The 116,490-nt window shown below is 46.9% G+C and overlaps 1 protein-coding gene and 1 pseudogene across 4 annotated transcripts; both read right to left on the bottom strand.

Annotated features, from left to right (window-relative positions):
- Positions 1 to 2,561: 2,561 nt before the first annotated feature.
- On the bottom strand, positions 2,562 to 41,964 carry zbtb33 (zinc finger and BTB domain containing 33). Of its 4 annotated transcripts, XM_070882817.1 has the most exons (4): positions 41,883 to 41,964; positions 17,290 to 17,327; positions 10,075 to 10,140; positions 2,562 to 6,697 (listed from the first exon to the last, which is right to left on the bottom strand). In XM_070882817.1, exon 4 carries the CDS (start codon positions 6,693 to 6,695, stop codon positions 4,845 to 4,847), a length of 1,851 nt encoding a protein of 616 aa, XP_070738918.1. In that variant the 5' UTR covers positions 6,696 to 6,697; positions 10,075 to 10,140; positions 17,290 to 17,327; positions 41,883 to 41,964; the 3' UTR covers positions 2,562 to 4,844. The 4 variants fall into 4 exon arrangements, with proteins under 4 accessions (XP_070738918.1, XP_070738915.1, XP_070738916.1 ...); XM_070882814.1 differs by lacking the exon at positions 10,075 to 10,140 and having other exon boundaries at positions 41,883 to 41,958; XM_070882815.1 differs by lacking the exons at positions 10,075 to 10,140; positions 41,883 to 41,964 and adding an exon at positions 39,814 to 39,901.
- Positions 41,965 to 49,871: 7,907 nt separating this feature from the next.
- LOC139266106 (sorting nexin-18-like) lies at positions 49,872 to 51,221 on the bottom strand (annotated as a pseudogene).
- Positions 51,222 to 116,490: the final 65,269 nt, after the last annotated feature.

Raw genomic sequence — 116,490 nt, forward strand, 5'->3', positions numbered from 1 at the left:
ACAATAAATTGGTGTTGATTGAGGGCTGAATGTTAGCTAGGAATGTTAATTAGGAGAACTTTCCTTTGAATAATGCCATGGAGTCTTTTACATCCACCTGAGGGAAGAAGAGGTCTTGGTTCAATGTCTCATCCAAATGACAGTGCAGTATTCCTTCAGTACTACACTGAAGTGCCTGCCTAGATTATGTGCTGACACCTTGGAACATGAAAGCTAACACAAGAGTAACACATTTATTGCAAAGAAATATCACAACTGTGTTTAAAACTATTTTTCAAGCTTTTATACATACATACATAGAAAAAAAAGCTGAATAGTATACACTGACGTTGGAAGATGGCAAATAGCTCAGTGGACTTCAAAGAGGATTTGAACGTATAATGAGAGGATTCACATTTGCGCCAAAGGATATATGCATTTTTCATTTCACGGTTGAAGATTTTCATTCTTTGTATAGTAATCCCTATTGCAGTACCATAAGTATAGTACTGAATAGATTTTATATAAAGATTGTAATTTACAAATTTACACTTTGTTGGACATATGCTGCAACTTAATTTTCTTGAGGCATTGCCTGTTTTATGGTTTTATAGAGTCGAGACAGCCATGATGATTATAACATTGTAAACAAACTTACCCATATGAAGTTGTAAAGAAAGCTATTTTTGATCATAAGAAAGTACTTCTGGAATGTAGCATTCAATTAAAGGCAGATGTTAGTACAGAGTTAATCAAAAGAAATGATGTTTGCTTGAATCTACCTTACTTATTTGACCACTCCTTTATCCATTTATTTTAATGAGGCCAGCTCACTGGGGATAATGTACAAGAAAGTGCAGCATTGGTCACAATGGATTGTAATATTTTTGGTCTGATTTCAAAGCTTAGGACTTTTCACCAGCCTCCCTCCTTCTGTCTGTGCTGAATATTTGCTAAGTTTTACATAATACCCAACAGCATAACAGGATAGAAGATACAAAAGTAACGTTTGGAAACCAACCATAATAATTCTTAGTGCTGAACCATGGATGTGGTGCAAGATCACCAACTGTCCTCGATATTAACCGAGTTAAGCCCATTGCATTAAAATGGAGGCATAGAGGCTTTCCCCTTGGAGCCATGTCTTTTAAAACAAGGTGGGGGGGGGGGGGGGGGGAAGAGCGTGAAAGCAGTTAATTTAAACAGAAACATTTCCTTGGCCTTACCCTGGATTAAACTCCAGCTGTGGTTTTCAAGGCTAAATCAGGATTCATGATCAAATAATGCAAGATTCTCATTTTGAAAGCAATACACTGCCTAATCCGAAGCTACGTTAGCAATCTCATTAAAACCTAATTAAGTATATTTAAAAATGTTTACACAACAATCAATTGTCCACAGACAGATGCATAATAGAGTGTTCGAGCATAAATCCCTCTGTAGACAATTAATAGTTTGATGATCTCCCTGGCTGATTCAATGGGTAGATGTAGTGTGTAGTATACCAGTGAGCCATACGAATCAGGAAGATCTGTTTGATCCCTGTACTAAGTTAGCCGATCTCAGCTAGGACACTACGCTGTGAGAGACTTGGCAAGAAGTCATTGGTCAAAGTTCTCATTCATTACCACTATCCAGTGACCTTTGCTAAAAAGTACATAGAATCTACAGCACAGAAACAGGCCATTCGCCCCAACTGGTCTATGCCGGCATTTATGCTGCACACGAGCCTCTTTTCACCCCTCTTCATCTAACCCTACCACATATCCTTCTATTCCTTTCTTCCTGATGTGCTTATCTAGCTTACCCTTAAATGCATCTATGCTATTCACCTCAACTACTCCTTGTGGTAGCGAGTTCCACATTATAACCATTCTCTGGGTAAAGAAGTTTCTCCTGAATTCCTTATTGGATTCATTAAAGATTATCTTATATTTATGGTTCCTAGTTTTGGACTCCCCCCACAAGTGGAAACATTTTCTCTACGTCTACCCTTTCATATCGGGTCACCCTCAGCTTCATCTTTTCTAGAGAAAAGAGCCCCAGCCTGTTCAAACTTTCCCGATAAAGTACATTCTCTCAGTTCTGGTATCATCATTTTGAATCTTTTTTGCACCTTCTCCAGTGTATGTATGTAGACTGGATCAGGTTCGAAATTGATGCTGCACGGTCGCAAAACCTGGTAACATTCACTAGCCGTGCTAACACATGGAGAATCACCTCTTAGCAAAGAGCCAGAGGGTTGCCAATACCTGTACAATTGTACCTACCCATCAGCATCCTAGCCCTTCAAGAGAGGAGGAGAGAAGAACACTTTAGATCACAATACCTCCACATTAACTTCTTTTAAACAAAATGGCATTTTGCCTGCATCTTTACAGAGAATCTTCAGTTCCATTACAAAATATATTTTTTGTTGACAGCCACGGGAATCCGCATTTTGAAATCTAGTTATTAATTAGATTTATCTGACCCAAAATGCATAGAGTATGGACAGGTACAAGTCAATATGTTCTGAAAGTTTTATTTTTTATCATCAAAAGAGCAAATACAATAAATAAACTTACATTCTAAGGCTCCAAATTAAAGAAACTAGAAAAGTGACTTAACAATAACCTATTCTAAGGAAGAAGCTTTGTTACAACTATATTTACATATTAGTAGTTTTACTTTTTCCACTGGTACAAAAGCATTAATCTTGCTTGCACAATAGGACATAACAGTATTATGTAGACCAACATAGTTTTGCCAATCTGCAGGTAATTAGAAAAAATTACTTTAATGCAAATGTAAAAAGATTTTCTATTCTGCAGTTTTGTTCTAGTCTATGCATGCAAAACTGTTACAAACAAAATGATAGGCTATTCCTTTTACAAGCTTTATTATTTTTCTACATTTCAGAAGACTTATGGGACCATGGTTTATTTTTTTTTAAGTGAAGCATTATATGTACAATGTTGACCCATACAGTAAAGCATTTACAAAAAAAACAATCATTTTGCTAAGAGTTTTTTTCCTGAATAGGTACTAAACAGAGGTTTGCTACGAAACACGTTTTCAATATTGTAAGCGTACAGTACTTAATGTGAGAGCTTATATGAGGTGCATTATAGAGAATTTTAAGAAAGCAACATCTTTTTGCTGATAACAATGAACACCTAGGTAGTGATAGACCGGGTTAATGATGTACACCACAAATGTGGCATGTAGACTATTAAAATACTTAATTGAATACCTTTTAGTCAAGAAGATTAAAAAAAAGATCTGAAAAGCATTTTGGGTGAAAAAGGCTTTATTAAAATGCGTCAACTACCGTACTAATAAAGCCTTGCAATCCCCAGCCTTCTGAACAGCAGTGCGTCCAAAACTTACTTTAGCAGTAAAATCATTAGAGCTACAAAATGATAAATTAAGTCCCTAAGCATTTATGAAAATTACAATTAAGATGCTATTCCACTATGCAAATGGAAAGCTAGATATTGCTATTTAAAAAAAATACAGACTGATAACTTCACAGTAGAAAAACAAACGGGAATAATATTTGCAAAATTGGAATCTGGCAAGAAAATATCACTTAACATGCATATCTCAGGTAATCTAGACATTGTGGATAACAGTTCATTCCAACTGTTAGATTTAAAAGCTTTCATCTCAAAGTACTGCATTCGCATCTAGTTCAATAGATATACTCAATACAACAGTTATCAAGACAATGGCCAGTGAGGAGTCTGCTTGGTATGGAGTCATCCAAAATAATTCACCTTTCATGGTGGACTACACAATAGGCTTATGGGTCATATCATTTTTGCCTACCCCATCTCTTCCCATTATTCATTCTATATGTATTAATCTAGTTTAATTAGGCACATTTTTAATACTTGGTTTTTAATTCAAATGTATACATTATTACTATAGAATTGTGAAAGTGTGATTAATACTGCAAGACAAATGATCATGGAATAAAAGGAAGACGGGCTTTCTGGGCTGAACTATAGTTGTCTAATGTGGACGTGAACCTGTCATCATTACCCCCTTTCCTTCTATTGTGTTAGCACCAGTAGCACTGGTACAGCCAACACTTACACCAGTATGGGTCCTGTATTTGCATCTGTCCATCACTACCAATGAAGGCTGGAACGAAGCTTTCTCCCATCCCTCTGAAGCTTTGTATAATGACACTGCTGCTAAAGGTAAGCACAACTCTCTCTTGTATTTCTGATCACTCTCCGGTGATCTTCCAGGCATCGTGTTTTAAAGATAGTGGGAGATCATTTTAGGAAGAAGGAGTTTGTGATTAAGTGTGTAAAATACCAGAGAGTAAAGTGTGTAGGGAGATGATTTATAAGGATTTGCCAGAAAAAGATTCAACAGCAGCCTTTTACCCCAGCCCTACAATGTAAAATGAAAAGTGCTAGCACACAAAAGCGCCACAAGTTCAGTTTCTGACCAGAAATATGTAAAAATAAACATCTGGGTAATGGCTGTTTGAGCAGTAAAGACTAAAATAATTGAAAACTCTTCCAATGGTATACATCAGATATGAATGCCCATTATCTTCTGGCCACTTCCGATGAAACCTCTGTACAAACTGCATTTTAGTTCAAAGCCATAACTAGATTCTGTTTCACATCCATGATGTATACTACACAGACATCATTATGTTTAACAGAAACATTTTTTTTTTAAAAAAGACTGCAAGTTACCCATACAATGGTCCAGCCACTGAATCTTTTGTTTGCCTGAAACACAAATGCTTAACTGGTCTGTTAGTACATTAATATCACCAAAGGCTGGCTGTCAGCAGTTTACCAGGTATCACAATCCGTTTTCTTACTATGTTTAGTTCCATCATAGTCTGAATGACTTCATGCCAGTTCTCTGAAGGACTCTGGTATAACAAACTCTAATTCGGAATTGCCATCTAAGGAATTGTACCTGTAAACAGGAGTTCCCTCCTGAGGAAAAATATCATCCCAGCTCGCTGGCTTGCTGCCTCCTATGGTCTGCGGGGTCTGCTGTGGAGCATCTGCATCATCTTCATCTTCGACATGATATACAATTCCATCCTCATTAATCTCCGCCATGGCGCCCGATGCACCTGCAGTCAGGAACCCGTACTGCCTGATCTGTAAGGTTTTGCACGGCAGCAAGCGGTAAAGTTTTGAATCGGAGACGGTTTCATCTTCAGCTGCACTCTTGCCAGTCTTTTTGCTGTGGACTGACCGAATGTGCGATGCCATCACCTGGTAGTTGATAAAGGTCTCGCCGCAGGTCAAGCACTGGTATCGCCGTTCGCCGGTGTGGAGAATTTCATGCTTAGTACGATATTCTGCAAGAGGGAACACTTTCTCACAGTAATGGCATGGGTATTTCTTCTCCCAGGAATGAACGTTGAAGTGCCTTCTCAGGCTCGTCAGGCATGCATATGATCGCTTACAAACAATACAAACATAAAAGACTCGACCGTCTACAACCAATTCATAATGATCTTGTTCCCTTTTCATTCGTTTTGCATCTGGAAAGTACTCGTCATTGATGAACACAGGTCTCGAGTTATTTAAATGATTAGCAGAATTTTCAGGCATGATTTCAATACTTGAGTGGCCTCCATCACCAGATACCTTGTCTCCGATCAGAAGCAGCTTTTTTTCAGGGGATCCAGGCTCCTTGCTCTGTTTGAGGTCACGGTTGGCAAGGTCATCTTTGTTTGGTACCACAATGTGATAGGTGTTGGGGGTTGTGTCGATATTTGCATAGACTCTGCAACCTTTTGACAAAGTATCAATACCAGCCGTTTTATCTACGATTACCGGCAGTTTGCCATCTTGAACGTACATCACACTTATGGCCTTTGTGCTTTGCTGGCTAATTACAGTATTCTGCCCACTTCCTGCGCTACTGTCAGAGATTTTGACTTTAAAATCCCCAACTTTCAAGGTTGTCTCTGGCACCAGAGTGACATGTTTCGTTTGAACCCCTAAGTTGTCAGAGCTCACTGGTATACTGGGAATAATATTTGTTTGCACTGAACTGTTACTAGCGACATTGGAGGGTTGCTTAGGGGGTGTGATTTCGCTGCAGAAAATGACATCATCATTATCCTCCGAGTCTTCAGCACTGGGCGAGTCTTTACTGTTACCTTTAGAATCCCTAAACTCTGCACTAGACAGAGAGAAAGCATCAGTTATTCTTGGTCCCAGACCTCCTTCTTCAACGTGCATGATCAAGCGTCCAGGTTCCACTGTTAGATCAGCAGCAACCTTCTGTGAGGCCTCGCCCTTGGAATCTGTCACAGAAGCAGCACTGTCCGCCCCAGGTGCTACTCCTTTGAGCTTTGAGAGAGATTCACCTAAGTCAGCAAGAAATTTTAGCCCCAGGGCCTGCCCAGACTGAATCAACTCACTTACAAGTTCAGCATTCACACGCACCAATTTGGAGCTGTAGATAAAATTCAGAACCTCTGCAAATACCTCTGCTCTGATGAAGTTCAGCTCAAGGACCTGTCCATATATGTTGATAGTGCCGTCGAGACTGAAAAGCTGATGGAAGTAGCTACTGGCAGATGACAAGACATTCTTATGTGCTCGAAATTTGCGATCTTCCACAATTATGGTAATATCACAGAATAATCCTTGCACACGCTGCTCGTTAAGAGACTTCAACAATGTTCCCGGGTGATGAATGTCAGTTGCACTAATAAGTTTTTTGTTCTCCATAACTATATCAAAAAGAAAGACAACATTTCCAATGAAAATGAGTCAGCTGACAGACTGTGGTCAAATCCTCTTTAGTGAACAAACTTGCTCCAAATATTGTACAATTATAGCAACAGTGATATTCGCTTGTCAGGAATTCACAAGAAGCATTGGGAAATCTTTTCTGCTGTACTCTCAGATAAAAGCAGTTTTATTCATTTTACTGTCTTTTAATTCTGTAGAAATAATAATATACAGAATGTGACTTGGGGCAATTTGGGTTGTACCGATAGTGCATCATTTTGAATGTGGGGGTATAATCCCATAAATACACCTGAATACAACTTTACAACAATCACATACTGCAATATTTATTCACCGTATTTGCTCTTAGAAAGAAACAGAAAAAAATAGCAGTAGTAAGCTATTTGGCCCTTCGAGTCTGCACCGCTATTCAATATAATCATGGCTGATCCTCTATCTCAACACCATATTGCCGCTTTTTCCCCATAGGCCTTGATGCCTTTTGTTTCTAGAAATTTATCTATCTCCCTCTTAAATATATTCAGTGACTTGGCCTCCACGGCTTTCTGTAGTAGAGAATTCCATAGGTTCACCACCATCTGAGTGAAAACATTTCTCCTCATCTCGGTCCTAAATTTCCTACCCTGTATCCTGAGACTGTGACCCCTTGTTCTAGACTTCCCAGCCAGGGAAACATCATTCCCGCATCCAGTCTGTCCAACCCAGTCAGAATTTTATATGTTTCAATGAGATCCCCTCTCATTCTTCTAAACTCTAGTGAATATAGGCCTAGTCGACCCAAACTCTCCTCTTAATTTATTTTGAAGTTAAAAAGTTAATTTAAAATGTTTCACCTGAGGTTGGCTGTTCTCCCAATCAGAGCTGCCACTGCAGTGACATATCTGCATTTAGTCTTAACCTCCCATTATCTCCCCAACCCCAAATTACTGCTGCTCCACTGGAGAGTCTCTAAACAACTAAATGAGACTCCGAACTCTGGCTTTTGAGGAAATATCCAAGACGGGGTTTTCTGTTAAACACCTGATTTTTTTAAAACCAAAATCTAGAGAGTACACATTCTATCTGTTAAAAACAGGGGGGGGGGGGCGGTGGAGGGGGCGGTAAATTTCCACAGGGATTCTCCCAATCTCCCACCATAACTTTAGCAGAAGCAGCTGTTTATACCGTTTCTCTGAGGTTTCTGCCAAAGTTATGGCAGGAGATCAGGAGAACTCCCATGGAAATAACTATGGAGTCTTATATTCAGATCATGCAGAGAAAACACTGAAATAACTTGAATTAGATCATTGAAGACAACTGGTTATCCTGTTGTTTCTCCGTCTCCGTCACATCTGTTCTGACGATGCCACCTTCCATACTAGTGTTTCCGATGTGTCTTCCTTTTTCCTCAACCAAGGATTCCCTTCCACCATTCCATTTCTCGCACACCTGCTCTCTACCATACCCTTTCCTCCCAGAACCCCGATAGGATTCCCCTTTTCCTCACTTTTCACCCCACCAGCCTCCACATTCAAGGGAACATCCTCCGCCACCTCCAGCGTGATCCCACCACCAAACGCATCTTCCTCTCCCCTTTCAGCATTCCGAAGGGACTGCTCCCTCCGCGACACCCTGGTCCACTCCTCAATCACCCCCAACACACCCTCCCCTTCCCACAACAACTTTCCATGCTAGTGCAGGAGATGCAACACCTGCCCTTTTACCAACTCCCTTCCCACCTTCCAGGGCCCCAAACACTCCTTCCAGGTGAAACAGCGATTTACTTGTACTTCTTTCAATTTAGTAGACTGTATTCGCTTCTTTGCATTGGGAAGACCAATCGCAGATTGGGTGACCACTTTGTGGAACACCTCCATTCAGTCCGCAAACGTGACTCCAAGCTTCCGGTCGCCTGTCATTTTAATTTTCTGCCCCACTCCGACCTCTTCCACTGTTTCAATGAAGCTCAACGTAAGCTCGAGAAACAGCACCTCATCTTTCAAATATGCAATTTACAGCCTTCCGGACTCAACATTGAGTTTAATAATTTCAGATCGTAGCCTCTTCCCCATTTTTTCAGATGGCAGCTGTTGGTAATGTTTCCCATTTACGCCTCCTCTAGACCCATCTTTTGTTTCTTTGCGTCCCGTTCCCATCCCCTTTTGCCTTGCACCATCCCTTTATCATTTAATCTCTCCTGCCTTCCACCCTATCACAGAACTTCCCTTTTCTTCCTCCCCACCCCCTGCACCCTTACCCTGCTTCTGCAGTTGCTTAAAACCTGTAACATCTCGAACTTTTTCAAGTTCTGACAAAAAGTCATCCACCGGAAACATTAACTCTGTTTCTCCCTCGACAGATGCTGCCTGACCGGCTGAGTATTTCCAGCACTTTGTTTTTATTTCAAATTTCCAGCATCCGCAATATTTTGCTTTTATCTTGTGCTACTGCTTAAGATGAGCCAGAGACCTGGATTTTAGTCTGGAGGTGAGCTCCATGCGGTGGGTTTGTTGTGAGCTCAGGAAACCCGGAAGAACAGGTTTCCTGAATGTCATGCCGTTTTTAACTGCAGGGTTCCGTTAAATTTTTTTCTGTCGGGTTCTCACCCGCAGGCAGCCCGATTGACAGGCTAGAGGCCTTTCGGGCGAGAAGCCTGCTTCAGAAGGTCATAGCTGAGGAGGTCAGGTAGGTCTAATGGTGGGGTCCCGACTGCGGGGTATCTGATGGTAGTTGATGGTGGGGTGGGGGAGCAGATGGGGGGAGCAGATAGTGGTCAGGGGTGTGGGTGGAGATTGAGATTACTGGTTATTGTTGGACCTGGAGGAAACACTCCTGCTCCTCCTGGCCCACAAGCAATGCCGAGCCCAGGGAAACCCAGCCAACAGGAGTTAAAAATAGAATGACTGTTAAAATGAAGGCAGCCAGCCTCATTAGAATATTTAAATGACCAACACACTTCCCGTGAGCGTATTGGTCATCCGCCCTCGTCCTGTCTCCGTTAAAACAGGAAGTAGGCTGCTCCGAGGTGGGTTGGGTTCCTGTTTCAGATTTTTGGAATTTTAACCTCTGACCCGAACCAAACCCACCCATTTTTGAGAGTTAAAATTCAGCCCAGAGAATCTATTGTTCCAATGATAAGCAATGTACAATGAATTCTAATATATTTCATCTGCTGTGGCAAATAAATATATATCCCTCTCCCTGTAACTGTGTAACTCTTTCCCACTTTGTCTGTTGTCTCACTCTTGGTTTTTGGCTTCCAGTTTTTCTTTTTTACCTCTCTCTATCTCTTTGTCTGACGCTTTACTCGTTGACATTCTATCTCTTGATTTTGATCTTTTTCTTTCCGTTTCACTTTTCAAGTCTTGTCTCCTACCTCTTCTGCATGTTTCCAGTGCCTCTGCGTCGCTCTCAATGTTTTCATCTTACTTGTTTTTCGCCCCTGAGACATGCAGGAAGATAGAAGACAACACATACGGGGTTGGAAGTGCGGGCTGAGTGAGAGTGTCCACGAGGTACTGCAATACGGACAGGTGACTGAGGAAGTGGAGCCGAGGTTCAGTGAGGATCATTCTGTGGCTGGGAAAATGCACGACATTTAGAGCTCGGGACGAAGCGGTCATAGGGATAAGCGGCTTGGGTGGGCAGCGGTGGGGGAGAAGGGATTGAACGTGGAGCATGGGATATAGAAGGTGGAAGTATTGAGGTCTGGGAACATTTGAAGAGTTTGCAATTTGAGACCTGGTAACACTTTGAGGATGGCTGGGCTCTGGTAGAATTCAGGAGGAGGGAGAAAGCACAGCTGGGCATAGCAACTGGGTCTTTGGTAGTCAAGGAGGGGTCTGGGGAAATTGGAGGCTGGGAGCGTGGAATATTGCTCCGAGGTGTGGGATCATGGAAATACTGGGGATAAAAGAACTGGAGGTGTTGTGTATCTGTAAAGCATGCACTCCCATGTTCTGCCACCAGGGAGCGCATCCCCTGAAGTCCCAAGGGATTCCAGCATCCCTTGGGAGCACTGTATATAAGCTGGCCCCTAAGGCCTGTTCCTCACTCTGGAGTGCCTTAATAAAGACTGAGATCACTGTTACTTTAATCTCCCTGTGTGCAGTCTCATTTGTGTTAGGAACACAATAACTGGCGACAAGGATACGAATCCAACGCAAAGATGCAGCAAACTGTGGGCATCCTGGAGAAGTTCTCGGAGGGTGAGAACTGGGAAGCCTATGTCGAACGGCTAGACCAGTACTTTGTAGCCAACAAGCTGGACGGAAAAGGAAGCGCTGCAAAAAGGAGAGCGGTCCTCCTCACAGTCTGCGGGGCACCGACCTACAGCCTCATGAAGAATCTTCCGGCTCCGGTGAAACCCACAGATAAGTCGTATGAGGAGCTGTGTACACTGGTTCGGGGGCATCTTAACCCGAGGAAGAGCATGCTGATGACGAGGTATCGGTTCTACACGTGCCAGCGGTCTGAAGGTCAGGAGGTGGCAAGCTACGTCGCCGAACTAAGGCGACTTGCAGGACAATGTGCGTTTGATGGCTACCTGGAGCAAATGCTCAGAGAATTTTTTGCACTGGGCATTGGCCACGAGACCATCCTACGAAAACATTTGACTGTAGAGACACTGACCCTCAGTAAGGCCATTGCGATAGCACAGGCGTTTATGTCCACCAGTGATAACACCAAACAAATCTCTCAGCACACAAGTGCTAGCAATGTTCATAAATTAACTGGATCTGTGTTTGCGAGCAGAAATGTACAGGGCAGAAACCATGAGTCTGCAACTGCCAGCAGACCTCAGGTGACCCAGGTGACTCAGAGTCCCCAACAAAGGATGATGCAAGGCAATTCACATCTTGTTGGCGTTGTGGAGGCTTCCATTCAGCCTATGCAGGCCGCTTCAAAGGGTATGTTTGCAAGAGCTGTGGAACAATGGGGCACCTCGAACAAGCTTGCAGACGAGCTGCAAGCTCTGCAAAACCTGCTAACTACAATGTGGCAGTGGAAGATCGGTCCATGGTGGATCAAAGCAATTTCGAGCCTCAGAGAGAGGAGGCAGATGCTGAAGTACACGGGGTGCACACATTTTCGATGAAATGTCCACCTATAATGCTAAATGTAAAATTGAATGGCTTACCCGTAGCCATGGAACTGGACACTGGCGCTAGCCAATCCATCATGAGTAAAAAGATGTTTGAGAGACTGTGGTGCAACAAGGCTCTCAGACCAGCCCTGAGCCGCATCCACACGAAACTGAGAACGTACACCAAAGAGCTTAGCACTGTCCTGGGCAGTGCCATGGTCAAGGTCACCTACGAGGGCACGGTGCACGAACTGCCACTCTGGATTGTCCCAGACGATGGACCCACACTGTTTGGAAGGAGCCGGCTGGGCAAAATCCGCTGCAACTGGGATGACATCCGAGCGCTATCACATGTCGATGAGGCCTCATGTACCCAGGTTCTTAACAAATTTCCTTCCCTTTTTGAACCAGGCATTGGAAACTTTTCCGGGGCGAAGGTGCGGATCCACTTGGTCCCAGAGGCACGACCCATTCACCACAAGGCGCAAGCGGTACCTCACATGATGAGGGAGAGCGCGGAAATCGAGCTGGACAGGCTGCAATGCAAGGGCATCATCTCCCCAGTGGAATTCAGCGAGTGGGCCAGCCCGATTGTTCCAGTACTCAAAAGTGATGGCATTGTCAGGATTTGCGGCGATTATAAAGTAACTATTAATCGTTTCTCACTACAGGACCAATACCCGCTATCTAAGGCAGACCGACCTATTTGCGACGCTGGCAGGAGGCAAGACGTTGACCAAGCTCGACCTGACTTCGCCCTACATGACGCAGAAGCTGGAGGAGTCTTCAAAGGGCCTCACCTGCATCAACACGCACAAGGGACTGTTCATCTACAACAGATGCCATTTGGAATTCGGTAGGCTGCAGCGATCTTCCAGAGAAACATGGAGAGCCTACTCAATTCGGTACCACGCACGGTGGTTTTTCAGGACGACATATTGGTCACGGGTCGGAACACCGTTGAGCACCCGCAAAGCCTGGAGGAGGTCCTCGAACGACTGGATCGCGCAGGGCTGCGGCTGAACAGGTCGAAATGCGTCTTCATGGCAACAGAAGTGGAGTTTTTGGGGAGCAAGATCATGGCGGATGGCATTCAGCCCACTGACGCCAAGACAGAGGCTATCAGGAACACGCCCAGGCCAAAGAACGTCATGGAGCTGCGGTCGTTCCTGGGACTCCTCAACTATTTTGGTAACTTCCTACTGGGGTTAAGCACCCTCTTAAAGCCATTACATGTGTTATTGCGTAAAGGTGAGAACTGGGTATGGGGAAAATAAAACAAGTAATTGCTTTTGTGAAAGCCAGAAACATTTTATGCTCCAACAAGCTGCTTGTATTGTATAACCCGTGTAAAACTTGTGCTAGCATGTGATGCGTCGTCGTACGGAGTAGGGTGTATATTACAAGCTAACGTTGCGGGGAAGTTGCAACCTGTCGCCTATGCCTCCAGGAGCTTGTCTAAGGCCGAGAGGGCCTACAGCATGATTGAGAAAGAGGCATTAGTTTGTGTGTTCAGGGTAAAAAAAATGCATCAGTACCTGTTTGGCCTCATATTTGAGCTGGAAACCGATCACAAGCCCCTCATAACTCTGTTCGCTGAAAACAAGGGGATAAATACTAATGCCTCAGCCCGCATACAAAGATGGGCACTCACGCTATCAGCGTATAACTAGAACATCCGCCACAGGCCAGGCACCGAGAACTGTGCGGATGCTCTCAATACCATTGCCCACCACGGGGGTGGAAATGGCGCAGCCCGCAGACTTGTTGATAGTCATGGAAGCGTTTGAAAATGATAAATCACCTGTCACGGCCCGCCTGATTAGGACTTGGACCAGCCAAGATCCTCTTCTGTCCCGAGTAAAAAACTATGTACTGCATGGGAGCTAGGCCAGCATCCCCGTTGAAATGCAAGAGCTAATCAAGCCGTTCCAGCGGTGAAAGGACGAGTTGTCCATTCAGGCAGACTGCCTGTTGTGGGGTAACCACGTAGTGCTACCCAAAAATGGCAGGGAGATGTTCATCTCGTATCTCCACAGCACACACCCGGGTATAGTAATGATGAAAGCGATAGCCAGATCCCACGTGTGGTGGCCCGGTTTCGACTCTAACTTAGAGTCCTGTGTACGGCAATGCGGCATGTGTGCTCAATTGAGCAATGCGCCCAGAGAGGCACCACTTTGTGGTCCTGGCCCTCCAGACCATAGTCGAGGATCCATGTCGACTTTGCGGGCCCGTTTCTCGGTAATATATGTTCTTAGTGGTGGTGGATGCTTTTTCAAAATGGATTGAATGTGAAATAATGTCGGGAAGCACCGCCACCGTTGAAAGCCTGAGGGCCATGTTTGCCACCCACGGCCTGCCTGACATACTGGTCAGTGACAACGGGCCATGTTTCACCAGTGCCGAATTTAAAGAATTCATGACCCGCAATGGGATCAAACATGTCACCTCGGCCCCATTTAAACCAGCCTCCAATGGGCAGGCAGAGCGGACAGTACAAACAATCAAACAGAGCCTCAAACGAGTCACAGAAGGCTCACTCCAAACCCGCCTGTTCCGAGTACTGCTCAGCTACCGCACAAGACCCCACTCGCTCACAGGGGTGCCCCTGGCTGAGCTACCCATGAAAAGGACACTTAAAACCAGACTCTCGCTGGTTCACCCCAACTTGCATGATCAGGTAGAGAGCAGGCGGGAGCAACAAAACGTAAACGATGGTCGCGCCACTGTGTCACGGGAAATTGATCTGAATGACCCTGTGTATGTGCTAAACTATGGACATGGTCCCAGGTGGATCGCGTGCACGGTGATAGCTAAAGAATGGAGTAGGGTGTTTGTAGTCAAACTAGACAATGGACAAACTTGCAGAAAGCACCTGGACCAAACGAGGCTGCAGTTTATAGACTGCCCTGAACAACCCACAGCAGACACCACCTTTTTCGAGCCCACAACACACACCCAAAGGATCAACGACACCACCCCGGACCAGGAAATTGAACCCATCACGCCCAACAGCCCAGGCTCACCCAGCAGCCCTGCAGGACCAACAACACGCCAGCTCAGCGAGGGCACAGCCAACACACCAGAACAAACATTTGTACCGAGGTGGTCCACCAGGGAAATAAAGGCTCCCGACCATCTCACCTTGTAAATAGTTTTCACTTTGACTTTGGTGGGGAGTGATTTTGTGTATCTGTAAAGCATGCACTCCCATGTTCCACCACCAGGGAGCGCATCCCCTGAAGTCCCAAGGGATCTCAGCATCCCTTGGGAGCACTGTATACAAGCCGGCCCCCTAAGGCCTGTTCCTCACTCTGGAGTGTCTTAATAAAGACTGAGGTCACTGTTACTTTAACCTCCCTGTGTGCAGTCTCATCTGTGTTAGGAACACAATAGGAGGGATCTGGGTTTTGGAAGCATAGGGTGGGGGGGGATGTACCAAGGTTGGTAGGGTTTGAAGCAATCTAGGACATAGGCCCAAGTATTAAGTACAGGCCAGGTCCAACACCAACCAAACCTGAGAACCGGTCATTTGTCAGGAGCAAAATAGGAGGCACTGTGGCAGATATGGCAGTCTTGACAAGAAACAGAAGTATCAGCTATGAGCAAGAGGTGCCACAGAGAAGGCATAGATGAAACGGCTGTGAAGATATTTGTAGATGGGAACAAGGGGCCATTTACAGTGTGGCCACGGCATCTCTTGGGAGTAGCAAACATAATTCTGTTGGAACAAAATCCTGCAGCCCCAGAGCAAAATATTGTTTTTATATTTTTATGCCCCTTCACTCGCAGATTGCTCACAGCCATGTTCATCCTTGACAATAAATTTTACCAAAAACTTTCTAATTCAGTAGTTCTCAAACTCTCACGCATCTCATATCCCTCCAGCTTCAGTCTGCTCAAATGTCTCTGCCTCCTCTTTCACTTCTCCTTCTTCACTTTCAGGAGTCACTTCCCTCCAATTCTGCTCTTTTCACCCTCCCTGCACAACTTCAGTCTTTTTCTCCTTCCATCTCTGCCTGTTTTTTTCTCCTTCTTTCCCTCTCACTTTTTTCTCACCTCTCGGTGGCCCCGGGAGCAATTGAGGTGGACAGGTGAGCCAAGAAGTACTTGCAGCAAGGCAGGGTTAGCAGGTGGGTGGTGCACGAAACTCTTGGGGTGGGGTGCTATCCAGGAAGTACCCAGGATGGGTGGATAAGCAGACATGCCAGGATGCAGCCAGGATACGCAAGCCACAAAGCACTCGGGTGAGCAGATAGCCAAGCAGACATGCTTAGAAGCACACAAGAGCAGGGGATCAAGCAGACAATTGGCAGGGAGTGGGGTGAAGCGAATAGATTGAGAAACATTTTGGTTCGATGAGCAGGAGAAGTAGCAGGCAAGTTGGGACTCATACTCTGCTCTACCAAATGTACCTGTTGACCATTGTTGCGCTGCTGTGTTCTGCTACAGCATTGGAAGTACGGTTTGTAAATTCTGAACAAGTATTAGGCAAGTTGTGAAGATAGCAATACACTGGTTTTGGGACATAAATGACTTGAGGCTATTTGGAGTGGGCCAGGGTGTTTTGGAAAGGAATCTGGGCAAATCAGGTTCGGCTGCTGGGATCATGAGCAGCAAGTTGGCAGGGGCCACTTGATGGAGCACAGGAAGCAGGCCAGGCTACTGAATGAAGCAAGGGGAGTGGCCTGAGCTCGGCCTGACCGGGTCATTAAAGGGAAGCAGCGGGGTTATTGAAGAGGGGACGGGGATCACCATATGCAGTGGAGCCGAAATGAAGAGAGGCTGAACGATCAGGATAAACATCGACTACAGGACAAACTAAAGCATTGGCAGCAAAGACACACCCAATAATTCAAGCTCCAGGGAAGTACTGCAAATTGAATATGAATATGAATAGAGGAGTAACTGTCTCCCAGAAAATATTTACCAGAGATTTACAAAACTGTGCAAGGAACTCGAAGAATGAATAAACATTTTATTCTGAATGGCTTAATCGTTCATAGGTTTCTTATGTTACAGTCATGAATATATTTCAATTAGCTGAAAAATTAAGATGTCAGCTCAAACCAAGGACATCAATTTGTTTGGGTGCTTTCTGCCACTTGCCAGCTCAGAATTGGTAGGTTTGGGAAGAAAATGAACAATTGGATTGCTCACTTTTCCTGCTGCATCCTGCTGGCTCTTCATTCCTACTTAGCAACTGAATCTAACTGTTTTTGATTCATTCACGTTCATCAATTGGATTGTGGATTTACAAAGTCCTTATTTCAGCCAATCACTAATTTTTGCATCTATGACACTTTAAGGAGTGACATCTCTGATGATTTCAATTGAGACCCGAGGCACACTGGATGCAAGACTTCTAATCAAACAGATAATTGAGTGTAAACCCATCGTGGAGAAAAACAGCTCCAATTATGTACTTTGAAAAGTTTCTATTCAGATAAATGGAAGCAACAAGTATCACTTAAGTAGGCATGTTATAAGTTCTACGTTTACCTTTTATTATTATTTTCCGAGGTTTTCTTTGCAATGATCTGCAAAAAATAAAAATATGGTGTTTTAGATTGAAATGACAGCTTCTACAAAATAATAGAACTTCAGAAAGCAGTTTTTAAAATGTAAAAAAGCATTCCATCATAATAAACTGGCTGACTGATGGTCAATGGCAACAGTCAAATTCATTCAGCTTATTCTTAAGCTGAGGTGCGTAACAAACAAAAGCTCATTCTTTTTGAGATACCTAAAATATTTTCACATTTCAGATCCATTTTTGGGAGCCTTTCACATTTTATAAAGTGTAACTCTATCAGGATGGATTTCTGTACTGGGTTTATTTAAACTCCTGTACCTCCGCAAACTCAATGGTCCCAAGCAATACCTCAACATCCAAATTACAAATCTATTTCACTGCCCTCTGCCTCAGAACTGCAGAATGTAAAAGATTTAAAATGTCAAAAAAAGCATATTGGCCCAGTGAGGGAACAGCAAAGTGTGAGCGTTACTTCCCTCTGTACGTGTGGCACAATGTCATCCTCAAAGTGTTTTTAAAGAGAGGGACTATAGAGAGGACTGGGAGCATACTGCAGCCTCGAATGTAATTTTAGTGTTTTCGTTTGCCTTTCCCTTCTTTGCCTGAAGGACTCGCTCCTTACTGGGGTGTCTTTCCATAGGCGACAGTCACCCGGGTACAAATGTTCATTATTCACGAGCCTCGGTGTTGAGAGAATTCATGCTAGGATGCAGTCCCACAGAGGCGCTTTACCGCCAATGAAGAACTTTTGGAGTGCAGTCACTGTTGTAATATAGGAAACACAGAAGCCAAATTGCGCATAGCAAGCTCCCACAAACAGTAATGTCATAATGACCAGATAATCTGGTTTTTTGTTGTGATGTTGATTTAGGGATAAATATTGGCCGGGACTTGGGAAGGGAGCATCACAGCCCAGCCCAGCCAGTTACGTCCTAATTCAACATCAACATATACGCACTTGCCAGCATTCAGTTGGGAGCATTTCATGAATGGGAGTATTTGAAAAGTTTTTTCCCCCCCTTGTCTCCTACAGCACTGTCCTGGCCGAGACCAGCTAATGCAATAGATCAGGGTCAAACCTGACCATTCTGGCTCTGTACAATACTAGTCAATGCAGTTATCTTTGAGCTATCAAGGAGACTATGTTTCCATATCTAAATCAACTTCTGTACACTGCATAATTATAAAACTTGGTACTTTGATAAAGAGTTCCCGTTGCCATTTAGGCTGTAGCGTAATAAATAAAAAAAATACAAATCATGCAATTAAATTCACAAAAAGATTGTATTATACATTAAAAAATGCATTAACAAATGTATGGGTATGGTACATAGGAACAGGAGTAGGCCATTTAGCATCAGCACTAGTTTCAGTCCAAATTCAAAGTATTTGCATTGCACAGTTAAATACAAAACATGTAGAGATCAGGATTTTATTTCAGATTCCAGCATCCGCAGTATTTTGCTTTTGTATGAATAGATCAGCCTTGGAAGTATGGTTGTTGTTGGTATAGCACTTGCAAATACTGGATTATAACAAATCTGCTACATATTAATTTTTATCTACAAAATAACCAGGAGCTGCACAGCTACCTTAAAAGGCTATAACTATTGCCTTAAGGGTTAAAAAAAATTGGAACACAACGGTCAAAATTCCTCCGCGTGGTATTTTTAGTGCAGTGGTTAACGTGATCCTGTCAAATTCCTGTGCATGATATTTTAATGAATTCATTCTGTACCCTTTAACTTCTTCGTTAAAACACCGCACCCAGTAATCTGGCACAAAAGTGTTAGCGATCGAACTAAAAATAGCATACAGGAGGAATTTCAACATCCTATGGGTTACTGACTTTGTGAAAATAATGCATTTGTCACAAACGCTTAACCAATAGTGACGCACACAGGAACTTCAACCCCTGGCCTTTTAGGTAATTTTCCACCCAGCTCCGACTAAACCACTTCATGTGATAACAACCCTTGTAAATTATCTGACACATGATCATTACTAACAAATTAGCTTAAAACCTACTTTAAAGAAGAAGCTGTTTGTACTATTTCTACCTCGTGGACAGCTGCTATTCTGCCCCTCCCTCCTCATAGAAGTTTTTGGCTATTTTTAACAGGTGAAAATGATATTAAACAATGTCTTTTCTATTAATGCAAACACGCAACCCAGCTCAGCTAATGCAATCTGACTCATCATTACCCCCACTTGTTAAAACAGTTTAGCTGCAGAGGAGGATTTTTGTGTGTTAGAATTCATAAGAACCTGACAAACACATTTTGGCTGTACACTTCTGTACCAAGGCTGCTGTTTATAAGATACTTTTACTTATTTAAAAAATATAATAATTAATTTTGAGCTTATTAACCAAACAATACTGTTCAAATAATGTTTTTACTTTGTCAGTTCCTTCCTCGCACCACTTACTTAAGGAAAGAAACGAGATGTCTTCATTGGCCCCGACTGAGGTAACAAATCCCTTCCTGGAATTGGCTGCTGAGAGGTGCCAAGACATTTTGTTGAGCAAAAGCGAGTAAATAATGGAAATTCTTCTCTGCTTTTAAGTAAAAAGGAATTAATCAGCACAGCAGAGCTATCTGTGACTGATCATCAACTTCCACAGTTGATGTTTTAAACAACGACTTGCATTTATATAGCACCTATTACGTAGTAAACGTTCCAAGGTACTTAACAGGAACATTATCAGGAAAAATTTGACATCGAGCCACATAAGGAGATAATAGGACAAGTGACCAAGGGTCTTAAAGGAGCTGAGATAGAAGGATTTATGGAGGGTACTCCAAAGATTAGGGTCTAAACAGCTGAAGGCACGGTCGCCAATGGTGGGGCGAAGAAAATCGGGGATGCACAAGAGGCCAGAAGTATAGGAATGCAAGGTTCATGGAGGGTTGTAGGACTGGAGGAGGTTACAAAGGTTGGGTGGGGCAAGTCCGTGGAGGGATTTGAACACAAGGGTGACAATTTTAAATTTAGGGCGTTGATGGACTGAGAGCACATGTAGGTCCTGCTCCTATTTCTTATGTTCTTATGTTCACTGGGGTAATGGGTGAACAGGACTTGATGCAAGTTAGGATACGGACTGCAGAGTTTTGGATGAGGGTGGAAGATGCGGGGCAGGCCAGGAGAGCGTTGGAATTGTCACAATAAAAGTGTGCAGTACTACTTATTTCAAATGCATTATCATCGTCATCATCAGCATAGGCAGTCCCTCGGAATCGAGGAAGACTTGCTTCCACTCCTGAAGTGAGTTCTTTGGTGGCTGAACAGTCCAATACGAGAGCCACAGTCCCAGGTGGGACAGATAGTCGTTGAGGGAAGGGGTGGGTGGGACTGGTTTGCCGCATGCTCTTTCCGCTGCCTGCGCTTGATTTCTGCATGCTCTCGGCGTCTGAGAGACTGCACCAACAGCTCACTCAGTACTTAAATCCACAGCCTCGTTTGGCATTGAACCATACAGACCACAAGATTCCTGGGGATGTGAAGTTAGTTGATTCCAGCCAAGGCGTCAGCAGAGGTCATACAGATGACCTCAGCATCTCTGGTTTGAGGGGTGGGATGATTATCAGCCCGGCTTCCCACTCCTAATCACGATCAAATTAGCCCTGCTGTGAAGTGCATCAGGCGAGAACTTGATTAGGCCCTGTTGTGGAACACCTCACCCACAGTCGTTGTCTAGACTTGCACATGAGCATTGGTCATTTAGGGGCAGGCACCCAGTATCTATTCGGCATGAGTTCCATCTTCTGCAGAGGAGTGGATTGGAAGAAAGGGCTTGCGGCACATGCCGAGACCCAGATTTTCTCATTAAAACAAAGAACGGTATGTCATTCTGAAGATGCTGCCAAACCCTAATGAAATAGGGCCTCAAAATCTTGTCCTTAGCAGTGAGTAAAGCTGAGTTCTCCTGCAAAGTATTGTTTTAAATGTCTGGAAAGAGGCTTTGAACAATAACTGGCAGGAAAACATATACACCACGGCAAATACCAAACATCGTAATTGTTAAATTTAGTCTTTTCAATACAAAGGAATGTGATCTGAAGCGAGTGTTTTTCCTCTTTGCAACAGACCCCTCCATGGCCTGTTGCCTGGATACTTGTACTTGTGGACTGTGACTGGCGAGGGCTTTGGCTGTTGTGGTTCTGAGTCATGGTCTTTATTACTACATGTTAATAATTTGAATCCACTGGCCAGAAAATAGTCAAGAATTTGCAGCCATGACTGCCAACAATGGAGAAGTAGGTTGTGCTGACTGGAAGTTGGATGCAAGATTAATGGATTTCTCAACAGAACTACATTTGCTATGCTGCACTGATTTTGAAAAGATGAAATGCAGGTAGTGGCAGTGAGTTCATAGTGTTAGCTATAACATTAAGATCAAAGTTTTGCTGAAAAATTAACTGAGAAAACAATAAAGTTCCAATTTATTGTGCCCATTATTCATAAAGACAGATGGTGGTTAAGAGATCTTCAAACGTACTGGGTTAACTCTGTCACTGGTTTGGATTTCTCTCAGTGCTTCACCTTGGCAACCCAACTGTGGGTAATTACTGACTACTGCTCTGTGGCACAACTTTTTGTAACATAATATATTACCTCACCAGGCCATGAAATGATTTACTTTTCAACGATTCGGGCAGAAGGCATTGGAGCCCCAAAGCATTTGGGGCTGTGAGTGGCAGAACATAGAGTCATGACCACAAGCCTCCACGTCACGAGTTTCTCATGCCAGCCACACTGCTGTGGAAAGGCGCTTCTTCACTTGGAACTGAAGAATCATTTAATGCCACTCTTCAGGTCCCAGGCACATATACCTCCCTCTTTTCCCCTTCCCCTCTCCTCCGTCAAAATGAGAATTAGTAAAAGTTGCCCACTGGGATTTAAGCAGCAGGGTGGGTTTGCGCGGAGAAACTTGCATCATTTGCGCCTCCCGTTAGCGCACCCAGGACACCGCAAACAACTTCTCGCCCGGGGCGCAGGGCCACTACTGTCTCCCGCGGGAGTTAGCGGAGGCACAAACCAGTAGCGCCCTGCACCTGTCAGTAGCGTCAGGCCGCTGCACCGGCGATGATAACGTCATCATCTTGCGCAGCGACCCGTTTTCGCCCCGGAGCGAAAATTCGGTAGCGCCCCGTGAGGCCGCCGCAGGCAATGCTCGCAGCAGCTTCGTGAATCACAAGCTGGGCCTCAGTCCACTCGCGGGGCGAAAATTAAAGGGGCGGTGCAGCAAGCACTTAAAAAAAAATGGCCGCTTTACCGGTCGCGGCCTTGCTTTGTTCAGTTCGCGGGGTCAGTGCCGCAATGTTGCAGCCCGGCACTCCGCTTCTGTGCCGATCGGCTGCCATGGGGCCCCGCTCCCCAGTGGTGGCCCCCCTTCTCCCCGATGCAGCGTCGGTAGCTTGCTCCCTTTTAACGGAAGGGGAGGCCCCTGTGCTCCCACCAGCGCTACACGCACTCCGCGTAGCGCTGGAAAATTCCCGCGCTTAGCGTCCCAGTCCTGCCCCCAAGAGGAAGTGGAGCGAGCGACATTGCGCTCCATTTCCTCTCCGGGACGGTAACCCAAATTTTGCTGCCGGGGCGGGACTTCTGCGCCGGCTGCAGGAAGTCCTGCCTCGCAGCGGTCACCAAATTTCGTCCCCCAGATTTCTAAAACCCGAGAACCTCCTCTATTTCTTTTTCTTTTTTTTTTCAAATTTCCCCAGGTCTCTGCAGCAATGCTCCAATATGATCTACAGGCAACCTGCTACCAGGCCTCCATTGAACATGGCAGTTCTGAATGAACATACTATAAGATGCATGAGTACAACAACAACTTGTATTTATATAGCGCCTTTAACATAGTAAAATGTCCCAAGGCGTTTCACAGGAGTGTTATAAAACGAAAGTTGACACTGAGCCATTCAAGGAGAAATTAGGGCATATGACCTAGAGGTAGGTTTTAAGGAGCGTCTTAAAGGAGGAAAGAGAGGTAGAGAGACGGAGAGGTTTAGGGAGGGAATTCCAGAGCTCAGGGTCTTGGCGGCTCAAGGCACAGCCACCAATGGTTGAGCGATTAAAAATCAGAGATGCTCAAAAGGCCAGAACTAGTAGAGCGCAGATATCTCAGGGGGTTGTAGGGCTGGAGGAGATTACAGGGAGTATAGCCCAACAAGAACTCCATTGCCTATACTTCTCCTGCCTTCTTTGTGGGAAGGTGTTTCACATTGTCTCAGCAATTCCCCCTCCACCCGGTCCCTCGCCCAGGGTCAGAAACTCCGCAATAAGGGCGCTACGAAAATACCAATTCACTAATTTGCTGTACCTCTGCATCGAGAGTTTTACTTAAATCGAATATGCAGCTTTTTAGAGCCATTTATTGCATTAAACGGTCGTTGTAGGGTCTCTTTGTTGGCTGTGAGTAAATGTACTACTATGTGGCACGATACTAAGCCATGCCAACTGGGATGATCCTATGTCCAATCCGCATTCCTCACAGAGTTAGCTCTCAGCCCCATTTGGTACAAGCAGTTTCCATATCCTTTGGCTAGACAAGGGAAATAAAAATTAGCCCTAGTTCCCAAACCTGATCGGAAGCAAGTGACCCTTGCTCAAAGAGGATCATGTGTGGATGTCAGGTGAGGGGAAAATTGGAAAATAAGTCTATTATAAGTATTTCAAAATAAAATACAGTTCAACAGAAGACAATTGGAGAAAAATCTTACGAAATGAGCCATCTGTTCACCTGTATCATTATGACTAGAATTTTAGTGATTTGGATTCAGCTTTTGTGCTCAATCTACTAGGGAGAGTTTGGGTTCAACCAAGTTGAAAATCCAAACCAAAGCTGCTTCATTCACCTCTGAATAATACAAATATATATATATATATATATATATTGGTTGAGCATAACTAGAGGCCATCAATATAAGATAGTCACCAAGAAATCAAATAGGGAATTAAGAAGAAACTTCTTTACCCAGAGAGTGGTGAGAATGTGGAATTCGCTACCACAGGGAGTGGTTGAAGCGGATCATATCAATGCATTTAAGGGGAGGTTAGATAAGCATATGAGGGAGAAGGGAATAGAGGGTCATGCTGATATGGTTAGATGAGAAAAGATGGGAGGAGGCTCGAGCGGAACATTAACGCCGGCATGGACTGGTTGGGTCAAATGGCCTGTTTCTGTGCTGTGTATTCGATGTAATCCTATGCAACACGCACACGCACAGGAGTGGAATAAGTAACCAAGAGAAAAGAATAAACTATGAAAAGAAAAGTTAAACATTCATTAACACTCACATTTTCAACTCTGAATGCAAGTTTCTTTTCCACCAATGTTCACCATGTCCCGCCTCTTTTTATCCTGATGGCGATGGTTCCTTGCTGGGTTGGCGTTGCAAGGTGGTCATTAAATGTGAGCATTGGCAAGCTATCTGACCACAGTGATATCACAGCCAAGCCTGATCTTGTCCTCACCAATGCCGTACACACACATACTGCTAGCAGGAGTCATTGTGTAGCAATTGTGAATGGCAACCTTGGCTGATATTCCCTTCCCTAAACCAGAAACCCGAAGGCCAAATGTCGCAATCCCACCAGAACCCAGACTGCGATCAGCTAACTTAGCACTGTGCTGGGGCCTTTCTGTTTTACATGGCTCACCTACTCACTACCTTAAACAGCTGATTCATTTAGGACATAGAGTGCAAGTGTATAAGTTTATACTTCAGCCTTGCTTTGTAGTAATGCAATTGAAATTATAGTACAGGGGTAATTTCTGTAGCTATCATCTGTTGTCACTATACATATGCATGCATGTTTTGGAGCTAAGTCCCTAACCCAATTTTGAAGCCAAAGTGACCCACATTTAAGAGCATAAGAATTAGGAGCAGGATAGGTCTTATGGACCTTCGAACCTGCTCCACCATTCAATAAGATCATGGCTGATCTTTGACCTCAACTCCACTTTCCCGCCCGATCTCCAAATCCCTTGCTTCCCCTAGAGTCCAAAACTCTATCTATCGCAGCCTTGAATATATTCAACAACTCATCAACCACAGCCCTTTGGGGCAGAGAATTCCAAAGATTCACCATCCTCTGAGTGAAGAAATTCTTCCTCATCTCAGTCTTAAGTGGCCGACCCCTTATCCTGAGACTATGCCCCCTAGTTCTAGACTCTCCAGCCAGGGGAAACAACCTCTCAGCATCTACCCTGTCAATCCCCCTCAGATTCTTATATGTTTCATTGAGATCACCTCTCATTCTTCTAAACTCCAGTGAGTATAGGCCCAATCTACTCAAGCTCTCCTCATAAGACAAACCTCTCATCCTAGGGATCAATCTAGTGAACCTTCATTTGCCCAACTTGGCTCTATTCATAATGATGCCAATTGGCCAAATTTGATTTTGTATCATTTGTCTATTTATGGTGATTCACACAAGCAGAGGCTGCTCTAGTAACCATTATGGTGTTTGAACACTAGTGCTATTGGGCCTTCCAAAGCATGAACACTAATTCCTAGCTTGCAACCGAACTATTTTAATTTGAACAGTAGTTACACAGGATGTGGATGCATTTACACTCAAGGAAAGATATGCATTTATGTAATACCTTATATCCCACAGAAACATGTCAAAACATTTGACATTTAATGAATTACAACCAGCTATGTAAGCAAACATAACAGCCATTATGCACAAGCAGTATCTTGCAAACAACAATGACTATTTTTAGTGGTATTGCTTGAGGGAGGAACATTGATCAGGACATTAGGAGAACTTCCTGCTCTTCTTCCAGTTCCATGGGATCTTTAACATCTAACTGAACAGGCCGATGATTGCTCAGTTTAATGCTTCATTCAAGGAACAAGTCGGACAATACAACACTTCCTCAGTTCTACATTGGCGTGTCGGCTCAGGATCGTGGTGCGAGCCTCGAACCTCGAACCCAGAAGTGAGAGTGCTGCAAATGAGCCAAGTTGGCACAAAAAAACATTAAAAAGACAACTCACAATCTTTAACTGACGCTTAAGAGAGTCTGCAATAAATAGACATGCCTTATTTACATGGGTTTTCCAGAACAACAACGATAGCATTGCAAACTTTGAACGAGTAGTTTTGTCTTGGGTTTTGAGGTGCCTTTAGATTATCCCCGCTCACCATCTTTTCTTTGTGGCAGTGCTCAACAATACACTCTTATTCCACAAGAATAAAAATGTCCTCAGCTATATTAGTAAATGCTGAAAGGTCACTTATAAAGAAAAAATGTACCATCAAACCACAAAAATCAAGACAATTTAGTCAGTAAACTGTCCTGTTCTAAAATATGGTAATTTTGAAGCACTTTTTCTGTTCTTTAATGATCCTCAAATACAAATTGTTAGACCAGAGCATTTCTAAATTCTCAACATAAAACTGTAGACTAGAAAAGATTTGGAAACAGTCCTTTACTTCGGAATAATTCCACAGAGATGCGTGCCAAGGGTATAAAGGCCCACATTTTGTGGTCAGTGGCGAACAAATGGCGCCAGCCATTCATTACACTTGCTCTTGCCCAGCTTTTTGCCAGCTTTTGCACTGGAACTTGCGGTAATTAGAAAGTTTGGCACCGCGCCCTCGACAGGGGACCTGGGACCTCTGAACAAGACAAGCAACAATGTGTCTCCTTAACTAATCAGATTGAAGAATTTTTAATGAGCAGCGCAGAGTCTAAACCAGGAAGTGAAAGTTAGAATATTTGATTCAATACCAAATCATATACAGAAAGCTAAGAAATAATAGGAAAAGAAAGATTGGTCTAAGCGAGGGAGATTAAACAGAGAAAGAAAAATATTTTTTAAACTTTTTTAAAAATCTCCAACAATAATTAAATTCTGAAGGAATGAGACTCCATACTTGTAAAAGTTGATTTACAGTGCCAAAGAGACTGTTTGGCAGTAATTAAGACTATCACTGCGTTAAAAATTTACTTACACTAGAATGGTCAAGCCGTAACTATTTCTGGCGAGTTTACTGGATATCTAGTGGGTAAGCAAAAAAAAAAGACAGACTTGCATTTATATAGCGTCTTCATGACCACCAGATGTCTCAAAGGGCGTGACAGCCAACGAAGTATTTTTGGAGTGTAGTCACTGTTGTAATGTGGGAAATGCGGCAGCCAATTTGCACATACAGCAAGCTCCCACAAACAGCAATGTGATAATGACCAGATCATCTGTTTTTGTTATGTTAATTGAGGAATAGATTTTGGCCAGGACACTGGGGATAACTCCCCTGCTCTTCTTCAAAATAGTGCCATGGGATCTTTTACATCCACCTGAATGGACAGGCGTCTGATCAGTTTAACGTCTAATCCGAAAGTACAACTTCACATCCTTCCACGTGTTTCAATGGCAAGTCTCTCCACAAGGTACTGTTATTTAATGAAGCTTCTGGAGGAGCATGGCAACTCGGACAGCAACTTCCTGATTTCCGCATTTAACTAGGCATTTGCGGTCGCTGGAAGTTGCTGTCTGATTTACTGCTTAATAACAGTGAGCGCTGTTAGCCTGTTATTCATAGAAACATATAAAATTCTGACGGGATTGGACAGGTTAGATGTAGGAAGAATGTTCCCAATGTTGGGGAAGTCCAGAACCAGAGGTCACAGTCTAAGGATAAGGGGTAAGCCACTTAGGACCGAGATAAGGAGAAACTTCTTCACTCAGAGAATTGTGAACCTGTGGAATTCTCTACCACAGAAAGTTGTTGAGGCCAGTTCGTTAGATATATTCAAAAGGGAGTTAGATGTGGCCCTTACAGCTAAAGGGATCAATGGGTATGGAGAGAAAGCAGGAATGGGGTACTGAAGTTGCATGATCAGCCTATGTTTCCTACCACAATGTGGGCAACAGCTGGCTTACCTACCATCATGTTTTAGAGGCTGAATTCTACTCGAAATCCAAAAATGTGGTATATTCAGGCCAATTTATGTATCTGTCATCTATGTGATGTGCTGGTTACCCTTCAGCAGCATCAATCAGCTTCCATAATGAAATCCAACTCTACCTCTCCTCTTCCACCCCCATCTCCAAAACAGTTGCTATTTTCTGACTGCCTCTTCAACGCCAAGTCATGGTGGTGTGGACATGCGCTTCAGCTCAATGTTGACCAAAATAAAGCTGCTCTTTTCAGTTCCTGCCAGCATCCATGTTCCTTTGGCCGCACCTCCGGCCACCTGCCAGACTATGTCCTCATGCTAAATAGTGGTGCACACATTTGATGACCTGTTCGATCGACTTGAGCTTTTCACCCCACATCCCCTCCAGCACTTTCTAAACATTGCCTGCTGAAATCCATATTGCTCCCTGCTGCTACTTTAACTCTACTCCATACTTTCTTTGAGGATTGCATTTTCCAACACTCTTCTCACTTGCCTCCCTCCAAAACTGCAGCTAATCCAGAACTTCATTTCCATGTCCCCTCCTGTACAAAATCTTGCATAACCACTCCCTCCTCATCAATCCCATAACTCTCCGCTTGCCAATATCTACTAGTTCCCTGTGCTGCAGGAAATCGGCTTCAAGACCATGGGCTCTCTCTTTAAATCCCTCTATCACCTTGCTCCACCCGATTTCCCAGCGATATGACCCTATCCACGTTCACCACTTGTTCCCTGCTCCCTACAATCCATCATCAGGGGCCAATTATTCAGTCACTGCAGTGCTGCCTTTTGGAATATCTCCCCAAATCACTCTGCCCTGCTACCTTCCTTCTTGCTGTCAAAAGCCATGTAAAAAAACATCTCTGTGACAATGCCTTTTGTTGTGTACCTGTAAAGCATGCACTCCCATGTTCCGCCACCAGAGAGCACATCCCATGGGAGCACTGCATATAAGCAAGCCCCTAAGGCCTGCTCCTCACTCTGGAGCGTCTTAATAAAGACTGAGGTCACTGTTACTTTAACCTCCCTCATCTGTGTTAGGAACACAATAACTGGCAACGAGTATACAAATCCAACGCAAAGATGCAGCAAACTGTGGGCATCCTGGAGAAGTTCTCGGAGGGTGAGGACTGGGAAGCCTATGTCGAACAGTTAGACCAGTACTTTGTAGCCAACGAGCTGGACGGAGAAGGAAGCGCTGCAAAAAGGAGAGCGGTCCTCCTCACGGTCTGCGGGGCATCGACCTACAGCCTCATGAAGAATCTTCTGGGTCCAGTGAAACCCACAGATAAGTCGTATGAGTAGCTGTGTACACTGGTTCGGGAGCATCTTAACCAGAGGGACAGCTTGCTGATGGCGAGGTATCGGTTCTACACGTGCCAGCGATCTGAAGGTCAGGAAGTGGCGAGCTACGTCGCCGAGCTGAGGCGACTTGCAGGACAATATGAGTTTGATGGCTACCTGGAGCAGATGTTCAGAGACTTTTTTGTACTGGGCATTGGCCACGAGACCATCCTACGAAAACATTTGACTGTAGAGACACTGACCCTCAGTAAGGCCATTGCGATAGCACAGGCGTTTATGTCCACCAGTGATAACACCAAATAAATCTCTCAGCACACAAGTGCTAGCAATGTTCATAAATTAACTGGAACTGTGTTTGCGAGCAGAAATGTACAGGGCAGAAACCACGAGTCTGCAACTGCCAGCAAGCCTCAGGTGACCCAGATGACTCAGAGTCCGCAACAAAGGATGAATGCAAGGATATTCACACCTTGTTGGCGTTGTGGGGGCTTCCATTCAGCCTATTCATGCCGCTTCAAAGCGTATGTTTGCAAGAGCTGTGGAACAATGGGGCACCTCGAACGAGCTTGCAGATGAGCTGCAAGCTCTGCAAAACCTGCTAACCACCACATGGCAGAGGAAGATCGGTCCATGGTGGATCAAAGCAATTTCGAGCCTCAGAGGGAGGAGGCAGATGCTGAACTACACGGGGTGCAGACATTTTCGATGAAATGTCCACATATAGTGCCAAATGTAAAACTGAATGGCTTACCCGTAGCCATGGAACTGGACACTGGCGCTAGCCAATCTATCACGAGTAAAAAGATGTTTGAGAGACTGTGGTGCAACAAGGCACTCAGACCAGCCCTGAGCCCCATCCACATGAAACTGAGAACATACACCAAAAAGCTCATCACTGTCCTGGGCAGCGCTATGGTCAAGGTCACCTACGAGGGCATGGTGCACAAACTGCCACTCTGGATTGTCCCAGGCGATGGCCCCACACTGCTTGGAAGGAGCTGGCTGGGCAAAATCCGCTGGAACTGGGATGACATCCGAGCGCTATCACATGTCGATGAGGCCTCATGTACCCAGGTTCTTAACAAATTTCCTTCCCTTTTTGAGCCAGGCATTGGAAACTTTTCCGGGGCGAAGGTGTGGATCCACTTGGTCCCAGAGGCACGACCCATTCACCACAAGGCGCGAGCGGTACCTCACATGATGAGGGAGAGAGTGGAAATCGAGCTGGACAGGCTGCAACGCTAGGGCATCATCTCCCCAGTGGAATTCAGCGAGTGGGCCAACCCGATTGCTCCAGTATTCAAAAGTGATGGCACGGTCAGGATTTGCGGCAATTATAAAGTAACTATTAATCGTTTCTCGCTACAGGACCAATACCCGCTACCTAAGGCAGACGACCAATTTGCGACGCTGGCAGGAGGCAAGACGTTCACCAAGCTCGACCTGACTTCGGCCTACATGACGCAGGAGCTGGAGGAGTCTTCGAAGGGCCTCACCTGCATCAACACGCACAAGGAACAGTTCATCTACAACAGATGCCCGTTTGGAATTCGGTCGGCTGCAGCGATCTTCCAGAGAAACATGGAGAGCCTACTCAAGTCGGTACCATGCACGGTGGTTTTTCAGGACGACATATTGGTCACGGATCGGGACACCGTCGAGCACCTACAAAACCTGGAGGAGGTCCTCCAGCGACTGGATCGCGTAGGGCTGCGGCTAAAGAGGTCGAAATGCGTATTCATGGCAACAGAAGTGGAGTTTTTGGGGAGAAAGATTGCAGTGGACAGCAGTCGGCCCACAGACGCCAAGACAGAGGCTATCAGGAACGCGCCCAGGCTACAGAACTTCACGGAGCTGCGGTCGTTCCTGGGATGACTCAACTATTTTGCTAACTTCCTACCGGGGTTAAGCACCCTTTTAGAGCCCCTACATGTGTTATTGCGTAAAGGTGAGAACTGGGTATGGGGAAAAAAACAAGTAATTGCTTTTGAGAAAGCCAGAAACATTTTATGCTCCAACAAGCTGCTTGTATTGTATAACCCGTGTAAAAGACTTGTGCTAGCATGTGATGCGTCGTCGTACGGAGTTGAGTGTGTATTACAACAAGCTAACGTTGCGGGAAAGTGGTAACCTGTCGCCTATGCCTCCAGGACCTTGTCTAAGGCCAAGAGGGCCTACAGCATGATTGAGAAAGAGGCATTAGCGTGTGTGTTCGGGGCAAAGAAAATGCATCAGTACCTGTTTGGCCTCAAATTTGAGCTGGAAACCGATCACAAGCCCCTCATATCCCTGTTCGCTGAAAACAAGGCGATAAATACTAATGCCTCAGCCCGCATACAAAGGTGGGCACTCGCGCTATCAGCGTATAACTATACCATCCGCCACAGGCCAGGCACCGAGAACTGTGCGGATGCTCTCAGTTGGCTACCATTGCCCACCAAGGGGGTGGAAATGGCGCAGCCTGCAAACTTGTTGATGGTGCCGCAGCCCGCAGATTTGTTGATGGTCATGGAAGCGTTTGAAAATGATAAATCACCTGTCATGGCCCGCCAGATTAGGACTTAGACCAGCCAAGATCCTCTGCTGTACCTAGTAAAAAACTGTATACTGCATGGGAGCTGGGCCAGCATTCCCGTTGAAATGCAAGAGCTAATCAAGCCGTTCCAGCGGCGAAAGGACGAGTTGTCCATTCAGGCAGACTGCCTGTTGTGGGGTAACCGCATAGTGCTACCAAAAAAGGACAGGGAGACATTCATCTCGGATCTGCACAGCACACACCCGGGTATAGTAATGATGAAAGCGATAGCCAGATCTCAAGTGTGGTGGCCCGGTATCGACTCTGACTTAAGAGTACTGTGTACGGCAATGCAGCGTGTGTGCTCAGTTGAGCAACGCGCCCAGAGAGGCACCACTAAGTTTGTGGTCCTGGCCCTCCAGACCATGGTCGAGGATCCATGTCGATTATGCAGGCCCTTTTCTCGGTAAAATGTTCCTGGTGGTGATGGATGCTTTTTCAAAATGGATTGAATGTGAAAAAATGTTGGGAAGCACCGCCACCGCCACCATTGAAAGCCTGAGGGCCATGTTTGCCACCCACGGCCTGCCTGACATACTGGTCAGTGACAACGAGCCATGTTTCACTAGTGCCGAATTTAAAGAATTCATGGAATCAAACATGTCACCTCGGCCCCGTTTAAACCAGCCTCCAATGGGCAAGCAGAGCGGGCAGTACAAACAATCAAACAGAGCCTTAAACGAATCACAGAAGGCTCACTCCAAACCCGCCTGTCCCGAGTACTGCTCAGCTACCGCACGAGACCCCACTCGCTCACAGGAGTGCCCCTGGCTGAGCTACTCATGAAAAGGATACTTAAAATCAGACTCTCGCTGGTTCACCCCAACCTGCATGATCAGGTAACGAGCAGGCGGCAGCAACAAAATGTAAACGATGGTCGCGCCACTGTGTCACGGGAAATTGATCTGAATGATCCGGTGTATGTGCTAAACTATGGACATGGTCCCAAGTGGATCGTGGGCACGGTGATAGCTAAAGAAGGGAGGAGGGTGTTTGTAGTCAAACTAGACAATGGACAAATTTGCAGAAAGCACCTGGACCAAACGAGGCTGCGGTTCACAGACTGCCCTGAACAACCCACAGCAGACACCACCTTTTTCGAGCCCACAACACACACCCAAAGGATCAACGACACCACCCCGGACCAGGAAATCGAACCCATCACGCCCAACAGCCCAGCAAGGCCAGGCTAACACAGCAGCCCTGCAGGGCTAACAACATGCCAGCCCAGCGAGGGCACAGCCAACACACCAGAACAGACATTTGTACCGAGGCGGTCCACCAGGGAAAGGCTCCCGACCGCCTCACGTTTTAAATGTTTTTCACTTGGACTTTGCGGGGGGAGTGATGTTGTGTATCTTTAAAGCATGCACTCCCATGTTCCGCCACCAGGGAGCGCATCCCCTGAAGTCCCAAGGGATCCCAACATCCCTTGGGAGCACTGTATATAAGCCGGCCCCTAAGGCCTGTTCCTCACTCTGGAGTGTCTTAATAAAGTCTGAGGTCACTGTTACTTTAGCCTCCCTGTGTGCAGTCTCATTTGTGTTAGGAACACAATACACTTGATCCCCACCATTCGAAATGTTCTCCTTTTCCTGCTGGCTGCCTCACTTCTCCTCCATTTTAAGTGCTCCAAACCTTTTCTGGCATGTGTGGAACACATTACTTAAGCAGGTTGCTGTGTTCCAAATTGGCGCTGGCGTAAACAAAATTAATTGCAAGGATTGGCCTCACACCAGCACAAATTTGGACCCATACCACTATAACCTGACTGGCTGCAGACTTGAGGCTGAATCACCTCAAGTCTTGACTCCCATCATTTGTCCATTCCCTCTGAGTAATACGGCCAACAGCTGGCCTACCTACTATCAACCGTTGTTGCTGCTTCAATTTAAAATGCTCATCATGTCGGAGAGGAATTTTCCCAATTTTCTTTTTCCCAATTGACCTGGGTTTTTATCTGTTTTTTGCCTCTCCCAGGAGATCATATGGCTCCGGTTGGGGTGGTGTAGAATGTTTGAGTGTAAGGGGTGTCGCTGTTGCGTGGGGCGGACTGGTTGGGCCGGTGCTCTTTACCTTTCCGCCATTGTTCGTTGTTCACAGGTTTATATGTAACCTTCAGGGCTGCTGACCGAGGACTGTGTGGCTCTCTGTTGGCCGACGCGGACACGATAGGCCAAAATGGCCTCCTTCCGCGCTGTAAATTTCTATGTTTCTATGTTTCATATATTTTTTGCGTAGCTGAACTGTTATCGAGCCATTATCCTATTGAGCGTACATGGTGTAACAGTTGTAGCACTAGGTCCATGCAGCAGAACTTGGTCTCCAGTCGTCTTGGTTAACCCTTGCCACTGGATCAAGACCTAGCTCTGTCAAGCCCGTGTGGTGGCTGGGGTTCAACGGTTAAAAGAATCCACGCACAGGCATCTTCCACCCTTCAGTATGTAGTTCGGGACCGATATAAAAGGGGTCTATAAAAGGGGTCAGAGGGTCTAGTAAGGAGGGGGAACTGAGGGAAATCTTTATTAGTCGGGAAATTGTGTTGGGGAAATTGATGGGATTGAAGGCCGATAAATCCCCAGGGCCTGATGGACTGCATCCTAGAGTACTTAAGGAGGTGGCCTTGGAAATAGCGGATGCATTGACAGTCATTTTCCAACATTCCATTGACTCTGGATCAGTTCCTATGGAGTGGAGGGTAGCCAATGTAACCCCACTTTTTAAAAAAGGAGGGAGAGAGAAAACAGGGAATTATAGACCGGTCAGCCTGACCTCAGTAGTGGGTAAAATGATGGAATCAATTATTAAGGATGTCATAGCAGTGCATCTGGAAAATGGTGACATGATAGGTCCAAGTCAGCATGGATTTGTGAAAGGGAAATCATGCTTGACAAATCTTCTGGAATTTTTTGAGGATGTTTCCAGTAAAGTGGACAAAGGAGAACCAGTTGATGTGGTATATTTGGACTTTCAGAAGGCTTTCGACAAGGTCCCACACAAGAGATTAATGTGCAAAGTTAAAGCACATGGGATTGGGGGTAGTGTGCTGACGTGGATTGAGAACTGGTTGTCAGACAGGAAGCAAAGAGTAGGAGTAAACGGGTACTTTTCAGAATGGCAGGCAGTGACTAGTGGAGTGCCGCAAGGTTCTGTGCTGGGGCCCCAGCTGTTTACATTGTACATTAATGATTTAGACGAGGGGATTAAATGCAGTATCTCCAAATTTGCGGATGATACTAAGTTGGGTGGCAGTGTGAGCTGCGAGGAGGATGCTATTAGGCTGCAGAGTGACTTGGATAGGTTAGGTGAGTGGGCAAATGCATGGCAGATGAAGTATAATGTGGATAAATGTGAGGTTATCCACTTTGGTGGTAAAAACAGAGAGACAGACTATTATCTGAATGGTGACAGATTAGGAAAAGGGAAGGTGCAACGAGACCTGGGTGTCATGGTACATCAGTCATTGAAGGTTGGCATGCAGGTACAGCAGGCGGTTAAGAAAGCAAATGGCATGTTGGCCTTCATAGCGAGGGGATTTGAATACAGGGGCAGGGAGGTGTTGCTACAGTTGTACAGGGCCTTGGTGAGGCCACACCTGGAGTATTGTGTACAGTTTTGGTCTCCTAACTTGAGGAAGGACATTCTTGCTATTGAGGGAGTGCAGCGAAGGTTCACCAGACTGATTCCCGGGATGGCGGGACTGACCTATCAAGAAAGATTGGATCAACTGGGCTTGTATTCACTGGAGTTCAGAAGAATGAGAGGGGACCTCATAGAAACGTTTAAAATTCTGATGGGTTTAGACAGGTTAGATGCAGAAAGAATGTTCCCAATGTTGGGGAAGTCCAGAACCAGGGGTCACAGTCTGAGGATAAGGGGTAAGCCATTTAGGACCGAGATGAGGAGAAACTTCTTCACCCAGAGAGTGGTGAACCTGTGGAATTCTCTACCACAGAAAGTAGTTGAGGCCAATTCACTAAGTATATTCAAAAGGGAGTTAGATGAAGTCCTTACTACTCGGGGGATCAAGGGTTATGGCGAGAAAGCAGGAAGGGGGTACTGAAGTTTCATGTTCAGCCATGAACTCATTGAATGGCGGTGCAGGCTAGAAGGGCTGAATGGCCTGCTCCTGCACCTATTTTCTATGTTTCTATGTTTCTATGTCCCTCGTTGAAACACCTGTGAACTCATCCCTTTTTGGTGTGGAAGTGGGTCATCCTCAACACGAGGGACTGCCTAATACTAATACTGTAGCACCACACACATATTTAATATAATGATCCTCAATTATGTCTCTTGGCTTTCAATATAATCACGGATTCAACAATAGTGCGCATTCTACAAGTAAAAATTGATCTCAGTGCATTCACTATGAAAGGGCTCATCCAGAAATACAACCAGAATACGGTCTGCCACTACCATCTAAAGCTCCGGCCCACTTTAGTAATCCACGTCCAGTCGTCACACGCAAACATCTAGGTGGAACTGCTGTGTTATATTAGCGGATACAAAAAGGTAATATTAGTACTGCTCTGAAATCAAATAATATTCAGGCAAGCACCCACGTTCCAAGCACAATGGGTGTACATGCAGACTGTATTTTTAAACTTGCCGTAATCAAAGATTGGCGTGGAAGAAAAACAGCAATTGGTATGGAGGCATTGGCTGGGTTGGATCACCATTTGCAGCCCATTTACACCGTCACTTTATCCGAGTTGTGCCAACATGGGGCCTACTTCTGAGGTAGACCTGGCCTACAGCCTGGCTGATTTTAATTCAGATAGTTTACTGCAGCAGAGGTCAGGCTTCAGGATGAATGGTCCATTCGGGAAACAAAAATGGGTCAATTTATAAAACTACGATTAAAAACACCAAATAAATTTACAGGTGTTAACGAGACAGCAGACAATGTCAGAACAATACAGTCACACGTGATTCATAATTCTCGCCAGCTGCTTGCAACAGTAAACAGAACATGATAGCGGTCTTTAAAAAAATCTGTGCCACAATCCTACAGAAAGGTCAGGATCTTTTCATTTAAAAAAATGTACTACTATATTATCAATTAAATGGATGACTGAACTTCAACATTCGGTGCTATTTATGTCAATTGCACGGGCCACACAGCAAAATTAATTGAAAGAGATGCACAAATGGCAACTCTTAGGAATTTAGAAAAGAAAAATTCTCAGGCTGTAGAACTACTTTGAAAGGAAAGAAAGACTTGGATTTATATAGCACCTTTCACGACCACTGGATTTCTCAAAGCGCTTTACAACCAATGAAGTACAGGTTGGATGGGCCTCCCTTATCCAGGACTCCCTTATCCAGCAGCACCCCTCATCCAGCATGATTCTGGTGGCCGGGGACGCATGTGCAGTACGTGGCCGATCTCCACCCCGACTTTGGGGCCATGCCAACACTCGACCCGCTGGGGGCCGCGCCGACACCGACACTTCGGGCCTGCCCAGGGCACCAACCTCCTTCTCTTCCCTCCCTTCCCTCTTCCCCTTCCTCCCCTCAGGCTGACCTCCCTGTATCCAGCAAAAAATACCTTATTCAACACAGGCCAGGTCCCGAGGGAGCTGGATAAGGGAGGTTCAACCTGTACTGTTGGAGTGTAGTCACTGTTGTAATGTAGGAAACATGGCAGCCAATTTGCGCACAGCAAGCTCCCGCAAACAGTAATGTGATAATGGCCAGATAATGTGTTTTTGTTATGTTGATTGAGGGATAAATATTGGCCAGTACACCAGGGATAACTCCCCTGCACTTCTTCAAAATAGTCATGGGATCTTTTACATCCACCTGAGAGAGCAGACGGGGCCTTGGTTTAATGTCTCGTCCAAAAGACGGCACCTCCGACAGTGCAGCACTCCCTCAGCACTGCACTGGGAGTGTCAGCCTAGATTTATGTGTTCAAGTACTTGAACCCACAACCTTCTGACTCAGAGGCAAGTGTGCTACCCACTGAGCCACAGCTGACACTACACTGTTGTGCTGGGCAAGCTTGATAACATCCTAATGCTCCAGCTAATTGTCACTCAATAAGATTCTTTTGTTTTTCTTGCAATTCCATGCATACTGTTATTGCTCCAATTCCATGCTGAATAGCAATATTCTCCTGATAGAAGAGTGCTTACTGTTTATAACATTCCAATACAGCTGTGACTAGCAAGAGCCATAACAGTATATCCACAATGGAAGAAAAAAAGACAGCAAATCAGAACTGCCTTCCAACATTTTGCACCAATGATTCATGATTTTACTCAGATTAATTTGGTAAGTGATGTCATCCCATGGCCACCTATTGGGAAAACTCAACCACCATACTAAGAACAATGCTCCCTTACCTACCATCATTTCTGCTACCTTCCAGGTTTTCTCACCTTACCTCTCCCCTCCAGAAAGGAACTACTTACCCTGGATGCAGCTCTATGTGCACAAGCAGCCAACATTACTTCAAAGAAGTGTCCATTTCTCATGTGTCTGCGCGAGCCAGTCACATACTATTGGTGGTGATAAAGCAACTGGCCCCCTTACAGCTTTAACCTGCTTATCCATCAGTCCATAAACAACTGATAGAAGAGTGCTGATCGGCTATGCAACTCTTGACAGCCATCACAGCCGAGCCCCTTCCTGTTCTGTTCTCCCTTTCCTGTCCGCACGCATTTCCAGCGGGGGCCTTTAGATAGTGGCCAGAAGGGGGCGCTCAGGTATTTTTTAATCGTTCATGGGTGTGGACAACGCCAGCAAGGCCAGCATTCATTGTCCTTGAGAAGCTGGTAGTCAGCCATCTTCTTGAATACAAATGAGTGTCTCACTAGGCCATTCAGAGGGCAGTTAAGAGTCAACCACATTGCTGTGGGTCTGGAGTCACATATAGGCCAGACCAGGTAAGGACACCAGATTTCCTTCCTGAAAGGATATCGGTGAACCAGATGGGTCTTAACAACAATCTGGTAGTTTCATGGTCACCATTACTGATACTAGCTTTTTTATTCCAGATTTTTATTTAACTGAATTTAAATTCCCCAGCTGCCATGGTGGGATTTGAACTCATATCTCCGGATCATTAGTCCAGGCCTCTGGATTACTCATCCAGCAACATAACCACTATGCTACCGTTTCCTAAATTAAATCAGCTTATTTTCCCCTCCTTAGCTTAAATGTCAATTACAGCAGTCCAACTGCAGCCTTAACTAAGATTGGCTGCCTCAGGAAAAACCAGGAATCAAACATGGGGCCTTTCTAATTGGTTTCGCTCAGGGCCACATTACATAATGGACTTATCAACTGAGCAAGGAATGTACCCATTACAGATTCAAAACCAATGATAGTTTCATTGCTATTTAATGGGAATTCACCTAGATTTATTCTCACGAGAAACATACTCTGCAATTGTAAGCAATTGACATTAAATTTATCCCCCATTCACCAAGAGAGATAGTAAGGGAAAAACTGCAAATGCTGGAAGTCTGAAATAAAACACAAAATGATGGGAATACACAGCAAGTCCATCAGTCTCTGAAAACAAAAAATACAAGTGGATATTTTGGATAAACCTCAAAACTGAAAAAAGATAGGCAAAAAGTGGGGGGGGGGGGGAAATACCACACAAAACAAGGTCACAGGTCAAATATGCTAAATACTAGGACAACAAGGTAGTTAATGGGTTTAATAACATACAAACTGGTTTTCTGGAAAAGTAGTTGAAAAAGCTGGGCGATATAAAAGTCATCTCAGTCAGGCCTTGAAAATAAACATGAGTGGGACAAAAGTCAAGTCAAAATTGAAGAAAGCAAAGTGAATCCATACAATTGCTTGTTGAGTCTGATGGCAAGCCAAGTGATGAAATGGACTCTCACAGGATGCATGAGTTGAGAAGACAATATTTGCACCAATCCATTAAGATTGTAGTGATGGTGGCTCCAAACCAGACCTAACATCCATACTATTATGGGATTGAAGTAGCACATTCCTGCACTTTTAGTCCGTTTCCCCAACAGTGATAAAACATAGTTTGCTTGCTACTGTATCTCCCACTCTACTTGACCAAATAACCTTGGATGTCTAAGGGCACAACAAAAATATTTTTTTCTCTCTAAATCATAATCACTCCAACTGGAATCTTAACTTTAAGCAAAATTTGAGATTAGCCAAGCTTCACTAACACCCAAGCCACTGGCAAGAGCACAAAATAGCAGCTTTGCCATGCAGAAATGGACATGGTCATGGTAGCTGTGAAGAACTCCATGGCTTAAGAGCATCCTGCCTTCTGGGAAGTAGATTTGGGAGCAATGTACAGAAAGAATAACGAAATTGGCAACTTTAAAGTCACAGCACAGGCACATAAAAGGTGGAAAATAACACAGTAGCAAAATGTAGATTAAAATGAAAAGTATTAATTTAAGTTCCTATTACATTTTGTTCCACCGCGAATACTTTCGCACTAAAATCTTTTTTGTGGCATGCCCTGGCAGCTACTTAGTTGGAAACAAAATTTGTCCCAATTTAAATGAACAGGATAAAAATTATGTAAGATTGTTTTTTTTCAAATGCCATTTTAGAACACTTACTTAAAAGTTTCACTTGCAAAAACAATGTGCAAATGCAACAGGGGACAATACCCCCAAACATAATTGGCATTCTGCATCTACAAACAGGATACTTTTGGCATGCTTGGGGGGTTAAGAAAGAAAGACTTGCATTTCTATAGAGCCTTTCAAGACCACCAGATGTCCCAAAATGCTTTACAGCCAATGAAGTACTTTTGAAGTGCAGTCACTGTTGTAATGTAGGAAACGCAGCAGCCAATTGGTGCACAGCAAGCTCCCACAAACAGTGATGTGATAATGACCAGATAATCTGTTTTTTTTTTAAGTGATGTTGGTTGAGGGATAAATATTGGCTGGGCACCATAGATAACATCCCCCCTCCCTTCCTGGCTCTTCTTCAAAATAGCACCATGGGATCTTTTACATCCATCTGTGAGAGAGAGAGAACAGACGGTGCCTCAGTTTAACACCTCATCCCAAAGTAGGGAGGAATATCAGCGTCTGAAGCTAATACTCAACTAACTCTAATGTGTCAAAACCTTTTTTTTTTAATTTCAATTAAAAGAAAAACAACTTTTAAAGAACAGTGTAAAGAGAGGGAGGGAGGGGAGTGGTGGATCAAAATTGTGCAATAAGTGAATAGCCCTAAACTGCATGCCTGCATAGGGAACCAAGTGCTTTAAACGCCCACAGGACACTTGTGTCCTTCAGTGCAAGGCCTAGGCAGGCCTGAAAACAGCCCACTAGTAAATATATCTCTGTATTGAAAAGGGGGAGTCTGGCTGTATATTTTTTTCAAACCCCTGGCCCATTTGACCTCTTGTGCCTGCCCTGATCACCAGATTTTTTTTGAGGGGGGGGCAACACGACCACTCAACACATTAAGATAAAACTCCTGTCTCGGGAGGAGGGAAGGATAAGGAGGGTAATTACCCCTCCCCCCCAAAAAAATTACACCAGGAAATATATATAAAGTGCAGAAGAAAATAATGACAAGAGTGACAGGCTTTTCTCTTCCTGGTTCATTAGAGGTGGCGACGTCGCGCCGATTTCCGAGCTAAAGCCACTTTTCCCCCCCTTCCCTCGCCTCGGCTCGGATGTTGGAGAACTCATTTACATCCACACAAAAGGAGGCAGGAAGTTCCTGGTAATTTAATTTGTTATTTTTCTCTCCCTCCCTCGCTTTCTGACTGTACTCACGGTTCCTCTCGGGCCTTGACAAGCGAGCAGAAGAAAGGAAAGAGAAGAAAGAGGCCGTGCTGGCCGGCGGCGCCGCTCGGTGCCTGCAGGGGGCGCTGCCGAGGCTGCACGCCGGCCAGCCGCCCCTCCCCCTCACACACCCCATATACACAGCAACTATACACACACCCCATAAACACAACTATACATACCCCATATATACAACTATACACACACTCCATATACACAACTATACACACATCCCATATACACAACTATACACACCCCATATACATACCCCATATACACAACTATACACAGTCCATATGCACAACTATACGCACCCCATATACACCAACAATACACAACTATACATACCCCATATTCACAACTATACACACACTCCATATACACCAACTGTACACAACTATACACACACCATATGCACAAATATACACACACCCCATATACACAACTATACACACACCCCATATACACAACCCATACACAACTATACACATACCCCATATACATCAATATCACCAACGATGCCTCCGCAAGATCCTACAAATCCCCTGGGAGGACAGGCGCAATAACATCAGCGTCCTCATTCAGGCTAATATCTCCAGCATTGAAGCACTGACCACACTCGATCAGCTCCGCTGGGCAGGCCACATAGTCCGCATGCCAGACATGAGACTCCCAAAGCAAGTGCTCTGCTCGGAGCTCCTTCATGGCAAACAAGCCAAAGGTGGGCAGCAGAAACGTTACAAGGGCACCCTCAAAGCCTCCCTGATAAAGTGCGACATCCCCACTGACACCTGGGAGACCCTGGCCCAAGACCGCCCTAAGTGGAGGAAGTGCATCTGGGAGGGCGCTGAGCACCTCGAGTCTCAACGCCGAGAGCGTGCAGAAATCAAGTGCAGGCAGCGGAAAGAGTGTGCGGCAAACCAGTCCCACCTACCCCTTCCCTCAACGACTATCTGTGGCTCTCATATTGGACTGTACAGCCACCAAAGAACTCACTTCAGGAGTGGAAGCAAGTCTTCCTCGATTCCGAGGAACTGCCTATGATGATGATAACCAACGATACACAACTATACACAAACCATTCACAACTATACACACACCATACACACCAATTATACACAAACCATACACACCAACTAGTCACACACCATGTACACAAACTATACACAAACTATATACACACTCCATACACAACTATACACAAACCATACACACAAACTATACACATCCCACACACAACAACTATATACACAAACCATACACACCATACACAACAACTATACACACAAACCATACACATACATCATAATCATCATATGTTCATAGGCAGTCCCTCGAAATCGAGAAAGACTTGCTTCCACTCCAAAAGTGAGTTCTCAGGTGACTGAACAGTCCAATACGGGAATTACAGTCTCTGTCACAGGTGGGACAGACAGTCATTGGAGGAAAGGGTAGGTGGAGAGTCTGGTTTGCGGCACGCTCCTTCCGCTGCCTGTGCTTGGTTTCTGCATGCTCTCGATGACGAGACTCGAGGTGCTCAGCGCCATCCCGGATGCTCTTCCTCCACTTAGGGTGGTCTTTGGCCAGGGATTCCCAGGTATCGGTGGGGATGTTGCACTTTATCAAGGAGGCTTTGAGGGTGTCTTTGAAACATTTCCACATGCCCCATACACACCAACTACACACACACCTCATTTGCAACAACTATACACACAAACCATATACACCCATTATACACACACAACTATACACCACAACTATACACACCCCATATACATACCATACACAACTACACACACCCCATACACAACTATACACACACCATACACAACTATACACACCCCATACACAACTATACACACCCCATATACACACGCTATACACAACAACTCCAGGTTTGAGATCCTGGTATTCAAACATTCTCTTCCTCAGGCGAACAAAGGCTGTGCTGGCTCACTGGAGGCGGTGTTGGACCTCGTCGTCGATGTCTGCCCTTGCTGATAGTAGGCTCTCGAGCTATGGAAAATGGTCCACATTCTCCAAGGCCGCGCCGTGGATTTTGATGACCGGGGGGCAGTGCTGTGAGGTGGGGTCAGGTTGGTGGAGGACCTTTGTCTTACGGATGTTTAGTGTAAGGCCCATGCTTTCGTACGCCTCGGTGAAGATGTTGACGATGGTTTGGAGTTCGGCCTCTGAATGTGCGCAGAAGCAAGCATTGTCCGCCTACTGTAGTTCGATGACAGAGGATGGGACGACCTTGGATCTAGTCTGGAGGCAACGAAGGTTGAACAGGTTCCCACTGGTTCTATAGATTAGTTTCACTCCAGCGGGGAGCTTGTTGAGAGTGTGATGGAGCATTGCAGCAGTAGTGATACCCACCCTCCTATATGGCTCAGAGACATGGACCATATACTAGACACCTCAAAGCACTGGAGAAGTACCACCAGCGCTACCCCCACAAGATCCTGCAAATCCATTGGGAGGATAGACGCACCAACTTCAGTGTTCTCGATCAGGCCAAAATCCCCAGCATCGAAGCACTGACCACACTCAACCAGCTCCGTTGGGTAGGCCACATCATCCGCATGCCTGACACGAGACTCTCAAAGCAAACGCTCTACTCGGAACTCTTACACGGCAAGCGAGCTCCAGGTGGGCAAAGGAAACGTTTCAAGGACAACCTCAAAGCCTCCATGATAAAATGCAACATCCCCACCGGCACCTGGGAATCCCTGGCCCAAGACCGTTCTAAGTGGAGGAAGGGCATCCGGGAGGGCGCTGAGCACCTCGAGTCTCGTCGCCGAGAGCATGCAGAAAACAAACGCAGACAGCGGAAGAAGCGTCCGGAAAACCAGACTACCCACCCACCCTTTCCTTCAACCACTGTCTGTCTCACCTGTGACAGCGACTGTAATTCCCATATTGGACTGTACAGTCACCTGAGAACTCACTTTTAGAGTGGAAGCAAGTCTTCCTCGATTTCGAGGGACTGCCTATGATGATGATGATGACACAACAACTATACACACCCCATACACATACACTATACACACACAAACCACACACACACAAACCCCACTCATACACACACACCCGCCACACACCAACAAACCATACACACACACCCCCCCATTTACAAACCATACATACACACCCCATATACACAGCCCATACACACAAACTATACACATCCCAAACACACAAACAAACCATACACACACACACACACACACACTCCATATACAAGCCATACACACACATACACCCATATGCACACCATACACATACACCCCCATATACACACCATACACAACCCATATACATCATACAAACCAACTATACATCCCCCATATACATACACACCCCATATACACACTACACAAACCATACACACACCTTATTGTGCATATAAGAACTCCACGAGACTGAGTACTGTGAGCTAAACTGAGTGTGACCTTAGTCTTCTTTATTACAACTCCAGAGTGCCTAAACAATATGGCAGCCAACCTTTTATACTGGCCTTGCACGTGTGTGCAGATGACCATTAGGACTCCAACAGTGGCAAGTGTTACATAGTTACATACATAACATCACTCCCTCCCAAAGTCTTCGGTACAAATTATTTATAAGATGAGGCAATCCGGAGCCCTTCGCTCCCTGGTTGATCGTCTAAGTTCAAACCCTGGCATGTGTGAGTTGGCCGGACCATTGCTGCACTGCACCGTGGCTGGTCTGACCGGACTGTCAGGAATAGTGGGTTCATCCTCATGATTGACAGTTGGTTGGGTGTGTGTTGGTGGATCGTCGATGGTGATGTCCTCTTCAAGTCGTTCCTGGTTGTCAGTAAATCGCAGTTTGGTCTGATCTAAATGCTTTCTGCACGTTTGGCCATTTAATAGTTTGATTATAAACACCCTATTCCCTTCCTTGGCAAAAACAGTGCCAGCAACCCACTTGGGACACATGCCAGGGTTTGAACTTAGACGATCAACCAGGGAGCGAAGGGCTCCGGATTGCCTCAACTTGTAAATAATTTGTACCGAAGACTTTGGGAGGGAGTGATGTTATGTATGTAACTATGTAATACTTGCCACTGTAATTCAGGACAAACATAGGGTCGTTAACACGTGAAACAGCCGTGATCGTGGAACATGTTCTGCTGGTGTCGCCGGCTTTCCACGTGATTACTAAGATCCCGGTGGACTCGGGAGAGCCTGGTTTTGAGGGCTCCCTTCATTAACAATTCTGCCGGGAGAACCCCGGTGAGTGAGTGGGGTCGCATCCAGTAACTGAGTAGAATGCGAGACAAGCGGGAGCCGTCCATCACACGTTTCATGCTCTGCTTGATTGTTTGGACTGCCCGCTCTGCTTGACCATTAGACACGGGCTTAAACGGAGCAGACCTGACATGTTTGATGCCATTGCGGGTCATAAACTCCTTGAATTCCGAGCTGGTGAAACACAGTCCATTGTCATTGACAAGGACGTCGGGCAAGCCATGGGTGGCGAACATGGCCCAGAAGCTTTCAATGGTGGCTGTGGACGTGCTGGATGACATGATTATGCATTCAATCCATTTGGAGTAAGCGTCCACAACTATTAAATACATCTTTCCTAGAAAGGGGCCGGCAAAGTCTACGTGGATCCTGGACCACGGTTTGGAGGACCATGACCACAGAGTCAGTGGAGCCTCCCTTGGTGCATTGCTCAGTTGCAAGCAAGTGTTGCACTGATGCACGCATGACTCCAAGTCCAAGTCAATGCCGGGCCACCAAACATGCGACCTGGCAATTGCCTTCATCATGACAATGTCTGGGTAGGTACTGTGTAGGTCGCGTATAAACGTTTCCCTGTCTTTTTTTGGTAAAACCACACGATTACCCCATAAGGGACAATCCAACTGGATGGACATTTCATCTTTGCGTCGGTGAAACGGCTTAATTTCATCTTGCATTTCCCCGGGAACAGCCGACCAGTTCCCATTTAGGACACAACTCTTTATTAATGATAGCACAGGATCCTGGCTGGTCCAGGTCCTGATCTGGCAAGATGTGATAGGTGACCAACCCCTCGCTCTCAAAAGCAAGTCTGCGGGCTGTGCCATTTCAACCCCAGTGGGTTGAGAGCATCGGCACAGTTTTCAGTGCCTGGTCTGTGGCGGATAACATAGTCATAAGCGGATAATGTTAGTGCCCACCTTTGGATGTGGGACGAAGCATTGGTATTTATACCTTTGCTCTCTGAAAATAGCGAAATGAGCGGCTGTGGTCAGTTTCAAGCTCAAACCGAAGTCCAAATAGGTATTGGTGCATTTTCTTAACCCCATATACACATGCTAACGCCTCTTTCTCGACCATACTATAGGCTCTCTCAGCCTTAGACAGACTTCTAGACGCACATGCAACCAGTTGGAGGTTGCCTGATACATTGACACAGCCGACCCCATACGATGAGGCGTCATAAGCTAGCACTAAACGTTTACATGGGTCATAGTGTACAAGTAACTTATTTGAACATAGCAGGTTCCTGGCCTTCTCAAAGGCTGTATCTTGAGATTTGCCCCAAACCCAGTTGTCACCCTTACGCAGCAACATGTGCAAAGGCTCTAACAACGTGCTCAACCGGATAGAAAGTTACAAAAATAGTTGAGGAATCCCAGGAACGAACGCAGCTCCGTCACATTCTGTGGTCTGGGTGCATTCTTGAAGGCCTCTGTTTTTGAGTCTGTGGGCCTGATGCTGTCTGCTGCAATCTTTCTCCCCAAAAATTCGACTTTTGGCACCAGGCAAACACACTTGGAGCATTTCAGCCTGAGTCCCACTCTGTCTAGGCGACTTAGAACCTCTTCCAGGTTGTGTAGATGTTCGATGGTGTCACGACCAGTGATCTGGATGTAGTCTTGAAACACAACGGTGCGCAGAACAGATTTCAGTAAACTCTCCATGTTTCTCTGGAAAATGGCTGCAGCCAAGCGAATCCCGAAAGGGCACCTGTGGTATATAAACAGCCCTTTGTGTGTGTTGATACACGTCAGTCTTTTCGAAGATTCACCCAGCTCCTGTGTCATGTAGGTGGAGGTTAGGTCCAATTTGGTGAACGACTTCCCCCCCCCTGCTAACGTTGCGAACAGGTCATCTGCCTTGGGCAGCGGGTACTGGTCCTGTAGTGAGACTCAGTTAATCGTTACCTTGTAGTCTCCGCAGATTCTGACTGTGCCATCGCTTTTCAACACAGGAACAATTGGACTGGCCCACTCATTGAACTCAACTGGCGATATGATTCCTTCATGTTGGAGTCTGTCCAGTTCGATCTCAACCTTCTCCCTCATCATGTACAGAACTGCCCGAGCCTTGTGATGGACAGGCCGTGCATCGGGGCCTAGATGGATCTGTACCTTGGCACCTGTGAAGTTGCCAATGCCTGGTTCGAATAGTGAGGGAAACTTGCTCAGCACCTGAGCACACGCGGCGTCATCCACTGAAGACAGTGCTTTGATGTCATTCCAATTCCAACTAATCTTTTCTAGCCAGCTTCTGCCGAACAGCATTGGGCCATTGCCTGGAACAATCCACAATGATAGGTCATGCACAGCTCCATCATACAATACCTTCACTGCCGCACTTCCAATGACTGGTATCTCTTTGGTGTAGGTTCGCAGCTTTGCATTAATCGGGCTCAGTTTGGGCCTTTGTGCTTTATTGCCCCACAGTTTCTCGAAAGCCTTGTGGCTCATTATTGACTGATTTGCACCCATGTCCAACTCCATGGATACTGGAATTCCATTTAATTTGACTTTCAGCATTATAGGAAGGTTCTTGGTGGTGAAGGTATGTACCCCATACACTTTTCCTCAGGTTAAGTTGCCTGTGCTGCGTGATCCATGCCGGATCGATCATCCTCTGCCACGTGGTATGTCGCAGCACGTTTTCACATTTGCTGGAGGTGCCACATCGTTGCACAGACTTTGCACACGTCGTGCTTGAATCAACATTGATGGGCCCTATGATTACCCCAGCAGCGCCAACACGGTGCTAATGGATTCACATTCACCCCCGATGGCGGACTCTGAGTTATCACAGGTCTTGCAGCCGCAGACGTATATGCCCTGCCATATGCAGTTCGGCCTGCTAGCGACATCATTTTATGCACAGAACTTGTCGGTGAGTTCGATGTTGAGAAGATATCTGTTTGGTGTTATAGTCTGTGGCCATGCATGCTTGGGCGATTGCAATGGCCCTGCTCAGGTCTAGGATTTCGGCAGCTAGCAGCTTTCGAAGAATGACCTCGTGGCTGATGCCCAGCATGAAAAAGTCCCACAGCATTTGCCCCAACGCAGCTCCAAAATTGCAAGGTCCCGCGAGGCGTCTCAGGTCGGCGACATAATCCGCCACGTCCTGGCCCCTGGAGCAATGGTGCGTGTAAAAACGATATCTGGCCATGAGGATACTCTCCTTCGGCTTGAGGTGGTCCCGAAGCAGCGTGCGCAACTCAGTATATTCCTTCTCCGTTGGTTTTGTCGGTGCGAGCAGATTCTTGATGAGGCCGTATAGTTGAGGCCCACAGACGGTGAGGAGAACTGCCCTGCACTTGGCCGTGTTAGTGTCTCCTTCCAGCTCGTTGGCACGAAGTACTGGTCGAGATGCTCGACGAAGGCTTCCCAATCATCACCCTCTATCAATCTCTCTAATATTCCAATGGCAGCCATGGTTGCATGAAGGTATTCTGTTACTCGTCGCTAATTATTGTGTATACAAGAATTCCACGAGGCTGAGTACTGTGAACTAAACTAAGTGTGACCTTAATCTTCTTTATTACAACTCCAGAGTGCCTAAACAACATGGCAGCCAACCTTTTATACTGGCCCTGCACGTGTGTGCAGGTGACCATTAGGACTCCAATAGTCGCACCCTCTGGTGGCAAGTATAACATAGTTACATACATAACACACCCCATACACATAAACCAGACACAGTGGCATAACTACGCCAATTCAGCCAATGCAGTGGCATTGGGGTCCTCGCCTGAAGTGGGGCCCACCATCTGCTTCCTCGTGAACTCATTGGCGGTGTGGCTCAGCTGGAAAACGTTCTCGTCCATCCTCGTGGTGAAAGTTTTGAACCTGTCGACCCTGCTTTACACTTTCTGCAGGTCGAGAGGGCTCTGCGGGGTGCTGAGCATCAGGAAGAAGTTGTCCCCCATCATGTCGTCTTTCTCGGCTTTCCTCTTGCCCTGCTTCCAAGCCTTCTCGTCGTTGCAGGTGAGAAAGTGCTGGAAGGCATCGCAGTGGATCACCACCGTGTCGTCATGTGGTTCATTCACAGGGTCAGCCCTTTCTTCCGCTTGGAGATGAAGTCCTCCTCGAAGCGGCTGGTGGCTTGCTTCTCGGGGTATGGGGCATTGAGATGACGGGGAACTTCTCCACCAGCAGGCCGTACAGCCAGTCGAATTGCTTGTCGCGCTGGTTGACCGGGCACTGGGTATGTCTGGGCATCAGGTGGTACGAGATGTAGCTCTTGATGCCCTTGAACTTGGTCTGCTCGGTGGGCTTGTCGATGGAGCAGGCAAATGGATAAGGGTTCTCCTGCCACTCGGGGCCGTGCGGGCGGGCCGGCTGCCACGCAGATCTTGTCGCCATCCTTGATGAAGCCGGCCGCCTCGCCCAGGATGAACGCCTCGCCACCCGACTTGACGAAGTTGGCGAAGCGGTTAAGGTTCCTGCTGACCGTGGCCATGCTCTTGGAGGAGGAGGCGGTGGCCGAGGAGGAGGACACCGATCCCCCGACATTCCGGCTGCTGGCCCCCGTGCTCACTCGATAACGGCCTGTCCCGTCAAGATCAGAGAACCCACCGTTGCTGCCACCTCCCCCGCTCCCACCCTCGTCCGCCACCGTCGCGTTATCATCCCAGTCGTCGCCATTGCCGCTGCCTGACGCCTGGTGCTGCAGCCCCACCAGGACCAGTCCCCCGAGGCCGCTGCCGCCCGTTTGGGCGAGAGGCGGGGGGCAGAAGATGCTGGCAGTGGGGCAGACCGGCAGGGGGAAGTCACTGGGGGTCTGAGGCTGAGGCGGCGCTGGGCTATCGTTGGCATAGCAGGAGGCAGGAGTCTCGGTGGCACCAGCACCGGGCGCAGCGTCGATTCCCCCCCCCCGCTCCCAGCCTGCAGGATTACGAGGCCGGGAAGAGGCCCCTCTGGCCACTGCTGTTGGCCCCCTCCAGCCAGCCCTCGATGTCGTGCTCACTGTACACGGTCAGTACCTCGTCCTCCCACACCAAGATCTCACCCACATTCTCGCTCTGGAAATCGTACAGAGCCTGAGCCTGGAGTGCCATCGTCCCGCTGTCCGCACCCGGCTCAGCTCCGCTCCCGGACTTCGCGGTAGCTCCCCACCCCATAAACCCGCCCTCACACCAGTCCTGGCTCCCCCTCACACCGCCTCCCCCAGACTCCGAACTCCCTCTTCGACGCCCTGGACCCCCTCACTCGAGGAGCGGCTGCATGGGGTCTTCCCTGGCCGGCTGCACTTTTCCCTGTCGTTCTGTGATTTTTTTAAATCTATGTTTGCATTGGGGCCCACATCCTCTAGTTACTATACACGCACAATATACACACACACAAACAAACCATACACACACACCACATATACACCCTATACACACACACACCATATACACAACATATCCACATACACCATACACACACCCCATATACACACCACACACACACACACACACACACCATAAACACACCCCATATACACACCATACACACATCCCATATACACACCCCCATCATAGGCAGCCCCTCGAATCGAGGGTGACTTGCTTCCACGTCAAAAAGTTCACAGGGTCCCAAACTAAATTTTGAAGGGTGAAAGATGCCTGTGCATGAATTTTTTTAACGTGTGGTGGCCGTTGCACACTAGCAAGGATTAACCAAGACGACTGGAGACCAGCTCTGCTGCACGGACCTAGCGTGCACACATATCACAGTGTGGGCTGGCCCGTGCTGCCCCTGGGCCCTCGGCTCTTCTGGGCCCCAAACACGCACCTCTCCTGGGCCCCGAACACATCCCTCTACAATCTCTTGCCGCTCCTTCGCCCCGGCCTTGCCGCTCCTGCTGTGGCTGCCCACGCTCCAATCACCGACCTGGATCTTGGTGATGTCACACTTCACTGCCGTTGCTCTCCTGCTCCAGCACGTGCTGCTCCCTGGAGTGGTATGCTGCCACGCTGCTCCTTCCGCTCCCCAGCCTGCTCCAATGGTGCACCATCGGAGCAGGCCGGGGCGCGGAAGGAGCAGTGTGGCGGCCTAGCCCAGCAGGCTGAGCGGCCCCCAACCTGCGAGCATCATACACACACACACACACACATACACACACACACCATATACACACCATACACACACACACCAAATACACACTATACACACACAAACCATGCATGCACACACACACCACACACAATCCCTATACACACCCCATACACACACACACACACACACACCCATACACTATACACACCCCATACACACATACACGCATACACACCCCATACACTCACACACACACAAATTGTACAACCCCTCCCCAACACACACACACACACCCCACACTACACACCCCACACACGATACACACCCCATACACACACACCCCCCATCCACACACACACACACACACACACCATACAGCCCCTTCCACTCTGGGACACAAGAACTACCTGATCATCAGACCCTGGCCACAGGTTCCTGGCCTCATAGCAAGCACAAATGCAATAACACTGTGTGCAGGGTGAAGTTAAGGCTATGTGGAACATGCAATAATACTGTGTGCAGAGTGAAGGTAGGGCTATGTGGAACATAACCGCCAACCTTCACATCCCTTCCCTTCCCCACTATCCCTTCTAACTCTGGGTCACAAGAACCACCTGATGATGATACGAGCCTGACCACATGTTTCTGGCCTTGTGCTGGGGTCACCAACCCTCCAGGATTGTCCTGGACTCTCCTGGAATGGAAAACTGATCCCCAGGGCACTGCTGCGTACAATCCTGGAGGAAAATCATTGTGGCATTAAAAAACATTGTGCTTTTAAAAAAAAGTGTCATGTACGTAACCACAATGTAACACCACTGTATTAATGTATACTCTCAACCTAGATGCACACCTTGACCACAAGGGGTGAACTTGTGGGAGATACTCCTTACCTGATCGCACAGGTATAAAAAGGGAGGTCCCACGCAGGGTCATCATCTTTGGAGTCCTGTGAATAAAGAGTTAAGGTCACAGAGTGACCTTGTCCCCAGAATGTGCCTCATGTGGTTTCATGCTGTAGAGTAAGGACTTTACATTGACGACGAGAAACGGGAATCCACGGCCCACGAGAATGGCCACCAGTAGCACAGAGGAACGGTACTGTGTTGGGGAAGATGGACGATTTTGTCGAGAGGCTTCAGCAAAGCTTCGTTACGAAAGAATGGCTGGGGGATGCAGCGGCTGACAAGCGAAGAGTTCATCTTTTGACCAGCTGCGGACCAAAGACTTACGCGCTCATGAAGGACCAACTAGCACCCGAAAAGCCAGCAGACAAAACCTTTGAAGAACTTAGCAAATTGATCGGGGAGCATCTCAAACCGGCGAGTAGCATACATATGGCCCGACACAGATTCTACACCCACCGACGTCGTGAAGGACAGAGCATACCGGACATCATAGCGGACTTCCGGCGTTTGGCCAGCCTCTGTAAGTTCACAGACGGCTGCAGGGGGAGATGCTAAGGGACTTCTTTATCGAGGGCATCGGTCATGCGGGAATTTTCCATAAATTAATTGAGCCCAAGGATTTGACCTTGGAAGCGGCGGCGTTGATAGCTCAAACTTTCATGGCAGGGAAGGAAGAGACGAAAATAATATACGCGCGCAATTCTGCCTCTAAAGCGCCGATGGATCAGGGGGTCAACATCATCAATGCGATTCAGAGCCCCGCAGGCAGGCAAGGGCAGTCCAAGATGCCCCAGGCAGCAATAGACCCCAGAGTAGGACTTCAACAGAGACAATGGCAGGCTGAACAGACATTCACGTCATCACAGGGGACAATGCGGCCCAGGATGGGGCCATTTACACCCACTAATAGGGTACTTAAGAGCAGACAAAGGGACAATCAGCACGGAATGCCTGGCCATAGTCCCTTTGTTCCCAACAATAGAAACTTTAACATGCTGGAGGTGTGGGGGAAAACACTCAGCTAGATCTTGCAGATTTCAACAGTTTGTCTGCAGGAACTGCAATCTCAGTGGCCACTTAACTCGAATGTACAGGAACTCTGCTACAAGACTAATATATGAGGCGGATGGACCAGAAGAATGCACAGTTCCTGCAGTCAGCCCGGACAGCTCGGAATCACCACAGGTGACAGACACTCACGTCAGTGTCCAACAACCAGAGCCCCAACTGCGGCGCTCCACGAGGGAGCGTAGACTACCTGAAAAACGAAACCTATGATCCCAATAAGACTTTGGGGGGGGGGGGCGGGGGGGAGGTGATGTCATGTATGTAACCACAATGTAACACCACTGTATTACTGTATACTCTCAACTTAGATGCACACCTTGACCACAAGGGGTGAACTTGTGGGAGACACTCCTTACCTGATCACACAGGTAGAAAAAGGGAGGTCCCCCGCAGGGTCAGCGTCTTTGAAGTCCTGTGAATAAAGAGTTATGGTCACAGAGTGACCTTGTCCCCAGAATGTGCCTCGTGTGATTTCATGCTGTAGAGTAAGGACTTTACAAAAATCTTTTAGCATCTTTGCTTATTAGTTATGAAAACAAAATGGAGAGGAAGAAAAAGGCTGTTAGACTGACGTTGAGAATCATCCAATTGGGTAAAGAAGGCAAAAGAAAAGAGGGTTGAATTGGTGTGCCAGTAACCTGAGCTGTTCTCAAGCACACCCTAAGTGGCATCTCCAAGTGTTATTGCAGAGATTGGGAGTAGCTTGATTTTTTATTTTTTGTGTTAATAATTATGTGTTCACTAGGGAAACCTAAAAAAAAAATGGAGGGAATAAAAGACATTTGCTGGATCTTCCTAGTCTCTATGGCTCATCACCACCAAATACAATGGATGTGCCCCATGAACCATCAGGGGAGTACGCTAGATTTTTTTTTGCAAAAGAATTTTGTCAGGATTGTCCAAGTCTCTTGTTCATCCCTGATTATAATCGCTCCACCATTGGCGGCCGTGCCTTCAGCTGCCTCGGCCCTAAGCTCTGGAATTCCCTTCCTAAACCTCTCTGCCTCTCTACCTTTCTCTCCTCCGTTAAGACACTCCTTAAAACCCACCTCTTTGACCAAGATCTGCCCTAATATCTCCTTATGTCGGAGAGGCGGGAGTCCAGGGAGCAGAGTCTGTGGAGACCTATAAAAGGCCCACACTCTAGTCCGGAGAGTCAGAGAGCCCAGCCGGTGCAGCTGCAGCGGGGTGAGAAGGCAAAAAAGTAGAAAGAAATTGAAAGGTGATGTCACAGCCAAGGGGGTAAGTGATTGGCTGGTGATTGATAAGTAGGTTTTCTTTTTCTTTTCTAAATCAGTAAGTAACATTTAGCATTGTTGTTGCCAAATTAAGTTAATCTAGGGGTTAAGTCATGGCAGGAGAGCTTGGACACGTGTTGTGCTCCTCCTGTACTATGTGGGAATTCAGGGATGCTTCCGGTGCCCCTGACGACTACGTGTGCGGGAAGTGTATCCGCCTGCAGATCCTGACAGACTGCATTGCAGCACTGGAGCTGCAGGTGGATTCACTCTGGAGCATCCACGATGCTGAGAATGATGTGAATAGCACGTTTAGTGAGTTGCTCTTACCGCAGGAAAAGGGTACACAGCCAGATAGGGAATGGAAGACCAACAGGAAGAGCAGTGGAAGGAAGGTAGTGCAGGGGTCCCCTGTGGTCATCCCCCTGCAAAACAGATACACCGCTTTGGGTACTGTTGAGGGGGATGACTCATCAGGGGAGAGCAACAGCAGCCAAGTTCATGGCACCATGGGTGGCTCTGCTGCACAGGAGGGCAGGAAAAAGAGTGAGAGAGCTATAGTCATAGGCGATTCAATTGTAAGGGGAATAGATAGATGTTTCTGCAGCCACAACCGAGACTCCAGGATGGTATGTTGCCTCCCTGGTGCAAGGGTCAAGGATGTCTCGGAGCGGGTACAGGACATTCTAAAAAGGGAGGGTGAACAGCCAGTTGTCGTGGTGCATATAGGTACCAACGATATAGGTAAAAAATGGGATGAGGTCCTACGAGACGAATTTAGGGAGCTAGGAGTTAAATTAAAAAGTAGGACCTCAAAAGTAGTAATCTCAGGATTGCTACCAGTGCCACGTGCTAGTCAGAGTAGGAATCGCAGGATAGCTCAGGTGAATACGTGGCTTGAGCAGTGGTGCAGAAGGGAGGGATTCAAATTCCTGGGACATTGGAACCGGTTCTGGGGGAGGTGGGACCAGTACAAAGTGGACGGTCTGCACATGGGCAGGACCGGAACTAATGTCCTAGGGGGAGTGTTTGCTAGTGTTGTTTGGGAGGAGTTAAACTAATATGGCAGGGGGATGGGAACCTATGAAGGGAGACAGAGGGGAATAAAATGGAGCCAGAAGCAAAAGATAGAAGAGAGAATAGTAAAAGTGGAGGGCAGGTAAACCCAAGGCAAAAAACAAAAAGGGCCACTTTACAGCAGAATTCTAAAGTGTATTAAAATACAAGCCTGAAGGCTCTGTGCCTCAATGCGAAGAGTATTCGGAATAAGGTGGACGAATTAACTGCGCAGATAGCATTAACGGATACGATGTACATCACGGAGACATGGCTCCAGTGTGACCAAGGCTGGGAACTCAACATTCAGGGGTATTCAGCATTTAGGAAGGATAGACAGAAAGGAAAAGGAGGTGGGGTGGCGTTGCTGGTTAAAGAGGAAATTAATGCAATTGTAAGGAAGGACATTAGCTTGGATGATGTGGAATCGGTATGGGTGGAGCTACGGAATACCAAAGGGCAGTAAACGTTAGTGGGAGTTGTGTACAGGCTACCAAATAGTAGTAGTGAGGTTGGGGACAGCATCAAACAAGAAATAAGGATGTGTGCAATAAAGGTACAGCAGTAATCATGGGTGATTTTAATCTACATATTGATTGGGCTAACCTAACTGGTAGCAATGCGGTGGAGGAGGATTTCCTGAAGTGTATTAGGGATGGTTTTCTAGACCAATATGTTGAGGAACCAACCAGAGAGCTGGCCATCCTAGACTGGGTGATGTGTAATGAGAAGGGACTAATTAGCAATCTTGTTGTGCGAATCCCCTTGGGGAAGAGTAACCATAATATGGTAGAATTCTTTATTAAGATGGCGAGTGACAAAGTTAATTCAGAAACAAGGGTCCTGAACTTATGGAAAGGTAACTTTGATGGTATGAGGTGCGAATTGGCTAGATTAGACTGGCAAATGATACTGAAAGGGTTGACGGTGGATAGGCAATGACAAACCTTTAAAGATCATATGGACGAACTTCAATAATTGTACATCCCTGTCTGGAGTAAAAATAATACGGGGAAGGTGGCTCAACCATAGCTAACAAGGGAAATTAAGGATAGTGTTATATCCAAGGAAGAGGCATACAAATTAGCCAGAAAAAGTAGCAAGCCGGAGGACTGGGAGAAATTTAGAATACAGAAGAGGAGGACAAAGGGTTTAATTAAGAGGGGGGAAATAGAGTACGAGTGGAAGCTTGCCGGAAACATTAAAAAATTACTGCAAAAGCTTCTATAGATATGTGAAGAGAAAAAGATTAGTGAAGACAAACGTATGTCCCTTGCAGTCGGATTTGGGTGAATTTATAATGGGGAACAAAGAAATAGCAGACCAATTGAACAAGTACTTCGGTTCTGTCTTCACAAAGGAAAACACAAATAACCTTCCGGATGTACTAGGGGACCGAAGGTCTAGTGAGAAGGAGGAACTGAAGGATATCCTTATTAGGCGGGAAATTGTGCTAGGGAAATTGACGGGATTGAAGGCCGATAAATCCCCAGGGCCTGATAGTCTACATCCCAGAGTACTTAAGGAAGTGGCCCTAGAAATAGTGGATGCATTGGTGATAATTTTCCAACAGTCTATTGACTCTGGATCAGTTCCTATGGACTGGAGGGTTGCTAATGTAACACCACTTTTTAAAAAAGGAGGGAGAGAGAAAACGGGTAATTATAGTCCAGTTAGCCTGACATTAGTAGTGGGCAAAATGTTGGAATCAATCATTAAGGATGAAATAGCAGCGCATTTGGAAAGCAGTGATAGGATTGGTCCAAGTCAGCGTGGATTTATGAAGGGGAAATCATGCTTGACAAATTTTCTGGAATTTTTTGAGGATGTAACTAGTAGAGTGGACAGGGGAGAACCAGTGGATGTGGTGTATTTGGACTTTCAAAAGGCTTTTGACAAGGACCCACACAAGAGATTGGTGTGCAAAATCAAAGCACATGGTATTGGGGGTAATGTACTGACGTGGATAAGGAACTGGTTGGCAGACAGGAAGCAGAGAGTCGGGTTAAACGGGTCCTTTTCAGAATGACAGGCATTGACTAGTGGAGTGCCGCAGGGCTCAGTGCTGGGACCCCAGCTCTTCACAATATATATTAATGATTTAGATGATGGAATTGAGTGTAATATCTCCAAGTTTGCAGATGACACTAAACTGGGTGGCGGTGTGAGCTGTGAGGAGGATACGAAGCGGCTGCAGGGTGATTTGGACAGGTTAGGCGAGTGGGCAAATACATGGCAGATGCAGTATAATGTGGATAAATGTGAGATTATCCACTTTGGGGGCAAAAACATGAAGGCAGAATATCATCTGAATGGCGGCAGATTAGGAAAAGGGGAGGTGCAGCGAGACCTGGGTGTCATGGTTCATCAGTCATTGAAGGTTGGCATGCAGGTACAGCAGGCGGTGGAGAAGACAAATGGTATGTTGGCCTTCATAGCAAGGGGATTTGAGTATAGGAGCAGGGAAGTCTTACTACAGTTGTACAGGCCTTGATGAGGCCCCACCTAGAATATTGTGTTCAGTTTTGGTCTCTTAATCTGAGGAAGGACGTTCTTGCAGCGAAGGTTCACCAGAATGATTCCAGGGATGGCTGGACTGACATATGAGGAGAGACTGGATCAACTGGGCCATTTATACACTGGAGTTTAGAAGGATGAGAGGGGATCTCATAGAAACATATAAGATTCTGACTGGACTGGACAGGTTAGATGCGGGAAGAATGTTCCCGATGTTGGCGAAGTCCAGAACCAGGGGACACAGTCTTAGGATAAGGGGCAGGCCATTTAGGACTGAGTTGAGGAGAAACTTCTTCATTCAGACAGTTGTTAACCTGTGGAATTCCCTGCTGCAGAGAGTTGTTGATGCCAGTTCATTGGATATATTCAAGAGGGAGTTCGATATGGCCCTTGCGGCTAAAGGGATCAAGGGGAATGGAGAGAAAGCAGGAAAGGGGTACTGAGGGAATGATCAGCCATGATCTTATTGAATGGTGGTGCAGGCTCGAAGGGCCGGATGGCCTACTCCTGCACCTATTTTCTATGTTTCTATGTTTCTATGTGGCTCGTTGCCAAATTTTCATAGAATCATAAAACTGTTACAGCACGGAAGAAGGCTGTTTGGCTCGTCGAGCCCGTGCCGGAATTTCGCTCCTGTGAAGCGCCTTGGAGCATTTTACTATGTTAAAGGCGCTATATAAATGTAAGTTGTTTGTTATGAGCACTGATGACAGCCATTTTTGTTGACCAAGACATAAAATTGTTTAGCACGAAATCTGCACTAAAATCTTGGAATAAGTGAAAAACGGTTAAATGAATAATGATTTTGTGAAATAATAGTCTTCACGTAACCGTTTTATCTATTTTAACTGTTGTATCAAGTTCGGCAAGAAACTAACAATTGAATGCAAACTTGATTGCAATTCCTGTACTGTAAAAACGGTCACACAGTTGTTATGGATAAGTTAAAATGTTTTTATGTCATTTGTTTCTGTTATATATGTAAATTTGTATTTACTCTGTACAGCCACCAGAGGGCTTATCCTCTGGAGTCTCAAGGGATCCCATAATCCCTTGGGAGCACAGGTCTTTAAGGAGGCCTCACAGGTTGGAGAGGCACTCTGGAGACCTGCAATAAAAGACTAAGGTCACAACTAAGGTCACACTTTACTTTGAGCTCATAGTGTTCAGTCTGGCCCTTTCTCCATATGTAACAACTGGCGACGAGATACAGATAGCGAACCCAAAGATGCAGAAAACAGTGGGCATCCTGGAGAAATTCACGGAGGGAGATGATTGGGAAACATTTGTGGAGCGATTCGACCAATACTTCGTAGCCAACGAGCTGGATGGGGAAGAGAACGCTGCCAAACGAAGGGCGATTCTCCTCACCGTCTATGGGGCACCAACGTATGGCCTCATGAAGAATCTGCTCACTCCAGCGAAATCTACGGAGAAATCATACGACGATTTGTGCACACTGGTCCGAGAGCATTTGAACCCGAAGGAAAGCATTCTGATGGTGAGGTACCAATTCTGCACCTACAAAAGGTCTGAAGGCCAGGAAGTGGCGAGTTATGTTGCCGAGCTAAGATGCCTTGCAGGACATTGCGAATTTGAAGGACATTTGGAGCACATGCTCAGAGACTTTTTCGTACTTGGCATTGGCCACGAAACCATACTTCGCAAACTTTTGACTGTAGAGACCCCAACCTTGAGTAAGGCCATAGCAATAGCCCAAGCGTTCATTGCCACCAGTGACAATACGAAGCAACTCTCTCAGCACACAAGTGCTGCTACAAGTATTGTGAACAAAGTGATGTTGTTTTTGAATCGTAACGTACAGGGCAGGTCACACATACTGCAGCTGCACGTCCGCAGATGTATCAGAGTCCACCATCAAAGGTGATGAATGCAAGACCATTAACACCTTGTTGGCCCTGCGGGGGTGATCATCGTTTCCATTCATGCCGATTCAAAGGGTATATTTGCAAGGGCTGTGGAACAATGGGACACCTACAATGAGTGTGCAGGCGAGCTGCAAATCCTGCTAAACCTGCAAACCACCATGTTGCAGAGGAAGACAGATCCACGGAGGATCACGACGAACCAGAGCCTCAGACCAAGGAGGCAGAGGTACATGGGTTGCACACATTCACCACGAATTGTCCCCCAATAATGCTGAATGTTGAACTAAATGGACTCCTGGTGTCAATGGAGCTGGACACGGGCGCGAGCAAGTCCATCATGGGCAAAAAGACTTTCGAAAGACTGTGGTGCAACAAGGCCTCAAGGCCAGTCTTAACTCCAGTTCGCACGAAACTCAGAGCTTACACAAAAGAACTGATTCCTGTTAGCGGCAGTCCTATGATGGAGTGGTGCACAAGCTACCGCTCTGGGTGGTACCGGGTGATTGTCCCATGCTGCTCAGCAGGAGCTGGCTAGGAAAGATACGCTGGAATTGGGACGACGTCCGAGCGCTATCACCCGCTGACGACACTTCATGTGCCCAGGTCTTAAACAAATTTCCTTCGCTGTTCGAACCAGGCATCGGGAAATTCCAAGGAGCAAAAGTGCAGATCCACCTAATTCCGGGGGTGCGACCCATCCATCACAAGGCGAGAGCAGTACTGTACATGATGAAAGAAAGGGTAGAAATCGAGCTAGACCAGCTGCAAAGAGAGGGCATCATTTCACCGATCGAGTTCAATGAGTGGGCCAGTCCTATTGTCCCAGTTCTCAAGGGAGACGGCACCATCAGAATCTGTGGCGATTACAAAGTAACTATCAATCGTTTCTCCCTGCAGGACCAATACCCCTACCAAGGCCAATGACCTCTTTGCACCGCTGGCAGGAGGAAAGACGTTCACGAAGCTGGATCTGACTTAGGCCTACATGACGCAGGAACTGGAGGAATCATCGAAGGTCCTCACCTGCATCAACACGCACAAAGGTCTTTTTGTTTATAACAGATGCCCGTTTGGAATCCGATCAGCGGTGGCGATATTCCAAAGAAACATGGAAAGCTTACTGAAGTCGGTCCCGCACACCATGGTCTTCCAGGACGGCATGTTGGTCACAGGTCGGAACACAGTCGAGCATCTGCAGCACCTGGAGGAGGTTCTTAGTCGACTCAACCGCGTGGGGCTCAGGTTAAAACGCTCGAATTGCATTTTCCTGGCGCCTGAAGTGGAATTCTTGGGAAGGAGGATTGTGGCGGACGGCATCAGGCCCACCAATGCGAAGATGAGGCAATCGAGAACACACCGAGGCCATAGAACGTGACGGAGCTGTGGTCGTTTCTGGGACTCCTGAACTACTTTGGTAACTTCTGACTGAGTCTTAGCAAACTGTTGAAACCACAGCATGTCTTACTACAGAAGGGGGACAAATGGGTTTGGGGAAAAAGCCAAGAAAATGCCTTTGTAAAAGCGAGAAAATTGTTATGCTCAAACAAATTGCTTGTGTTGTATGATCCATGTAAGCGTTTGGTACTAGCATGTGATGCGTCGTCATATGGCGTCGGGTGTGTATTGCAACAAGCTAATGAATCTGGGAAACGGCAATCGATTGCTTATGCATCCAGGAGTCTGTTTAAGGCTGAGAGAGCCTACAGCATGATTGAGAAAGAAGTGTTAGCGTGTGTCTATGGGGTAAAGAAAATGCATCAATACCTGTTTGGGCTAAAATTCGAATTGGAAACTGACCAAAAGCCACTTCCCCTGTTTTACAAGAGTAAAGGGATGAATACCAATGCATCGGCCTGCATCAAGAGATGGGCGCTCACATTGTCCGCATACAACTACGCCATCCGCCATAGGCCAGGCACAGAAAACTGCGCCGATGCTCTCAGTAAGCTGCCATTGCCCACCACGGGGGTGGAAATGGCGCAGCCTGCAGATCTAGTAATGGTTATGGAAACATTTGAGAGTGAGCAATTACCCGTCACTGCCCGTCAGATCAGAACCTGGACAAGCCAGGACCCATTATTATCTCTAGTCAAAAGCAGTGTGCTTCACGGGAGCTGGTCCAGTGGAAATACAGGAAGAGATAAAGCCGTTCCAGTGGCGCAAAGATGAAATGTCTGTACAAGCAGACTACCTTGTGGGGCAATCGAGTAGTGGTCCCCAAGAAGGACAGAGACACATTCATCAATGACCTCCACAGTACCAACCAGGCATCGTGATGATGAAAGCGATAGACAGATCCCACGTGTGGTGGCCCGGTATCGATGCAGACTTAGAGTCCTGCATTCACAGATGTAATACATGCTCGCAGCTAAGCAATGTACCCAGGGAGGCGGCGCTAAGTTTATGGTCTTGGCCCTCCAAACCGTGGTCTGGGGTGCACGTCGACTATGAATGCCCATTCTTCGGTAAAATGTTCCTTGTGGTTGTAGACGCGTATTCCAGGTGGATTGTGTAGTGCATCTGTAAAGCATGCACTCCCATTTTCCGCCACCAGGGAGTGCATCCCCTGAAGTCCCAAGGGATCCCAGCATCCCTTGGGAGCACTGTGTATCAGTCGGCCCCGAAGGCCTGTTCCTCACACTGGAGTGTCTTAATAAACACTGAGGTCACTGTTACTTTAACCTCCCTGTGTGCAGTCTCATCTGTGTTAGGAACACAATAACTGGCGACGAGTATACGAATCCAATGCAAAGACGCAGCAAACTGTGGGCATCCTGGAGAAGTTCTCGTAGGGTGAGGACTGTGAGGCCTATGTCGCATGGCTAGACCAATACTTTGTAGCCAACGAGCTGGACGGAGAAGGAAGCGCCGCAAAAAGGAGAGCGGTTCTCCTCACAGGCTGCGGGGCACCCCTACAGCCTCATGAAGAATCTTCTGGCTCCGGTGAAGCCCACAGATAAGTCATATGAGGAGCTGTGTACACTGGTTCGGGAGCATCTTAACCCGAGGGAGAGCGTGCTGATGGCGAGGTATCGGTTCTACACGTGCCAGCGATCTGAAGGTCAGGAAGTGGCGAGCTACGTCGCCGAGCTAAGGTGATTTGCAGGACAATGTGAGTTTGATGGCTACCTGGAGCAAATGCTCAGAGACTTTTCTGTACTGGGCATTGGCCACGAGACCATCCTACAAAAAGTTTTGACTGTAGAGACACCGACCCTCAGTAAGGCCATTGCGATAGCACAGGCGTTTATGTCCACCAGTGATAACACCAAACAAATCTCTCAGCACACAAGTGCTAATAATGTTCATAAATTAACTGGAACTGTGTTTGCGAGCAGAAATGTACAGGGCAGAAACCATGAGTCTGCAACTGCCAGCAAGCCTCAGGTGACCCAGATGACAGAGTCCGCAACAAAGGATGAATGCAAGGCAATTCAAACCTTGTTGGCGTTGTGGAGGCTTCCATTCAGCCTATTCATGCCGCTTCAAAGGATATGTTTGCAAGAGCTGTGGAACAATGGAGCACCTCCAACAAACTTGCAGATGAGCTGCCAGCTCTGCAAAACGTGGCAGAGGAAGATCGGTCCATGGTGGATCAAAGCAATTTCGAGCCTCAGAGAGAGGAGGCAGATGCTGAAGTACACGGGGTGCACACATTTTCGACGAAATATCCATCTATAATGCTAAATGTAAAATTGAATGGCTTACCCGTAGCCATGGAACTGGACACTGGCATTAGCCAATCCATCATGAGTAAAAGATGTTTGAGAGACTGTGGTGCAACAAGGCACTCAGACCAGCCCTGAGCCCCATCCACACGAAACTGAGAACGTACACCAAAGAGCTTATCACTGTCCTGGGCAATGCCATGGTCAAGGTCACCTACGAGGATATGATGCACGAAATGCCACTCTGGATTGTCCCAGGCGATGGCCCCACACTGCTTGGAAGGAGCTGGCTGGGCAAAATCCGCTGGAACTGGGATGATATCCGAGCGCTATCACATGTCGATGAGGCCTCATGTACCCAGGTTCTTAACAAATTTCCTTCCCTTTTTGAGCCAGGCATTGGAACCTTTTCCGGGGCGAAGGTGCGGATCCACTTAGTCCCAGAGGCATGACCCATTCACCACAAGGCGCAAGCGGTACCTCACATGATGAGGGAGAGAGTAGAAATCAAGCTGGACAGGTTGCAACGCGAGGGCATCATCTCCCCAGTGGAATTCAGCGAGTGGGCCAGCCCGATTGTTCCAGTACTTAAAAGTGATGGCACGGTCAGGATTTACGGCGATTATAAAGTAACTATTAATCGTTTCTTGCTACAGGACCAATACCCACTACCTAAGGCAGACGACCAATTTGCGACGCTGGCAGGAGGCAAGACGTTCACCAAGCTCGACCTGACTTTGGCCTACATGACGCAGGAGCTGGAGGAGTCTTCGAAGGGCCTCACCTGCATCAACACGCACAAGGGACTGTTCAGCTACAACAGATGCCCGTTTGGAATTCGGTCGGCTGCAGCGATCTTCCAGAGAAACATGGAGAGCCTACTCAAGTCGGTACCATGCACGGTGGTTTTTCAGGACAACATATTGGTCACGGGTCGGGACACCGTCGAGCACCTACAAAACCTGGAGGAGGTCCTCCAACGACTGGATCGTGTAGGGCTGTGGCTGAAGAGATCGAAATGCGTCTTCATGGCAACAGAAGTGGAGTTTTTGGGGAGAAAGATCGCGGCGGACGGCATTCGGCCCACAGACACTAAGACAGAGGCTATCAGGAAAGCGCCCAGGCCACAGAATGTCACGGAGCTACGGTCGTTCCTGGGACGACTCAACTATTTTGGTAACTTCCTACCAGGGTTAAGCACCCTTTTAGAGCCCCTACATGTGTTATTGCCTAAAGATGAGAACTGGGTGTGGGGAAAAAGACAAGTAATTGCTTTTGAGAAAGCCAGAAACATTTTATGCTCCAACAAGCTGCTTGTAATGTATAACCCGTGTAAAAGACTTGTGCTAGCATGTGGTGCGTCGTCATGCGGAGTCGGGTGTGTATTACAACAAGCTAACGTTGTGGGGAAGTTGCAACCTGTCGCCTATGCCTCCAGGAGCTTGTCTAAGGCTGAGAGGGCCGACAGCATGATTAAGAAACATAAGAACATAAGAACATAAGAATTAGGAACAGGAGTAGGCCATCTAGCCCCTCGAGCCTGCTCCGCCATTCAAAAAGATCATGGCTGATCTGGCCGTGGACTCAGCTCCACTTACCCACCCGTTCCCCATAACCCTTAATTCCCTTATTGGTTAAAAATCTATCTTTCTGTGGCATTAGCGTGTGTGTTCGGGGTAAAGAAAATGCATCAGTACCTGTTTGGCCTCAAATTTGAGCTGGAAACCAATCACAAGCCCCTCATATCCCTGTTCGCTGAAAACAAGGCGATAAATACTAATGCCTCAGCCCGCATACAAAGGTGGGCACTTGCGCTATCAGCGTATAACTATACCATCCGCCACAGGCTAGGCACCGAGAACTGTGCGGATACCATTGCCCACCACCGGGGTGGAAATGGCGCAGCCTGCAAACTTGATGGTGGCGCAGCCCGCAGATTTGTTGATGGTCATGGAAGCGTTTGAAAATGATAAATCACCTATCACGGCCCGCTTGATTAGGACTTGGACCAGCCAAGATCCTCTGCTGTCCCGAGTAAAAAACTGTGTACTGCATGGGAGCTGGGCCAGCATCCCTGTTGAAATGCAAGAGCTAATCAAGCTGTTCCAGCGGCGAAAGGACAAGCTGTCCATTCAGGCAGATTGCCTGTTGTGGGGTAACCGCGAAGTGCTACCCAAAAAGGGCAGAGAGACATTCATCTCGGATCTCCACAGCACACACCCGGGTATAGTAATGATGAAAACGATAGCCAGATCCCACGTGTGGTGGCCCGGTATCGACTCTGACTTAGAGTCTTGTGTACGACAATGCAGTGTGTGTGCTCAGTTGAGCAACGCGCCCAGAGAGGCACCACTAAGTTTGTGGTCCTAGCCCTCCAGACCATGGTCGAGGATCCATGTCGACTATGCAGGCCGGTTTCTCTGTAAAATGTTCCTGGTGGTGGTGGATGCTTTTTCAAAATGGATTGAATGTGAACTAATGTCGGGAAGCACCGCCACCACCACCATTGAAAACCTGAGGGCCATGTTTGCCACCCACGGCCTGCCTGACATACTGGTCAGTGACAATGGGCCATGTTTCACCAGTGCCAAATTTAAAGAATTCATGACCCGCAATGGGATCAAACATGTCACCTCAGCCCCATTTAAACCAGCCTCCAATGTGCAGGCAGAGCGGGCAGTACAAACAATCAAACAGAGCCTTAAATGCGTCACAGAAGGCTCACTCCAAACCCGCCTGTCCCGAATACTGCTCAGCTACTGCATGAGGCCCCACTCGCTCACAGGGATGCCCCCGGCTGAGCTACTCATGAAAAGGACACTTAAAACTAGACTCTTACTGATTCACCTCAACCTTCATGATCAGGTAGAGAGCAGGTGGCAGCAACAAAATGTAAACGATGGTCGCACCACTGTGTCACGGGAAATTGATCTGAATGACCCTGTGTATGTGCTAAACTATGGACATGGTCCCAAGTGGATCGCGGGCACGGTGATAGCTAAAGAAGGGAGTAGGGTGTTTGTAGTCAAACTAGACAATGGACAAATTTGCAGAAAGCATCTGGACCAAATGAGGCTGCGGTTCACAGACTGCCCTGACAAACCCACAGAAGACACCATATTCTTCGAGCCCATAACACACACCCAAAGGATCAATGACACCACCCCGGACCAGGAAATCAAACCCATCACGCCCAACAGCCCAGCAAGGCCAGGCTCACCCAGCAACCCTGCAGGGCTAACAACATGCCAGCCCAGCGAGGGCACAGCCAATACACCAGAACAGACATTTGTACCGAGGCGGTCCACCACGGACAGAAAGGCTCCCGACCACCTCACCTTGTAAATAGTTTTCACTTTGACTTTGCGGGGGAGTGATGTTGTGTATCTGTAAAGCATGCACTCCCATGTTCTGCCACCAGGGAGCGCATCCCCTGAAGTCCCAAGGGATCCAAGCATCCCTTGGGAGCACTGTATATAAGCCGGCCCCTAGGGCCTGTTCCTCACTCTGGAGTGTCTTAATAAATACTGAGGTCACGGTTACTTTAACGTCCCTGTGTGTAGTCTCATCTGAGTTAGGAACACAATAGATTGAATGTGAGATAATGTCGGCTCGCATGTCCACTGCCACTACTGAAAGCCTGCGGGCCATGTTTGCCACTCACGGTTTGCCCGATGTCCTGGTGAGCGACAACGGGCCATGTTTTACCAATGTTAAGTTCAAAGAATTCATGACCTGCAATGGGATCAAACATGTCAAATCTGCCCCATTTAAACCAGTGTCCAATGGTCAGGCAGAGAGAGCAGTGCAAACGATCAAGCAAGGCTTGAAGAGAGTAACTAAAGGTTCACTGCAGACTCGCCTATCCCAAGTCCTGCTTAGCTACCGCATGAGAACTCACTCGCTCACTCGGATCCCACCTGCTGAACAGCTCATGAAAAGAGTACTTAAGACAAGGCTCTCATTAGTTCACCCTGATCTACATGAACAGACAGAGAGCCGGCAGCTTCAACAAAGTGCATACCATGATGGCGCAAATGTGTCACGCGAGATTGAAATCAATGATCCTGTATTTATATTAAATTATGGACAAGGTCCCAAGTGGCTTCCCGGCACTGTTGTGGCCAAAGAGGGGAGCAGGGTGTTTCGGGTCAAACTTTCAAATGGACTCATTCACCGGAAACACTTGGACCAAATCAAACTCAGATTTACGGACTATCCTGAGCAACCCATCTTGGACCCTACCTTTTTTGATCCCCCAACATACACACCAATGGCAACCGGCACCATGGTTGACCACGAAGCAGAAGCCATCATCCACAGCAGCCCAGCAGGACCCAACACACCAGGCAGCCCAGCAAGGCCAGCTGCACAGCAGTCAAGTGAGGGCCCAACAAATGATTCAACAATACCAGCTTTCACACCGAGGCGATCAACCAGGGCAAGAAGAGCCCCAGATCGACTCACATTGTAAATAGTTACACTATTGACTTTGGCGGGGAGTGTTATATATGTATGATTGTATTTACTCTGTACAGCCACCAGAGGGCTCATCCCCTGGAGTCCCAAGGGATCTCATAATCCCTTGGGAGCACAGGTATTTAAGGAAGCCTCACAGGTTGGAGAGGCACTCTGGAGACCTGCAATAAAAGACTACTTTACTTTGAGCTCACAGTGTTCAGTCTGACCCCTTCTCCATATGTAACTGTTTCATCAATATACACACTACAGTGCAGCTCAACAAATCTTTAAAAACAAGGGGAAAAGGAAGAGCATCCAAAGCTAGATGCTTCCTGGATGGTTAAAGATATAAGGGGAAAAATTTGTGTTTTTCTGCAGTTAACGGCCGCTGGAAATGTCTGCAACTTATAAGCGAGTGAAATTGGTTTGGGGGGACAGGGAGACAGATGGCACAGCGCTCACCTTCCATGTAACCTGGTGGCGTTGCACGGGGGATCTGGGACAAAGTTTCTTTCCAAGTGCAGCGTTGCAGCTTCCCACAGCCTCTGTGAACGAAGCTGTGGAGCTCTCAGGGAATTGTGGGCAATGAAGAGGTGTGAGATTTAAAGGGGCCATGCACACTGAAGCAATACAAGATAAAATGCAGTGAATCAAAACATTTTTCTGCCTTTTAAGAAATATTCAATATTTAAAATAAGTTTCAAATGTGAATATTCAGCTGTTAAAGCTGAATTACCTTCCTAACCTCAACAAATTGGAAAACTGCCTCAGCACTAACACAAACAGCTCAGCAAGCCAGGGAAGGGGCACCGAGGGTCTCGCACACAGCACACCAGCTTTGTGCAGGGGTCAACACTGCAAGAAATGCCCTCTAGCCATAGGGGCCAGGAGGCTCCCCAGAAAGAACGATGTGGGACTACATCACTCAGGACATCACTGACAGCAGTGTTGGTTCCAGTGCCCAAAGAAACTTCATGACCTCAGCCCACTATTCAAGGTCAGTGAATGCATCTTCAAAAACTGTCTCCTATTAACTGCACCACTAGCCTCACACACTGCTCAATGCACGACCCCCAACCACTCACCTACTAACAATCTGCACCAATGACGAGGCACATCTCCCATTCCGAGCCTCACCTCACTCCCTTGGGGGAGATGGTGCAGGCCATTCTTGGCAGGGACATGGTTGAGCCCTTGGCCAGCAGCGGGGCTGAAAGGATCCAAGATATATGTATCCTCATATGTTATCCTCCTTTTAGCATACACTTCTTGCTTTCCCGCCCTCCTGTCAGCACAACTGCATCCTTGTGCCTTCCTCATTTCACAAACCCAAGAAATGCAGCCTGCCGAGCCAGTGGGTGAACAAGAAGAGGCAGCCTGCCCAGCCAGTGGGACCGCAGGCACATGATTCCATCACAGATATACCGGCCACAAAGGGGCTGTCTGGGATGCATCCTTCTGTGTGATTCCTCCTCTTTGGCTTCCTCCTCTTCTGTGTCTTCCTCTTCCATCTACAGGCGGATGCTATAAATCTGAAATGACAGCATAAAGAGCTGGAAATACTCAGTTGGTCAGGCAGCATGTCAACCTGAGACGTGTACTCTGATTTTCTCTCCATGGACGTTGCGTGACCTACGAGGTATTCACAGCATGTTCTGTCTTCTCAAAGGCCTTCATTTACCATCCGAGCCCTTGCAAGCATCCAGCAGCACTCGCTTAAAAAAATCACATCTATTGCAGCAAGCCACCGTTTCAAAAAAATCAAAAAACCCAGTCCAAACCCTTAAATTCAAACTTACCTGAATGCTGTGTGTGTCTCTTTAAGAGCTGCAGACATCACCACCGTCAGCCTGTTAACCTGGCGTGCTTAGGACCCAGCACTGAATTCAGCGCTAGGGTCGAAGTTTGCGTTGGTAACAATAAGTCGGCATTGCACGCTGACTGATGTCACCGCGCCACCACCTTTTTTCTAGGGCACTGCCAGTTACCGGCAGTGCAAAGAAGGAGAGTGTTGTGTATGTATATACCCTGTACACTCAATGTACAGTTACATAAGACCAATGAATGTATCTTTACACTGTATACAGTATGCCTGTACCACCAGAGGGTGCAACAGGTGTAGACCTAGAGGAGACCAAGTATAAAAGGGAGCCCACCTTAGCTGCAATAAATGGACTAAGGTCACAACAGTTCAAGTGCAATACCTTACCTCGTGGAGTCATTACTAGAGTACCTGCAAACACCACAGAGAATAATATGGTGGCCGTCACGGGTCCCACCACCAGATGACGAAAGAGCGTCCGCCGCCAATTTATCACCATTCCATAGCACTACGGAGTGTCGGTGAGTAGATGAATTTCTTGCCCTAAGAGATTAAAATAAAACAGAAAAAGGAGGCTTACGATAAATATCAGATTCTTAATTCAGCAGAGAACTAAGCTGAATAGAAAAAGTACAGGGGAGAACTGAAAAAGGATAAAAGAGGGGCAAAGAGAGTGTATGAGAATTGATTAGCAGATAACATAAAAGGAAGATCAAAAGTCTTTTTATAAACATATGAAAAGTAAAAGGGTAGCCAAAGGAAGGGTGGGGCCGATTACAGAGCAAATTACAAGTTCTCTTGTGGGGGCAGAGGGCATGGCTGAGGTACTAAATCAATACTTTGCATCTGTCTTCATTAAAGAGGATGCTACCGCAGTCACAGTAAAGGAGGAGTGAGCAGAGAAATTGGACAGGATAAAAATAGATAAAGAGGAGGTATTTAAAAGATTGGCAGCATTAAAAGTAGAGAAGTCACCTGGTCTGGATGCATCCTAGGTTGCTGAGGGAAGTAAGGGTGGAAATTGCGGAGATCTAGGCACAATCTTCCAACCCTCCTTTGATATGAGAGTAGTGCCAGAGGACTGTAGGTCTACAAATGTTACACTCATTCAAAACAGGAGAGAGGGATAAACCCGGCAACCAAAGGCCAGTTAGCCCAACGTTGGTGTTGGGGAAACTTTTAGAGGCAATAATTCGGGACAAAATTAATTGCCATTTGGAAAGGGGGATTCTGTAATAACTGTCAAAAGGGAATTGGATAAACACTTGATGGGGAAAGATTTAAATGGCTATGAAAAAGCAGAGGAGTGGAATTACTTAGATGTAGCAAATCCAGCAAGTTCTTAAAAGTATCGATGAGGCTAAGGGCTGTTTGTGTGAATCATACGGTGGAGCAGCATGAATCGACTAGCAAGGTCTAGAGATTCGCAACTCACGGCGTATCTCTCAATCCCCTGAACTTGCTGCCAATTTTCACACTAATAAGTGTTCATTGTTAACTCGCTGTTATTTTTCCAGCAAGATCCGGCCCATTCTTCTTTTAACCAAAATATATGATCTCACATTAACTGATGTTAAATTCCGTCTGACATTTCCTTGCCCATTCCCATCTTATCATTGCAGCTTCCTTAATATCTATGCCTCCAGTTTTTGTATCATCTTGAAATTTGGGCATTACACCGTCCAGCCCAATATCCAAATTGCGATGTGCACAGTGAGTAGAAGAGGTCCCAAACCGCTGTGAGAAACTGCCCTTAACTCCTACTCTCTGTTTCCTCCCTTCTAACTAGTTTTAACTATTTGCTATCCCCCCAATTCCACACCCTTTAATCTTCTCCAATAGTCTCCTGTGTAGTACCTTGTCAAAGGCTTTTTGACAGTCCACATATACATTATGGGGTTATGGGGAGTGGGCAGGGAAGTGGAGCTGAGTCCATGTTCAGATCAGCCATGATCTTATTGAATGACGCAGCAGGCTCAAGGGGCCAAATGGCCTTCTCCTGCTTCTATTTCTTATGTTCTTATACTGCATCCACTGCATTTCTCCCATCCACTATATCTGCCAACTCCTTAAAGAACTCTCATCAGGTTCTGTATGTAGTACTGTAGTATTTCCCCATGACAGATTTGCAGCGCTTTTCGCTATTTGGTTGGTTGGACTGGACAGCAAGACCTTTATCCAGATCTGGATGCAGTTCCTGAAGAATCAGTGATGTTGATTACAATTTTTTTTAAAATGTCCAACTTACCTCTACATCAATTGATCCCAGTCACCCACAGTTTGCCTCAGAGGACGACCAAATATTTATTATTATTGGTATTCTGTCGTATCCAACAAAGATGTTGATGTGCTAATCATCAATGGCATGTGTCTTCAAGTGGCTGTATAGGCCAATTCTGGATGCACATAGTCTCTTGCACGTCGGACAAGGGAAGTTCGATGTGCCTGATGCTGACAGTACTGCCACCTGATGTCATCTATCTCTAGTGCCCCGCAGGCGTTGACATCAGCTTGCTTCGAAGGTCTGGCAGACAGTACTCGTGAGGGTTCGCCACTGGATTTTTTTAGCAGCTGTATTCTCGAGGTCCTTTGGTCGGATGCCACAGTACTGGAGGTTAGCCTTGATGCAATCTTTGTTGCGCTTTCGGGGGCGCCCCTGGTGTCTTCGGCCTTCACAGAGCTCGCCGTGAAGAAGCTGACAAGGGATCCTTGACTCATCCATGCGGATGACATGTCCAGCCCACCGGAACTGGGCTCGCATGATCATCACCTCAATGCTAGTTGATTGTGCTCTCTCCAGAACCTCAGAGTTTGACACCCGGTCTTGCCAGCATATGTGGAGTATAGATCTGAGACTGCGCATGTGGAAAGCTTCCAACTTTTTGATGTGACGCCTGTAGGGTGTCCAGGTCTCACATCTATAAAGGAGAGATGAGAGAACGACTGCTCTATACACCAACAGCTTAGTTGACAGTCGAATTGTAGGTCACTCTCCTTGTGTGCCATAAGGTCACAGTCGTCAGCAAAGAGTGCCTCTAGGATAAGTTGTTTCCGTACTTTGGTCTTTGCAGCAAGGCAGCGGAGGTCGAACAGTGAACCATCTAATCAATATTTCAGGTAGACCCCAAACTCCAAGTCTTTTATGGCATAGTTCAAGATGCAGGTAAAGAATAGGTTGAACAGAACTGGAGCGAGTACACAACCTTGTTTCACTCCATTTGAGATGGCAAATGGGGCCGTGGTTGTGCCGTCTGAGAGCACTTCACCTGTCATGTTGTCATGAAACAGCTCGATGATGTGGACAAACTTCCTTGGGCACCCAAGTTTCAACCCAAGATTGACCACAGCGCTGCTCTGTTGACAGTATCAAAGGCCTTGGTGAGGTCAATAAATACAGCGTACAGGTCCATGTTCTGCTCAATGCACTTCTCCTGCACTTATCTGAGTGCAACGACCAAATATAAAATGCTGGAAATGCACAAAAGGCTCATCAGCACCTGAGTAGAAATATTTCAGCAGGAATTATAATGGTAGGCAAGCCCTGAAAGGAGCAAAGAGTGAGCGAGAGCTAAAGCTGCAGATCAAATACACTAAATATCATAAAAAAACAGCAGTTAATTGCTAAGCCCAAAAGAGAGAGATTAGGAGATGCTGCAGAAAGCTTGAAGTGGAGGGTTTTGAGTAAATGTTTTTAAAGGTGGAAAGAAAGCACCTTTCACGACCACCAGATGTCTCAAAACACTTTACACATTAAGTACTTTTGGAGTGTAGTCACCGTTGTAATGTAGGAAATGCAGCAGGCAATTTGCGCACAGCAAGCTCCCACAAACAGCAATGAGATAATGACCAGATAAACTGTTTTTGTTATGATGATTGAGGGATGCATATTGGCCGGGACACCGGGGATAACTCCCTTGCTCTTGATACTCATTGTCATGTTGATTGGCATGGTGGCCCTTACGTCCAGTGGGTGGGTTTTGCAGTGAGAGGGTAGATTATGTTGAGTCAATCTCCAAGAACAGACTCTAGACTTCCTGCAATTTTCCCAGTTCCAGGTGAAAGCCAAACATCACTTGTATTGATTTGTAGTACCTCACACCGTGTTTCAGTCACATTTGTTGTTTGGGAGAGGGCCAGGGCACACACGCAGCCAAAAATCGAGTCAATGTCGCAACCAGTGGCGTTGCACACCACCGGCTCACCACTTCCGGGCGTTAATGCTCTGCGCCCCATCAATACCGGCACCGAATGTCCCGGCGGGGCACTGGAAGCTGGCTGCCTGAGTGCAAGTACTTCCCGCTGCCACTGCCGCACTTCCGGGGTGCTAAAAGGGTCAGCAAAGTACCGAAAATCCAGCCCAAAGTCTCTTATCACTTGTCCTCCCTTAATGGCCAGCCTAGGTCTCATCCCCATGCTTCCTTCAAGTTTTCGGTCCCATCCTTGGTCATGGAGGTGAGCATTGCACACAGGATGGAGACACATCTACAGGAGGCTATTGGAAGGTGAAAGAAAAGTTCCAAGGTTCCAAAGACTCATGCTGCAATGTATTGCAGGATTCTAGTGGTAGTGCATCTTCTGTTGATAGTGATATTGCTCATGTTGCAAGAATTGAGATTTGACAGCTCACAGGTGGAAAGGCCCTCACAGAGAACTGATTTGCTTCTTGCTATGGCAACTTGCATTCCTTGAAAATCCCCCTGAGCTGTCTTAGTGAGACTCTGGAGCTGTGAACTAATACCACCCAATGAGTCTGGTAATATGCCATCCTAACCTAATTAAACCCATGCTGGTAAATTTGTGGTCCAGCGGATTACTCTGCATAGACTCTCATTCAGGATACTGGGGGCTAGATTTTCGGCTTTCCTGATTTCGGGGCGCTTATCGCAGCCGGGTCTTCCCAATACCATCTGAAAAAAGTTTGCATCTTCCACTGGAAATTTTGGCAAAAAATGAGGATCCATGATCGGGGGCATTAAATCAGGCGTTACACAACGGACTTTGTGCGCCTGAGCCGAAAATCGCGTTGTTAAAAGAAGCAAACGTTTTGCACATGCGCAGTCGTGTTTTTGTTTTCCAAGGCGCAGACATTATTTCAGGGCGTGGCGGCTTCCTGCGCGCATGTGCAGCTGACCCATCCAACTTCAGGCACTTCTGCAGAGATGGAGCAGCTGGAGGTCAGGCAGTGTGCCAGGCATTTCTCCAATGAGGCTGTTGAGGTCTTAGTCCACGCAGTGCAGAGGAGGTGGTTGTCACTCCATCTGGCTGGGGGAGGGAGATCACTGCCAGCACCTTATATTTAAAAGCATTTGGCATGAAATTGCCCAGGAGGTGTCTGCGGCAGACACGGTGTCCAGAACTGGCACACAATGCTACAAAAAGTTCAACAACCTTACAAGGGTCTTTAGGGTGAGTACCATTCACATTTATTTATGCCTGCTTTCCTTCCAACATGAATCTCAGACACTAAGTGAAATATCTCATGTATATGCCCATTCTCAATACCTTGCAGCCTGTGGGGTGGGTTTCACAATGCCTCAGAAAACTCAAGGATGACTTCCCCAGCCATTGACTCTTAATAAGAATGCACATACCCTCTAGTCCCCGAATCATTGAGAACCTTCTTCGCAATACACTCCAACTCCTGATATGGGTTTCAAAAAGATCACCTGCAGCCCCTATGTTATCTCCCTCTCACCTCTTAACAATCGCTCACAAAACTCTTGCAACATCAACACAGATTGAAGTGAAGACATTAGAACATCCGCACAACCTCACCTATTGTAGGCATATATGGCACAACAGGAGGTGTGCCCTTTCTGAACCCTTCCTATTTTTCTCTGTGCAGTCGAAGCTGTCACACAACAGGTGTGAGCAGCTGTGCACAGGCGGGGGTCTGCCTCAAATCCTAAAATTGGCCGATGTCGAGGAACGAGTGTCTGCCTCATTGGAGCACCAGCTCGAGCAGTTGCCGGGGGCAATGCTGAGCCTCCTTCGGGTAGCGAGGGTATGTAAATGGATTGCGCGACTGATGTGACTTCCGTGAGATGTATTATGAAGCGACTGCCTTCAAATACACATGTCCAATGCCACCTTCCTGCTATCACCCTGCCTCCTCCCCTCCTGCTAACCGCATGTCTTTTTTTGGGGGCTTGCAGAAGAATAGCCACAATCGTGCCAGGCATCCAGGGAGCCATCAACATTTGGCCATGGGGGAGATGACGAGGCTTGCGACGAGACTGCAATGCCTGAGCCACAGAGCCCACCAGTTGGTACCCTTGGAATAGACCACAGCTGGGGACGAGACCAATTTCCAGGGATTTGTGTGGTCTGAGGCTCCTGGCCCCAGTCACTTACAGCAACACGAAGCTAAAGGGGAATGTTGGAGGCCAGCTCTCTGGAGGGTGAGTCAGCAAAGTAGGTCTGCTCAACAACAGGCAGACATGGAACTGGACTTGACGGAAATATACAGGGAAAGCACAGCCATGCATCGTGAGCTCATGGCTGGATTGGGTTGGATCCCAGAGAGCATCGACAAGTTTTCTGCAACTGTTGCGGAGGCAGCATCACGCATTGTCGGTGCAACTCAGGACTCCAGCGAGGCCACCATTGCCCACTCACAGAGGCTGGTGGCCTCCTGCAGCGACAGTGGCATTCCAGAGTGTGTGGCATGTGCCATTGATCACGTTGCAGCATCACACGAATCGCAGGCACAAGCTATCTGCAGCTTGGTGATGTGATGCAGTCGATGAATGGTGCCATCCTCTCTGTGTCCAACGGGGAAGGGACAGTGCCAAAGCAGGCCAGCAAGTTGTGGAGACACATGGTGCTCCGGATGTTGAGCCCCAGCCCCGTCGGAATCTCAGTGGCTCCCAGGAAATAGAAGGTGCTGTACTTCCTCAGGATGACAGCATTCTGGCTCCCACCACTGACTCTCCAACCATGCACCATACACGGTACACACCCCAGCCACCGGCAACTGCTTCCGCCGATGATCTGGCGCAGCAGTGCGCAGCCGGGCCTTCCAGGCCAAGAGCTGGTCCAGGGCATCATCATACGCCATCTGCACTGTCTACCCCCCTAACACAGCAGCCCTCAAGCAGCCTTGCTGTAGGCACTGATGCCTCATTGAGGAGGAGCAGCAGGGGGATGAAGGGAAGGCGGGGGAGGGGGGGGTGGAAATGTGAGGCCGGATGTATAATGAGTACGCATGTAAATAGTTTATTTTCATTAATGCACTTCATTGTTGTTGAGTTACTTGCAGCAGAACGCTGTTTATTGAATGGTTTCGTTTTGTTGAGGGGCAGGGATTGTTTCTTAATTTGTTGGATAAAAATGTAACTTTGACCCTTTGCCATTGGTGTTGTGTGTATCTGTCATGTATGTACTTTTGGGATCACTAGCCACTAGATGGCATCACTGTTGGAGGCCATTGGGCTGCATGCACATGTGTAACAGTTATTGCACACACAACATTTGGCGACGAGGCAACAAGAACCTTTGCATGCAAAAATGAGCACAATTGGATTGGAGCGATTTGTGGAAGGAGAAGATTGGGCAGACTTTGTGAGCCATTTGAGCCAATTCTTCGTGGCCAACAAAATGGAGGAGGTCGGCGACGCAGATTGGCGCCGGGCGGTGTTCCTCGCTGTCCAAAAATTTATGGTCTGATAAAGAATCTACTCCTGCCTGTGAGTCCAACAGAGAAGACGTATGAAGAATTGTGTACACTGGTACAGGACCACTTTAAGCCAGACGAAGGCATCATCAGCTCAAGATACAGATTTTACATGCATGTTCGCTCAGAGGGCAAGAATGCAGTGGAATTCGTCACCGATCTGAGACATCTAGCAGGACCGTGTAAGTTCAGGGCTGTTTTGGCAGACATGCTGCAGGACTTCTTTGTAATTGGCATCAACCACGAGGTGATCCTGCGTAAACGACTGGCGGTTGAGACGTTGGACATGAACAGGGCCATCACGATCGCTCAGTCATGCATGACGACAGATAAAAGTTTAAAGCAGATATAAGTGAACAATCGAAACTCGGCAAGTACTGTAAATATGATTGATTCAGCATTCGGCAGAACGGCACATGGTAGGGCATACCCGACTGCGTACGCGAAACCTGTGGCTGCCCAAAGTCCGCCAGCGGGAATGCATCCGATTTCTCCGTGTTGGCATTGTGGGGGAAATCACCGGTACCAGCAGTGCTGATTTAAGCAATATAGTTGCAAAGGCTGTCTGAGAATGGGGCATCTCCAGCGCAAGTGTCCGCAGATAAGCAAGCATGCATCGACACACCACGCGGAGGATGATGGTCAGACTAGCGCGTATCCGAATACGCAATCCGAGATACCAGAGGAGGAAGTGTATGGTCTGTACTCGTTCCTAACTAAGAGCAAACCGATAATGATCAATGTGAAATTTAATGGGGTGCCGGTATCGATGAAACTGGACACGGGGGCGAATCAATCGATAATGAGCCAGAAGGCATTCGACAAGCTGTGGAATACTAAGGCTGTGAGGCCCAGGCTTAGTCCAGTCAATGCCAAGTTGCGCACGTACACCATTTGGCAGTGACACAATTAAAGTGATTGGCAGTGACACAATTAAAGTGTCGTATGACGGTGCGGTTCACGAGTTACCCCTATGGAAAGTCCCAGGCAATGGGCCAATGCTGTTCGGCAGGAACTGGCTTGAAAAAATCAGATGCGATTGGAACAACATCAAGGCGTTGTCGTCGGAGAAAGGTACATGTGCCCAAGTACTGAGCAAGATCCGCTCGCTGTTCGAACCTAGCATCGGCAACTTCATGGGAGCCAAGGTGCAGATCCACGTGGACTCGGATGCAAGATCCGTCCATCATAAAGCTCGGGTAGTTCCGTATATAATGAGGAGAAGGTCAAAATCGAACTGGACAGACTCCAGCGTGAAGGGATCATATCACCGGTTGAATTTAATGAATGGGCCAGCCCCATTGTTCCTGTGCCGAAAAGTGATGGCACAGTCAGAATCTGTGGAGACGACAAGGCTACGATCAACAGGGTTTCAAAACAGGATCAGTACCTGTTACCGAAAGCTGATGACTTGTTTCCAACGCTAGCGGAGGGGAAGTCGTTCACCAAACTGGACTTGATGTCAGCCTACATGACACAGGAACTGGTTGAGACGTCAAAGAGACTTATGTGCATTAACACGCATAAAGGACTGTTTATTTATCACAGGTGCTCTTTTGGAATTCGCTCGGCTGCAGCAATATTTCAGAGGAACATGGAGAGTCTACTGAAGTCCGTTCCCAGAACCGTCGTGTTCCAAGATGACATCCTGATCACAGGTAGTGACTCCGAGGAACATCTGAACAACCTGGAAGAGGTTTTACATCGTCTGGACAAAGTGGGACTCAGACTGAAATGCTCGAAGTGTGTCTTCATGGCACCAGAGGTCGAATTTCTGGGGAGGAAAATTGCTGCTGACTGCATCGGGCCCACGGACGCGAAAACCAAGGCCATCAAGAATACACCCAAGCCGCAGAATGTGACGGAGCTGCGTTCGTTCCTGGGGCTACTCAACTACTTTGGTAACTTCCTACCTAAATTGAACACCTTATTAGAACCACTGCACATGCTGCTAAGAAAAGGTGACAATTGGGTGTGGGTTCCGTCTCAAGACAGAGCTTTTGAGAAAGCCACTAATCTGCTTTGCTCTAACAAACTGCTGGTACATTATGACCCATGTAAACGTTTAGTATTGGCCTGTGATGCTTCATCATATGGAATTGGTTGCGTACTCCAACAAGCTAATGAGTCGGGTAAACTTCAACCAGTCGCGTATGCCTCAAAAAGTTTGTCTAAAGCGGAAAGAATCTACAGCATGGTAGAGAAAGAAGCACTAGCTTGTGTGTACGGGGTTAAAAAGATGCATCAGTACCTGTTTGGTCTTCCGTTTGAACTGGAGACAGATCACAAGCCGCTCATTTCACTGTTTTCTGAAACCAAAGGCATCAATACCAATGCTTCATCCCGCATCCAGAGGTGGGCAGTGACATTATCCACTTATGATTATGTCATTCGCCATAGACCTGGCACCGAGAATTGTGCCGATGCTTTGCCGTTGCCCACACCGGAGGTGGAAATGCCACAACTGGCGGACCTATTGTTAGTTATGGATGCTTTTGAGAGTGAAGGAACCCCTGTCATGGCTCAACAAGTTAAGATCTGGACCAGCCAGGACCCAATTTTATCGGTGGTGAAGAGTTGCATCCTCAAAGGTGATTGGTCTGCCATACCCAAGCAAATGTGCGAGGAGACCAAACCTTACATTTGTCGCAAAGACGAACTGTCTATTCAGTCGGATTGTATACTGTGGGGCAATCGTGTTGTTATGCCCAAGAAAGGGAGAGAGACATTTGTACGTGAGCTACATAGCACACATCCCGGCATTATAATGATGAAAGTCATCGCCAGGTCTAATCTATGGTGGCTGAGAATTGACTCTGAGCTAGAATCATGTGTGAATCAGTGCAACACTTGTATGCAGCTCAGCTGAGCACCAGCAGAATCGCCGCTGAGTCTGTGGTCATGGTCGTCCAAACCATGGTCCAGGATCCACATAGACTTTGCAGGTCCCTTCCTGGGGAAGATGTTTTTAGTTGTGGTGGATGCATAGTCGAAGTGGATAGAGTGTATAATCATGTCATCCAGCACATCCACAGCTACCATTGAGAATCTGAGAGTCATGTTTGCGACACATGGTCTGCCTGACATCGTTGTTAGCGACAACGGATCGTGCTTCACCAGTCACGAGTTTCAAGAGTTCATGAAACTCAATGGTGTCAAACATGTAAGGTCAGCACCAGTCAAACCTGCATCCAATGGGCAAGCAGAACGTGCTGTCCAAGCAGAGTATGAAGCGAGTAACCCAAGGGTCACTGCAGACCTGCCTGTCATGCATACTGCTGAGTTACAGGACAAGACCACACACGCTTACCGGAGTCTCGCCTGCTGAACTAATGATGAAGAGAGGTCTTAAGACCAAGCTATCTCTTGTACACCCGGACTTGAATAATCATGTTGAATATAGAAGACAAAGTCAGCAAGGGTATCACGATCGCACAGCTGTGTCACGCGATATTTCTGTAAATGATCCTGTATATGTTCTGAATTATGGTCAGGGTCTAAGTGGATCGCTGGTACTGTCATGGCCAAGGAAGGCAACAGAGTATTTATAGTCAAGCTCAAAAATAGGCAAACATGCAGGAAACATCTGGATCAGACAAAGCTGCGGCACACAGACGAACTGTAACAGTCGGAGGAAGAGACAATCGACGACCAACCAACCTACCCCCAGTCATCAGAGGACTCAGTGGTCATCAGTGAATTGGGACTTTCAATCAATGACATGTTCAATGAAAATGGACTTTCAATCCCTGACATGGCCATTGCCACTCCCACCAGGTCAGCCACCAGTTACCACAGACTCTAAACACTCACCCAAGGCTGGAGCTGAACTGAGACGGTCAACCCGGGAGCGTAAAACACCAGACTGTCTCAATTTGTAAAAGACTGTGTTAATATCTCAGAGTGGGGTATTGTCATGTATGTACTTTTGGGATCACTAGCCGCTAGATGGCATCACTGTTGGAGGCCATTGGGCTGCACGCCCAAGTATAAAAGGCCAGCCATTTGTATATTAGTCACTTTGGGCCTTAATAAAGCTGAGCCAAGGTCATTCCTCTTGGAGTTAAACAGTACTCAGTCTAACAGTTATTGCATACACAACAGTATCATTCCAAAATTCACTGTAGATGAGCCTTTATGATGGCACATAGCATTGTGAGTCTTAGCTGCATCCCTCAGCTTCCCCGTTCAAGCAAACCAGTCCATTATGAGCTGGTGAAATGCAGCTCTTGCTCCGGCAGCATCTCCGTGGATGGGATGGTTCTGCAATTGGTGCCTCGCCAGGCTCCTCTTCATCGTCCTCCTCCTCTTCCTGAGGTGGGCCTGCAATCCCCACTGGCAATGCCTGGCCCCTCGTGATGGCCAAGTTGTGTAGCATGCAGCACACCACAATGAATTCGGAGACCTGTTGAGGGGAGTATTGAATGCAGCCTCCAGAGCGGTCCAGACACAGGATGTGCTGCTTGAGCACGCCAATTATCTGTTCAACGATGTTGCGTATGGCTGCATAGCACTTCCTTTCAGAAGCACAGTGCCTCAGAGAGCTGGAGGTATGAGCAATGGTCCCTGTAAACCAGTGGGGGGAAAGCCCCCTCCCCTGACGTCTTCGACATCTCTTCATCTGTGGGCAGACATCGCCAAGAGCTCTTGTGCTAGCTTGAAGCCGCCTGCCAATAGCAACCAACATGATACGCTGATGAAGTAGTAATGCCCCCATTCAAATCTGTCACTGACCTTGTAAGGAAACTGTAATGGCACATAAAAGTGCCGTTTTCAAGTCGGAGCTTCACGCAGCATGCTGTGCGTAGCCGTTGCTGTCAATGTCAACTGTGATGTCTAATCTTCTATTCTCCATTTAAATATGCCACCCATACTGCCTGCTGCACCCTGGGAACACCGATTTTTCAGATTTTTCCTGGGACGGATGTTAAATGAGGCGCAAGGGCCGAATTTTCCATCCGGGGTGCTAGCGAAGCGTTGCACAACTATTGACATCGTGATCTCAGTCAAAATGGAGGGCAGGGCAGTAAGTTTTTCCGCCGCTGCAAATCAGGAGCCAAATTTACCGTCCGGGCGCTAAAACCTGAACACCCGGCGTAACGCCTGAAAACAGCATTTACCGCCCCTCCGGGGCACAAGCAGAGGTGCAAAAGAGCTGAAAATCCAGCCCTAGGAATTCATCTCTTGCACATTGGATTTCCCATTCCCGGAGATGGTCTGAAGTACAACTGCCAAGTCTACCCTTCACATATTATACACAGGTTCATCAAGTCTCGTATTTTAGGATTTGTTGTTAACAATTTCTGTATGTCAGACCAGACTGTCCCATTACAGGTGGAAGTGTGACTCTTATTGATTCCACCAATCACGAACAGTCTGATTCAGAGAGTTAAATTAGTCATGCAGTGTGCTATAGTGCCTTGCGTGTTGTTTGGGGTAGACTGCAAAATTTGCCTCCCTTTCCTCAAATCCTCCTCCTTATTCATCATCATAGGCAATCCCTCTTATCGAGGATAACTTGCTTCCATGCCAAAAAGGGATGAGTTCACAGGTGTTTCATAATATTCTAGGATCTAATATTCCAGGTTCCGAACTACATATTGAAGGGTGGAAGATGCCTGTGCGTGGACTTTTTGAATGTGTGGTGGCCGTTGCACACCAGCCACCACACGGGCTTGACGGTCTTGGTCCAGTGGCGAGGATTAACCAAGACGACTGGAGGCTAGCTCTGCTGCACGGGGCATTCAAAGGACCAGATCAGCAGGTCGAGGTCTTCAAAGGAGCAGCGTGTGGGAAATTCTAGCCCAATGAGATTGCCTCTCATTCTTCTAAACTCTAGAGAATATAGGCCTAGCCTACTCAATCTCTCCTCATAGAACAATCCCCCATCGCAGGAATCGGTCTGGTGAACCTTCATTGCACTCTTGAATCCTGAAGTCAGTGTCTCTTGAAGTAAACTGCACAAAAGAGTTAGAGGATGTCTCAAGGGAGCAGACAGGTAAGGGGGACTATACCTGTGCAGCGACAGAGGGTAGGCTGGGATTACAAAACCAGACTTTTTTTTAACAGACACATTCCTGGATTATGGTTTGGGAAGCCTCCATTGTTCCCGAGGGCTTTGTTTTGGCTATCGCTGAAGGTGCATAGTCCAAAGGATATCCGGTGTTAAATGGCACTGGGATTGCGTTAGCATTATTGTTATGGATGGTGCCAGGATATCCGAGTTGTGGGATTCTTATCTGAGGGTGGTCTCGTGTTACTGAACTAATCGATATCTCCTTAGAAGGTGAGGAGTAATCTGCCCTTGATTTACATAGAATTTGGTGCTAATTGATGCCAATGATATCTCAGTGCAACATCTCCACTGACACCTGGGAATCCCTGGCCAAAGACCGCCCTAAGTGGAGGAAGTGCATCCGGGAGGATGCTGAGCACCTCGAGTCTCATTGCCGAGGGCTTGCAGAAATCAAGTGCAGGCAGTGGAAAGAGCGTGCGGTAAACCTGTCCCTCCCACCTACCCTTTCCCTCATTGACTATCTGTCCTGCCTGTGACAGGGACTGTGGTTCTTGTATTGGACTGTTCAGCCACCGAAGGACTCATTTTAAGAGTGGAAGCAAGTCTTCCTCGATTCCAAGGGACTGCCTATGATGATGAGGTTAGTGTGTACAACGACACCCAACTGGGAAAGATTTCTAAGCGTTTAATGTACTTGTCTATCTTGCTCTAAACAATACTGGAGATACAGTGTATCCATTCTTTACAAATGTGTTTTGTAAACCTGAAACAGATGCTCAGGTGACAAGTATCTTCTACAAACTTGAGAGTCGGCGCTCGTGAATGAACTATAGCATTTGCACTGTATTTAAAGCTTTTGACAAACGTTGATGGGACAGCTTTACCAAAATATACTTTTGTTTTGATGTAATGTATGGCCTGTGTCTGGGCTGAAGGACATGCTTCATAACCGCAGCTCATTTGGAGCGTACTTGTATGTCAGTGCTCTAATTTGTTTTTCCTTATGTTATGTATTCTTCTACACAGCCATCCTGGGGCATAGGATTGATTGAATGCTGCTGTTACTATACAACCTGATGGACACAGATTTTGCTTCTTTTGTTTACTTAGCCTTGAAAGGTCAACCTAGTTTCTGGAGGTGCATTGCTTGACACTGACACCCAAGGCTCTTGAGCAACATGAAGAAGTATCAAAAGTCAAGGAGCAAAGAGTCTTTAGCTGGAGACAAATGAAATGCTGCAATGGTGTAAGTCCTGGAGCTTCATATCATGAGAGTAAGAATATGGCACCACCTATCTGCAGCATAATGATGACATTTTCATGTGTCTGCTCAGCAGCTGGTTTCCCCAGAGTCCAGGTTACTTCCAGTGTATGGAGAATAGAGCATGAAGAAAATTGTTGGTGGCATTAGCAGTTTTCTATGTATGAATTATTTTTATACGATAGATCATGTGTGAATGAACACAACATGGATTTGCTTTTTCGACTTGCAGATCTCCATTGAACAAGTTTGCAATAATCTTTATTATCTCTTGCTCCTTGCTATTTTTGTAGATGTTTGAATATTTGTGATTAAATAGGGAATTCAAATGGTATCATCTAGAAAATTGGTTTGGAAGAATTATAGCCCGTGTGTGAGGAGACTATAATTCACATTAGGAGAGACACAATTCATTATGCAGGGGTGGCGGGGGGGTTAAGGGGGAGGGGTGTTTCAGCAGTCTTCTTATTTTCATTGTGCATACTAATTTAGATTTCAAGCGGCATTCACCTTTTACAAACTACTTCCTTGATTCTGTTTGAACTGAAAACAGAAATTGACATGGGATGTGGAACTTAATCTCAATTTTTAATTCATAAACAGGCACTGCTCAGATTTGTACAGTTGTGATAAGTCCAATTTTTATTTTGAATATTGTTCCAACTGTCTCCTCAACTGAAGGGGAACAGATAGGGTAGGTAGAGAGTAACTATTTCCACTTGTTGGGGAGCGTAGGACTAGGAAGCATAGTGTAAAAATTAGAGCCAGACCTTTCAAGAGTGAAATTAGGAAATACTTCTATACACAAAGGGTGATAGAAGTTTGGAACTCTCTTCCGCAAATGGCAATTGATTCTAGACCAGTTGTTAGTTTCAAATCTGAGATTGATAGCTCTTTGTTAACCAAAGGTATTAAGGAATATGGACCAAAGGCTCAATTTTCCCCAAGCCTGTTTTCTGGCATATTGCCAGAATTACGCTACGTTTCCTAGGCCAGAAATGCGGCAGAAATATTTTGCTAAAGTTTCCCCGATGTATAATTCGAATTTGGCGCCGCGCAGCGTGTCCAATCTCCTCGGGGGGGTGGAGCCTGCTGTCGGCGCCAAAAAATGAAACTGCACCTTCTGTGTATGTGTGGAAAAAAAAGTTATGTTTTTGACGTCGTTCCAATGGACGCGCACGCTCAGTACAGCTCGAATGTGCCAATCGGCCATTTTTCAAGAGCCAGTTGTGTGTGTGTGAGAAGGAATGCTGTGTGAGAGCATTGGAAAAATCACAGCTGGAGCAATACAAGATGCAACGTGGAGCAAGGACCAAGAATTTCTTACTGGAAGAAATGGATGCACTAGTTACTGTGATTGAGAACAGATGGCAGGAGCTGGATACCAGCAGAGGTCACATAAAAGTTCCACCAAAAAAAATGAAGGAACACTGGAACCAAGTTGCAGAAGAATACTGTGCAATAGTGATCACGACGAGATCTGGAAGCCAGTGTAAAAAGAAATGGCAGGACCTTGGTCAAGTAGTTAGTGTAATATTTTCATTTATTCAATGCACTTGTAAATGTGACAAGCTGTATATGTCCCACCCAGCAGAAAGACAACCTTTCTAAAAAGTTGCATTTTCATCTTTGCAGAGGAAGGTGGCACATAATAAAAGGGAAAGAACTTGAACAGGAGGAGGCCTGGCAAATCTGCACCCACTGACACCCTTGGAAGAGAGGGTCGCTGCTTTAATGGGTCCTGCCTGGAAAAAAGCAATCAGTACTGCACAAGCTGGGCCCACACTCGAGGGAGAGGGTAAGTCCTGCAAATTCATCGTGGTCCTTCAAATCAGCCTGCTGCCTGGCCTGCGATGTGTAAGCCTACTCATGCCACCCACTCTGCCCCCTCCCCTGCTGCTAACCATTTGACTATTCTGTTATCTTTTGCAGAACTTGAGTCTAACCCTGACAATGCAGAAGAAGATTCAGACGAGGATGAGCCTGAAGAAGAGAACATCTTCCAATCCAACCCTCCAGACCAAGAACATGGGGGTGAGGGGGAGGGGATGGAGCTGGATGAAGCTCCCACTGTTGTACTGAATATGGAGGAGGTGCCACTCATGGAGGTGACAGCCCCTTCCATGACAAGTGGTTTGAGTGTTGGTGGGACATTCCATGGTTTCACACCTTCCGAGGTTGCGGGTCCCAGTAGTGGGGTTCAGCGAGGCACACCCAGGGCCCCACCGTCCCAGGCTGTGGGTCCCAGTGGGATGCAGCAAGCCACTCCCAGGGTGAGCAGGGGAAGGAGAGCTCGACCACACTCTCCTGCGATGCAGGATGTAACAGATGTGGTTCAAATGATGTCATTGAGTGCGGAGAGCAATGACCTTAACCGATCACTCCTGGACACTATCAGTGGGATGGGTGATGAGGTAGCAGCACTCTCAGGAGAAGTAACAACACTCACCGGGACCATCAGTGAGAGAATAGTGGCCATGAGGGAGGGAATGTCAGAGGTATTGCAAACCAGGACACTGGCATTGAGTGAGGAAATGTCAGAGGTAGTACTGGCCATTAGGGAGGGATTGTTGCAGTCCGTGAGACACTGTCAGGGTGCATGAGGGACGGCATGTGTGAGTTAGCTGTTGCAATAAGAGAACACATCCAGACCTGCACCCATTCACAGAATCAACTGCCACTCCCACTGCAATCCCCACACCAGCCTCTGAAGAACTCCAAGCCGGCCCTTCCACATTACCACCTGACCGCCCACCCCCCCTCACCATCAAGAAGTGCGCATTACCCGAGATGTTAGAAGGAATAAGCTTGGTACCAAGCCCAAAAACCTTTGCGCCACCGCTGCAGGCAGGGGTGGTGGAGAGTTCAAGACCAAACGCAGCGGGCGGTCTTAGACTAAGGGGGATGAAAGATGGGTGCAGCCTTTCTTTGCTGCTGTTGTTGTTGTTATTATTATTGTTAATATGTCCTTACTATACAGTATAAATGCACACGAGGCCCATACTTGTGAGAAGGTCACTCTGTGACCAGTCCTTTATTAGCCAGCACTGAAGTGATGAAGGTGGGTGGAGTTTCCCCTTTTATACCTGAAAGTCCAGGTGAGGAGTGTCTCCCACAAGTTCACCACCTAGTGGTCAATGTTCTCACGGTGTACAACTTAGGTCACTTTATAGAAACATAGAAATATAGAAAATAGGTGCAGGAGTAGGCCATTCGGCCCGTCGAGCCTGCACCGCCATTCAATGAGTTCATGGCTGAACAGGCAACCTCAGTACCCCATTCCTGCTTTCTCACCATACCCCTTGATCCCCCTAGTAGTAAGGACTACATCTAACTCCTTTTTGAATATATTTAGTGAATTGGCCTCAACAACTTTCTGTGGTAGAGAATTCTACTCTCTGGGTGAAGAAGTTTCTCCTCATCTCGGTTCTAAATGGCTTACCCCTTATCCTTAGACTGTTGCCCACAGGTTCTGGACTTCCCCAACATTGGGAACATTCTTCCTGCATCTAACCTGTCTAAACCCATCAGAATTTTAAACGTTTCTATGAGATCCCCTCTCATTCTTCTGAACTCAAGTGAATACAAGCCCAGTTGATCCAGTCTTTCTTGATATGTCAGTCCTGCCATCCTGGGAATCAGTCTGGTGAACCTCCGCTGCACTCCCTCAATAGCAAGAATGTCCCTCCTCAAGTTAGGAGACCAAAACTGTACACAATACTCCAGGTGTGACCAAGGCCCTGTACAACTGTAGTAACACCTCCCTGCCCCTGTACTCAAATCCCCTCGCTATGAAGGCCAACATGCCATTTGTTTTCTTAACCGCCTGCTGTACCTGCATGCTAACCTTCAATGACTGATGTACCATGACACCCAGGTCTCGTTGCACCTCCCCTTTTCCTAATCTGTCACCATTCAGATAATAGTCTGTCTCTCTGTTTTTACCACCAAAGTGGATAACCTCACATTTATCCACATTATACTTCATCTGCCATGCATTTGCCCACTCACCTAACCTATCCAAGTTACTCTGCAGCCTCATAGCATCCTCCTCGCAGCTCACACTGCCACCCAACTTAGTGTCATCCACAAATTTGGAGATACTACATTTAATCCCCTCGTCTAAATCATTAATGTACAATGTAAACAGCTGGGGCTCCAGCACAGAACCTTGCGGTACCCCACTAGTCACTGCCTGCCATTCTGAAAAGTACCCGTTTATTCCTACTCTTTGCTTCCTGTCTGTCAACCAGTTCTCAATCCATGTCAGCACACTACCCCCAATCCCATGTGCTTTAACTTTGCACATTAATCTCTTGTGTGGGACCTTGTCGAAAGCCTTCTGAAAGTCCAAATACACCACATCAACTGGTTCCCCCTTGTCCACTCTATTGGAAACATCCTCAAAAAATTCCAGAAGATTTGTCAAGCATGATTTCCCTTTCACAAATCCATGCTGACTTGGACCTATCATGTCACCTCTTTCCAAATGCGCTGCTATGACATCCTTAATAATTGATTCCATCATTTTACCCAATACCGATATACACGGGTTACAATGACAGTTGAATATATGACATCACCTCCCCCCAAAATCTTATTGGGATCACAGGTTAAGTCTCTCTGGTGGTTTACGCTCCCTTGTAGAGCGCCTGAGTTGGGACTCCGGTTGTTGTGCGCTGTCCTGAGTATCTGCTGTTTGCGGTGCCTCAGGCCTATCCGGACTGCCCACAGTGACTGGGCTCTCCTCCACTTGGTTCCGGTGTTCGGTCACCTGTGGTGGAGTGAACTCTATATCGTGTTCTTCCTCTGCTTCTGTCACCATTGACAGGTGTTGATGGGCCCATTACTGGCCGCATTGTCCCTTGTGATGGCATGAATCGTCGTTCAGCTAGCCATTGTCTCTACTGAATTCCCCCTTTGGGTTCGACTACATGCTCGGGCATGTCCGATTGCCCCTGCCTGCCTGGAGAACTTTGTCCCGCGTTAACAATGTTGACTCCCTGTCCATTTGCTGCATTTAAGCCAAGATTTTTGTCAAACATCATTCTGGTCTCTTCCTCCCCTGAGATAAATGTCTGGGCCATCAAAGACGCCGTTTCCAGGGTCAAGTCTTTGGTCTCAATCAGTTTCCTGAAGACCCCAGCGTGCCCGATGCCCTCAATAAGAAAGTCTCGCAGCATCTCCGCTCTGCATGCCTCTGGGAACTTACATGGGCTCGCCAGTCACCGGAGGTCTGCCACGAAGTCTGGAACGCTTTGCCCTTCTCGCCGCCGGTGTGTGTAAAACCGGTGTCTTGCCATGTGCATGCTGCTCGCCGGTTTAAAGTGTTCCCCGATCAACTTACTGAGCACTTCAAAAGTTTTGTCTGCCGGCTTCTCTGGCGCGAGAACGTCCTTCATCAGGGAGTACGTCCTGGATCCACATTCTGTCAGGAGATGAGCCCTGCGTTTGTTGGCCGAATCCTGTCCCAACCATTCTTTGGTGACGAAACTTTGCTGTAGTCTCTCAATAAAATCGTCCCAATCATCACCAACAGTACCTCTCGTCTGTGCTGCTAGTGGCCATGCTCGCGTGGTTTAAATCCCAGTTTTTCGTCGCCAATAATATCTCCTTACTATACAGTATAAATGCACACGAGGCCCATACTTCAGAGAAGGTCACTCTGTGACCAGTCCTTTATTAGCCAGCACTGAATTGATGAAGGTAGGTGGAGCTTCCCCTTTTATACCTGAAAGTCCAGGTTAGGAGTGTCTCCCACAAGTTCACCACCTAGAGGTCAATGTTCTCACGGTGTACAACTTAGGTCAGTTTATACATGGGTTATAATGACAGTTGAATACATGACAATTGTTACTTTTGTAACTGTTCTCAAATTAAAACTTTTTTGTAAGTTATGTAAATCTACAAATTTATAAGTGATCTTAAAGTTTTTAAGTGATCTTAAAGACTGATATTAAAGTCAAGTTTGATGCATGAATAATTTTATTAAAGTTAAGTTAAGTACATTGTAAACTTTTGAATAAAATATATTTTACATTAAAACTGAATCATGTTCCATTAACGCAACACAACATTACGGAACAGCTCCAAACAATAAACATGTCCAAGTGGAATAGTTGTCACTGAGCCCTCAGGCATCAGTAAAGTGTTTACGGATGAGCTGCGGGCACAAGGCTCGAGCAATCGTTTGAGGAGCACGATAGCCCACCCTCCTCCTCCATCGTACTCCGGCCTCAGGCACTTGCATGGCTTTCTCATCCTAGTCATCATCCTCCTCCTCCTCCTCCTCCTGCTCATCACCTGCATCTTCCACATTATTATCATCAGCCACTCTCATCGCAGGTGGGTCTTCCACTACCAGGTGCTGCTGTCTCATGATGGCTAAGTTATGCAGCATGCAGCACACAACAATGAACTGACCGACAGTCTCGGGGGGGTACAGCAAGTAGCCTCTGGAATGGTTCAGGCATCGGAAACGCTGTTTCAATATACCAATAGTCCTCTCAATGATGCTACGCGTTGCATTGTGCGACATGTTGTATTGACGGTCAGCTTCCATCCGGGTTATGAGCCAGGTGGTGAGGCCGTACCTTTTTCTCCCAGTAGCCAGCTCTGCCCTTCTGGCTGCTGCTCAAACATGGCAGATAAAACGCTGTCGCTTAGGATGAACACATCATGGGTGCTTCCAGGGTATCTTGCATCGACTGACATGATGTAATGCATGTCATCACACATGAACTGCACATTAACAGAGTGGAAGCCTTTTCTATTCCTGTACATCTCAGAATCCTGAAAAGGTGCTCGCAAGGCAATGTGGTTACAATCAATGCAGCCCTGTACCTTTGGGAAGCCAGCAATCCGGAGAAGCCCACAGCCCTGTCATGGATTGCTTGAGCGGTCATGGGGAACTTGATGAAGTCATTCCTCCACGCATACAGTGCAGCCATGACCTGGCGAATGGAGACATGTGTTGCATGTTGAGAGATGACGCACACATCCCCAGTTGTAGCTTGAAATGATTCGGAGGTATAGAATAAAAGTGCAGCTGTAACCTTCACTTCAACTGACAAAGCAGTCCTCCTGACGCTTCTCGGCTGCAGGTCTGGTTTCACCAACTCACAGATCTCACGGACAACTTCTTTGCGGAAACACAGCCTTCTGACAGTCTGCATCACTCAGGTGCAGGTACGAACGACTGTCTTGATATACCCGAGGTGGGTAAGGCCTCCTGCCCATCATCCTACAGGCTCTGATGTTCCTGATGTGATGAGCTCTCATCAATTGTCTCCTACGTAGCACCATGATGCAGAAAGTATGGCATGGTATGGCATTGTCAGTATTGCCCCCATACTTAAAGTTAAACTTTCAAAGAAGTTCAAAACGGCAGGAAAGCAGGCAGCACAGTTTCGCAGTTCTCTCTCTTCCCAAAGTCTGTATGAATGGACCACACACAAAGACCTTGTGACCTCTCCTCTCTCCCCCCACCCCCCCCCCCGCACCCTGAGTCTTGTGACCTCTCTCTCCCTCTCCCTCCCCGGGCTGCAAGCTGTAAGATCAGCTATCTCTCCCTCCTCTCTTCCCGTCCGCTCCCCCCCCCCCCCATCCCACCACGGCTCGTTTTGTAGCCGAACCCCAAACCACTGTGTCCGGACGCGAGGCCGATTCTGCCGGCCAAACCTACAATACTCCAGGCCTTCTTCAAGACGGTCGGTGGTGGCATGTGAGTGAGTAAAAAAATGAGAAAACTTGTGAAATCCAACAAATTTACCCTTCTATGTTGACAGGTAAAAATATGTTGAACTTTATTATTGATTGACAGTGTTCTTAACTCACTCCAAAATCTTCGATTTAAAAACAATGGCGTCATTTCAGCGCAGATTTCTGAATGTGCGCTGGTTTCTTAACTCACCAGAAGGTTTTTTGGGAGTGGCCAGATACGCCAACGTAATGGAGAAAAATGTTGACCCAACTGCGAAAAATTGAAAAAATCGGCGCAGACATGAGGGAATGCTCCGAGGTGAAAAAAAACTGTCCTAGAAAAATCGTAACTAAGTCCGTTATGCCGGCACAGATCGCAGGGGGAAAGTTTGAAAAAAAATTTCACCAGAAATTGAACTCAATACTCCAAAAAAACGGCTCAAATCACTGGGGAAAATTGAGCCCATTGAGTTAGGTTGCAGATCAGCTATGATCTCATTGAATGGTGGAACAAGTTCGAGGAGCTGAATCGCCTATTCATAAAAACATAGAAAATAGGTGCAGGAGTAGGCCACTCAGCCCTTCAAGTCTGCACCACCATTCAATATGATTATGGTTGATCATGCAACTTTAGTACCCCATTCCTGCTTTCTCTCCATACCCCTTGATCCCTTTAGCCGTAAGGGCCACATCTAACTCCCTTTTGAATATATCTAACGAACTGGCCTTAACAACTTTCTGTGGTAGAGAATTTCACAGGTTCACAATTCTCTGAGTGAAGAAGTTTCTCCTCATCTCGGTCCAAAATGGCTTACCCCTTATTCTTAGACTGTGACCCCTGGTTCTGGACTACCCCAACATCAGGAACATTCTTCCTGCAGCTCACCTGTCCAATCCCGTCAGAATTTTATATGTTTCTATGAGATCCCATCTCATTTTTCTAAATTCCAGTGAATATAGGCTTAGTCGATCCAGTCTTTCTTCATATGTCATTCCTGCCATCCCGTGAATCAGTCTGGTGAACCTTCGCTGCACTCCCTCAATAGCAAGAACAGTCCTTCCTTAGATTAGGAGACCAAAACTGTACACAATATTAAAGGTGTGGTCTCACCAAGGCCCTGTACAACTGCAGCAAGACCTCCCTGCTCCTATACTCAAATCCTCTCGCTATGAAGGCCAACATGCCATTTGCCTTCTTCACCGCCTGCATGCGAACTTTCAATCACTGATGTACCATGACACCCAGGTCTCGTTGCACCTCCCCTTTTCCTAATCTGTCACCATTCAGATAATATTCTGCCTTCCTGTCTTTGCCACCAAATTATACTGCATCTGCCATGCATTTGTCCACTCACCTAACCTGTCCAATTCACCCTGCAGCCTCTTAGCATCCTCCTCACAGCTCCCACCACCACCCAACTTAGTGTCATCTGCAAATGTGGAGATATTACATTCAATTTCTTCATCTAAATCATTACTGTATAGTGTAAATAGTGGGGTCCCAGCACTGAATCTTGCGGTACCAAACTAGTCATTGCCTGCCATTCTGAAAAGGACCCGTTTATTCCTACTCTTTGCTACCTGTCTGCCAACCAGTTCTCTATCCACGTCAATACATTACCCCCAATACCATGTGCTTTAATTTTGCACACCAATCTCTTGTGTGGGACCTTGTCAAAAGCCTTTTGAAAGTCCAAATACACCACATCCACTGGTTCTCCCTTGTCCACTCTACTAGTTACATCCTCAAAATATTCTCGAAGATTTGTCAAGCATGATTTCCCTTTCATAAATCCATGCTGACTTGGACCGATCCTGTCACTGCTTTCCAAATGCGCTGCTATTTAATAATTGATTTCAACATTTTCCCCACCACCGATGTCAGGCTAATAATTCCCTGTTTTACCTCTCCCTTCTTTTTTAAAAAGTGGGGTTACATAAGCTACCCTCTAATCCATAGGAACTGATCCAGAGTCTATAGAATGTTGGAAAATGACCACCAATGCATCCACTATTTCTAGGGCCACTTCCTTAAGTACACTGGGATGCAGACTATCAGGCCCTGGGGACTTATCGGCCTTCAATCTCATCAATTTCCCTAACACAACTTCCTGACTAATAAGGATTTCCTTCAGTTCCTCCTTCTCGCTAGACCTTCGGTCCTCTAGTATTTCCAGAAAGTTATTTGTATTGTCTTTCTAACACAGATGAGACTGCACACAGGGAGGTTAAAGTAATAGTGACCTTAGTCTTTATTAAGATACTCCAGAGCGACGAACAGGCCTTAGGGGCCGGCTTATATACAGTGCTCCCAAGGGATGCTGGGATCCCTTGGGACTTCAGGGGTTGCACTTCCTGCTGACGGAACATGGGAGTGCATGCTTTACAGATACACAACATCACTCCCCCCGCAAAGTCCAAGTGAAAGCTATTTACAAGGTGAGGCGGTCGGGAGCTTTTCTTTCCCTGGTGGATTGCCTCAGTACAAATGTCTGTTCTGGTGTGTTGGCTGTGCCCTTGCTCGGCTGGCATGTTGTTGGCCCTGCAGGGCTGCTGGGTGTGCCTGACCTTGATGGGCTGTTGGGCGTCATGAGTTCGATTTCCTGGTCTGGGGTGATGTCCTTGATCCTTTGGGTGTGTGTTGTGGGCTCGAAAAAGGTGGTGTCTGCTGTGGGTTGTTCAGGGCAGTCTGTGAACCGCAGCCTCATTTGGTCCAAGTGCTTTCTGCAAATTTGTCCATTGTCTAGTTTGACTGCAAACACCCTACTCCTTTCTTTAGCTATCACCGTGCCTGCGATCCACTTGGGACCACGTCCATAGTTTAGCACATACACAGGGTCATTCAGATCAATTTCCTGTGACACAGTGGCGCGACCATCGTTTACATTTTGTTGCTGCCGCCTGCTCTCTACCTGATCATGCAGGTTGGGGTGAACCAGCAAGAGTCTGGTTTTAAGTATCCTTTTCATGAGTAGCTCAGCCAGGGGCACCCCTGTGAGCGAGTGGGGTCTCGTGTGGTAGCTGAGCAGTACTCGGGACAGGCGGGTTTGGAGTGAGCCTTCTGTGACTCGTTTAAGGCTCTGTTTGATTGTTTGTACTGCCAGCTCTGCCTGCCCATTGGAGGCTGGTTTAAACGGGGTCACGGTGACATGTTTGATCCCATTGCGGGTCATGAATTCTTCAAATTCGGCACTGGTGAAACATGGCCCGTTGTCACTGACCAGTATGTCAGGCAGGTCCTGGGTGGCAAACATGGCCCTCAGGATTTCAATGGTGGTCGTGGCGGTGCTTCCCGACATTATTTCACATTCAATCCATTTTCAAAAAGCATCCACCACCACCAGGAACATTTTACCGAGAAACGGGCCCGCATAGTCAACATAGATCCTTGACCATGGTCTGGAGGGCCAGGACCACAAACATAGTGGTGCCTCTCTGGGCGCGTTGCTCAACTGAGCACACACGCGGCATTGCCGTGCACAGGACTCTAAGTCAGAGTCGATACCGGGCCACCACACGTGGGATCTGGCTATCGCTTTCATCATTACTGTACCTGGATGTGTGCTGTGGAGATGCCAGATGAACGTCTCCCTGCCCTTTTTGGGTAGCACTACGCGGTTACCCCACAACAGGCAGTCTGCCTGAATGGGTAGCTCGTCCTTTTGCCGCTGGAATGGCTTGATTAGTTCTTACATTTCAATGGGGATGCTGGCTCAGCTCCCATGCAGTAAACAGTTTTTTATTAGGGACACCAGAGTACATTGGCTGGTCAAAATCCTAATCTGGCAGGCCGTGACAGGTGATTTATCATTTTCATATGGTTCCACGACCATCAACAAGTCTGCGGGCTGCGCCACCATCAACAAGTTTGCAGGCTGCGCCATTTCCACCGCCGTGGTGAGCAATGGTAGCCGACTGAGAGCATCCGCACAGTTCTCGGTGCCTAGCCTGTGGTGGATGGTCTAGTTATACGCTGATAGCGCGAGTGCCCACCTTTGTATACGGGCTGAGGCATTAGTATTTATCGCCTTGTTTTCAGCAAACAGGGATATGAGGGGCTTGTGATCGGTTTCCAGCTCAAATTTGAGGCCAAACAGGTACTCATGCATTTTCTTTACCCCGAACATACACGCCTCTTTCTCAATCATGCTGTAGTCCCTCTCGGCTTTAGACAAGCTCCTGGAGGCATAGGCGACAGGTTGCAACTTCCCCGCAACGTTAGCTTGTTGTAATACACACCCGACTCCGTACGACGACGCATCACATGCTAGCACAAGTCTTTTACACGGGTTATACAATACAAGCAGCTTGTTGGAGCATAAAATGTTTTTGGCTTTCTCAAAAGCAATTACTTGTTTTTTTTCCCATACCCAGTTCTCGCCTTTTTGCAATAACACATGTAGGGACTTTGGAGGGTGCTTAGCCCCGGTTGGAAGTTACCAAAATAGTTGAGGAGTCCCAGGAACGACGCAGCTCCATGACGTTCTGTGGCCTGGGCGTATTCCTGATAGCCTCTGTCTTGGCGTCTGTGGGCCGAATGCCGTCCGCCACGATCTTTCTCCCCAAAAACTCCACTTCTGTTGCCATGAAGACGCATTTCAACCTCTTCAGCCACAGCCCTACGTGATCCAGTCGCTGGAGGACCTCCTCCAGGTTTTGTAGGTGCTCGACGATGTCCCGACCTGTGACCAATATGTCGTCCTGAAAAACCACCGTGCGTGGTACCAACTTGAGTAGGCTCTCAATGTTTCTCTGGAAGATCACTGCAGCTGACCGAATTCCAAACGGGCATCTGTTGTAGATGAACAGTCCCTTGTGCGTGTTGATGCAGGTGAAGCCCTTCGAAGACTCCTCCAGCTCCTGCGTCATGTAGGCCAAAGTCAGGTCGAGCTTGGTGAACGTCTTGCCTCCTGCCAGCGTTGCAAATAGGTCGTCTGCCTTAGGTAGTGGGTATTGGTCCTGTAGCGAGAAACGATTAATAGTTACTTCCTAATTGCCGCAAATTCTGACCGTGCCATCACTTTTGAGTACTGGAACAATCGGGCTGGCCCACTCGCTGAATTCCACTGGGGAGATGATGCCCTCACGTTGTAGCCTGTCCAGCTCGATTTCCACTCTCTCCCTCATCATGTGAGGTACCACTCGCGCCTTGTGGTGAATGGGTCGTGCCTCTGGGACCAAATGGATCCGCACCTTCGCCCCGGAAAAGTTTCCAATGCCTGGCTCAAAAAGGGAAGAAAATTTGTTAAGAATCTGGGTACATGAGGCCTCATCGACATGTGATAGTGCTCAGATGTCATCCCAGTTCCAGCGGATTTTGCCCAGCCAGCTCCTTCCAAGCAGTGTGGGGCCATCGCTCGGGACAATCCAGAGTGGCAGTTCGTGCACCGTGCCCTCGTAGGTGACCTTGACCATGGCGCTGCCCAGGACAGTGATAAGCTCTTTGGTGTACGTTCTCAGTTTCGTGTGGATGGGGCTCTGGGCTGGTCTGAGTGCCTTATTGCAGCACAGTCTCGCAAACATCTTTTTGCTCATGATGGATTGGCTAGTGCCAGTGTCCAGTTCCATGGCTACGGGTAAGCCATTCAATTTTAGATTTAGCATTATGGGTGGACATTTCGTCGAAAATGTGTGCACCCCGTGTATTTAAGCATCTGCCTCCTCTCTCTGAGGCTCAAAATTGCTTTGATCCACCATGGACCAATCTTCCTCTGCCACATGGTGGTTAGCAGGTTTTGCAGAGCTTGCAGCTCGTCTGCAAGCTCGTTGGAAGTGCCCCATTGTTCCACAGCTCTTGCAAACATACCCTTTGAAGGGGTATGAATAGGCTGAATGGAAGCCTCCACAAAGCCAACAAGGTGTGAATTGCCTTGCATTCATCCTTTGTTGCGGACCCTGAGTTATCTGGATCACCTGAGGCCTGCTGGCAGTTGCAGACTCGTGGTTTCTGCCCTGTATATTTCTGCTCGCAAACACAGTTCCAGTTAATTTATGAACATTGCTAGCACTTGTGTACTGAAAGATTTGTTTGGTGTTATCACTGGTGGACATAAACGCCTGTGCTATCGCAATGACCTTACTGAGGGTCAGTGTCTCTACAGTCAAATGTTTTCGTAGGATGGTCTTGTGGCCAATGCCCAGTACAAAAAAGTGTCTGAGGATTTGCTCCAGGTAGCCATCAAATTTACATTGTCCTGCAAGTCGCCGTAGTTCGGCGACGTAGCTCGCCACTTTCTGACCTTCAGATCGCTGGCACATGTAGAATCGATACCTCGCCATTAGCACGCTCTCCCTCAGGTTAAGATGCTACTGAACCAGTGTACACAGCTCCTCATACGACTTATCTGTGGGTTTCACCGGAGCCGGAAGATTCTTCATGAGGCTGTAGGTCAGTGCCCCGCAGACCGTGAGGAGGACCACTCTCCTTTTTGCAGCGCTTCCTTCTCCGTCCAGCTTCAAAGCTACAAAGTACTGGTCTAGCTGTTCGACATAGGCTTCCCAGTCCTCACCCTCCGAGAACTTCTCCAGGATGCCCACAGTTTGCTGCATCTTTGCGTTGGATTCGTATACTCATCACCAGTTATTGTGTTCCTAACACAGATGAGACTGCACACAGGGTGGTTAAAGTAACAGTGACCTCAGTCTTTATTAAGACACTCCAGAGTGAGGAACAAGCCTTAGGGGCCGGCTTATATACAGTGCTCCTAAGGGATGCTGGATCCCTTGGGACTTCAGGGGATGTGCTCCCTGGTGGCGGAACGTGGGAGTGCATGTTTTACAGATACACAACAATTTGTGTCTTCCTTGGTGAAGACAGATCCAAAGTATTTGTTCAATTGGTCTGTCATTTCTTTGTTCCCCATTATAAATTCACCTGATTCTGACTGCAAGGGACCTACATTTGTCTTCGCTAATCTTTTTCTCTTCACATATCTATAGAAGCTTTTGCAGTCAGTTTTTATATTCCCTGCAAGCTTACTCTCATACTCTATTTTCCCTGTCCTAATTAAACCCTTTGTCCTCCTCTGCTGAATTCTAAATTTCTCCCAGTCCTCAGGTTTGCTGCTTTCTCTGGCCAATTTATATGCCTCTTCCTTGGATTTAACATTATCCCTAATTTCCCTTGTTAGCCAGGGTTGAACCACCTTCCCCGTTTTATTTTTACGCCAGATGGGGATGTACAATTGTTGAAGTTCATCCATGTGATCTTTAAATGTCTGCCATTGCCTATCCACCGTCAACCCTTTAAGTATCATTCGCCAGTCTATCCTAGCCAATTCACATCTCATACCATCGAAATTACCTTTCTTTAAGTTCAGGACCCTAGTCTCTGAATTAATTGTGTCACTCTCCATCTTAATGAAGAATTCTACCATATTATGTCACTCTTCCCCAAGGGGCCTCGCACAACAAGATTGCTAATTAATCCTCTCTCATTACACAACACCCAGTCTAGGATGGCCAGCTGTTCCTATGTTCTATTGTAACATTACAGTGCAAATACAGGATGTGCTCCAGAACTCATCCACTTCAACTGTAGTGCCATATCAGAGTCAGGGGAAGTCTACAGATGAAAAATGTTCATGGATTCTGCAGAATTTTGCACATTTGTGAGTTTTCTATGAAATTCTTTGAAAACGTAACTTTGTTAGAAATTCTAATTCAAAATTGTATCAGGCCAAATTTACCATTTTCGGATTATGCATGTCCTGTTCCATCCTTTTAATTTTCAGATTCTTCACTGCACCCAAATTCACTAAAAATAATCCCATATTTTTACCTTAGTACAAAGCTGAACTGAAAATCCCAGAGCATCTCAAAGAGCTCCACAGTACCAGCAATTATCAATTACACCATCTCACCATGAGCCACTGATAAGGGAAAGCCAACAATGCCAACCAATGCCTAGTAATGAGTGGGGCCTCTCCTTGGCACTAGTCCACACAGGCCAAGGCTACTCCATGTTTTGGAATATATGGGCTCAGTTGAACAGAGCCATCAGTGGCATCAATGCTTTTGGCTAGTGTGTGAAGAGCTTGATCAACTGGTCTGAGCCTGTCAAGACTGCAAGGAGCTTGCAGTTACACTCTGAACTGTTACATGCTGGAACTGTATACAACACTAGTTAGGCCACAGCTGGAGTACTGTGTGAAGTTCTGGTCACCACATTACAGGAAAGATGTGATTGCACGAGAGAGAGTACAAAGGAGATTTACGAGGATGTTGCCAGGACTGGAAAATTTTAGCTATGAGGAAAAATTGGATAGGCTGGAAGTTTTCTTTGGAACAGAGGAGACTGAGGGGAGTTTTAATTGAGGTGTATAAAATTATGAGGGGCCTAAATAGAGTGGATAAGATGGACCTATTTCCCTTAGCAGAGGGGTCACTAACCAAGGGGCATGGATTTAAAGTACTTGGTAGAAGGGAGGGGAGATGAGGAAAAACAATGTTCACCCAGAGGATGGTGGGGGTCTGGAACTCACTGCCTGAAAGGGTAGTAGAGGCAGAAATCCTCATCACATTTAAAAAGTACTTGGATATGCACTTGAAAAGCCGTAATCTACAGGGTTACGGACCGAGTGCTAGAAGGTGGGATTGGGCTGGGTAGCACTTTTTCGACATACACAGACATGATGGGCCGAATGGCCTTCTTCTGTGTCATAATTTTCAATAATTGATTCACCCATTATCCTAGCTGTTGTCCAGAAACACCATTTGACTGTCTCTGGGCACAAGAAAGTGTTCTTCAAATTTAACTTGTATTATAGATTAAGAAGTCATGTCTGTCAAAATATCTGTGGTACTTTGCATCTGATACTATTTATTTTTTGTGTTGGGGATTTATACTGTACTCCAGTTGGAACAAGAAGTGAAGCTTTTTTCTGTCAGGTGGGGTGAGAAAGAGAAGAGGGCTGGTCCAATCTTCTCATTCTTTCCGTAGCGCAAGTTAGCAAGAAAACATATAGCCTCATCAAAACTATTTTGATGGGACAGAACTGAGAGGTTATACTGATCAGAAAAGGAAGAACAGGCTTGGTATATTTTTCTTGAACAGCGAAGGCTGAGGGGTGACCTAATAGAGGCCTTTAAAATCATGGAAGGTTTTGATAGAGTAGATACAGCAAGAGTGTTTCCAGTTGTGGGGAAGAGCATAACCAGAGGCCATCAATAGGCACCAAGAAATCCAATAGGGAATTCTGAAGAAACTTCTTTACCCAGAGAGTGGTGAGAATGTGGAACTCGCTACCAAAGGGAGTGGTTGGAGCGAATAGTATCGATGCATTTAAGGCAAGGCTGGACAAGCATATGTGGGAGAAGGGAATAGAGGGTTACGCTGCTAGATTTAGATGAGGAAAGACGGGTAGAGGTTCGAGTGGAGCATAACAATCCTATTTTGATGCTAGTGTTGGACGCTGCCCAAATTGACACCGTGGTGAAGATGAGAAAATTAATCTTTGTTACTGGACATGGCAATGGAGCTGTTGCCTTTGTAGTTTGTTTTTTATTCGTTCGGGATGTGGGCACACTGGCAAGGCCAGCATTTATTGCCCATCCCTAATTGCCCTAGAGAAAGGTGGTGGTGAGCCGCCGCCTTGAACGGCTGCATTCCGTGTGGTGAAGGTACTTCCACAGTGCTGTTATGGAAGAAGTCCAGGATTTTGACCCAGCGGCGATGAAGGAATGGTGATATATTCCCAAGTCAGGATGGTGTGTAACTTGAAGGGGAACTTGCAGGTGATGATGTTCCCGTACGTCTGCTGCCTTTGTTCTTCTAGGCGGTAGAGGTCGCGGGGTTCGGTGTGATATGTCCTTACTATACAGTACAAATGCACATGAGGCCCATACTTGAGAGAAGGTCACTCTGTGACCAGTAACCTTTATTCCAGCACTGAAGTGATGAAGGTGGGTGGAGCTTCCCCTTTTATACCTGAAAGTCCAGGTTAGGAGTGTCTCCCACAAGTTCACCACCTAGTGGTCAATGTACTCACGGTGTACAACTTAGGTCAGTTTATACATGGGTTCTTATGTTCTTACAATGACAGTTGAATACATGACATCTCTCCCACCCCCCTCCCCCCCGACCCCAAAGTCTTATTCGGATCACAGGTTAAGTCTCTCTGGTGGTTTACGCTCCCTTGTAGAGCGCCTGAGTTGAGGCTCCAGTTGTTGGGCGCTGGCCTGAGTGTCCGGACTGCCCACAGTGACTGGGCTCGCCTCCACTTGGTTCCGGTGTTCGGTCACCTGTGGTGGAGTGAACTCTAGATCGTGTTCTTCCTCTGCTTCTTCTATGGGGTTGCTGAACCTCCTTTTTGTTTGATCCACGTGTTTGCGGCAGATTTGTCCATTGGTAAGTTTAACTACCAGAATCCTATTCCCCTCTTTGGCAATCACAGTGCCTGTGAGCCATTTGGGCCCTGCAGCGTAGTTGAGGACAAAGACAGGGTCATTGACATCAATACATTGCGCCCTCGCATTCCTGTCATGGTAGTCACATTGTGACTGATGCCTGCTCTCGACAATTTCTGTCACGGTGGGGTGTATAAGGGATAACCTGGTTTTGAGCGTCCTTTTCATTAGCAGCTCTGCGGGTGGAACCCCTGTGAGTGAGTGTGGTCGGGATCTATTAGCCAACAGGAGGCATGATAAGCGGCTTTGTAGAGAACCCCCTTGGATTCTGAGTATCCCCCGTTTGATTATCTGCACTGCTCGTTCCGCCTGGCCGTTTGAGGCCGGCTTGAACGGTGCCGTTCTGACATGGTTGATACCACTTCCTGCCATGAAGTCCTGGAATTCACTGCTTGTAAAGCACGGGCCATTGTCGCTGACCAAGACGTCCGATAGACCATGGGCGGCGAACATTGCCTGTAGACTTTCTACCGTGACAGCAGATGTGCTTGAATTGAGAATGTCACCCTCGATCCATTTGGAGGAGGCATCTATTACAACCAAAAACATTTTTCCCATCAAAGGACCTGCGTAGTCCACATGGATGCGTGACCATGGCTTGGCAGGCCAGGACCAGGGGTTAAGGGGGGCTTCCCTGGGCGCATTGCCCAGCTGGGCACATGTGTTGCACCTGCGAACACAAGCTTCCAGGTCTGCATCTATCCCTGGCCACCAAATGTGTGACCTGGCAATTGCCTTCATCATGACAATGCCCGGGTGCTCATTGTGGAGTTCTCTGATGAACATCTCTCTGCCCATCTGGGGCATGACTACTCGGTTTCCCCATAGTAGGCAATCGGCCTGAATCGAGAGTCCATCCTTGCGCCTGTGAAATGGTTTAAATTCCTCAGGGCATGTCCCGTACGTGGCTGCCCAGTCCCCATTCAGGACACATTTGACTATGGGCAGTAGCGGGTCTCTACTTGTCCAGACTTTGATCTGACGAGCTGTCACGGGTGAGCCTTCGCTTTCAAAAGCTTCAACAGCCATGACCATCTCAGCAGCATGCTCGGTTGCCCCCTCGGTGGTGGCTAGTGGAAGCCTGCTGAGTGCATCGGCGCAGTTTTCAGTGCCCGGTCTGTGCCGAATTGTATAGTCATAGGCGACTAACGTTAGTGCCCACCTCTGTATTCAGGCCAATGCATTTGCATTTATGGCCTTGTTGTCGGCCAAAAGGGACGTTAGGGGTTTGTGATCTGTCTCCAGCTCAAATTTCCTGCCAAACAGGTACTGGTGCGTTTTTTTTACTGCATATATACATGCAAGCGCTTCCATTTCTACCATCCCGTAGCCCCTTTCTGCCTGGGACAGACTTCTGGAGGCATAAGCTACCGGCTGTAACTGACCATTGGCATTAACATGCTGCAACACACACCCGACCCCATAGGACGACGTATTGCACGTTAAAACAAGTTTCTTACATTGGTCATATAGCGTTAAGATTGTTGGAGCATAACAAATTGCATGCTCTATCAAAAGCCCTTTCTTGGCTGTCCCCCCAGACCCAATCGCGACCTTTACATAGGAGCACGTGTAGCGGCTCTAACAGCGTGCTCAATTTGGGAAGAAAGTTACCAAAATAGTTCAGGAGCCCTAGGAACGAACACAGCTCTGTCGTGTTACGGGGTCTGGGTGCTCTCTGGATCGCTTCTGTTTTGGACGTAGTAGGTCTGATCTGCTACCCTCGCCCCAGGAATTCTACCTCAGGAGCTAGGAAGACGCACTTCGCCTTTTTCAGTCGCAGCCCTACCCAGTCCAGTCGGCGTAGCACCTCCTCCAGGTTGTGGAGGTGTTCTTCAGTATCGCAACCCGTGATGAGGATGTCATCTTGAAAAACCACCATCCTTGGAATCGACTTGAGGAGGCTTTCCATATTTCATTGAAAGATCGCAGCGGCCGTGCGAATCCCGAATGGACATCTGTTGTACTCAAACAACCCCTTGTGTGTCGTGATGGTGGTCAGCTTCTTCGACTCACACGCCAGCTCCTGGGTCATGTAAGCTGAGGTCAGGTCCAATTCTGAAAAAAGTTTGCCAACGGATAGCGTTGCAAAGAGGTCCTCCGCTCTCGGTAGCGGATACTGGCCTTGTAATCACCACATATCCTGACCGACCCATCCGCCTTGAGCACCGGCACAATCGGGCTCGCCCAGTCACTGAATTCGACTGGCGAGATGATGCCTTCCCTCAGCAGGCGGTCCAATTCGCCTTCTATCTTTTCCCGCATCACGTACTGCACCACTCTGGCCTTGTGGTGTACTGGCCTGGCGCCTGGGTTTATGTGAATCACTACCTTGGTCCCCATGAAAGTGCCAATGCCGGGTTGAAATAATGAGTCAAATTTGTCCAGGACCTGTGAACATGATACTCGCTCCATAGAGGAAATTGCATTGACATCGCTCCATTTCAAGTTCATGACAGCAAGCCAACTCCTCCCCAGTAGTGCGGGACCGTCCCCTTGGACAATCCAGAGTGGCAATCTGTTCTCCGAATCTTTGTGGGTCACGACTACCGTGGCGCTGCCTAGCACCGGAATGATCTCCTTTGTATATGTCCGTAGCTGTGCGTCAATCGGCAATAATTTTGGCCTCCTGGCCTTGGACGCCCACAACTTGTTAAACTGTTTGATACTCATCAGGGACGGGCTGGCCCCCGTTTCTAGCACCATTGATACTGGGATGCCATTGAGGAGCACTTTCATCATTATCGGTGGCGTCCTGGTGTATGAACTGTACATGTGCTCCACATGAACTCGCTGAACTTCAGCTTCCAGCGATTTCCCCCAGTGTTCATTTGGCCTCATAGGGCTTACATCGGGCCCGTTTTCCTCATACATCAACCTGGCTGCAGGCTTCCTGCGCATACGCCCCAAGTGACCGCTGACATTGCAGTTTCTGCAGGTATATTGCTGAAAGCTGCAAGCTCTGGCTGGGTGTTTGCCTCCACGCCTCCAACATGAGCCGTTGTTGGAAACAAATGGTCCATTACTAGTCGATCGTCTCTGACTGCCTCTGTAACTGTCCTTAAGCGCACCATTGACAGGTGTTGATGGCCCCATTACTGGCCGCATTGTCTCTTGCGATGGCATGAATCGTTGTTCAGCTAGCCATTGTCTCTGTTGAATTCCCCCTTTGGGTTCAACTACATGCTCGGGCATGTCCGATTGCCCCTGCCTGCCTGGAGAACTGTGTCCCGTGTTAACAATGTTGACTCCCTGTCCATTTGCTGCATTTAAGCCAAGATTTTTGTCAAACATCATTCTGGTCTCTTCTTCCCCTGAGATAAATGTCTGGACCGTCAAAACTGTCGTTTCCAGGGTCAAGTCTTTGGTCTCAATCAGTTTCCTGAAAACCCCAACGTGCCCGATGCCCTCAATAAAAAAGTCTCGCAGCATCTCCGCTCTGCATGCATCTGGGAACTTACATAGGCTCGCCAGTCACCGGAGGTCTGCCACGAAGTCTGGAACGCTTTGCCCTTCTCGCCGCCGGTGTGTGTAAAACCGGTGTCTTGCCATGTGCATGCTGCTCGCCGGTTTAAAGTGTTCCCCGATCAACTTACTGGGCTCTTCAAAAGTCTTGTCCGCCGGCTTCTCTGGTGCTAGAAGGTCCTTCATCAGGGAGTACGTCCTGGATCCACAAACCGTCAGGAGATGAGCCCTGCGTTTATCGGCCGAATCCTGTCCCAACCATTCCTTAGTAACGAAACTTTGCTGTAGTCTCTCAATAAAATCATCCCAATCATCACCAACACAGTACCTCTCGTCTGTGCTGCTAGTGGCCATGCTCACGTGGTTTAAATCCCAGTTTCTCGTCGCCAATGATATATCCTTACTATACAGTACAAATGCACACGAGGCCCATACTTGAGAGAAGGTCACTCTGTGACCAGTAACCTTTATTCCAGCACTGAAGTGATGAAGGTGGGTGGAGCTTCCCCTTTTATACTTGAAAGTCCAGGTTATGAGTGTCTCCCACAAGTTCACCACCTAGTGGTCAATGTACTCACGGTGTACAACTTAGGTCAGTTTATACATGGGTTACAATGACAGTTGAATACATGACAGGGAGTTTCTACCGAAGAAGCCTTGACGAATTGCTGCAGTGCATCTTGGTATGTCGAAATGAGAGGCTAAACAGGAAATAACTTCCTCTCCAGTAGTACTAGTGGTACTACCAGATCAGAGATCTCATCTGGATTTCTGTGAGTTCAAACCATGATTTAACTTGTCAGATTTGGCCATTCCAGCCAATTTTATTAATAGGTTCGAGAGGCTAGTGTACTTTAATACTTTATTTAAAAATACAAGACATAGCCACTGCCTTATCTTATATTCATATATCAATTATAGTAAATATGCAAGTCCCATACGTCTGCAGTAATTTATATTAGGGCAGATGAAACCTCAAACTTCTGAGATTAATCTCTAGTGTCTGAAGTCCAAGCGGCACCCCCTTCACCAGGATACTCTCACCGGACAGAATCCGGACTCCGTGCTTAGTTGGAGCGTGAAACTTGAGCTGCAACGAGGCCCCTTGCTTATCTGTGCTTCACAAGGTCATGTTCCTTACTGTTCAACTGAGTTCAACCCTTGTCTAACTGGTTTCGTTCAAGAATTTGCCTCCAATCTGTACTGTGTCAGCACTTTCTTCATTATACTTCTGTATCTATAGCAATCCCTCACAATGATCTTAAACTTAAGCCATGTGATACAATTTTCATCTTAGAGTCTATTGTCTACAAAAACACAGTTAATTACTACACCAGCTGTCTTATCTTGTTCTTTGCACAAAAATAACTCTGGCTTTCAAATTCTCTTTCTCGCCTGTCTATACATTCAATGTATTTTCGCTCGTTTTACGCTGGGTTTTAACATTCCAGCATAGGCAAATGAGCTTTGCAGGAAATTCCAGTGCAAGTTCCCATCAGTGATATTGGCACAGAAACTGGCATAAATTTTGGCACAGTTTCTGTGTCAGTGCGATCTAGAACCTCTAAATAGAGCAAATTTGTATCTAACTAATATCTACTGGTGTGAAAAGTGGGACGAGGAAGGAGTGTTGGAAACAGGGGAAGGTAATTCACAAAAGTAACACGAGCCAAGGACATATCAACAGGTCTCGGCCTTTAAGCCCCTCAAGCTTGTTCTGCCATTCAATTATATCATGGCTGATCTATACCATAACTCCATTTAATTACCTTTGATCCATATCCCTGGATACCCTGACTTAACAAAAAATAGCGATCTCAATGTTGAAAATGTCATGTTTCTCCACATCCACAATCTTTTGGGGAAGAGAGCTTCAGATTTCCATTACCCTTCATGTGAAAAAGTGATTCCTGATTTCCCTCCTGAATAGTCCAACTCTATACTCCCTTGTTCTGGATTCTCCCACCAGAGGATTTTTTTTTTACTTGTTCAAGGAATGTGGGCGTCACTGGCAAGGCCAGCATTTATTGCTCATCCCTAATTGCCCTTGAGAAGGTGGTGGTGAGCCGACTTCTTGAACTGCTACAGACCGTGTGGTGAAGCTACTCCCACAGTGCTGTTAGGGAGAGAGTTCCAGGATTTTGACCCAGCGACGATGAAGGAACGACGATATATTTCCAAGTCCAGGTGTTGTGTAATTTGGAGGGGAACTTGGAGGCGGTGGTGTTTCTATGCACCTGCTGCCCTTGTCCTTCTACGTGGTAGAGGTCGCGGTTTTGGGAGGTGCTGCCGAAGAAGCCTTGGTGAGTTGCTGCAGTGCATCTTGTAGATGGTACACACTGCAGCCACAGTACGCTGGTGGTGGAGGGAGTGAATGTTTAAGGTAGTGGATGGGGTGCCAATCAAGCAGGCTGCTATGTCCTGGATGGTGTCGAGCTACTTGAGTGTTGTTGGAGTTGCACTCACACAGGCAAGTGGAGAGTATTCCATCACACTCCTGACTTGTGCCTCGTAAATGGTAGAAAGGCTTTGGGGAGTCAGGAGGTGAGACACTCGCCGCAGAATACCCAACCTCTGACCTGCTCTTGTTGCCACAGTATTTAAGTGGCCGGTTCAGTTAAGTTTCTGGTCAATGGTGACCCCCAGGATATTGATCGTAGGGGATTTGGTGATGGTAATGCTGTTGAATGTCAGGGGGTGGTGGTTAAACTCTCGCTTGTTGGAGATAGTCATTGCCTGGCACTTGTGTGATGCGAATGTTACTTGCCACTTATCAGCCCAAGCCTGAAAGTCGTCCAGGTCTTGCTGCATGCGGGCATGGACTGCTCCATTATCTGAGGAGTTGCGAACGGCACTGAACACTGTGCAGTCATCAGCGAACATCCCCACTTCTGACATGATAGAGGAATGGTCATTGATGAAGCAGCTGAAGATGGTTGGGCCTAGGACACTGCCCTGAGGAACTCCTGCAGTGATGTCCTGGGGCTGTGATGATTGACGTCCAACCACCACAACCATCTTCCTTTGTGCTAGGTATGACTACAGCCAGTGGAGAGTTTTCTCCCTGATTCCCATTGACTTCAGTTTTACTAGGCCTCCTTGATGCCACACTTGGTCAAATGCTGCCTTGATGTAAAGGGCTGTCATTCTCACCTCACCTCTGGCATTCAGCTCTTTTGTCCATGTTTGGACCAAGGTTGTAATGAGGTCTGGAGCCAAGTGGTCCTGGCGGAACCCAAACGGGGCATCGGTGAGCAGGTTATTGGTGAGTAAGTGCCACTTGATAGCACTTTCGACAACAGCTTCCATCACTTTGTTGATGATTGAGAGTAGACTGATGTGGCGGTAATTGATCAGATTGGATTTGTCCTGCTTTTTGTGGACAGAACATACCTGGGCAGTTTTCCACATTGTCGGGTAGATAGAAACATAGAAAATAGGTGCAGGAGTAGGTCATTCGGCCCTTCGAGCCTGCACCGCCATTCAATGAGTTCATGGCTAAACATGCAACTTCAGTACCCCATTCCTGCTTTCTCGCCATACCTCTTGATCCCCCTAGTAGTAAGGACTACATCTAACTCCTTTTTGAATATATTTAGTGAATTGGCCTTAACAACTTTCTGTGGTACAGAATTCCACAAGTTCACCACTCTCTGGGTGAAGAAGTTTCTCCTCATCTCGGTCCTAAATGGCTTACCCCTTATCCTTAGACTGTGACCCCTGGTTCTGGACTTCCCCAACATTGGGAACATTCTTCCTGCATCTAACCTGTCTAAACCCATCAGAATTTTAAACGTTTCTATGAGATCCCCTCTCATTCTTCTGAACTCCAGTGAATACAAGCCCAGTTGATCCAGTCTTTCTTGATATGTCAGTTCCGCCATCCCGGGAATCAGTCTGGTGAACCTTCGCTGCACTCCCTCAATAGCAAGAATGTCCTTCCTCAAGTTAGGAGACCAAAACTGTACACAATACTCCAGGTGTGGCCTCACCAAGGCCCTGTACAACTGTAGTAACACCTCCCTGCCCCTGTACTCAAAACCCCTCGCTATGAAGGCCAACATGCCTTTTGCTTTCTTAACCGCCTGCTGTACCTGCATGCTGACCTTCAATGACTGATGTACCATGACACCCAGGTCTCGTTGCACCTCCCCTTGTCCTAATCTGTCACCATTCAGATAATAGTCTGTCTCTCTGTTTTTACTACCAAAGTGGATAACCTCACATTTATCCACATTATACTTCATCTGCCATGCATTTGCCCACTCACCTAACCTATCCAAGTCACTCTGCAGCCCCATAGCATCCTCCTCGCAGCTCACGCTGCCACCCAACTTAGTGTCATCCGCAAATTTGGAGATACTACATTTAATCCCCTCGTCTAAATCATTAATGTACAATGTAAACAGCTGGGGCCCCAGCAGAGAACCTTGTGGTACCCCACTAGTCATTGCCTGCCATTCTGAAAAGTACCCATTTACTCCTACTCTTTGCTTCCTGTCTGCCAAATAGTTCTCAATCCACGTCAGCACCCTACCCCCAATCCCATATGTTTTAACTTTGCACATTAATCTTTTGTGTGGGGACCTTGTCGAAAGCCTTCTGAAAGTCCAAACACACCACATCAACTGGTTCTCCCTTGTCCACTCTACTGGAAACATCCTCAAAAAATTCCAGAAGATTTGTCAAGCATGATTTCCCTTTCACAAATCCATGCTGACTTATCACCTCTTTCCAAATGCGCTGCTATGACATCCTTAATAATTGATTCCATCATTTTACCCACTACTGAGGTCAGGCTGACCGGTCTATAATTCCCTGTTTTCTCTCTCCCTCCTTTTTTAAAAAGTGGGGTTACATTGGCTACCCTCCACTCCATAGGAACTGATCCAGTGTCTATGGAATGTTGGAAAATGACTGTCAATGCATCCGCTATTTCCAAGGCCACCTCCTTAAGTACTCTGGGATGCAGTCCATCAGACCCTGGGGATTTATCAGCCTTCAATCCCATCAATTTCCCCAACACAATTTCCCGACTAATAAGGATTTCCCTCAGTTCCTCACTAGACCCTCTGACCCCTTTTATATCCGGAAGGTTGTTTGTGTCCTCCTTAGTGAATACCGAACCAAAGTACATGTTCAATTGGTCAATTTCTTTGTTCCCCATTATGACTTCCCCTGATTCTGACTGCAGGGGACCTACGTTTGTCTCTACTAACCTTTTTCTCCTTACATATCTATAGAAACTTTTGCAGTCCGTCTTAATGTTCCCTGCAAGCTTCCTCTCGTACTCTATTTTCCCTGCCCTAATCAAACCCTTTGTCCTCCTCTGCTGAGTTCTAAATTTCTCCCAGTCCCCGGGTTCACTGCTATTTCTGGCCAATTTGTATGCCACTTCCTTGGCTTTAATACTATCCCTAATTTCCCTTGATAGCCACGGTTGAGCCACCTTCCCTATTTTATTTTTACACCAGACAGGGATGTACAATTGTTGTAGTTCATCCATGCGGTCTCTAAATGTCTGCCATTGCCCATCCACAGTCAACCCCTTAAGTATAATTCGCCAATCTATCCTAGCCAAATCACGCCTCATACCTTCAAAGTTACCCTTCTTTAAGTTCTGGACCATGGTCTCTGAATTAACTGTTTCATTCTCCATCCTAATGTAGAATTCCACCATATTATGGTCACTCTTTCCCAAGGGGCCACGCACAACGAGATTTCTAATTAATCCTCTCTCATTGCACAACACACAGTCTAAGATGGCCTCCCCCCTAGTTGGTTCCTCGACATATTGGTCGAGAAAATCATCCCTTATGCACTCCAGGAAATCCTCCTCCACCGTATTGCTTTCAGTTTGGTTAGCCCAATCTATATGCATATTAAAGTCACCCATGATAACTGCTGCACCTTTATTGTATGCACCCCTGTTTGATGCCCTCCCCAACATCACTACTACTGTTTGGAGGTCTGTACACAACTCCCACTAACGTTTTTTGCCCTTTGGTGTTCTGCAGCTCTACCCATATAGATTCCACATCATCCAAGCTAATGTCCTTCCTAACTATTGCATTAATCTCCTCTTTAACCAGCAATGCTACCCCACCTCCTATTCCTTTCATTCTATCCTTCCTGAATGTTGAATACCCATGGATGTTGCGTTCCCAGCCCTGATCATCCTGGAGCCACGTCTCTGTAATCCCAATCACATCATATCTGTTAACATCTATTTGCACAGTTAATTCATCCATCTTATTACGGATACTCCTTGCATTAAGACACAAAGCCTTCAGGCTTGTTTTTTTAACACCCTTTGTCCTTTTAGAATTATGATGTAGTGTGGCCCTTTTTGTTTCTTGCCATTGTTTACTCGGCCTTCCACTATTGCTTTTTACCTTTCTACCATCTGTTTCTGACTCCATATTACTTCACCCTATCTCGCTGCATAGGTTCCCATCCCCCTGCCATATTAGTTTAAACACTCTCGAACTGCATTAGCAAATGTTACCCCTAGGACATCAGTTCCAGTCCTGCCCAAGTGCAGACCGTCCCTTTTGTACAGGTCCCACTTCCCCCAGAACTGGTTCCAATGACCCAGGAATTTGAATCCCTCCCTCCTGCACCACTGCTCAAGCCACGTATTTATTCTAACTATCCTGTTCCCTCTACTCTGATTAGCACTTGGCACTGGTAGCAATCCAGAGATTACTACCTTTGCAGTCCTACTTTTTAATTTAACTCCTAGCTCCCTAAATGCAGCTTGTAGGACCTCTTCCCACTTCCTACCTATATCGTTGGTACCTACATGTACCACGACAACTGGCTGTTCACCCTCCCTCTCCAGAATGCTCTGCAGCCGCTCCGAGACATCCTTGACCCTTGCACCAGGGAGGCAACATACCATCCTGGAGTCTCGGTTGTGGCCGCAGAAATGCCTATCTATTCCCCTTACAATAGAGTCCCCTATCACTATAACTCTCCCACTCTTTTTCCCACCCTTCTGTGTATCAGAGCCACCCATGGTGCCATGAACCTGGCTGCTGCTGCCTTCCCCTGGTAAGTCATCTCCCCCAACAGTATCCAAAACGGTATATCTGTTTTGGAGGGAGATGACCGCAGGGGACTCCTGCACTACCTTCCTGCTCGTGCCTTGTCTCTTGGTCACCCATTCACTATCTGTCCTAACCCTTACCTGCGGTGTGACCAACTCACTAAATGTGCTATCCACAACATTCTCAGCATTGCGCATGCTCCAGAGTGAGTCCATCCGCAGCTCCGGTGCCGTCATGCGGTCTGCCAGGAGCTGCAGCTGGACACACTTCCCACACATATAGTAGTCAGGGACACTGGAAGCGTCCCTGACTTCCCACATAGCACAGGAGGAGCATGACACGGCTCTGAGCTCTCCTGCCATGACTTAACCCTTAAATTAATTTACTTACTAAAATTTACTTAAACACAAAATAGCTACTTAGTAGTTCGCTGCCAATTAAACCAATCTAAAAGTCAGTCTAAAAGAGAGTTATACTTACCAGTCGAACAGCTTGGCTGTGACGTCACCTCTCGATTTCGCACCCCTCCATCTTTGTCTACAACTGGTTGGGCTGGTCTCTGGGCCTCCGTCTCCTATTCTCGCACTCCTTATCAGCTGCTCTAGTGTCAGCACTGGTAGGAAAAACAAGACAAAACAGCACCTGCCACCCCCGCTTGCCCGAACTCACCCACTTACCAAACTCACAAATGCCACTCTATGCTGTTGCACTCCGTGCTCTGCACGAGCTGTTTCTTTTTAAACTGTATCTAAGTCAGATGACTCACTACTGGTCAGTCGTTTACAGAACTGGTTTTAACTAGCTGCTAATTGCCTCCTACTGGAAAGTTACCTTGTTTTTCTCTGCCTAAACCTGAAAGATTCCCAACTATTTAACTTTTTCCCTTTAAATTAAACTGCTACTTACTTAGAAGCTACTGGTAATTGCCAGTGTTGTAGCTGTACTCGAACACCTTGGCTAGAGGCGCGGCTAGTTCTGGAGCACAAGTCTTCAGCATGACAGCCGGGATGTTGCCGAGGCCCGTAGCCGTTGCTGTATCCAGTACGCTCAGCTATTTCTTGAAAAACATTGGAGTGAATCGAATTGGCTCAAGACTGGCTTCTGTGATGGTGAGGACCTCAGGAGGAGGCTATTTGGATCATCTACTCGGCACTTCTGGCTAAAGAGGGTTGTAAATGCTTCGGCCTTGTCTTTTGCTCTCCTGTGCTCGACTCCACCATCATTGAGGCTGGGGATACTCATGGAGTCTACTCCCATTAGTTGTTTAATGGTCCACCACCATTCACAACTGGATGTGGCAGGACTACAGAGCCTTAATCTGATCTGTTGGTTGTGGGATTGCTTAGCCTTGTCGAGAGCATGCTGCTTCCGCTTTTTAAGCATCCATGTAGTCGTGTGTTGCAGCTTCCCCTAGTTGGCACCTCATTTTTAGGTACACCTGGTGCTACTCCTGGCTTGCTCTTCATTGAACCAGGGTTGGTCCCCGGCTTGATGGTAATGGTAGAGCGAGGGATATGCCAGGCCATGAGTTTACAGATTTTGGTGGAATACAATTCTGCTGCTGCCCCACAGCGCCTCATAGATGCCCAGTTTTGAGCTGCTAGATTTGTTCTGAGTCTATCCCATTTAGCATGGTAGTGCCACACAAGACGATGGAGGGTGTCCTCAGTGTGAAGACGGGACTTTGTCTCCACAATGGCTTTGCGGTGGTCACTGCTACCAATACTGTCATGGACAGATGCATCTGCAACAGGTAGATTGGTGAGGACGAGGTCAAGTAGGTTTTTCCTCTCGTGTTGGTTCTCTCACCACCTGCTGCAGGCCCAGTCTGGCAGCTATATCCTCAAGACTCGACCAGTAGTGCTGCTACCAAGCTACTCTTGATGATGGACATTGAAGTCCCCCACCCAGAGTACATTCTGTGCCCTTGCTACTCTCAGTGCTTCTTCCAAGAGGTGTTCAACATGGAGGAGAACTGATTCATCAGCTGAGGGAGGGTGGTAGGTGGTAATCAGCAGGAGGTTTCCTTGCCCATGCTTGACCTGAAGCCACGCCCTCCCAATTGTATACTGCTGTGCCACTA

The sequence above is a fragment of the Pristiophorus japonicus genome, chromosome 6 (assembly GCF_044704955.1).
Source record: "Pristiophorus japonicus isolate sPriJap1 chromosome 6, sPriJap1.hap1, whole genome shotgun sequence".
Taxonomy (NCBI): Eukaryota; Metazoa; Chordata; class Chondrichthyes; family Pristiophoridae; genus Pristiophorus; species Pristiophorus japonicus.

Bases quoted from the DNA above. Each gene is read 5' to 3' on its own strand.
- zbtb33 (XM_070882817.1), bottom strand. From the start codon at position 6,695: ATGGAGAACAAAAAACTTATTAGTGCAACTGACATTCATCACCCGGGA.